Source organism: Lutra lutra, chromosome 6 (genome assembly GCF_902655055.1).
Source record: "Lutra lutra chromosome 6, mLutLut1.2, whole genome shotgun sequence".
Taxonomy (NCBI): Eukaryota; Metazoa; Chordata; class Mammalia; order Carnivora; family Mustelidae; genus Lutra; species Lutra lutra.
Genome location: NC_062283.1, coordinates 5,888,501 through 6,032,679, shown reverse-complemented (window position 1 = coordinate 6,032,679; position 144,179 = coordinate 5,888,501). Strand labels below are relative to the sequence as shown.

At 41.2% G+C, this 144,179-nt stretch overlaps 1 protein-coding gene and 2 long non-coding RNA genes across 6 annotated transcripts; 1 reads left to right on the top strand and 2 right to left on the bottom strand.

The window, feature by feature from the left end:
- Positions 1-14,121: 14,121 nt before the first annotated feature.
- On the top strand, positions 14,122-14,979 carry HDGFL1 (HDGF like 1). The gene has a single exon (XM_047733964.1). The coding sequence runs from the start codon at positions 14,212-14,214 to the stop codon at positions 14,881-14,883; it is 672 nt and encodes a 223-aa protein (XP_047589920.1). The 5' UTR covers positions 14,122-14,211; the 3' UTR covers positions 14,884-14,979.
- Positions 14,980-66,555: 51,576 nt separating this feature from the next.
- Positions 66,556-100,109, bottom strand: LOC125103048 (uncharacterized). 3 transcript variants are annotated; one of them, XR_007128268.1, is made up of 6 exons: positions 99,699-100,109; positions 95,137-95,355; positions 85,876-85,991; positions 79,319-79,465; positions 70,756-70,802; positions 66,556-67,751 (listed from the first exon to the last, which is right to left on the bottom strand). It is a non-coding gene; the product is annotated as an uncharacterized LOC125103048 (long non-coding RNA). The 3 variants fall into 3 exon arrangements; XR_007128269.1 differs by having other exon boundaries at positions 66,556-67,126; XR_007128270.1 differs by lacking the exons at positions 66,556-67,751; positions 70,756-70,802 and adding an exon at positions 72,490-72,637.
- A 1,783-nt stretch (positions 100,110-101,892) lies between these two features.
- On the bottom strand, positions 101,893-125,859 carry LOC125103049 (uncharacterized). 2 transcript variants are annotated; one of them, XR_007128272.1, is made up of 5 exons: positions 125,559-125,859; positions 124,826-124,908; positions 124,472-124,561; positions 121,209-121,386; positions 101,893-102,020 (listed from the first exon to the last, which is right to left on the bottom strand). It is a non-coding gene; the product is annotated as an uncharacterized LOC125103049 (long non-coding RNA). The 2 variants fall into 2 exon arrangements; XR_007128271.1 differs by lacking the exon at positions 124,826-124,908.
- Between the last annotated feature and the right edge of the window lie 18,320 nt (positions 125,860-144,179).

Below are 144,179 nucleotides of genomic sequence, written 5' to 3'. Positions count from 1 at the left end.
TGTGCCAGGGCTGGAAACCTGGAGCCTACGTTCAGAAAGTCCCTGCAGGCCAACACTCCACAAGAGGAGACCCCCGCCTGTGGTCTGAGAGGCAGACGCGAGGTCCTGGAGCGGCGAGCCAGCGCCTGGGTCTGGGACAGTGTTGACGGTGGCCTGCGGATGTCTGTGCTGGGGGTCACCCACCCCATGCTGGGCTTGCTACAGAGCCCCAGACTCCCCGAGCCCCCGAAACGCGGTGAGGGCTGTCACTTGCCCTCCTCACGCTAGCCCTTCCGGTGATTTTTAAAGACTGAATTCCTAGATTAAATCGTTCTCTGATGATGATGTCTCGAGTAGTCTCTGTAACCCAGAGAAATTCTCTCATAGTTGGGAAATAAGAAAGAGAACTTTCATTAGAGCTTGTGTATATGTGTGTGTGTGTGAGAGAGGCGGGGGGAGAGAGAGAGAGAGAGGAGGAAACGAGGTAATCCAAGGATTTGTCACTAAAAGAGTTAATAAGTCAAAGGTGGTTGGGGAGCCTGGGGGGCTCAGTCAGTTAAATGCCCAGTTCTTGATTTTGGCTCAGGTCATGATCTCAGCATCATGAGATCGAGCCCCACCTCTGGCTCTGTGCTGGGCACGGAGCCTGCTTAAGATTCTCTCTCTCCACAGCCCTCTGACCTTCCCGCACTCCCCCCTCCTTTTCTCGCTCTAAAAAAAAAAAAAAGGGGGTAAAATGTGGTTATAATTGTGCTCCATACAGTATGTCAGTTGGGAGCCCAAATAGTACGATACAGAACTCAGATCATGAAGACATAATATTTAGTGGAAACGAGATGAAATGAGCTTACTGCATTGCATTTATGTAAATGAGAGCACAAACACAGGCAAAACGATGCTGCACATTTCGCAAGGGTCATAACCCCTAGAGCATACCCTCTAGAATGTGTGTGACTGAGGGAAGAAGATGAGGGCTAGGGTCAAGGGCAGATGAAGAGGACAGGAGGATGCTGCCCTTGGACAGATGGATAACCATGACGGTAGGGATGGAGGAGTGAGACCATCTCCCCTCTCTCCACTCTCCAAGCTGCCATCCCTCACTGGCTCTGGCTCGCTCGCTCTCACACACACCACACAAAACTAAAATTAGGCAGCCAGTCTGGAACCACTGCCTACCAGTGCTTAAGTCCAGGAGTGATCTGTGAGCACAGCTGTAAGCACAGAGGAGACAAGAAGGGGGAAAGACGACAGAAAGACACTGAGCTATGAGCTCACTGAAGACAGGGCTATAGTTCACCCCAGCGTTCCCAGTGCCCGCAGACGCTCAATACATTTTTCTCACACTGAACTGAACCGAAATCAACCTATGTTCTCCCTCAGAGTTCAGGCTCCAGGGCAAAGTTCCCTAAAGCAAAATAAATCACGCGCACTTTCTCGAGTCTCTCACTGGTGTTGCTGCTTCAAGAGAGCGGAGGGAGCAGCAAATGGCCAGCTTGTAGTTTGCCTTAGTTCGACAGTAACAGTGTCAAGTACGGGGTCATAAAGTTAGCCTTCTCCCTCCTGACCTTCAGCTTTTACCCCAGCTCTCCGCAGAAAGGTTTAGTGAGGGGGACTGGGGTCGGTGCCAGAGCAATTTTTGGGCTCTTAAACTGCCACAGCCAGAAAGGGAGGCCTCTGTCCATGGCCATTTGAAAAACAGAAATATTTTCCATGCATTTTAAAGAATCGCAGCTTTAGGCTGGAAATGATCAGGGCTTTATATAATTAGGAATCCCTCTCATCACTTACTAAGATCAGATCACTGCACAAAAGACGGCTCTATAAAATCAGAGAAGCTGACAATTAAAATGAAGGTTAAAAAATGTGGAGTGTGTGTAGATGTATAGATATTTACATTCATGCTTACGTACACATGTGCATATCTGCATCTACACAAACATACATGCGGATACATATCATTTGTGGACTGGACCCTGAGAACATTTGGTTTCATAAACAGCTTTACTGCTTAATTGGTAATTAGGTCCTGCTTGGCCGTGTGTGGCATGAACATAAATAGGGGGAGAACGGCACCAGGTGCATTCAATTAAAAAAAAAAAGCTTTAAAGAGAGGTATCGTGTTTTACCACTTGGTTGCATGTTGGAAACATATTTCACAGGTTTATTCCAATGTCAGGATTGCAATAAATGGAAGTCAGGCTGACTCGAAACAGACATGTCCTGTGGGTTAACCTTTCTGTCTCCTGATTTCCATCACCTACTTTGAAACAATTTAGTCTTCCATTTGGAGAACTTGCCAAAGCCTGTGGCTGAAGCCTGCCCTCTTCTTTATAGAACAGCCATATATGTGTGTATGTATACACACACACACACACATTTTTTTTCCCCCACTTGGAATGGTATTCGTCTGAGTCAGGCTAACCATCAAGGCACAGAGCCAACTATGTCCATTATTTCTGTAAAATGGCTCAATGGACTTAGGCACAGCATGAATAAGATTTGAACAGAGGCATTAAATAAACTGTGAGCCTATGTGTACGTGTCTTGCCTCTTATTACCATTCACTGAAGGGCTCTTGGCACATGTGATGACCCCTGAATAGTGGACCTCGGCACATTAGAATATTACGCAATGCCATTATTTTTAGACTTTTCTGAGCATATGAGACGTTTATGGAGTAGCTTAAAGCTGAAAACTCAGGTACAGAGGGAAAGAAGACAGAGTGAGCTTCAGATGCCGATTTCTCTGGGAAATAAGTCAATACTGATCCATTAGTCACTGCTAATAATTTCCTGGAAGAAGATTCCTTTAAATGAAATAGCATAGTAGTTTCGGCCCTCATATCTCACAGATAGAAATATGCACACATTTTGTCCTCTTGCACCAGCTTCTCCAAAATTGATCTATAGCCGTGTCTCTAATACATGTTTTAAATCTCTATTCTGCTATATTCCGTAGAATTCCTCCAAACTATAGGCCCATGTATTTATTCTTTATGTCTGATGTAAAGGTTATCCTAATTCGTATCATTTTGGAAACAACAGTTTTCACTTTATGAATTTCTAATTTTTTATAACTTATCCTAGGACGAGTGTTTACATGAAACTGCTAGGACTCCCCCAACATTGTTTTCTCTCAATATTCCCATGATCATGCACCCAGAGCTATACAGTTTTAACACACTATCTTTGTATCCCTGAAAACCACTAATAGAAGATACATAAACTCTATCTTCGAGGCACATAATGAAGTGAATCTGCAGAGAAGTTAAAATTCATAGATTTCTTATTCACCCGAGTCTTGTTCATTCCTTAAGAAAATTCTCAACTCCTGCCACATCCAAAGAGTCTTCCCTGATTATTTTTTGCATAAATGGGTACAAGTTTGTTTTTATTAGGATCTGTTTTGTATTCTCTAAATATTTCATGCAGAGAATTTTTTCTCCTCAATTAACTTGCAAATTGCTAAGGGAAGGGTATACATGACATTTTATAACTTCCTGATACCTAATGAAGATGCTATAAATTCATGCTTTGAGACTTTCCCTTTTTGATCCAACATATGGCAAATAGCAGATAAGATATAAAAGATACAATTAAATAACTTCAAAGTACTAAATGTATCCATAGGCTAAAAGTGGAATGAGTCCCAGAATGTTAGAGGAGCTAACACTGTGGCTCAGTTGGGATTGGAGACTGGAAGCAAGCAGAGGTCAGTGACCATGGGTCTGGATTCTTCTGTGGGGTAGACGGAAATAAGTCTGTCAACTGCAGGGGGCGCCAGAACTGGTCTCACTGCTGGGCCAGTGTGGAGCTTCCTGCCACTGAAAGGGCAACTAAAAAAAGTTGAGGCAAGTTGGAAGGGGAGATGAACCATGAGAGACTATGGACTCTGAAAAACCATCTGAGGGTTTTGAAGGGGCGGGGGGGGGGGGGGGGGGGGAGGCTGGGGGAACCAGGTGGTGGGTATTGGAGAGGGCACGGATTGCATGGAGCACTGGGTGTGGTGCAAAAACAATGAATACTGTTACACTGAAAATAAATTTAAAAAATTTTAAAAAGCCAGGATTTACTAATTTGGGGGGGGGGGGGGGACAACATTTAAAACGCTGCCTCTTCTAGAGCCACAAAGAAGCAGACAACTCTGCCACCAGGCAACCTTGAGCCAGCACCCTCTGTCAGCAGGACATGAAATCATGACAGATTCCATGAAAATAAGAGAAAAAATATCAATAGTGGTTTTAAATAGGTATGTTTAGAATGAGTAACTCCATGAAAAGAATGAGAAGGTATGAAAACAAAATAGATATAAATAAAATAGCAAATGGTAGATATAAAAAATTAAAAATTTGTAAAGTAAAAACTATCATTACCAAAATGATACTAATTGGGATAACCTTTATATCAGACACAAGAAATAAATACATGGGACTATAGTTTTGAGGAATACTATAAATGTAGCACAACAGATGCAGATTTAAAACATGTAGGAGAGACCTGGCTACAGATCAAGATAATTTAATATACTTATTGAAGTGTTCCAGAAGAGTTTTGAGGAAATGTCTGAGAGACTAAATTTAAAAACATAGGAATTTTCTAGAATGGAGGACAGACACAAGTTCCGAGTAAAAACCTTAAAGTATCAATCATAACAAGTAAAAGTAAGTCCACACACGGTTTTATGAAATTGCAGTATATTAAGAATAAAGACTTAAATAGTTGGGAAAGAGGACACAATACCTTGAAAGAAATGCCTTTTGCGCTGGGGCCGACTTCTTCGCAGCAACAGCAGAAGCTCGAAGACCACAAAGTAATGCCTTCTTCACATTCTGGAAGGAACAAAACTTTCGTTATAAATCATATACCAGCTAATGTTCTATTTAATAGTGAGGCTATCATAAATGTATTTTGAGTTATATACATCTAGGATAATTTATATACTACTGTACACCCTCACTAAAACCATTACCAGGTGATGTATTTCATTTATAGAAAGTAAAGGAAGGGTGTAGAAGAAATGAATGATAAAATATGTGATTAAATGTAATAAACTAATAGTAAAAAATATATATGCATTATGGGGGTGCCTGGGTGGCTCAGTTGGTTAAGCAACTGCCTTCAGCTCGGGTCATGATCCCGGACTCCTGGGCTCTAGTCTGGCTTTGGGCTCCCAGCTACAAGGGGAGTCAGCTTCTCCTTCTGACCTTCTCCCTTCTCATGCTTTCGCTCACTCTCTTGCTCTCAAATGGATAAACAAAATCTTTAAAAATAAATAAATAAATAAAATGAAAACTTAAAGATGTAAAATTTCAGACAATTACAAAGGTGAGTGTTGAGTCTATTCAACATGTTAAAGTCTTCAGATTTGGTTGGAAAATTTGCAGAGTTACGTACGTTCAGTAGTAATTTCTGAAGGAAGAGAGTTACCAGGCCAAGGAAGGGAACTAGGGAAAGGGAGACTGGTAATAGTGACGGTGATAATACTGATGATTAGATAGTACACCTATTAGTCTACAGGAAAGTAGAAAAACAGGGAGATAAAGAAAAAAAAAACAACAATGGAGGCATGGTAAATCAAATACACAAACTGAGTTGGCAGATATAGAATTTATCACAAAATGTTAAAAAGATTAAATTCGCTTAATAAAATTTTAGGTTGAATGCAATCTACACAGAGATTGGTATCAAGGGTATCATTAAACGAAAGGGCATACAAAAGTTAAAATTAAAAAACTATACCACTCACCTGCAAATCAAAAAATGCTGCTTCAGAACACCCTTAGGTGGCTCAGTCGGTTAGGCGTCTGCCTTCAGCTCAGGTCATGATCTCAGGGTCCTGGGATCGAGTCCCACATCAGGCTCACTGCTCAGCGGGGAGTCTGCTTCTCCCTCTGCCCCTCCTGCTGCTCATGCTCTCTCTTAAATAAATAAATAAAATCTAAAAGAAAAAAAAAAAAAGCTGCAGCAGCATGCTAATACCAAAGTGGAATTTCAACCAAAAGTCTTCACTAGGGCAGTATCATCGTGATAAAATGAAGGTTCTAATAGAAGCCAAACAATATAAAAATAAGGAAGATGTATGTAGTTAGCAATAGTGTCTCAAAATGTACAAACAAACCTAGTTTAAAGGAAATTGATAAATCTCAAAATACCATGGAAAATCTTAATGTATTTTTATCACAAGTAGATGAAACAATATTAGCAAGAGTATGGAAACACTGAATAAACAGTTAATAAGCTGGCTTATGCATGTTGATATTGGATATATAAAAATATTATATCAATTACAAAACAGATCACACAGATCACAGATAATATCTCAAAATGTATCATAAAATGGATATAGCAGAGACCACCTAGTATGACCATTAGTTAAAACAGTCCATACTCATGTTATCTTTCCCACATCACTGGGTCTCTCCTGGGCCTCTCCTGGGCATACAGTAAGTGCTCAGACATTGCGGGCCCTGAGCTGGTTTCCTAAAAGACGCATTACATTCCAGATTTGACTTTTTGTTGTTTTCTACGTAAGCAGCTTAAAAACTCCCTGTCAAGTCATAGGGGTCCCGCAAAGCAAACAGAAGAAAAAAACAGAAACCTGAACGAACTCAAAGTAGTCTTTCATGATATATAAAACCTACGTGTTATCAGTCTTTCATTTTTTTCTCAGGTATATTTGAAATGTGCAAGGCAGCTAAAATTAGCAAAAGATAAAAATTAACTCTTCCAAGTTATAATTGGTGAAAGCATTATTAATTAATATTAAATGGTTCAATTTACTAATTTAAACATTTTGATTTAAACATTTCATTGATTGCTCAATGAAAATTTTATTGACTTTGCTATTACTACAAGAGAAAAAAGTTTGGTCAGCCATCATGAAAGAATATGGCAGCTGGTAAAAGTCTCAGAATATACATCCTTTGAAATTTTTAAGAAAAGGGGTGCCTGTGGCTCAGTTGGTTAAGCGTCTGCCTTCAGTGCAGGTCATGATCTCAGGATTCTGGGATTGAGCCCGTGTGGGTCTCCCTGCTTGCTGGGGAGTCTGCTTCTCCCGCTGCCTCTGCTGCTTACCTTACTTGTGTTCTGTCAAATAAGTAAATAAAATATTTAAGAAAATAATGAAAATGTCCAAAATGCTCTTATGTGGTTGCAATTTATAGTTATAAATATTCTGAGAGAAAAAAGAAAAGCTGGCAATTACTTAATTTTTGAGAGAGGGAGGTGGGGAGGGGCAGAGGAGGAGGGAGAGAGGATCTTAAGCAGGCTCCACGCCCTGCACAGGGCCAGATGGTAGGGCTTGATCTCACCACCTTGAGATCATGACCTGAGCTGAAGTCAAGAGTCACATAAATGAGCCATGTAGGTGCCCCATGGATGGGCATTTTACAAATTTTTTTTTTAAGATTTTATTTATTTGAGAGAGAGAGAGCACGAGAGGGGAGAAGGTCAGAGGGAGAAGTAGACTCCCCATGGAGCTGGGAGCCTGATGTGGGACTCGATCCTGGGACTCTGGGATCATGACTTGAGGCTAAGACAATAGCTTAACCAACTGAGCCACCCAGGCGCTGGATGGCCATTTTAAAGAGAAGTAAGCGTTCTATCTGTAATAATTTATGTTGGAGAGATACCATGTCTACACTAACATTACTTGATGTGTAGCTAACATTATTTTACCTTTATATATATCTGCCTATCCTAGCTTACCAGCATACTTATTTTTCTCTTTATTATTTTAAGAACTGATACTCACTCTTAAGATTAAATCTATACCTTCATTTCTCCCTCTCCAAACGCTGTCATCAAAGGCAGATAGATACACATTGACTTTTTTTTTTAAATTTCACTTATTTAAGTAATCTCTACACCCACATGGGTCTCCAACTCATGACCAGAGATCAGGAGTCACACACTCTTCCGAATGAGCCAGCCAGACCCCCTGACTCACTATTTTTAATGTAAGGATTCTTGTAAACAGAACTCAAATTGTTACCGAAAAACCCTCGGGGACCATAACTCCGCTAAGGACGGCTAGTTTCCCCACTGCGCTTTTGTGATCCTTCTAAGCACTTGTCCGTGACATTTCTGTTTTCTTAGTATTTGCTTCATCCTTTTCTTTTTCTGTCAACCAACTTTTCTGGAAGTCTGTCGGTTGTATTTTTTGAATGACTGTGCTCATGATAAATAAGTGGACAGGCAGAAAAAAGAAAACTCAAAAAAGAAAAAGGAGAAAGGCAAGGCAGTAAAGAGCTTTAACAATGAGTTGGGAAACAAAGTATCAATGTTTGGCAGCGAAGTGCTCAGGAAACACTCGCAGTTCTCTTGTAATTTTACTTATGAATCTATCCTCATTATGGCTATATTTTGACAATCAGGAATAGAGTATGGGCTTTTGTTATGTCTGATTTTGAAGAGCAAAGGTGGTAAGACTGTACCCTAAGTGTCTTACGTGTGTATTCCAATTTTGCACGTATCCAAAATACTCTATCTACTATGAAGAGTTGCCAAAGAGAAAAGGGGTAACATCGTTTGTTTCATTGGGAAACTTTTTCTGAGGCATCTGAAAGTGTGTTTTCCTCACTAACTCTATCTAAACAATGAACAAACTCTATTAAAGACAAGAAGCAATGTTTGTTGAAGATTCTGCTGATCTCAAACGCTGGTTCAGGAAAGTTATGTTGAATTTCTATGCCCCGATTTTCTTTTACTTGCTCTCTAGTCCATGCTTATGAGCTTGTGAATTTCTATGAAATCTCTAAACTCCCTAGAGGACTTACAGATTTCAACAAATAATACACATGTTTCCTCATTTAGAAAAACCTCAATCGTTTTGAAGGTAAAATATTTCTTTCACAGTGTTTAAAAAGACAAAGCCATTCGGCTCCAATAGTCCTTTGATGAGAAAGATAAATATCAACTCAGTAGAGGTATCTCTAATCTAAAACTAAATGAAAAATATCAGGCATTTTATAATAATGAAATATGAAAAACTCAGGGCATCTGGGTGGCTCAGTTGGTTGAGGGACTAACTCTTGATTTCAGCTCAGGTCTGGATTTCGGGGTCGTGAACTCAAGCCCCACCATCAGGCCCCGTGCAAGGCATGGAGCCTACTTAAAAAAATTATCAAAAACGCAATCAAAATTCTTTTCTATCTTCAGGTGCCATTTCCATTAATTCAAAATTAGACATCTGGGTTGAAATATTCCCTTTTTCTTGTCACGCACATTATTGATAATTTCCTTAAAAGAAAACAGTATAAATTACTTATTCCCCCAAATTTGTATTTTGGTAATTATTTTGAAAGCCGCGAGACTAAGGTAGAGTCGGAGGTCACTGAGGTGAAGACAGTTTGTAACATCAAAAACTTTAGCAAGGCTTTCCTGAAAGCTTTAGTTATTTTAACCATTTGCATGACACGTTCATGTAATGACAAGGGCAGGATTGAAATCGCAAAGCCCAAACCCATAGGTGCTCATAGACGTGACCTTGCTGACCTTGGATCTTTTAAAAATGTGTTTTTATGGCATGAAGAACATGTCCCCTCTAAAAAACAAGAAAAATACATGTAACTATATTAAAACTGAAAGAACACTGGCAAAGTGTCAAGCTAAATTCAGAGCCAGAAAAAAATTTGTGGGTGGGAGAAACAACAGTAATCCTTCCCAAAGGTATCATGTAATGCAAAAATAAAAAGATTCAGACTTTAACAAAAGAGTAGTACTCCCTATTTTTTTTTTTTTTAATTTGACAGAGAGAGACATAGCAAAAAGAGGAAACACAGCAGGGGGAGAGGGAGAAGCAGGCTTCCCACCAAGGAGAGAGCCCAATGCGGGGCTCTATCCCAGGACCCCCAGAATCATGACCTGAGCCGAAGGCAGACGCTTAACAGCTGAGCCACCCAGGTGCCTCTAGTACTCCCTATTTTAATAGTAATGACTAATAGTAATTGAACATTTAATAGATGCCAGGCAACCTATTTGACACACACTTTTTGTTCATTTGGAACAGCCTTTCTCTCAAATGGGCCCTAAATTTACACACATTTTAGATTTAAGGAACTAGGTTTCACATAGGCTGATAAATTACCTCCCTTATATATTTTCTTTCTTTTTGCTCAACTTCATATTTTAAGCATTTTCAAAGTCATTAAATTATACTTTAGAAACCTTAAAGACATAGAATATGGCCATCTAATTACATTATTATGTAAATAGACCATTTTATTCATCTAATCCTCAAGTATTGAATACTCACCAGCACTGATAAGTTATTTGCTTACACTTTGCTAATTACATAGATAAAAAAAAAACCTCACACATTGTCATGTGATAGTTTGAATAAATATCACGCAAGATTCAAATTAGAAAAATATCCATATTAGTGAAACATTTCCTTAATTTTTTTTCCCCAAAGAGTAATGTGTAAAACCTCTGAGCTCCCAACACATCAGGATAATAAAATGTAATTATCTGTAACCATCCACTTGTATTAATTTTCGAGTGGCATTCTTCTTTCCAGGGTCACAAAAACAGCAGTTTTGCAAACAATCGTGATCTATGTGCCCCGTAACATTTGTGACTGGTCAAGGAGGCCCAAGTTGCTCGCACACGTACACCACTGGGGCAGCCTGTACCTTCTGTCTCCCCTCCCCAAATGCCATCATCAAGCTTAGGTACAGAGTTGACTCATTATTCAAGTTGATAATGATACAGCTTCTTGGAAACTTTCCATACATTATCCTTTAGCTCCAGGACATCCCCATTGATACAGCTTCTCCTACCCTCAACGGATCCCTTGGATTTCAGAAGTCTCTGAGGCTTTAAGGGTTAGGCTATATGGACACTGATAAAATGCAAAGGTGACAAAATATAGAAAAATGGGCATCATCTCCTGTGGCTTTCAGAAAGGACAGCGGGGGGATTTTCTACCCACGGTCACAGAGCAGTATTTTTTTCTGTATAATTGTGCCTGCTAGAACATTTTCAAAAGAAAAGCCATGACCCCACATCCCAACCGTGTATAAACTCTTGTCGTACAGACCCAGAGGAGGCTAATATTTTTAACGAAGACAAGAGCACAGAGAGAGCAGTTGCATTTATTTTATATCATAGTTTACATCAGGCTAATTGAATTTTAAACTAATTAAACAAGAGAACATCAATTAGGTATCTATTGTCTCTCTTGTATAATTATATTGTTTTATCGCCTGCGTCTCATAATTGTTGCCAAGCAGCCTTTAAACACTATCATGAGTTTTCCAGAGAAGGAAACCGAGAAGGGTTACTCGTTTTGGACTCTAAGGGTCCTGAGAGGTATGCCTCTGCTGAAATTAGGGCCTTTTGACAGGCAGGTGTTCTTGGCATACTGGTTTTTAAAAGATCTTGTTCTATTAGAAACAGCTGAGCTCGTGGAGCTCCAGTTCCTAAAAACTGATCATTGTAGTTGCTCAGGAGTATTTTGTACAACAGCCCAATCCACTCCTAAGCGGGTTATCCTGAACGCCACTTCCCTCGTCTCCACTTGGAGCAAGAGAGACAGTAACTTTTAAGAACAAGTTGGTTTCAAGGGTAGGAGAAGCCAAGCTCGAGCCACTTAATTGCATCGCTGAGAACGGAAGTGTCAAAGGAACGAGGTACCTGTGAAAGTGGTCCCTAATAACTCTTTAAATGCATTTCCCTTTTCCTCAACCTTCCTTCCCATTCTCCCGATTCTGGGGTCAGCTACCACAAGGGAATCAGTTCCAGCGAGGAATACTGCTTTTAAAAATAGTATTCCCACCCAGCAAAATCTCTTATGTGGTCTCGTGCAGAGATTGTGCTGGGTATGAAATTGCTTGTGTCACATGAACTTGAGCTGGCAGAGACTCTCTCATTCTTTAGTGCTCTTATTCGTGAATCCACACCTTTCCGTAGCTCTTTATTCTCACTTAGTCTAATAATAATAATAGCATAATAATAGTAAGCATAGCCTAATTCTTATCGAAAATGAAACTCTCCTTCACACTTTGTTAGCAGTGACCCTCACACCCATGGTCTGGACTTTCATACCCATCATCACATTAATATTTTTAACAATCCTGAGAGAAATTCAAAGTATTTCTTTAAACACCTTAAGATCACATAGCAGAGGCTCAGAACCAAGATATCTACTGCCAGCCTTATGAGTCCAGTAAACAAGTAAGGGCCGCAAGAATTCTTTCTATTGTGTCTCCTACTGCCCTTCCCAATCCTAGTAACCGCCCTCCCACGGAGTTCTCCTGGAGTTCCTTTGCGCTTATGCAAATAACACAGGATTTAGCATTTGAAGACTAGCTTGGAATAGCTTGGGTTTCTCATAATGAAGTCTCCAGGTGACTTACCTCTGAAATTATATTTTAATGTCCTCAAACAGAAACATCTTTTGCGCCGGCCTTACAGGACCACACCACGAGAGGTGAAGATAGGACAATGCTGGTCTGTGCCTAATAGAATTTCTCTTACTCCTTGCAGATCTGGGTGCTTCTCTACTAGATTTTCTTTTTTTTGCCTGTTTCCTTTTTGTTTCAGTTTTTGGTAGGATTTTGGTTCTTTGCTCTACCCTTCAAATACCCAATCCAAATAATACCCACATGTCTACCTGCGTATCTGCCATGAGTCCACAACCAGGAGATGGTCTGGGCTTTAGCATAGCCAAGGGGGAAGAAAAAAGGGCGCAAGTGTGTGTGGCAAGACCTCCACTTACAGAAACTCACATTCCTGCCTACCATGGGCTCCACAGCCGTCTAGGATGTTCTCTTTCTCTTCTACAGCTATTTAACATTCCTAGCTCTCTGGCGCTTTCCATATGAAGTTGAAACAAGGAAACGTATCAGATTCATCTTCGTAGCTGAATGTGCTAAAAAACGTTCTGAGAAAATGGCTTGATGGAAAAGCTAAAAGAACTTGTTTAGAATGATCAGAGTGCATCCTGTTTTGCCTTGTTGGGAGAAGGTAACTCCAGAGGCAAATATGTCTGATCCAACCCAGCAAACCAGAAACAAATCTGAGCGTAATGAGACGGGTTAATGGTTCTCATTCTCCCCTGGTCACTGCTGGGTACACTAGGAAGGAACATCTGTGTAGTTAAACAGATGATTGATATTGAAAGGTCTTTGTCACAACAGCCAAGAGTACTATTTTGAGAAATCTGGCTGGATTTCAAAGTGCAAGCTCACCACTAGCTCGCAGAACTCAAAAAAAGATGTAGAAAGCCTTATAACAAAAGCAGTTACACGGAAACTCCCAGAAGTATCCGTTTAGAATAGTCTTCTATCTGGAGAAACGTCTCTTCCTAAAATAGTCTCTCAGCTGAGATCATGCTTTTTTTAGTCTAGCCCCCAGGAAGCCCTAGTTACCAATAGCTTGTTTGACCTGAGCAGACCTCTACCTAGTTATTAATCACAACCAGCCGACGTTTCTCCTATTGTAGGAATATTTTGAGAGCGTTTGATATACTCTTTGTGTTAGAACCATGAAGTCTGTTTACAATACCTAACAGTCACCGAAAGGATAAAGTCCACGTCCAGCACGCGGTGCAAACCTTCCCATGCAAAGCAGGAAATTTTGATATGCCTGGTTCGCCCTGGGTCATGCTGCGGCCGTCAACATTTTCCCAAAACTACTGCCCGTTCAGAAGACGTCGTGTACTCAGGACATCCCAACACTATCCCTGACCCCGTCCCTTAGTCAGATCCCCCGACTCTGCTAGAGACCCGGAGGAGCCTCCAGCGGCAGCCCTTGAAGAAATCTGGAAAATGGTGAAAGCCCTGACCCAGCCAGGCCATCATCGGCTCCCAAGGCGAGAGCAGAGTTTGCCACTGCGAGGAGGTCAGGGCCTGTACGGACACCTCGAGTTTGCTCTGGCCGGTTCCCAGTGTCCCCCACCTCTGTGCTCATGGGGTCACCGCGTTTCCCCACCGCCCGGCCCCATCTTACCCTCTCGGGGCCCCTCTCGACGGCCCAGAGGCCGAGGGTCCCCCGATAACCGAGCCGGGGGCTCTATCGTTCTAGAAACCGCGGCGTCCACCGTGGGGCCTCGGAGATAACGCCGTCTCCGCGCTAGAGCCGTCTCGGGGCGCCGAGCGTTGCGCCCGTCGCGGGGCGCGCGGGGCGCTCGGGGGGCGGAGGCCGCGCGCCCGGCCCAGCCCAGCGGCCGCCACCCGCCCGCGTTCCGGGCGTCGCCAGGGCCTCCGCCGAGGCCGGGTCCAGCCCCGCCATGTCGTGCTCCTGCCGGCGCAAGTACAAGAGCGGCGACCTGGTGTTCGCCAAGCTGAAGGGCTACGCCCACTGGCCGGCCCGCGTCGAGCACATGGCCGAGCCCAACCGCTACCAGGTGTTCTTCTTCGGGACCCACGAGACGGCCTTCCTGGGCCCCAAGCACCTGTTCCCGTACGAGGAGTCCAAGGAGAAGTTCGGCAAGCCCAACAAGCGCCGGGGCTTCAGCGAGGGGCTGTGGGAGATCGAGAACAACCCCACCGTGCGGGCCGCCGACTACCAGCTGGCGCCGGAGGAGCGCGGCGCGGACCGGCCCGGGCCGCAGCCGGAGGCCAGCGCGGGCGACAGGGCCGGCCGCAGCGACCAGCCGGGGAAGCCGGGCGGCGACGGGCAGGCCGAGGAGCAGGCCGAGCGGGCGCCGCCCAAGCGGGGCGCGGGCGAGCTGCCCGAGGGCTCCCCCAAACGCCCCCGGGAGGCCGAGCCCGAAGCGGGGGCGCAGCCGCCGCAGCAGGAGCCGGAGCAGGAGCAGCAGGAGGAGGAGGCCGCCGCCGGGGAAGGGGCCGCGCCGCCCGTCGTGGAGCCGGAAACCCGCGGCGCCGCGGCCCAGCCGCCCCCGGAGGTCCCCGAGCAGCGGGGAGAGGCCCCGGTTGGCGGAGAGCGCGACAGCCCGTAGTCACCAGTTTCAAGAAGAGCCCCCACCCCTTTCCTGCCGCGGCCAGGCTGTTACTGGGGAAACTGGTCACGGCCTGCAAACTGGGACGCCTCCCCCACCCCCACCCGCTGTCCTCCATCCGCCCGCCCGGCCCTGGGGGGTGACCCGGAGGAGCAGGCCACCCGCACCCCCGAGATCTGAGTCTGGCCTCTACTGCCCGGACGAGCTGAGCCCGCAGCGCTCCTCCCTGCCTGGAACTGCTTCCCCAAGGCTTCAGTTGAGGCCTGGACCGGCCGTTCCCACCTCCAGACACCCCTCTCCCTCCCCCGGGCACTCCGGACCTCTGCGTTGGAATCGGGGGTAGGAGGAGAAGGGGTGGAGGGCACCTACCGAGCAGGGGTTGGGGAGGCTTTCAGGGGCCCGGAAGGGGCCATCCTCCGACTGCGGCGGTGGTGGTGGGCGGCCGCCTTCCGGAACTCTCTCGGCCCCTCCCATGCCAATTAGCCCAGCTGCTCCGATTCACCGACAGTGGGACCACTCCTGGGCGAGGGCCTTCCTCGTTTCTAAGTCCTGTTTGGGCCTTCTGGGATTTGTCGTTTTTTTCATCAATTTGGGAACTTCCCAGTTGTCCCTGAGATGGGAAGGGTTCGCTTGGCCCCGCTCTTTGGATGGGAGTGGAGGAACATCTGTCTCCAATTTCCATCTCTGGGGTTTCATGGGATGTTCTGGGGAGACTCCTGGCCACCTTTTCTCTCTCTCCACAGCCTCCAGGCCACCCTACAGTCGTATATGTCACTCAGGCATAAAGGAAAAGGCATGTAGTTGGGAAAATATTTTTAATGAAAAGATATTTTTTTTTCCTCAAATGAAGAACTACCCTGGCCATGCCTTCTGTCAGCCGGCCACCTCTGCCACTGCAAACCCCATTTCAAAGATGGACTAGAAGGTTCCCTTTCTGTTTGGGGTTTGAGGACTTTCTTTTTATAGTTAAGACTTTGGTGTTCCTTGGCAGTGCCAATTCCCATCCATGACGTCCCGCACCCTGACCCCCTCAGCATTGTCACCAGACCTGAAATGTAACTTCCTGAGAAGAGAGAAGGAAGTGAGTGCCCCCTCCCTCCCCAGCCTCTTCCTGAACCTCTCCATGTGCCCTTCTTCTGTTCTCTCCTTCACCCCTACCCTTCTCCCTTGGGCTCTGATGAAAACTTGTTGACTGTAGCTTTGGGAGTTGAGAGCTGAACTATTTCAGTTCCAAGAAATAAAACCTGTTGATTACTTTAAACAGATCTCAGGTCTGTTCCTTTGGTTTCTGAAGAATGGGCCCTTAAGATGAATGCCCCCTCACATCCTGCGTTAAAAGCAATCATTGGTAACACACAAGGATGTTTTAGAATCCCCCCCCACCCCCTTGATAAACCTCCATTATCTCAAGGAGTCTGCCCTTCACGCCATCTGTAGGAGTCTCTCCACACTGTTCAGAACCAATGGAAAGAAGTCAACTTAAAATGTTTGAATGGTGCTACCCTGGGACAATAACTGAGTTTCTAATACTCTACATGCTGTACCAAACAACAGATTTAGAGAAGAAGGAGGGTAAGAGGCTTGGTCCTTTCTTTTATTGTTGTGATTGCTTTCCCGGATCTCATTACTACCCTCCTGATAAAAGGCACTTGCTTTATATTTCCAGTTCTTAAAATATGTCCTATCCGCACAATATTTTGGGTTATCTTCAGTGGCTTTTTGCATATGCTGGGGGATATTTAAATATCCTTAATGATAGTGGCATGCTGCTTTCCAGGTCTTGTGTTTATCACACTGCATACATGCAGAGGCTTAGTAAATACTGGAGTCCTTTTCATAGAGTACGCCAGGCCATCAGCAACCAGCATGGTTGGCAAATCAGACAGCCCTGTTTCCCAGCCCTGTGTAAGGTGATGTTATCTTGCTCTGAGGCGGATGTCAAGATGATTCCTTGTTTTTCAGTGGCTGCTATTGTAGTCCTAGGAATACTCGAAGTTACAATTTGATGAATGTCTACCATGTGCGGAAAAGAATGACCTCATTCAATCTCTGTAATAATCTCAGAAGGGAGACCTTGATATTCAAATTTTCCATTGGAAACAGCATGGTTCAGCGAGGTTAAAGTGGCTTTTCTTGTGCTTCATGGGACCCTGAGGATTCTAAGACAGGTTTTACTGGTCCCAGCCTAAACTCTGTCCCCTGAATTACACATTAAAAAAAAAAAAAAAAAAAAAGCACTAACCATGAAATCGGAAGTTGATAAAATTGCTTTTTTAGTATGGATAACAAGTAATTGGGAGAGCAGCTAATTCATATGTTCTGTACATAGTGTCTTTATTAATACAATTACCCGATTAAGTACCTACTATTTTCTGTTTAAAGGCTGGGGACCTGAGGTTCAGAGGTGCTAAGTAATTTTCCCAAATAAGTAAATTTCCCAAGTAAATGAGCTAAGATTCAAAGGCGGGTCTTTGTCATAGGTCACAGATGCTTTGTTTCATGAGAGTTCATGGGTTCCTATTGACTAAAACGTCCTGTTGAACGAAATGGGAGTACTTATTTTCCTCTACTATTTTGAAGTGAACATTTAGAAATGTATACGGCCAAGAATGTATTAAACGGTGCTAGTGGGTGTGTAAAAAAGACAAAACAAAACAAAGCATCTGGGGCCTCTGACAATTGTTTTGTCATTAAAGGACTTGGTGAAATGATGAGGACCATTGCACATTCCCGGTTTTTTATGTGACTATGGGAAGTTCAAATATGGATTGATATATTTGCCACAGGCTAGCACGTGATTTTGATAAGGTTTTTATGGACACACATCTTCCGAAATGATTCAATAACCTGGAAGATAGAAAGTGAAATTACTACCATTTGAGTCCCTCTCTTTGTATTATCTCTTTCTCCCTTTTTTGTGTCTAATGTTGGGGATGGAAGAAAGTTGGTGTCTATTAGGAAGCCTCGCATATATTTGCCTTCCCAGAGACATCAGTATGGCTGTGAAAATGCCCTTCCATCTAACAGAGCCTCTGAACAGTGATACACAGAAGTAGCACACACAATCGCAGTGCAATAAAAAAAAGGGAAACGCGGAAAATCTGTATTCTCAGCCCTCTTCTCTGAGGTGGCAGACCCCATTTGTATGGTCTGGTGGTCGAGAGATGGGTTCTTTGTGTGTGTTCTGAAAAAGATGCTAGTCTGTAAAACATGTTTGGCTGTCTGCAATTCCCAGTAATTCCAGTGGTGAGTTGTTTGTTTTTTTGGTTGTTTTTGTCTTTTTCTAGAAAATGCGTGGCTCAGTGACAGAATTACCGATCATTAACTAGTTACCTGGCTGAACAGAGCGCTCCGCTGGGCTTTTTCCTAACGCGGCATTGCAGGTACCCAACCGCGATCAAGAGGGTTCAGAAGGTCTTGGGTAGGCGTTCCACGCAAGTGCCCACTCATCTCTTGTCAGTGATCTGCAGACGCATTTAGCCTACTGGCTTCGGTAAGGGTCTCCAAGCATTTGATGTTTCAAACAAACGTCACCAATGATGTCACCATGGCAAGGGACTATTCCACTGGTGGTTGTAAATTTTGTGTCTTTTAGCTCCCGAGCTGTTCTGCAAATTCTCATCAAAGGTGCAGATTCGTCTTTGTGGCTTGTACCTCCGTTTTATGTTTCCTGGAGTCGATATGTAGGGCCCATAGGGCGTCTCCTATTCACTTCGTTTGTTGACAGGCTTGTCAAAGAGAAGCTTTGGCTGCACACACGACGCACACGTGCTGCTCCTTGCATTCGGGAAACACTGCCTCCCCGTTCTGGGCTTGGCCAGAGAGCCAGCCCCTGTGTTCCTCCAGCGTCCATGCTCACATTGACTATATTCTAATTTCCTGCACAGTCATTGCCTTTCCACTGAGCTGGAGGAGAAAGAAATATGTTTCGTTAATATTTTATCCCATTCCCAAAACAGGCCATCACAGAAGCACACAGTAGCGATTTTCTAAATGCTGGGACGTCTGCCGTCCGATGCTCCTTATAATCACGGTACTGGAGTAAACATCACGCATGAGGCTGGACACACTCTGACCCCATCAGGGAGGCAGGGTAACCTGACTTACACACTCACGACGTGTGCAGGCGGGGGTGATTTTACGTCCAACATTTTCATAATGCCTGGGTGCCCAGGTAGGCAAGAGAACATTCTGGTGGCTGCCTTTATCAGACAGGAGCCATGTTTTAGCCCTTTAGCCTAAAAGTTAGAGCACTAATGGGTGAGTATACCACAGAGAACTCGGATCTGCCATTCCTTCAGTCTTAATGATATAGATGCCTCACCGGGTGTAGACAATTCTCAGAAAGGAATGTATTTAAAGGCACAGGATCTGTTCACTGCACAATATGGTCCCAATCTCAGAAGCCAACTCTCGGGCTTGTATAGAAACACTTATGTTTCCCACTCCTGGTAGAAAAATTGACTGTATTAGACTTTGAGCTCTTTAAAATAGAGACCTCCTAAGTGGTTTTCTAGAGTCATTCTGACAGCAGACGATTTTCTCTTTGCAGTCTGATTTTATACATAAACTTCACCTTCACCGAAAGGATCCTGAGAATGTCAGAGAACACACAGGAAAAAAGATTGCGGCCAAGGGCTCCAGATGGCCGGGGGCAGCTTATGGCCTCTGTCGATCAAGGGCGCTCCCAGGCATGGAATGTTTGAGTCTCTGGCATTGGGACCAGTGAGAAACAAGCTTCACCTGCTTCCTGCCCTGGTGTGTGGTCAGTGCCTGAGGACTGTGGGCCATTCGGTGAGCGCCCTTGTCCCTCTCGTGCTTTACCACTTGGAGACAAGCTCTTTTTTCTGCCCAGAAAATGAACAGCTGCATTTCCTCCTTCTCTGATGAAGCTTTCCCTAAATTACTACATCAGAGTTCGGTTTTGCTCCAGTGTTGCATAAGACCCTGGTTTTCCCTTAACAATGTCTATCCCACTCCCCTGTGCTCAGTAAAACAGTAAAATTCCTTCATGGGTTTGCATCAGTCACTAGGTTATACGTTCTGTGGAGACAGGAAGTGTGACCATTTTGCTTATTCTAAGAGGCCACCAAAGTGCCTGGTTCATATTAAGCTCTCCATACCTGGTTGTTAATAGAGAAATGGACGAATGACTAAATCACCCCCACTCTCAGCCCAGCCCTCAGAGGGAAATTTGTGGAATTCTGTCTTGCCTAGTAATACATTGTAAGGATTTTTTAAGGGTGTGGGCCCCATTTATTAAATAAGATTATTTTGTTATTATATATAGACGGGTGTTGGTCTCATAAAATAACTAACTTCATTCAGCAGGACTGGAGCCCAAGGAAGGTCAAATCAGCCAAGGTCGCCATCTGAATCAGATAGTCAACACAGTATCTGCCTCCTTAAGTTACATTTTCCCTGGAGTCGTCTGATACTTCATTAGCAACTTCCTTTAAGGAAAGAGGCAGCTTGGTGGCAGCTGGCTTTGGAGATTCCCAAACTCCGATTTAATTCCTGGCTTCGCGACTGAAGAGCCGTGTGATTTCAGTTTTCCTCAGCTCAAAGTTGTGAGAATGACTTCCCCGTGACAGGTTTGTTGTGAGAAGCAAACGAGCTCATACATGTTAGAATGTCAGGCACAGGACCGAGCACAAGACAGCCCTGACATATGTGTGAATTCCCTTCCCTGCGATGCAGCCCGGAGGACTAACCATCCTGCTGGAGATCGTCGGAGCCTACCTTAACACTTTCATTTAGGAAAACACTGGAGGCCTCTGCCAGATGCCAAGCAGCTCCCTGGTGGAGACGGACGTGACAAGGTTATATTTAGCCCGCCCATACACGGGCAGCAACTGAAATCTCATCCTCCCCATTTCCTCATCTCCTCATCAAATTCCCCCACTGTTAGCCGAGTTATTTCATACCCACATATCCAATTTTAAATAGTCCTCTTCTCTGGCATGACTCATCGCTCCCGTGGCTGGTTTTAGGGCTCCTTTCTTTCCCCAGGAGCCACTCTGTCTTCCAATGGGGATTTTTTAAGTACACCTCCTCAAATACCTCCTAGTCCTGATTTTTTTTTTCTCATTTATTTATTTTTTTGACGATAGGAATAGGAATTCTATGGCTCTAGATATTTTCTCAGCTCCCTCGCCTTTTCTGCCAGGGAACCTGTCTGTTCACATGTAATTCTAATGAGCTGCCCACCTTGATTACTAGAAGGCACCGGAGTGTTCCAGGGAATGGACCATTCTTTCCAGAAACCCTGTCAGGTCTCACGTCCTCCTGTGATTTAAATGTCCCTTAATTTTTCTTTTTCTTTTCTTTCTTTTTTTTTTTTTTGTTCACACCTGGGCTGACTTCTCATCGCAGTCATTATCCACCAGTCTTGGTGATCTACTTCATTAAAAAATATGTTCAGGGGGCGCCTGGGTGGCTCAGTGGTTTAAAGCTTCTGCCTTCAGCTCAGGTCATGGTCCCAGGGTCTTGGGATCAAGCCCCGCATCGGGCTCTCTGCTCGGCGGGAGCCTGCTTCCTCCTCTCTCCCTCTCTGCCTGCCTCTCTGCCTACTTGTGATCTCTGTCTGTCAAATAAATAAATAAAATCTTAAAAAAAAAATTAAAAAAAAAAAATATGTTCAGCTCCGCTCCTTTCTCACTGCCTGCCCCTCTTCACTTGCGATTCTTCCGAGGCTCAGGATGCATCAGTCGCAGCTTCTCTCTTGCAGGTGGTGGTGCCCTGGAGGGCCACTCCTCAGCAGTGTCTTCTTCTCAGCCTGCACATCTTCGACGTCGTTTCTTATTGTCTTTGGGCTCACTCTTCACCATTAGGCATACACACCGATGATAGTCAGCGAATGCTTTGATAACAGGACCTTGAATATCTTTTTAAAACAAAAACAAAAGTCGGAAAGGACACGAGTCCCAATTACATGGTACGAGCCACTGTTTTTTTCCTTCGAAAATTAAAAATCTGCAAAATTATTAGAAACCTCACATCAACGTTGCTCTCCCAGGGTTTGTGCTATGTGGGAGCTGGAACGAAGAGTCTTCTGGCTACCAGTGAGTGGGGCCTGTTGTGGGCGCTGGTGGCAGACAAGCTCTTGACCCTCATGAAGCTTATATTCTAGAGGAGAAACAGACAAGTAGACGATGAGTAGATACAATGGAAATTTCAGAATGCTGTAATATCAGCATGTGATAGAGAAATGGCAGAAGAAAGAGCAAATATTCTCAACGATGTAAAAACTAAACTTTGCGTATCATAAGGCTCTGAGTAAGTCTGTGGCTCACTTCATATTAAGCTGTTTTAACAGAACAAAATGTTTCGGAGCTCCTGTGAATTCATAGCATTATTGCCTCTGCTAGTGGTTCTCAGGCTTTTGAATGCATAGAAAAAGATCCCAGAGACTTTCATGCCAATAAGCATCCCTATATGTGTAGAGTAGCAACAATAAGAAAATAGCACCCATTTAAAAAAAGTTTGTTTATTTATTTACTTAATTATGTTCAATTAGCCAACATATAGCACATCATTAGTTTTCGAGGTAGTGTTCAATGATGCATAAGTTGCATATAAAACCCAGGGCTCACCACATGTGCCCTGCTTAATACCCATTACCCGGCTACCCCATCCCCCCACCCCCTCCCTTCTGTAACCCTCCGTTTGGTTCCCGGAGTCCAGAGTCTCTCATGGTTTGTCTCCCTCTCTGAGTTCTTCCCATTCAGTTTCCCTCCCCTCCCCTGTGGTCTTCCATGTTATTCCTTATATTCCACATATGAGTGATACCCTATGATACTTGTCTTTCTCTGCTTGATGTATTTCACTCAGCATAATCCTGTCCAGTTCCATCCACGTTGATGCAAATGGTGGGTATTCATCCTTTCTCATGGTTGAGTAACATTCCATTGTATATATGGGCCACATCTTCTTTATCCGTTCATCGGTTGAAGGACATCTGGGCTCCTTCCACAGTTTGGCTATTGTGGGCATTGCTAATAGCACCCATTTTAAAAAATATATTTATTTATTTATTCACTTATTTATCGGAGAGTACAGGCAAGCATTGGGAGGGGGCGGGGGAGTGAGAGAGAATGACAAGCAGACTGCGAGCTCAGAGCCCAACATGGGGCCTGACTCAGGACTCTGGGAGAGGCTTCACATAGGCTTGGACAGGGGGCTCAATCTCACCACCCTGAGATCACTACCTGAGCTGAAACCAGGAGCCGGATGCTCAACCGTGGGAACCACCCAAGTGCTGCACTGGCGCCCATTTACTGAGTACTTCCGGTGCACCAGACGGTCTTTCAGGGGCTTTGAGATATGTCAGTAAACAACACAGACCAAGTTAAACCAAATACCTGGCTTCTTGGTGCTTCCATTCTCGCAGGCAAAGCGAGAGGCAAAGAAAACTAAATAAACAGGGAAGTTCTATTGTATGTTAGAAGATTATAAGGGACACAGGTGAAAACAGAGCAAGATGAGCAGGGCTGGAGAGTAGTGGGGGGGGGGGAGTTGTGCCACGCTAAACCACCCAGTGAGGGCGGTGGCCAGGCTTCCTGTGCACCCAGGCTCTCCCTTGTCCCCTGCATCTCTCCAGCCATCATATCGGAATATAAGTGAAAAGAGCAGCATCTTTACAAAGATGACCTTGAATCGATATATTTATGAAAATATAAATAACCCACAAACTCAAATACTTTGTTTATAATTACCTTTATAACATGTATAATGTTATTTATAATATATCACACCTCACAACAGAGAGAGACACACAAATCCTATAATACTTGAAGGGAGAACCGTCACTTGCTGTGGCTTGTTTGCCAAGCTGTCATACACATCCACGGGGCATCTTTCATGCCGTGGAATAGACCCAGATTTTATCGTTAGGCTATTTAACGTCTTTTACCTCTTTTTTTTTTCTTTCTTGCTCCCCAAATAGAAAGGACTCAACCACAAGGGCCATGAAATTTCCCAGATCTCCAGCAACACCTAGCAGAGTACTTCACAAAGAGTCACCCATCGTTACTAATTAGCTGAAATTCACAAAGTTGAAAAGTAGGCGGGAGTTGACAGCACATCTCCTATCCGGAGAGCTTGTGCGCAGGTGGGAGACATTTCAGATGGGATATGAGTTACGGTAGAGGTTGGATGCCATTACAGCCCTGATGGAGCCTTCAAGAGGCATGTTCTTGTTGTCTGCCTATAGTCTCACTTTGCAGGGATTTGCCCAAACACCTCCCTGCCCCAGTCTTCACCAGCTAATGTCCCTGAATACAAACTGAGCAGATCACACCCGAGTGTGTACATGCAGGGAAGCATGTGCAGGTGGGGAATATTCTAAAGGCACTTTCTGTTGTGACGATCGAAGTCAAGTTTTTATTTAGTCTTCGTAAGAATGCTTTGGTAGGTGGAGTTTCTAGTTAGCGTGAAGTCATTTTAAGCTTTAAAGCCTTCTCCACTTTTTTTTTTCTGGTCCAGGATCTGAATTGTTGGTTCATGACAAGAGCAGGGTCTGGTGTTATAATCGACATAAATCAAATCTGTTTCCAGGATTCCATGTTATCCAGGGACCCAAGGAAAGGTCTTGTGGTATCCTGGATTTTTGTGAGACCTAACTAGAAATTCCAGTCTTTTAGATGGAAAATCTAAGCCTGGGATGGATGATGGTGTAGAATGTGCAGAGAGATGCGCTTAGGATAAGTTAAAAGCCCCCTTTCACATTATAGAGGAAACCAATAATTTTGCTATTTCCACTTGATCAGGGTTCCTAACGGCTACTCATTCACTAGCAGCCCTTGCCACCCGGTCCGAGTGCCACAGCGGTGGAGAAAAAATGCACATTAAGGTCCCTTGTTGAGCAGAGAGAGGCTCTTTGGATCACATCAATTAATGAGAGAACGAGTACCCACAATCTCATATTTCTTAGGACTGTCATGAGAAATGGACACCCTGACTATATTTTAATCAAGTTAATATAAATGTTTGAATGCCATGCAGATGTAGCTCAGCGCAGGTATTCCATCATATTTCTGGTCCTGTGGGTTAAAAAGAGAGGGACAAAAAAAAAAAAAAAGAGAGGGACAATGATGAAAATGATATCTTACATTCCCAGCGCTCATCGTGGAACAAAGAAACCCAAACACGAGGCTGACCCTATTTTCTTATGTCTCCTCCCCCACCCCAAGCAGGAAGTACCGCTTATACCAGCTCCCAGAAACAAATATTACACCATGCAGGGGGCCCCCTGATTGCGCTCAGCCCGTGAGCTGGGTAAAGCGATTCCCTCGAAGCTGAATACAAACGATACTGAACAGGTTAAAAATGGCGGACAGAGTGGCCCCCCCGACCTTCCCTCCAGAGACATAGCTTGCCCCTGTGTCATCACGGAGAGTCAAAGATAAACTTCCTCTATAGAAGCTGCGTATTTAGCCTTTTTTTTTTCCTGATGGTGTGGGATCAGGATGGATACCGCATATTTATCAGTTTTAAAAAATAAATCAACCCCGCCTCACATCTGGTTAATGACAGGGTGCCTCAGACATTACTTGGAGGGCTGTTTTGTTGTTGAAATAAATAGATGCCCCCAAGAATTATATCGTAAAAATAATTCACATAGCATGTCTCTGCTGGGCTGTTCTCTCTGCGGCCGCCCCTGCTCCCCACACCCTTCTTAGCCATTATCCATAGCAGGGCACTCGAGGTCACTAGTGTGGTCTTTGTGCTCAGGCCCCTACTATCCATCCTATGTCGTCCTCCAGATTGGGAGCTACGGCCCACGGATTAGAAAACCAGTTTATTCTTTGTACACGGGATGAGGATTTGACCTTGCGTTGTCCTTTTGCATCTTGTATGATCTCGCAAACCCTCGACACAATACTTTCAAGCAGCCTGGTTAAAAAAAAAAAAAAATCTCCAACTGTGCTTTGGTTTTGAGTTTAAATCCTAATATTCCAATCATTTGTTGGTTTTGCTATGAAGATGCCTGGGGCATCCAACTGCAGCCATTGTTAGTAATTAGAAGGAGCCTGGTAGTGATTCAAAGTAGCTCAGAATTCATACATTGAACACACACACACACACACACACACACACACAAATGTGTTAGTGAGATGTAGTTTGCTGAATTCATTAGAGCTGTGTGGCTGTCTTTTTAACCTTGCTGCCCTCCTCATTATACATGCAGTCAGTCACCAAAGGCCCTGCTTTCCTGCGGTGCTCCTGAAGCCTCATAAAATGCATCAAATATGAGATGAATCTTCTGGTCTTCCTCTCTGTTGGCCACTGTCTCTAAGATTTCAGCTATGCTGTTGTAGCAATAAAATGAAATAAATTCCTAACACCTAAAATGTGTGCTAGGGCTTTGTAGGCACAGAATAAAAGCCTAATGAATTAATAAAGAAAGAAAGGATTACACGAAAGGATATTGTTTATGGTATTTCAAAGACAGCAGCTTTATTTTACCCCAGAAACGAATCAATAGAGCATCTTGCACACCCACGGAAAATTCTCGGGGGAGGCAAAATTCTATGACTTCTTCTTGGTGTTGTCTTAGTGACCAAGAGAGCAGCACCTGAATATGTAAAATAGTTTCCCCCAACCCAACGTCCCATTTCAGGGGTTATTTTCTTGTCTCTAAAGAAGGTATTAACACGCATTAACAATTGCACTCTGAAAATAGAAAGGGATGCTATTTCAGATGGCAGAAGTCATTTGAGCGGTGTAATGGGGAAACGTTGGTGGCATAGCCAATTAATGGGTATCACAAGATTAAAGCCAATATCACGCATTAAACAGTGTGATAAGGTCATCTGTGATCATCTCAGTCAGTAACTTCATTCCATAGATTTCAGAGTTTAAGATAAAGGTAGACAACGTAGAATCATTGAAACAGTCCCGAGTCGTTTACATTTTAATTTGCATCATGCCTATATGTTTTACGATCTCTTCCATTGCAAATAAACCTCAATCCAATTTTTTTGATCCACTCTTGGATTTGCCAGCATCATTCATCTGGAATTTAAATTTAGCTGGAATGAACCAAATTTCCTTTTAATGTAGATGTGCACAGAACAGATAATTAATAAATTTCCTAATTAGACTTTGCTACGATACCCACAAACAGGCTTCTGAGTTTTCACCGTGTCGGCCTTATGAAGTCTTATTTGGTGGACGGACCGTTGTAATCACAAACAGAATCTGAAGCTGAAGATAAGGGGAGTGAAAGTAGAAAGGTCATAAAGAAGAGCGAAAATGGGGATCTGGGGAAGATTTCTGAAGCCCAGCAAAAGGATCAGATGTCATGTAGTTTGCGGGGATGCCAAGATCCAGTTCTCCCCGATGTTTCCTGGCGAGCAAGTCTGGCTTCAGCTTTGCTCTGTCTCCAGACCTATTTAACGATTCTACCAGCATTTTCAGGAACATTCACAGGAAATGCTCATTGAGAAATTGTGGGGGATCAACCACAGAGGTATTTTTATGTAAAAATGGGCCCTGTTACTCAAGAACAAATTTCCCTACATATGTGTAACAGCAAGTGTTTAGACATATCTTCCAAAAAATATTATTTTTTAACAGCCCCAGCCTTCTTTATGATAACATACCTCCATCTTCCTTTCTAAGATGGTGAGAGTAAGACGTTTTTTTTCCCCCTTCGTGGTAGCAAGTTACAAACGTACATCGGAAATCTACAAGAAAGAATTTCTGAAAGCTGTCGATTCGCATTTATAACTTCACGGGAAAGTTTTTTAAAGCTCAACATTTGAATATTTTTGCATTAATTAGGAAGCAGGCTACGTAGTGAGCTCTGAGGATGGATTATGAGTTTTGACCTAATGTCTGAAAAATGAAGAGAGTGTAATGATTTAAACCAAATTCTAAACCTTTATCCACAGTCTGTGTCTTTACTTGCCTCCTGGTCAATCTTGTTTACAATGTATAATTAAAGAGGGTGTTCAGTCTCTTTCAAGGTGTATGAAAGGAGTGGAGACTTAGGAAGGCTGCTGTAAGTGACTTTTCTCAAACCCTTCCTCTCCAAGCAGGGAGGTGAGCTCTTGTTGTGATGGGATAAAACACCGGTCTTTAACCCAAGTCTACTAACGTCCCCTTGGCACTTAAAAGTAGTTCGCAGTTTTGTTTAGTGTCACTGTTTCTTTTCTGGCAAAAAGAGCCTTTTCATAAGTGACCAGGGTGACTCACTCCTCACATCCCAGAAATACAGTTTTCCGTGACAGTCAGCATCCTGGCTTCTGATTGTGAGCTCTGATGGTGATGACATTGCTCGAGCTTAACACCGGCCAGGGGAAAACCCTCCAACGTCAGGGCGGTGTGACTTAGATCTCCTCCCAGAGCTGGCCAAGCCACCCTCACAAGCAATAGAAAGTAGAACCCATTTTAAAATACGGATTTCATTTTGCTACAAGCGAGCTCAGAACTTAGCTCCCAAGTCCGAGGATGAGGACCGCTTGCTACCACATGCCATCCTGGATTTCCAGCTAGGACACGGGCAGTGTGAGCAGAGTGCAAATGTGTGTATTTGACAGCATTACAGTACAGGGTCGACTTGACTAATGTCTTCTGTGCCATGCGGACATGAAAGCATGCAGGAAACCACTGGAGAAACCCTGTAGGCTCAGCCCCAAGGGTGTCTCCCGTCCAGATTGATGAGGCCGGAACAGTGGGTTCTGGATGTTTGCCCATCGGCTTTGAGGCATATGTGATACTGACCCATAAACATGGGGGTTGGCTGTGGCTTAGATGGCCCCATTTCACATCTGAGTTTTTATTAAATAAATGATCATTCAAAGTAAAATCACAAACCCACAAATATGTTAAAGAAAATCCTTGAACAGCTGCAACAGATGTCCTTATGCTGGTGGTGTATTGTTGAGGGGGCAGAGCCAAGGGGGACAGTGGAAGAAGGTCCTCCTGATGCACCTGACATGTCAGGAATGGCACCTCCCCAGGGCCTCTCCAGACCCCAAAGTTCTCCCCCGAGACCGCAAATGTCTGCATACCTGCCTCACATGGCCTTGGCAACAGCCTCAAGATGACATACAGAAGGACTTTTTGTCCTTTTCGTCTCACTTCTTCTCCTGGTGGGACAGCACAGAGCTACCAGGCTCCAGGAGGGGGAGGAGAGCGAACTGTGAGCTGTGGTCACAGAGTGGAGTCCCACTGGGCCGGAAGACACCAAATACGTTACGCAGGCAGTGGACTGAAGTTTTGAATTGAGTGGAATTATTATTTTTTTAAGGAGGCTCCACCCCCAACATGGGGCTTGAAATCAGCCCTGAGATCAAGAGTTCCACGACCTACTGACTGAGCCAGCCAGGTGCCCCCGTACTGAATTAAATTAGTTTGGACTTTTAAGCAACTGATAATAGTTGACACATGACGAAATCTGATTGAGATGACATTAAAGTATAGGGAAAAGGGCTTTTACAGAGCAGGTCTGAAAACAGTGCTCAGAGAAGAAAAAATATCACATATCCATTCCGCTAAGTAAACTTTTCAATTTAATGTCATGTTCCACACCTTTTTCCGGGTTGTGTTGAATGGATGGATGGATGGTCGAATGAAGGAATTTGGGCCCTGTCACTAACTGCAGAGTTAAATGCATGTTTTTCTACTCTTAAAACAAAATCAAAACCTCCGTGAGCAGATGGTAGAGGCTTCTATTTTCCAGGAGACAGAGAACCTGGCCTGCACTCTTTAGCTCATGACAGTGGGAAGCTGTGGTCTCTCCCTTGGGCAACGTCAGCCCCGGCAAATCTCAAATTATCAGGAAAGCTAATCTATAGTGTTCACTCTTTTTTTTTTTTCCCTTTTTATTTCACTTAAATTGTCAAAAAAAATCTTCTTTTTCAGAAAGCTATTTGATTTTTGAGAAAGTTAACACTTTTTTATGGGTGTTTTCACTTTTGTTAAAACGTTTAAAAACCTACATTCTAAAAAGAACAATTTCCCCAAAAAGGACAGCAGGACTGCCAGGAATAAAATTTAAAAATTCCAATAACTTGGTATTAGGAATGACAGAGCCTACACTCCAAAAGGATTGAAACTTGACAATGTGAACTAAAATATGTCTGCTTCTTCTGGGTTGCAATTTCAAAAAGTGTGATTCCAAGAAAAGCAAACGAAAGCGGGCATATTGTTTGTTATTTCATGATGGGTATTTGCTGGTATCAGAGTTTCATTGTTTGAAAGAGACTCTTTTTTTTTTTTCTAATATGAATATGAAATATCTCCTCTGGGGTCAGAGGCATGCATAAAGATATATCATTTGCCTTTTAATGGGGCTTTCTGGTGACTCTACAGTTTTAAATTGTCCTATATGCATCGACTGTTCCTTACTGAATGTTCTTGCTGTGTGCTCTGCAAATATGGATGGAAATAATTACAGCGAGGATGGCTTCACGAGATGATGTCACTCCAGAGAAAACCTGCACCGCGGGGAGCATTTCCAGTAAAGTATGGCAGAAACCGCAGGGTAATCAAAGTGCAAATTCCAATTTATTTAAGCAATATTGTTCTTGCTCCTCCATTTCACAAAGCTGTCCTTTCTCATTAAATTTTCGAAAGAGAAGGAATGAATTTCACCAGCATAAATCTGAATGCTGGTTGACCTTTTTGAACACTCGGCTTGGAGCGCTGGCATCCTCTGCCTTTTCACACATCTGGTGGGAAGAGGAAGACATCGAGGATTGTAGGGAGTAAATCCATGCGAGGCTTGAGGCCATCTGGCTACGCTTTGATTGAAGAGAAGCGTGGGTATACTGAGGGCAGGGGATTGGTCGATGCCCCGCTAAGAGCTTGAGCAAGATACGGGCCTGAGGATTCCTGAGCCTTCTGCACGGGAACAGCCCAGGGGCCGGCTTTGGTCTGACCACGCCTTTTGCTTTCTGGCAACACGCACACACCCAAACTCACGAATATGAATAGAATTGATAACATCTGTGTATTGGCAATGACTTGACAGAGTTAAGCTCTATTTCATAGTTCATTGATTTTATGGTTTCATGAGATGTTTTTTAGGCAGCAGTGTTGTATCCGTTGACAGTGTACTAGGGGGAAGGACCATAGAATCACATGGAACACATTTCTTGCCCTTAACACGCTTATGGTTAGGAGGGGACTTCTGGTCTGTCGGCAGACGATTACAAGGCAGCGTGGCCCATTCTATGATGGAAGGAGGCCCAGGGGGCTTTTGGAGTGTCTGGAAGAGACCCTCACCCAGGTGCGTCTGACAAGGAAGCTTTCCAGAAATAGTGATGTCTGATGTCTGATTTGAGTCTTTAATGACCAAGAGATCAGGAAGGGGTGAAGTAAGAGGGTGTGAAAGCAAAGGAACTAGAGTTTTTCAAAAACACCCAACACAAGAAACAGCCAGGTAAGGGGCACTAAGTCACTTCCCTTTGCCTGGGAGAGGAGAGCTTGTGAGAATGGGGAAGACATCCAGTGGGGGAAAAACCATGAGTTTGCCCGTAGAGAGTCTTGTCTTCTACATTGTGTTACAGAGACATGGATTTCACTGGAAAAGTGACAACAGAGTTGCTGTTGTCCCAGGCTGGAGGGGCCCTTGCTCTAAGAGGCCTTCCTTTAACCATCACATAAAAAGTTCTTAAAGAAGGCAAGACTACCTCTGGATTTGGGTTGTACAAGCACGGGTGACCCAGTTCCACACGTAATCCTCAACGAACGCTCAGGATCCAGGACAACATCACAGGCCCCTCGTCCACAGGCAACTGAGGCCTTGTGCCATGAGGATCTGTGGCTGTGCCCCTGCCACATGGCAGAGACACCATTTCAGAAATGGGAAGAACTTGACAGGGGTGGGAAATGGAAGTAATTTTCTTTTATGAACTTGGGGTTATTGGTTGCAACTTCTCAAAATTATGTCTGTGCTAGATTCTTTTTTTTTTTTAAGATTTTATTTATTTATTTGACAGACAGAGATCACAAGTTGGCAGAGAGGCAGGCAGAGAGAGAGAGGGAGGGAAGCAGGCTCCCTGCTGAGCAGAGAGCCCGATGTGGGGCTCGATCCCAGGACCCTGGAATCATGACCTGAGCCGAAGGCAGAGGCTTTAACCCAGGCGCCCCTGCGCTAGATACTTGCCTAACAAAGGATGGTTTCCACAGGACCATCCTATGTTCTAGTTTGTGGACAAAGAGGTGCATCAGAATTGGGCGAGTCTCCCAAAAATGTGCACAGTGAGGCTAAGGAATATTTTACAGTGTTAAATATTTATATTGCTTTTAAAAAATTCTGTTTTCTTCTTTTTTTTCCCTCCATAGATAATATTATGTATGGAGAAACACACACACTCATGTACACACAGTAGATATATAAAAATATACACATACGAGGGCCTGGGTGGTTCGGTCAGTTAAGCATACAACTCTTACTTTTGGCTCAGATCATGGTCTCAGGGTCATGGGACTGAGCCCTGCATTGGACTTCACACTGGGCATGGAGCCTGCTTAAGATTCTCTCTCTCGGGGCGCCTGGGTGGCTCAGTGGGTTGAGCCGCTGCCTTCGGCTCAGGTCATGATCCCAGGTCCTGGGTTCGAGCCCCACATCGGGCTTTCTGCTCAGCAGGAAGCCTGCTTCCTCCTCCTCTCTCTCTGCCTGCCTCTCTGCCTACTTGTGATTTCTCTCTGTCAAATAAATAAATAAAATCTTAAAAAAAAAAAAAAAAGATTCTCTCTCTCCGTCTCCACAATAAAAATACATAAAGTATGAAAATCTTAACATTGCTAAAACTCAAATGGCCCTATTAACATGAAAATATTAAATTCCTTAAAATTTCATAAAAATTTCAGCTTTATTTTAAAATTTTTTCTTTTTTCTTTTTTAAAAAATATTTTAATTTAGTATCTTGATGCCCTTACAATTTGCCATTTGTCTTTTCATTTTATAGATGATTCTGAATATTTTATAAGACTGAAAATATGAAAAATAATCATTTTTCACTGGTACATTTAACATATCATAAATGAAAATATATTAAACTTTTGTCATCTTGGAATATATTTTCTCTTTTAGATCATTATAGTCACTAGACCATAAATTATGTAAAAATATTGATCAAAATAACATAATTAGTAATTTTGCTAAAATGAGTATCACAGAGTACATAATAATTACATTTTTGTGTGTTTTTATTACTCATTCTACCATCATCCAACTCTAAACAGAACACTCAAGCAGGTACAATAATAATGCAATTAGTAGTTTTACTATTTCCCCGACTTCCTTCATAAAAAACCCCGTAACTTGACATGTCGTGGTGCTATTTTGTCCACATAAAGGCATACAATTCACATAATATCTGCTGTTCATCAGTTCGTTAAATTGCTTTATACCCCTACACTGGATTTAGTTATATTCTTGTGAGAACTACCCCTCTCACCCGGGCTCTTGCCCCAAGCCCTGGTTCTTGAAATGTCTCAGGCAAGGGAGGAGCGTGGTCAGGGTCGCACTTGGGAAAGCTCACCATGCTGGGGACCATAAGACCAGCTTGGAGGCTGGTCTTCCTCTGGGTGGGTACTGTTTCCTCCGCTAGCCTGAGCTTCTGAGTCAGCCCCATTCACTTCCTCCACCCGCACATCCTTGGGAAGGTGTGTGGAGCTCCGCCATTGCCGGCTTCCTGCCAGCAAGTTCTGGGCTGCTTGCCTATCCATGTTCAGACCAGGCTTTTTCTTTTTTTTTTTTTTTTTTAATAAGTGAGAGAGAGCATGTGTACATGTGAGCTGGGGTAGTGGGGGAGAGGCAGAGGGTGAGGGGAAATCCCAAGCAGGCTGCATGCCCAGCTCGGAGGCAGTCGCCAGGCTCGATCTCAACCCCCCTGAGATCATGACTGAGTTGAAATCAAAAGTCAGAGGCTTAGCCCACTGAGCCACCCAGGCGCCCCGCAGACCAGGCATTTTTGACGCTCAGCCACAGGGGTGGACAGATGAGGCAGAAGCCATGAGGCACTTTGAGGTCTAAGCTCTCAAATGTACCCAGCATCATTTTTCTGCTAGGGAAAGCGACGCACAGGTTTGGCCCATGTTCCAAGGGTAGGTCGACAGACTCCTTTCTGAAAGGGTCAAGGAACAAAGTCAAATATATAAGAAGACATGCAAAGCGTGAGAGATTGTTAGCAAACTACCACCAAGATCTATTTCATAACATTATCTGATTTTCACGCAAGGTCATTTAGCTTCCCAGGGCCCTCGCCCCCTCACAGTTGTGTGCCTCTGCACAGGTCCTCTGAGAGGAACCCACAGCCAACATGAAAATAGACACGCTAGAGACAGACCCCGAATCTGAAATAATCACCAATTATTTGTGCGTCCCTTGGCCGAGTTTTCATTTAAAATGTCATGGATTACAAACAGCCACTACTTGACAAGGAGCCAAAAACAATGTTTTCTGAATTTCTCCCAAATTTCACTAGATATCCATCAACTGCTAGTTCTTCCTTTGTGTTGGGACACCATTCTGTAATTCACCATCATCAGAATAATATGCTGGGTGGGGGGGATTCTGCTGCTCATCAGGGCAAATTACCCAAGTTTGGCCATACAGGAATTGTTGGTAGGAAAAAAAGAAAAAACAAAACAATTTTAAAAAACACCAAAAATGTTAACAAGCAGCAAAACACTCTGTTTATACCTCTGTCCAACACAGGCATGTGTAGCTCATTTGATGTGCCTGTTACCAAGAGAATGAACCCCATTATGTCTCAGTGGACACAACTCTTTTTATGTGGTGGGGTTGAGGTGGGAAGGAGTTGTTATCTCTCCATTAGATGAGCTGCAAGTTTAAAATGAGAATGCACCCTCTATTGGGGCTACAGGGTTTGCCAGGGGTGTGTGGGGGGGAAGATTTAGACTAAATATACTTACACTACAAAATTATTTGTTTTATATCTGAAACTTAAATTTAACTAGGCATGGTGTCCCTATCTGGACCCCTACCCTCTTTGACCTTGAAGATAAAAGATATATATTTTTTTATTTTAATTTTTTAAAAAAGTGTTACTTCTCTACTGCCCAAGGCTCTCCCAGTTGTAGTATTAAAAGTCTGATATTCAGAGGAGAAAGGCAAACCCTCATACACCATTGGTGGGAATGCAAGCTGGTACAGGCACTTTGGAAAACAGTGTGGAGTTTCCTCAAGACGTTAAAAATAGAGCTACCCTATGACCAGTAATTGCACTACTAGGTATTTACTCCAAAGATACAGATGTAGTGAAAAGAAGGGGCACAAGCACCCCAGTTTTCATAGCAGCAATGTCCATGATAGCCAAATTGTGGAAAGAGCAAAGATGCCTTTCAAGGGATGAATGGATAAAGAAGATATGGTCCATATAGACAATGGAACATTACTCAGCTATCAGAAAGGATGAATACCCACTATTTGCATCAACATGGATAGAACTGGAGGGGATTATGTTAAGTGAAATAAGTCAAGCAGAAAAACAATTATCATAGGGTTTCACTCATATGTGGAACATAAGGAATAAAGTGGAGGACCACAGGGGAAGGGAGGGAAACTGAGTGGGAAGAAATCAGAGAGGGAGACAGACCATGAGAGACTCTGGACTCTGGGAAACAAACTGAGGGTTACAGAAGGGAGGGGGGTGGGAAAATGGGGTAACCGGGTGATGGGTATTAAGGAAGGTACATGTGGTGATGAGCTCTGGGTGTTATATGCAACTAATGAATCACTGACCACTATGTCAGAAACTATTGATGTCCTATATGCTAGCTAATTGAACATAATAATATAAAAAGGAATTAAAAAAAAAAAAACTCCCACATTCAGGGAACCCCACCCCCTAGTCCTAGGCAAATGGATGGTCAGTAGCCTATCATCTACCTGATCAACTCTGACGCTTCAAAGACAGTGCCTGAATTTCCATGATCATCATTTTTTGTGCCCCCCCCATATCAGCCCCATGTCAGACACTTGGTTCATACCTGGTCACGCTTCTTGAGTGAATGAATGAATGAAATGGCTGAGTGCCAACAGAAGAGAAAGGTCCTCGGAGGGCAGAGCAAAGGCTGGGAAGGAGGGAAGGACATCTCGGAGAGCTGAAATCCCCTGTAGATATTCCACGAGCAGAGAGATGGAATTGGTTAGCATCAGGCAGAAGCTTCAGCCTCGCTGCACCCCTGAATCCTCTAGAAAGCTTCGTAAAAATACTGACGCTTTGGCTCCACCAATGGAATGAAGTCTCCAGAGACAACAAAGCTAGCGTCATATTTTTTTCAAAAGCACCACCCCCCGCCCCGCGTGTTTCTCAAGTGCACCAGGGTTCAGATTCGCCCGCATCGGGCCTCTCCAGGCAGGCAAAACGACGACGACAACAACAGCAGCAGCAACAACACACCCTGCAGTGAGAAAATTCTGGAAAAAAATGAGCTGTAAAATGAAAAGACATTAAGGGGTGGTGTGATTCTAACGCACTTCTCTAATAACCTCACTTGGGTGAGTTGCTTATTTTTACGCTTGTCCCTACTGCTGCTCCGGACACGTAATGATCCTCCCAGTGATGCAAGCTTATGGCTAATTTCTGGAGAGGAGAAATGGGGAACCCCAGGGCTGTGGTAGCTGAACGCTCCTAGATCTAATGGCCATGGCAAATCTGTCTTCCAAGGGTTGTTTGGAGAAATAAATAGTGTCCAAGGCCAGGTAGAGAAAATAGCGAACGTTAGCGGTTTTGTTAACATATCCAGGAAATAGACTTGCTACCGGCAGGCCAAATAAATGTGTGCCACACATGACCTTCAAAACCATTGATCTGAAAGGTTATAAACAATACCCAACTGACCCATTGGTCTGTGTCCTCAGATTAAGAGATCCTGCTGTGGCTCTTCCCCTCTGTAGTGCACCGCTGCCAATAAGGGAGACTACTTTAAAAATATATATATTGAACCAGGTTATATGTGATCATTAATCACAGACTCTCCCCAGGATCGCCGTCATAAATACTGCATCTGCATAAAATTCGCCGCTGAAATTGCCTCGCCATCTCTCCAGCCTTCTGTGAGAAAGCAGACACACTTGGAGGGAGGAGGAATTAAAATGCACCGAGAAAGGAAACAAAGAGCAGGAAACGTGCTGCCTTCTACGTCTTATTTTAATTTATTTGATTAAAAAAATATATTATTTTTAAAAATTACTTTAGATGTTATTCAAAATTATTCAGAATTACTTTTAAACATGCTAGCCCTTTGCCTCAGAACAAAGCATGATGTTAATCAGGATACCTTAACTTAATCTTTTATATTTTTGGTATTTCTCTATTACCATGCGTGTCTTCTTCATAGGGCAATTCCTTAGTTCCTGTTGCCAGAAACCTATACAGAATGATGAATACAAAATTAAGTAGAGGATCCGGGAAGGGATCCCGAGGCTGAGACTTCATTAATATCACGGTAAATTTGCTCTGGAAACACCAGCTTCATATTTGGGGATATAAATGATACTTCTTTCCTCCTGGTTATTGTTTTTAAAAATGACATCAAATCATACAGGTGTATACATTTCAGTAACACTGAAGTGCACAAACGAAAAGGGAAAGGCTTTTTTCCTTGCCCCTCCTGTCACTCACTCTCCAGAGCTTTCAGCATTTAGTACAGATGTACCCATTTCTGAGAAGTCCTTCCAAAACAGCTAGCTCTGTAAGGTTTATTTTCTCCTTAGGCTCTCACACAAATCCATGTTTCTTCACATGTTCAGAGAAGTACATATATGCTGTCAGCTCTGCCTTTTTCCATTTGTGGATGTTCAAGGTCATTCCATTCTCTACCTTGTCCTTCAAGTGCGCGCTTGAGTTGGGGAAACAGGTCTGTTACTACCACTGATCAATGGGACCATGAACAGCTCAGGTGTCTTACCTTGGTTTGAATCTCTGCTCAGCAAGTTAATAATCATATGACTTAATGATGAACACTACGTAACTGTTTTGAATTCTCCTCAACCACGGAAGAGTTTTGAGGTTCAAAATCAGGATAATAATGATAACTGGCTAACGGTGTTGTTGTAAGAATTAAATGAAATATCCTTGCAAACAGCTCAGCACTGTTCTGGAATATCACACACACAAAATATGAAAAAACTGTGACATCAGCTTCAAGGTCATCATTTCCTTTATCGGCCTCATTTTCGTTATCAATGAGTGGCTACAGAAAGGGGGGTTATAATAAATTAAATATGACTTTCACTGCTGGTTTGTAACTTGGCAGATGCTTTTTGGTGGAAGAGTTTGAAATTAGGGACTACGATGAAACGTAGGGCGCCCTTTGGGGAATGGTACTCCATGTGACCTCCAAGTACACCTACTTGTACGCTGTCCCAGGCGTCACAGAGCAGAGAGGCTCAGAGACCAAAGTATCACACAGCTTGTTAAATCAACGTAAAACATACAGTGAGAGTGAAGGGAGGTATTGGGGTGTCCATCATCTTGGGGTGGTGTGCAAGTGGGACAGCGGGACCTCCCTACCTGAACCCTGGGCATGCATTGTCCATACATCCTGCCTCTCTATGGCGTCAGCCTGCCCTGTGGCTGCTATCTTTGCAAGGAGCAAAGCAGGTATCTGAGCCAGGGGCTCAGCAGATGGGAGATGCCCGGAGCCAAGACACACGTGCACTTTCCAAAAGACACAGGGCAAGTCCATCTGGCCAGTAGCTGTAACTTGCCAATTAGCCTGATGAGCAACTATGATTTATCTGCATTTCTCAGGCAGGGGACCCATGGAGCCAGGATGAACGTTCACCCATGGGTGGATGATTTAAGACCTCGTGAATATGGACAGCCTTCTTGATCCTTCCATCCCTACTTACCCATCATTAGCAACTCCAGCTCTGCTCATCTCCCCTATGCCCAAAGCATGTCCCAGAGTATCTCCTCCTCTACCTCATTTACCTATCTACTTTGTATTTTTAATTTTCTATAGAAGAATGGAATAGTGTGACATCACAGAGATAACACTCTTTGGATGGGGCTTGTACTCATTGTGATAGAGCAGGGTTGGAATAAGTCTGCTCTCAGGCCAGCGCACCTGGATGCAAATTCCAGCCCACCACATACCAGCTGGTAAACATGGGTAAGTTACTGAACCCTCCTCTGCCTCAGTTTCCTTCTGTGCAAACTGGGAGTAATAATGACACTAAGAATATCTACCTGATAAGCCTGTTGTGTTGACTAAGTGCATTCTAAGCTTGAGAGTTCCGAACAGTACCTAGCACAATCATCCAGCTCATATGACTTTTAGCCCTTCAGACAGTGTGCTATCGGCTGGAAGCCTGACCTAGGGGACTGAGAGCGAGGTCAACACGTTTATGTGTAGAGAAAGCAAGTCTTTCCCTCTGCAGAGTGCAAGCAGCTTACAAAGAACATCAAAGTAAATGATCATTTTAAGACTTGAAAAAAACTCTGTTAGGCAGGTAACATAAGCAGGTAACATGACCTGCATTTCAGCACTCGTAAATCTCAAATTCGGAGTATGAAATGGCTGACACAGAGGCACACATTGATTGGGTCATGACTTGAACCCAGGCCTTCCGACTGCACGGTGTGTATGCTTTCCTCCTTAAAAATGAAAGACCTTCCACCACCTCCTTCTACCACATGCTTAGACTAAAGTATGAAAACTCTCTCTACGGTCAAAGGGAAGATTTAAAAATGGCTTCTTCCCAACGGATAGTGATTGATTCACACTACTGCCTAAATGGCTTGTAACTGATCATCCCTGATTATGTCCTGGGGTGAAGTATTCACGGTTGAGACAGTTGAGGAGGTTAGAAGACATGTCGAGGACGGATCCCAGAAAGGGCGGGCTGGTTTCACCATCTGGCCTCGGGTTGCTAAAAATGAGTTTCTGTACAACACATATAAATCTGTTTCAGTATAATCTACGGTACCACGTGTTGTCACATTTAGTAGTCCATTGTAATTCAATCTCTATTCAAAAACTAGACTAACAATGTAAACAGAATACATGCGCGAAGGAGAAAATATTTACATATCTCATGAAAACATTTGCACAAATGTAAGTGTAGGCCTGGGGAAAACCTCCAGACTTCACTTGGTCTCTCCTCTTGCCCCCTACGGAGGCACTGTATTGAGCCAAGTGTCAACAACTACATCCAGTGGGCAAAATACATTAATATAAAGAAATGCCAGAGAGGTCAGAGAAAACCATGTAGAAGGAAATAAAATGTTGACAGAGGACAGCATCCTTTTGCCAAAAGCACGCACGCACACACTCACATGTAAACACCCGGGCATATCTGCAAACATGTGCACACACACACGCACCCCAACACACACATACACTCACAAGTGCACACATGCATACACTGCAGACATGCACACTACATGCACATACACCCCAACACACACACACACACACACAAACACATGCACAAACACACACAAGTACTCCAACACACACGTGCGCACATCTACATATCTGCAAACATGTACATAAATGCATGCACACACCCCAACACACACATGCACACGCATATAAAAACACACACCTGTAGTCCAACACACATGTGCACACATCTGCATATCTGCAAACACACACACAAATGCAAGCACACACCCCAACACACACATGCGTGCACACACACATATATACATAAACATGTGCACAAACACACACGTACTCCAACACACACATGCATACACCTGTGTATCTGCAAACACATGCACGCACATACCCCAACACACACATGCACACACACAAACACACACACACACACACACACACACTCATGCACATACAAACACCCCCCCCCACACACACAGAAAAGTGAAATTAAACTGTCTGTCAAACCATGCTTCTACTCTCTCACATTTGACTGACCTGGAAGGATCTCTTTTCTTACAGAGGGCATGCTTTCAAATGTCCTGGTGACTTCAAGGATGATTTATTTTCAAATTTCAAGTAGTCAGACGGACTCTGACAGACAAGGCCCCCCATCAGCCTGGCTCCTGGGTCATGCCGACCCCAGTCATAATCAGCTCTTTGTATGAAGAGGTGAGATGGGATTTCTTCTCAGAAATCTTAAGGTCTTAACAGTTCTATTAAATAGAGAAAAAATGGATAAATGGATACTTTGTAATTTTCAGAAAAATGTTATCACCCTTGTTCAAGGCACATAAATACTCCCGAGGGCACTGTGAGGAGTGGCCATCATGCCCACAGGGCCTCCGGTGTGAGAGGGGGGATCCAGGGAGGCCAGGACGGATTGAGGAGGGCGGGGGCCCATGCCTGGGTCTTGGGATGGCGTTAAGAATTTAGAAATCTCGTTTTCAGTATCCAGGAACTACCTGACCTCCAAATATTGTTCGATGTTCTTGCCTTTTCTTAGGTAAACTTCAGGTGACACGCTCTCTTCCGTCAACACAGGTAAACCTCCAACCTAAAATAATCGTGATTTATTTGTAGTACTATATTGTAGAGTGCGACGTACATGTGTCAGTAAGGGTTCTGTCAGAGAAGAAGAAACAGTGGATGTACAGGAGAGAATTACTTCAAGGAGGTGGTTTATGCCACTGTTGGGGGCTGGCTAGGCAGGTCTGACACCCCCAGGCCATGCCTTCAGGAGAGGCAGGCTAGGGAGCCTGGACGTGAGCAGAAGCAGACATTCCACAGAAGATTTGATTTCTTTTTCTTCAGGGAAGTTTAGTTCTGCTTCAAAAGCTTTCAACTGATGGACTCAGGCCACCATTTTATCTAGGATTATCTCCCTCCTTTAAAATCAACTAAGGGGGGCGCCTGGGTGGCTCAGTGGGTTAAGCCGCTGCCTTCGGCTCAGGTCATGATCTCAGGGTCCTGGGATCGAGTCCCACATCGGGCTCTCTGCTCAGCAAGAAGCCTGCTTCCCTCTCTCTCTCTGCCTGCCTCTCCATCTACTTGTGATCTCTCTCTGTCAAATAAATAAATAAAATCTTTAAAAAAAATAAAAAAAAATAAAATCAACTAAGGGGTGCCTGTGGAGCTCAGTCAGTTACGATCTGACTCTTGGTTTTGGCTCAGGTCATGATCTCAGGGTCCTGAGATCAAGCCCTGCATTAGGCTCCACATTCAGCATGGAGTCTGATTGTCCTTCCCCACTTCCTCCCCTTCAAGAATAAGTAAAACCTTTTAGACAAATCACTGATTATGGACTTCAATGGTGTCTCCCAAAGACCTTCACAGCTACACCTACATTTGTGTTTAATTGAAATCCTGGCAGGTGTAGCTTGGACAAATGGACACTTCGAAAAGACCATCAGAATCTATAGGTGTCAGGGACTACTGTGAGGGTCTCATCTACCAACTCCTTTATGTATTGCACAACAGCCCAAGGAGGAAACTGAGGTACAGAGTGAGGGAGTAGATTGTTTGAGATGGTGTAACAAACATTGCACCAACATTTGAGGCCAGGTGATCTGGTTCTAGAGATGATGTTTCAAACATTACTTTGCTGTCTTGAGATCCAAGCTTCCCAGATGCTTTAAAAAATATTTTCTAGAATGTTGTTTTGTCAAGGGACCATGACTTTTCCTACCAAAATTTCTGGTACCATACTCCAGAATACACTCCCTCCTGCTCTTTTGTTTACAATGTTACATTTCTTTAAGGTAATGATGTTTCTGACAATTAGGGTCCAGGTTACCCTCCCAAGTAGTAACAGTAGATACACGTATCAAGTTCTCTATCTGGGCACTAATTCTGTTTAACCCTTAGCAACATAATCCATTTTGTAATCCATTTTATAGATGAAACAAGAAAGGCTCAGATAATGCCATGGTCTTCCTAAGCTGACACATCTAGTGACAGCTACAAATGTCTCCTTCTGTGTTTAAGCCAGATCAAATTTCTACAAGCCACATGAAATTTCTGTTTGCTGCTTGGAGATGGGAGCAGACAATGAAAACAAGTCTGGAGGGTAAAAAAAAAAGAGGCAAATAGGATGCAAGTTCATAAATAGTCTGGAAATAAATATTTGGGAACTTAATCATTTTATATAGGATTTTTTTTTTCCCGCACGAGTAACTGCCGAGGAGAAGAAAAAAAATCTTTCATTTGTGTCAAACTCAGCGGTGGTTTGACGGCCACCCTTGGCATGTTTTTCCAAGCTGTCAAGGGTGTGAGGAGCTGGGCTGTGCTGGCCATCCTGCTGACCTTCACAAGCCCAGAAGGAAAAGACCTGAGCAGGCAGGTGTGAGCGCTCCTGAAGACGCTTACCAACCAGAGGGAACTGCTTCTACGATCCTGCCAAGCTGACTTCTGTTAAAAATCCCAACAACATCCCAGCTGTCCTGACCCTGGGGTGCACACACAACTAAGGAGGCTTGTTTGCGAGATTTCACCCCTCCCCAACCTGTCACTTAGAAGACTTGTCACCTTCTCCATCCCCCATTGAATCCTCAGTGAAGAACATTTCATTCTCCAGATTGCTGCTTCAGGAGCCTGAAAAACAAAATAATACAACTGCAGGAAGGTACAGATTTATTACTTAGAAAATTCCTACCCATCAGTTGCTTCTTGCTTGCTTGCTTTTTGTTTTGTTCTTTCAAAAGTATTTCAAATTATTGAATATTTTAAATACACAAAGTAATCGATATCTATGTACCTACCCCTGAGACTAACCAGATGTTAACAAGTTTTATCTTATTTACTTTAGATCATTTAAAAGATGGAAAACATTACCATATTGGCTCACACCTTACTCCCTACCTTTTCCTATCCCTTGTTTCCTTGACATTGTTGTGTATCACTCCCATCACATTTCTGTGCTCCTATTATGTGTCATTCAGTCTGTCAATCTATCTCTCCATCTATCATCTACCTAGCCACGATTCTGAGTCTTTAACATTACACACATTTGACATCGTCTACATATCTTTTTGCAATTAACTTCTCTTCTCTTCTTTAGTGCTATGTTTTTAAGATTTGTATTTGATGATAGTTATAAATCTAGTTCAATTATTCCCTTCTTGTTTGTTTAGATTTTTTGTTTGCTCTTAGGAACAGCCATGTCATAACCATCGCGTTATGACATCCTGTGAGCATGTGCTGGAGTTTCAAGAATATCCAGTAGTAGAATGATTGAGTCATTTGCTATGTGTATCTTGCATTTTTTTTTTTAAGATAGCCACATTGCTTTCCAAAATGGTGGTACTGAGTTCATGTATCTATAGCAATGTGTGGGCAGTATTGCCATGAACAGCACAATCATAGTTGTGGCACTCCTATAAAGGAATCGACGATTGGCACCCTCAGAAGTGAAGCAAATTTGCAGCCCTTTGTATAGGAATCCTTTACTCCCTCTGTCCTCACCAAGACATGTTACCACAGGCAATATCTGCTTTGCCAATTTATAATAATAAGCCATTTTATTTGTTTGTTTGCCTTTCCCTGGTCAGTAGAAAAGTTGAGTATCTTTTTATATGTTCATTTGGTAATTTTTAATTTCTCTATAATGAATTGCTATTTCTTTCTATCAGGTTCTTGTTCTTTCTATTTATAGGATGTTTTACCAATTCAGGGTACAAATCCCCTGTTGTTATTTGTTTCCATGCATGCCAATATCTACTCCCTTTTGTGCTTTGCTTCATGTAATTTTTGCTTAATAGAAATTTTTAATTCTAATGTAATCAGACATGTCAATCTTTACTTTTAGGTGCTGTGCTGTTCATGTTTCCATAGGAAATCTCTCCCAACTCAGATCTAATAAAGGATTTAGCGCTTTTTTTTTTCTTTTCTTTCTTTCTTTTTTTTTTTTTTTTACTGTTTTACATCACTGTTTATAGTTTTGTTCTTCATACATGGTCATTGAGCTTCATAAATGAATAGTTATGAAAGAGAGTTCATTTCCTCTTTTTCTATATGAATAAACTGTTGGTCTAAAACCATTTATTGAATAGTCTCTTTTCTCCAATACTGGATAATTCTACTTGAGTTTCTATGTTCTTTTTCTACCTTCTCTATTCTGTTAATTTTTTTTCTATTCTTGAACTATTGCTGTAATGATTATAACTTGCTAAGAACTCCTTTTTTTAAAGATCTATTTATTCATTTTAGAGATGGGGATGGACAGAGGGATAGGGAGAGAATCCCAAGCAGATTGCGCTGAGCATGTTGTCCAAAAAAGAGGTCAATCCCCCGACCCTGGGGTCACCACCCAAGCTGAAACAGAGTCGGATGCTCAACCAACTGAGCCACTGAGGTGCCTCAACTCTTTAATTGAGGTACAATTGACATATAATGATATTAGTTTCAGGTGCACCACATAATAATCTGAGGTATGTATTATGAAATGTTTATCACAAAAGTCTAGTTATTAAGGGCTCTATAGTACATATGATAGTATTTTCCATTTGAATTTTTCAATAAATTGAGTTCCACAAAGAAGTTCATTAGTAATCTAATAGAAATGACATTAAATTTATGAATTAATTGTAGGCAAATTCCCTTCTTTATGATGATGTTGGAACTTCCCCTTATCAAACACAGTATATCCTCTATTTTTCAGGCTTTCCCTTGTGAGCATCATTAAAGTTTGTAATTTTCGTCATGAACTTTGTATCTATTGTTGGATCTTTATGCTGGTAATTTTTTTCTACTTAAAAGTTTACATTTCAACTGTTTAGTTTGAAATACTCATAGATTCACAGGAAATTGCAAAAATAGTACAGAGGGGTCCCATCCACCCAACCCCTATTGCCTCAACAGTACTTTATTCCATAACTATAGTATGATCTCAAAGCCAGGAGATGGACATTCATTCGGTCTGCAGACCTTCTTCAGATTTCACCACTGTACGTGAACCTCCGAGCAATTTTACCACCAGTGTACATTCACATAACGGTCACCACAGTCAAGATATGGGCTGCTCGATTACTGCAAAGATCCCTTCTGCTATCCCTTTATAATGATACACTATCTTCCTACCCTAACACCTGACCACCATTACTCTATTCTCTGTCTGGATCATTTTGTCATTTTCAGAGTCATATAAAAATGAAATAATTTTTAAGTATGTGTTATCATTTTGCAATTGGCCCTTTTGCGCCCAGAATAAGTCCCTTGAAAATGTATGTAAACTTTCACATGTATTGATATTTTATTCTTTTTTTTTAATGCTAAGTAGTATTCCACAGCAAGAGTGAACCTCAGTTTATTTAACCATTCACCCACTGCAGGACCTTCATGCTGCTCCCAGTTTGGGGTTATCATGAGTAAAGCCACTGTGAACATCTGTGTACAGGTTTTTATGTGAACATAAGATTAATTCATGCTCAGGAGCACAATTGCTGGGTCGGATGCTACTCACACCTATAGTTTTGTAAGAAACCTTCATAGGCTTTTCAGTGATGATACCACATCACAGTCCCACAAGCAATTCATGAGTGATCCAATTTCTCCGCAACCTCACCAGTTTTGCTGTTTTCATTTTTTTTAAATTTTAGCGATTCTGATGAGTGTGTCTTGATCTTTCCTTGTGGTTTTGATTTGCGTTTCTCTAATAACTAATGCGGTTGAGCATCTTTTCTTGTGCTTGGTTGCCAACTGTACATGTTCTTTTTTTTTTTAAGATTTTATTTATTTATTTGACAGAGAGAGATCACAAGTAGACAGAGAGGCAGGCAGAAAGAGAGAGAGGAGAAAGCAGTCTCCCCGCTGAGCAGAGAGCCTGATGCGGGGCTCGATCCCAGGACCCTGGGATCATGACCCGAGCGGAAGGCAGTGGCTTAACCCACTGAGCCACCCAGGCGCCCCAGCTGTACATGTTCTTAAGTGAAATAGTCTGCCCGTATAGTTTATGTGTTTTCTAATTAGATCAATTGTTTTACTGTTTAGTCTTGAGAGTTTTTAATATATTCTATATTTTAATATAGAATTATTTTAATTTAATTTTATTTTTATTTTTATTTTTTTAAATATTTTTTATTTATTTATTTGACAGAGAGAGATCACAAGTAGGCAGAGAGGCAGACAGAGAGAGAGAGAGGAGAAAGCAGGCCCCCTGCCAAGCAGAGAGCCCGATGCAGGACTCGATCCCAGGACCCTGAGATCATGACCTGAGCCGAAGGCAGAGGCTTATTAACCCACTGAGCCACCCAGACGCCCCAAATTATTTTAATTTTAATTGCAAACATCTTCTTCCACTCTGTGGCTTGTCTTTCTATCCTCTTTATGGGGTCATTCACAATGTGGAAGTTTCTGTTTTGTTTTCCAATTTTTTGAAGACCTTATGTTTAAGTAATTTCTACACCCAATGTGGGGCTCAAACTCAAGACCCCAAGATCAAGAGTCATATGCCCTACCAACTGAACCAGCTGGGCATCCCATGTTATTCCATTTCAAAGGAATTCAATTTATTGGTTTTTCCTTTCATGGAGTCTCACAACTCTCCATCTGGCTCTAGTTCTCAAAGATTTTCTCCTACATTTTTTTCCCAAATGTTTTATAGTTTCACATGTTAAATTAAGTGTGTGGTCCATTTAGACTTAATTTTGTACAAGGTATGATGTGAGGTTTAAGCTAAATCTTATTTTTTAATTATTATTATTATTGTTGTTGTTATTATTATTTTTGCTTCTGGATGTCTAGTTGTTTTAGCACCGTTTGTTGAAAAGCTATCTTTCCTCCATTGACTATCTTTCGTAATTTTGTCAAAAATCAGCTTAGTACATTTTTTGTATCTGTTTTTGGGTTCCGTTTTGGGGACTGTTTTGGGGTTCTGTAGTTTGTTCCATTGATACCTGGGTCTATCCCTCTATTGATATTATACTGTCTTGCTGTTGTAGCTAAAGAGTAAGACTTAACATTGAATAGAGTGGTCCTTCCCACTTTATTCTTCCTTTCCAAAATAATTTTAGCTTTTCAGTCCTGTCTTTCCATACAAAGTTTAAGAATAAGCTTGTCCATGTCCACAACAACCTTGCAGGGATATTGATAGGAATTATTTTCAATCTATAAATCATGCTGGGGAGAACTGACATCTTTACTATGTCAAGTCCTCCAGTCTGTGAACACAGTATGTCTTCCCATTTATTTAGGTTTTCTTTGATTTCTTTCATATCCTTTTTCTTTCCTGACAGACTGAATGTACTAAAATTGGCTATTTTTATCTGATTCTTCTTGACTGACAGATACTGGGCACCCAAATTCTTCAGTCTGAATTGCAGGCAAGCAGCATACTTAAGGTGAAACGAGAGGGACAGGACAGAGTAACAAAAACAGTATCCATTTCCAAGAAAGTAGCAGGAACTCATACTTATTTAGAATACCATCTTGGGCAAGTTACATAATCTTTATTTCTTTGATGTTGTCCTTTGTGATGGGGAGGCAATACTAGAGCTCCCTATCAAGGATACATTTAATACTTAAAGCAGAGCTTGGTGCACCCAAGCACCCTACCTCATTATTTTATTTATTTACTTATGGTTTTAGCTACCATTGTTATTAATTGCCAATCACTTTACATAGCTTACACCACAACAACACTGTGTGGTAAACCATATTATCACCCTGTGAAAAATGAGATCTGGACATGGAAACACAAAATGGCAGAATCAGTCTGACCCGTTTGGCTTTAAAGCCCGTTATGTCCCCCCACCAATATTCTCAGCCCCTGTTTTTTAACCTATCCTCTGAAGAGTCACAGCTTGCTCTTGGTGGCCTCTAAAGTCTTTCAGATATCCAAACCAGGATAGGAGAATGGGAAAGTCTTCAAAGAAAAAACACCTTTCCTTCTCTGTGACATGCAAAACAATGAAGAATAGGAAATCCTTCTCTTAACACTTACACTCATTCATGTGCCTGCAACTGAATTTTAAGTCTCTTTTCCCTTGTTTGGTTCTTTAAAAATAGTTTAGTACCACTCTCAACATAATTTCCCCACCATTCACCACAGAAGTTTTAATGACTTTTACTGTAAGCATTAAATCACTTGTCACTGGAAGACAGATGGAAGGACACTAAGAAATGAAGAAGAAATGAAGAAGAGAGCCTTGTCTGAAAGGGAGAGTGCATATGTAAGAAGGGGGAAGGAAGAATGACTTTTTAAAAATTAAAGATAATTCGTATTTTACATTAGGAAGATTTCAATTCAAGCCACATGTACCTTGTGTTCTCCTTCATCCTGAAGGTGTTGAATCAGGCACACCATAAGCCCCGAAACTAGGAAAAAGCCTGGCACCTGAGTTTCTGGAAGCCTTCCTAGAAACTGGTCCAAAGCATACATTAAGCCATGCCAGGAACAAAGTATCACAGCTTGTAGATTTCTGTCCCCACTCTCTTCTTGTACCCTGAGATGGTGGGACACTCACTGACAGCCTCCCGTTATGTGGACCCATCTCTGAAATCTGCTAGTTGGTTAATTCTGAATTGGGGAGATGCAGACATTTGGGCTGCAGAAACTAATTTGGGAGCTGTAGGGGAGGCTGTTCAGTCAGAACAGGGGAGAGAACACAGAGGGTACATGTGCAGGAGGAGATGTAGTAGGCATATTAGTTTAACTATTACCACACCAGCTGCTTTAAGACATGCAGGGACTTAACACAAGAGTAGTAGATTACTTACTCATATTTAATTCCAAATAAGTCCTCCTGAATAGCAGATTGCTTTGCACATATCTATGTAGTGATCGAGGCACTGTCTACTGTGTGGACCCACCCTCTTCAGGTCTTAGAGTTCTCTGAATGCCACCAAACACGTGACAAAAAAGGAGAGGGATTGCTTGGACACTCATCAGTTCCCTTCACACCCTCTTAGTACAGGTTAATCACATGGCAACACCTAACTGCTGAGGAAACTGATAAATCACAACTGTCATGTATCCTGGAAAAAGAGGAAGGAGCTTGGGTATTTACCCCCAACATCCCTGCACAGTGATCTCACAGAGAATCTAGTCTCAGAGGGTCTTGTCCAGAAGGTAGACCAAAGGCTTGACAGTTACACGGACCTGTTCTCCAGGCCTCCATGAGGACAGAATTCCATCAAGTCTGTGCAGGGAAGGAACCACTGCAATTCACAGAAGAACTCAGCTGAGAGCAAGGTGTTTTATTAAAGTGCTCCCACTTTTTATATCCGTCAAGTACTTTCCAGGCTCAGAGTGTACAGTGTTCATTCCTAGCATCTTGGCATGTTGGCTTTTCCTTATCATTCTCATCTCTGTTTAAGCTCAAGGAGCTCAGAGCCCTCTCTCTCATTCTCCTTTCTACAAGTGTCCCTTTACCACCAGTCAAACTCTAATGCATTACCCTGTTTGACTTCCTTCACTGAAGTTCTCTGGATTTGAAATTATTATACCCATGATATTTATTTTCTCTCTTTCCCACTGGTATAAATCTCCAAGATAGCATGGGCTCTCCCTGTTTCAGGCACTGGCAATGGCATTTCCTCAATAAATGATGGCTAGATGAATTAATAAAATATATCCTCCTACTTATAAAACTAGGGAAATCACATTTCTTTCTCCTTGAATATATAAGAAAACAAAGAACTACAAATACAGGCATTCCTATGCCTAAGAAATGCCAGTGGTGTATTAATTCATCACCACTTTAAAAAATGTTTCCTATTTAACTGCATCACTATTAATTCATTTTATTATAAAGCAATTTAGAGAGATTCCTTTAGAGTTTTCTGTGTCTGATAGGTCTGCTTGAGGTCTAAAAAGTCCTAAGTAGACACACAAATAATTAAACATACCCCCAAATTTATACTATGGCTCATATAGGGTAACTATAGTAAAGTTAAAAAGAACATAGAATGAAATAAACAGTATTTGTCCTTTTAGAATCAGTTCAGTAACAAATAACCAAGCATGTCACTATCCATTCTATTAATCCAAAATCTAAAATATTACAATCTTTTCTGCAAGGCCAATGTAGCATTTTTACCAGAAAAATTAAATGAAGATATAAAGGTGACAGTCAAGAAATATAATTAACAATAAAAATTTTAGATCTGAATATTTGGGAGATCATTATGTGTCTAACTTAAGAGAAAAAATAGATTCTATTGATGGATTTATAGACAGGATTTTTACATCTGGGGGGGGGGGCAAATCTGTAGCCTATTCAGTCTAGAAGTTGGCTAGCGCACTGTCTTTCTGTGAAACACAATCTAAAGCCATAGCATCTCCTCTTCTTTAAGATCCAAGCACCTAAAAATGTGTATTTCATTCAATGAACAGAGAAACTGTGTAAATAGATAATTTCTTCTATTTGCATCCAACACAACATCTCTCTCGCTCAGAATACATGTGAATTCAGGAAATGCCTACCACAGGTTTTATACTGTCACTTTATTTATCTCATGTCACTGCAGTTCCAGGCTTGCTAATCATCCCAAATAGTATTGGCAGGTGCTTCCATAATATGCAGTACCTGCGGCAAATCTCAGATTGTAGCTCCTTTATGATCCATCTTATCAGCTCAAATAACTGAGTTCCGGATGAGTAATGAATGGGCTGTTGCTCTGGCTTCACATCCCCAAATTTGAGTCCTACCAGTTCTGCAGACACCAAAGGCAGCACATTCTCCTGGCTCACCATTGGCTTCCCCTCCCAGTGGGATGTCCCAGCAGCACTGCTTCTGCCCTACTTTTCAAAGCCAAGCACTGAATTTGGGTCCCAATCTCCTGCCAACTCAATGCCTCATTGATTTTCCTTTATTGTTTCCACATATATTGTGTAGATAAATGAGTGGTGGACAGGATTGTTTAAGTTTGTATAAGGATTTAGTAAAGATTAAAAAAACAACAACAACAAATGTTTGGGTATTCATACATTGCTTATCTACTCCCTTTGGAAGCCAATGGGAAACCATCCAAGAAGGATTTTATATCCTTGCCAACATTTCCTGCTTTAAGTTGGGTGAAAACAGCATGTGGTCTTACTTCAATACTTACATGTTTTCAATTTTGGCCAGAGTCAGAAATTGTTTTAATAAGCAAGTTTGGGAAACAAATTGGCAAGTCAACTCAACTTGAAATTCTGAAAATCTTAGGTTCTGGATATCAATGTAGGTATGCTCCCTTTTGTCCAAAATGGACTGGATGACCAAAGTGAACAGAGGAAGAATGAAAGCAATGGTTTAGAAGTTAGAAGAAGTTAGTCTTGGTTTTACGATGATTCCTTTAATAAATCTGGGTGGGTCTTTTAGATCCTTGGTTCTTTCATTGGCAAAATTTACATATTCTAGGTAACAAGTTTCCTCCCCAAAAATGTGAGTGCCTTACAAATATGAAACTTGTTCTAATGGATGTAACCTTTTTCCTCTTTTAGGCTCAACTTTGAAATCAGGCAACTATCTTGAATTTCACCCAGCAAAAACTCATTGCTAATATTTTAGTTTTTACAATATAGATATGCTTTCCGCTTACAATATCACTTAGTTACCAGTGGGAAGGACTCTACATTATTTTGTAGGAATACGCTCAGTTTTCATGCTCTTTCTAATTTTAACTGGGACATGCAAAATCATTTAGCATAAACTAAGCTGGATTTAGTGAAAATGCTAAAAATTATCTGGGCACAAAACGAGAGATTTTTGTTTGGTCATTATTGGCCGTGAATCTCATATCCTCTGCAGCCTTTTATGGAATGGGTGATAAAATCTTTCTTCATGCGCCCTGTACCCAGAAATATACATTATACATGTGGGACGGTGCAGAACAAGAAAATGATGACACTCGATTGTGTCCTGCAAGGGCCTTTTCTTGGTTTTATGGATTTATATTCCATGATTACCACAGAGCATGCAGGTGGCAGTTTCCTTCCGTGAATGCAAACAGCACTTGCAGAGGGCATAAAATCAGGGGACACGTCCCTCCACGGCCTCTCCTTCCCTGTTTCTACTTCAATGTCCTATGGCCAGTGGTGGTCTGAATGGTGGTCTTTATCCTGCCTGAATCCAGTCAGAGGACTCAATGGCAGCTTTCATGGTGAGTCACAGATTGTGTAATAATAGGCAAAATTGGCCCGTTTTGAATTTCTTCTTAAATGTGCCAATAATATCAAAGAATAACTTGAGGAGAAATGATTGCGTGCTTGCTCCCGTTCTTTTGGTTTTTGCTCACGTGCACTCTTCCTCATTTGGATTTTAAAGGAAAAGGCTAATTGTGCATTATCTGCTTGTTATTTTAAGATGCCACGTGTGACTTTGAAAGAAAAACAATTTAAACAGATACTATTCTCACATAATATGTCAGGAAGGCTCAAAAGAGAGTTCTAGTTAAATTTTTTAAGGAAACACTTCAACTTACTGAAAAATGTACGTGCACACACATACTGAAAGGGGAACAGGGGAATACAGAGCAACAATTCACTCTTATTTTACTCTAGCAAATGTCATGGGAAAACATCAGCTCATTCTCTGATAACTACGTCTGGTGTATTGGTGCAACTACGAAGAAGTCATAAATGTGTAAAACAGAAACTGCTCCGAGAACTAAATTATGTAGGAAACAATGTCAAAGACCAGTTTATTATGTGCATCTATGAGCAATTTGAAATGATTAGCTCCAAAATACATTTCTGAGAGAAAGCCATCCAGCTTCAAAAGAAGACCGTGAGAACACATGAAGGCCCTATGAGGCCCTATTTACAGCTGTGGAATATTCTGCAAAATACCAACCCAACTCCAGAAGCAAATTCTACACTTTACAAAACGAAGCACCAATGGACTTTTCACCAGATCTTAGTCTTTCCTAAGTGATCGTTTTGGATTATTTTGCTAGGTTTTGAAATCCTATTCTTTTTCTCAAAAAAGTGGCTCCAAGCCTCAACAATGAGATGCATAAATGATTAGCATGGTGTTTTTTGTATACCGCGAGATACACCCCATACCTGATGCACCAACCACAGTGGAACACACGCCAGCGGTGACGTCAAGGTGACAACAAGGACGAGGAGTGGCACCAAGAAGGAACTCATCATTTTGTAGGCTCGACTGCAGAGTCTCTGCCAAAGAGTCAAAAGTTCCAAGATGGTATCATAGGCAGAAGTAGGGTGCATCCTAAAAGCTTGGAGAAAAGCACAAAGACAAGGGGAAGAAATGCTTTCCACTGGGTCACTCTTTCTATCTCTATAGGAATGAATGAATGAGCCTGGCATTCTTCTATACACACGGACTAAGCTTTAGTTTCTTGGATTCCAGAAACACCTGCCAACCGCAGAGAGCCAGAAAACATAGAACCAAATAGCTCCAGTTGGTACAAACAAGAAAGAGAATAAGAAAGCCATGGTAGCTTAAGCACTCCAGGTCCAGACTGCGATGTTTTTCCTTCTCTGTAGGAATACATAGAGGTATATATTCTTTTTTATATAGAAGTCCCAGCATACTTTGCTGTTCCTTTCCTTTTAATGCATGCCAGATACCTGTAATTTATGGCACACAGCAATGGGCTTCATCAATTATATTTCCTTTCAAAATGAAGCTAAATTTGTAAAGGGAAAAAGCTTGACAAGTTCATGGTGGGGTCCTATCTCCACTTGAAAACTGAAAGAGTAATTAATAGCTAAACAACTCTTGCAAGAACTATAAGGCCACTATGTGTATAGAAGTGTAGGAGTGTGTACGGATTAGTCATTTGGGATTGCCGGCCACATTAAAGATCCGTGTTCTTATAACAGGAATTCTACCACAAAGCATCCTGTTTCAAGGGCATTACAAAAAAACCTCTTCAACATTAATAATAATAATAATAATAATAATAATGATAATAATAGAATAACCGACCTGGTAAGTCATATAGAAATACTTCGGGACAATTCCATGGAAATTTCCAAGGAAAGAGAATCTACAAGGAAATTTTATCTTCTCTGGTGGAACCAAGGGAATGGGAAAATTGATTATAAATGCAAAAATTTATGCCAAGAGAACCTTGTTATAGCAAGAGGCCACAATCGGAACTCTGCTCTTTTCTAGTAGCAGTGGGGTGTCCCTAAGACCAGAGTCAGCAGCCAGAAATGTCCAAGGAGATGGTGCAAGAGAAAGTGGAGCACATTCTAGGAAAGGGGTCAGCAGGAACCAAGCTCATGGTCCAAATGCAGGACCAGAAAGCCAGTCACAAGCCAGGAGAATGCAAACCAAAGATACCAGAGTAAATCTACCAGGAGCAGAAGAATGCTTGCTGATCTGGAAGTCTTTATAGGATGTTTTTGATCTCATGTCTGGTGGGAGCCAATGAACTGGCTCATCCAACAGGAGGACCACATCGTCTGAACTTCCTTCCTTCCTTCTTTCTGCTTTCTCTCTATCTTTCTTTTCCTTCCTTCCTTCCTTCTTCTCTTTCTTCTTTCTTTTTCTTCTTTGCCTTCCTTCCTTCCTCTTTTTCTCTTCCTTCTTCTTTCTTTCTCTTCCTTCCTTCCCTTCTTTTCTTTTTTTATGTATGGGGAGAAAAGGAATAAAATAGATCAAAGCTTCAAGTGCCTGTGTGTGTGCATGTCTCTGTATGACTGTGTGTGTGTCTGTGACACACATATGCACATTGGCGACTGTGGCTCAAACGATAGCCAAAGGATCACACTTAAACCCCTGCAAGGCAGGGTCTGTGGTGTGTTTTTTTGTTTTCTGTTTGGGGTTTTTGCTTGTCTGTTTGTTTGTTTTAATCTATTTATTGCAACTAATGCATTTTATGCATAACAACAAATGTTTAATGAATGAAGGAGGGAAAACTTCCGCCCCTTGTAGTACATGGTGCTTTGCAGTTGCATTTATCAGGGATGAACTGTGCTTAAATACTTGATGCCAAAATAATAAAATTAATCACAGTATCTTATCAGGAAGTGATCACTATGTTTTTTTCTTTTTTAAAAGATTTTATTTATTTATTTGACAGAGAGAGATCACAAGTAGGTAGAGAGGCAGGCGGGGGGTGGGGGGAAGCAGGTTCCCCGCCAAGCAGCGAGCCCGATACAGAGCTCAATCCCAGGACCCTGAGATCATGACCTGAGCTGATGGCAGAGGCTCTAACCCACTGAGCCACCCAGGTACTCCAATCACTATCTTTTTAGCCTTAAATCTGCTTTTATGAAAATATAAATCAGTACTTCTGTGCAAGTTACCTGGTGGGAAGGCGGAGTCCGGGGAGGGAGACAGACAGAGCTTGTGGGGTTCACCCTCATGTTCTTCTGTGACCGGTGAGGCGGTCGCCTGAGGACACAGGTAAGTGGGGGTCATCATGCCACACACCTAAGACCTGTGCACTTGACCCTATGTAAGCTGGACCTCCGACAGCAACACTCTGCACACTGAACCAAATGTGTCTCTCGGTTAGATATGGAAAATAAATCCACTTTTATAAAGAGCATTTAATGCAGAAATGATTTGTCTCAGCTAAAAGAACATTGCAGACACAGATTCCTGAATAGGCGTGTGGGGCTGGGAGGCAGCAAAAGACGTTTGGTCCCAAAGAGGACTTTGCATTCTGCAGAAGCATTAAATGAGCTCATCATATCCTAGTCAGTTTGCAAGAGAGAAATCAGTACATCGTTCGCCTCTTCAGTGACGTCGCTGAGTCCACTACGTTCTTAGAAACTCACGTCGTTGCGTGGCTCCAACCTCCCCCTCACTGCCTGGAAAGGGGAATTCCCGAGAGACCCGCGCTGTGGCTGAGCACGGGAGGACTATCCTGGGGCTTAGGAAGAGCGGCCGGCCCTCTGCATCCATTTATCAGCTAAGAGACAGGTTGCCTGTTTACTTTGTGTTAGTGTGCTTCCCAGAGCACTGGAGAGTCTCCCAGAGCCTCAGAGCCAGCGTCCGGGGGACTAACATCTCCCCCCTGCCCCCCTACCCCCCCGCCCCACCCAGTTGGCGTGAGAGACCTCAGCACAGCTCCCGAGGCCAGCGGGCTTGGAGCCACAACCCCGTTGGGACACCTCTCCCTGCCACACACAGGAATAGAGAATGATTTGCTTGGCATCCAAATGAGTCACATAATACCAGCAGCAAAGAAAGTTTATCACGATTTAGTTTACTTGAAAGGCATTAAGAAAAAAAAAATTAAATAAACAAATAGGGATTATTTTTACAATGAGTGCAATCTCCTTAGACTAATAGTCGGAGAAGGGCTATGATGGTTACATGTCTAAAAATCCCAAATGGCAAAATATAATTAAAGTTAATACCGTTGAACAAATAAACTGTTTAAATACATAATATTACCAGGCAAAATAGCTCTGTGTTTATCACTTTGCCACTGTAATTGTGTTCACTGCAACTCTTCATGCATATATTAATATCTTGCTAACATTATGGAGGCTAAAACATAAATTGCAGAGCACTGAGTATAGCTTCAATGAGAAAGAGCGTGGCAAAAGCTGTTGTTATTAAAAAACAAAAATAAAAAGGACCTTTGGATTTAATACTACTCCTAATTGCTTTATTGAGAAGTAAAAGATTCTTCTGAGCACGTGTGTCCTGGTGTCAAGTGAATAATTGTCACGTACCTCCACCTGAGTGTCTGCTTAGAAAAGTCACGAAATTATCTACTGCAGGTCTCCTTGAGCATGAAGCCCAGAAGTTGTTTGGCTGAACCTGAAAAAGGAAACACCAGGAAGTGAACTGAGGTTATTTCCATGTAAATAGAAGACAAATATTTTTAAGTAATTTTAACTAATTTTCAAAGATTATGGATAAACCGTAATTGCCTAGATGTGGGTTCGAGTGGGTGTGTTAGTTATTAGGAACCAGGAGAGGTCAGGAAATTAATTCCCCTGGGGTGAAACTCTGTCTCCAAAAATAAGCAAGAAGAGGCTTTGAAATAATTTCTGAAGGCTGGACAAAATCAGTGCCAAAGGTTGCATGGGCAAAGAAAAAGACGAAAAGATTACTTGCAAGGAGTAGTGAAAGAAGGAGGGGGAGGGACAGGGGGTGGGAAAGGAGAGAGAAGACCAAGTGCTGTACATACAGAGCACATCGTGAGACTCTACTGCCTGGGTTCACGAAACACTGCTCACACCACCGACAAGCTATAGAAACAGGGACTGGAAATTTTTAATAAAAAATCACAAGCTTTTAGGAACAGCAGCAGCAACAAAAGAAACATGTCTCCCTGGAAAACTCCCTCATGTTAACCGATTTACTTTAATGTACATGGAATTTCATTTTCACAAATTAATTTTTACCATTAGAAGAGCTAAGAAATACAAGGGGTCTAGAAACAGCAGAGCCAACGAATGAAATACGGTCATATGATAGCTCACCGTCACCACGATTCCCATCAAACCATAATCATAACCATCTTTGGGGGGCACAGATTTCACCACAATGGCTACATTTTATTCAGAGAATCAGGAGAATTAAATATTTTATAAGGGAAAAATCAACCCATCTTTACTTATGAGCCAGCAAGTCATTGTAATTTCTTTTCTGAATTTCCTTCAGTTCTCTTAAAATAAATACCAGGAAGTGACGATTTCAATCAGTCACCATACCTTTTTTTTTGTCCATGACGTAATGACTGCAGTTGCCCAAACACATCCCACTGATTGGCCACACTGTGATTGTGGTTTTAGAGTGTGAAGTTCTGTTTCCTCACATTTGGATTTTAATCCTATCACTCATTCAAGTCAGACCGCTGAACACCTACCAATTCTTAGCGACTCAAATGACTCCCATTTTGAGATGGATTAAAACTTAAACCGTGTTGAAGGACATCACTCCGCCAGTTAATGTATATATACGGGGGTAGGAGGTTGCAAATCTGGATGATCTCAAAATGGAAACTATTCCATGACAACCGGTCCCCACATGAAACACATCTGCACACACCCACGGCACAGATTTGATCTCTCCTGAGACAGCAACCGCTCACTGTTTGTTCCAACGTTGGATAAAGACCAGGATTTTTACTGTGGCTGGAAAGGGTCCTTGCCGTCATCCTAGCCTTGTGCCCTGCCCTCTCTCTCCACCACTCTTGTTGAGCTGCAGTAAAATGGAGCCCGTTTGGAATTCCCAAATCCTCAAAGCTCCTCTACCCCTGAGCTTTGGTGCACACCATTCTCTTTCGACGGTGGTTTGCTTCCTCGCTTCCTCAGCCTGCCATCTTCTGCCTGTCTTCCCCCACCCCTTGTCTGAAGTATCACCTCATCCAGAAAGTCTTTGATGAGGACGGAAGCCCATACAGATGACTTGTGGGGGGTTTTCAAAGGCTAATCTCTAGTTTGGTGTGTCTCCCCTGTGGGATAATAAGTGAGTTAAAGAAAGAGACCTCTGTTATTAAACTTCAAAACCCCAGGACCTGCCACAGCACCTGATATGTAGTTGGAATTCACTCATTCAAGCAAGTTGAACGAATAGATGAGTCCACAAAAGCCAGCCTAGAGGAGAGGAGAAAGGAAAGGCCGAGGGAACATCCATGACATTTTTAACTTTAAGAACGTTCTAGGCTTGTGCTGGTCTGCTCCTCTAGCCCTGTGAAATATTTTCCAAACTCTCTCACTTATGTTACCCACACGGGACACAGACATTCTTCAGCTTCTTATGAGGACAGACACTCAAAACGATTTTAGCGATTGGCCTACATGTAAGCAGGTCGTTGCTAACAGGTGGGAGCGAGGCCTTCTGACCCTCAGTCCCCTTCCGTCCACTCGGTTGCCATGTGTTATGAGCTCCACAAGAAATGCATCAGGAGGAAGGAAGGGGTTATGGGGAAAGTGTCCCCAGATCAATTCTTTGGACCCAAAACCTTTCCTTCCATAAACATAGACAGAAAGCATCTCTTTGCGATTACCTGTTTGTTCTCTAATGAACACAAGAACTTTTGCTGTAAGAACCTCCATGCAAATGAGACCTTAGGATTCTACCTCCAACCTGTAGCTGACTGATCTGACACTGGCCATCCTGTTTTATCTCCTTGGACCCCCAAAATCTCACCCTTCAACTCACATATGGCCTTCTATAGCACTACGGTGCTATAGAATGAGGCATTTATAAAAGCCTGAGACATTTTCTTAAAAAAAAAAAAAAATCACCCAGAGAGGCACTGGGGGGGGGGGAGCAGATGAATAGAGGTAACTGTGAGAAACAGAGCTCTTCTGGGGCTGAGAACAAATCCTCGGAGACCCCTTATCGAAAAGAGAGAGACAGATAGGAAGGAAGGAAGGAAGGAAGGAAGGAAGGAAGGAAGGAAGGGAGAGGAGTGGAGGGAAGGGAAGGGAAAGGGAGGGAAGAGGAGGGGAGGGAGAGGAGGAGAAGGAAGGAAGAAATCTGAATTTCTCTGTTGTTGCTGTGCTTAGGCCTATGAACATTTTATCACCTGACTATAAACCTCCCTTGGAAGGTGGTCAGCATCAATGCCAGCCAAGAACAGTGTCTTATTAGGCTGTTACATGCACTATGACCAGGATTTTGGTATCGTTGGGGACATAGAATTATCATTCTTTGGCATATGAATTACAAGTGTTTATACATTTTTAAAGAAATGTTTACATTGTGTTATTCTTTACTCTTTTTTTTTTCTAATTGAAATTCATTAAATTAACCCTATGTTGTTTTGCCCCTCTACATAGCCACGGTACCCACAAAAAATGGAAGTAATTTCCTACTTCTTTGCTTATTTCTTAATGCTAAACATTAATGCTAAACATTACAAGTGTAGAAGAGCCTGGCAAAATGCTGTTAGCTATTTGGAGACCTATATACTAGACAAATCTCGCAAATAAATGAATAAATAATATATGAACACCCTGGGTCCTTCATTCACCAGGTTTCTACGGCAAAAAATCGATAGAGGACTGACAGTAACGTTACATTATGTAAATACCTACATTGGACAATCCAGGCCCAAAAATATATATTGTAACTTGCTGCTTATCTAAGTTTACATTTCATGCACTTCCATGGTATGAGTTAACACCTTCCTTGCTTTCTACATTCTCGTTTCTCCTATGATGCCTCGTCTTTGGAGTATAGCACAAAATATCAAGAAAGCATTCCTCTCCAAAGTTTAAATCCTGTGTTCGTTTTTATCAGCCACCCAAAGCAGAGTTTTCTCTCCATAATGAGGTCTTTCCCAATGGCCTGACAGAGTATTTTTAAATTGGCGTTGACAAGCTTATTCGGAGACTATTCCCGAGCGCCTGCTTGTCTTTCTCTGTACCCACTGTTGACACCGCTGTGAGCTCTGGGTGGAATTCTTCCCATCTCCTCCCCTGCACTACCAAGGGCCTGAGCTGCTGGAAATGTTTCTTAAGCTCACGACCGAGAGTTAAGTGTTGATATCTTGGCATGGCACGCTCTGTTTTCTCACCTAAGGTGGAGGACTAGAGATGAGGCATCTTTGTTTGGCTCCACAGCGGATGGTTTTCCAGCTGCATTGTTGCAATGTTGCATTTGGAAAGAAGAGTTCTGGAAATCATTCCTCGCTCTATTTGCAACTCGCCTTGCATTTTCAGGGTTTTATTATGATGGTCGAAGGCAGCTTTCCAATTAAAATGTGGACACTCACTCCTGGTGTTCCTAAGGTGAATGTAAAAATTTCCACCTCAGTCACTGAACCACTTTGTCCTTTATGCGCCCATCCACCCAAGGTCAGGTTTACAATCCTGCAGTAAGCACTTGACTGATGAAAACTGGGGATGCTTTCTAGTGGTCTAGGTTTGAGGAATTCATGCAACTATTCCAATGGGCTCTGATTTACCTGACTTTCTCCTGCTGCCTCCTTTCTGATAGCAAGAGATGATTTGTTTGAGTTCGTGCAGCTTTTCTGGAAATCACAGAGGTGACAGCATGGGCTTTTCTCCGCCCTTAAGAAAGCTCCCGGTTGAGAGTATGTCACTGCCCATATTTGGGCTAGAAAGCATGAGGCAGTGGTATTTTCTAGTGAGAGTTAGGTTTTAAAGAATGACCTGGCTTATATTTGAAAGATCTTTCTTTGGATTGTTTATTTACCCATTTGCTTCTGACTCTATCTCTGACGATCATTCGGGTCCCTCTTCTTCTCCTTGATCTTCACTTTCCCTCCTCCGCATGTGGGATTACATCCCTGCCCCACATCTTTTTAGGGGCAGCAGGGATTTAGGGAGTCAGTGAAAACTATAGGAGAGCTCTCTTCTCGAAAATGTGATTTCCATGCATTGTCATTGAGCCCCTCCTGCCCCTTCCTCTGGAGCAGACGGCTCACAGGTCAGCTCAAGAAGAATCAAAACCAAAGCTCCTGCATAACATGATGTACATGGAAGAAAGTTTGAAACCAAGAAAATGGAGGGAATCCAATGGTCCATGCGCCCACCAGGAAATGCATGAGCAATTCCACAGGTGAGGAGAAGTGGAGCAGACGTGGTTTTGTTTCTGTAACTGTGTTTCATATTTAATTAACTCAAACTAATGAACAGGATGGATTCCTTGCCTGGGGCTCCCAGTTTCCATTCATCAGAGAGACAGGAGAGACATGAGAACAAGATGGCGGGGGCAGAGCATGGGAGAGAGGGAGGGGTCAACCAAGGCCCAGGGGTAGGTGGGTCAGGGGGCCCGCTGTTCACAGGAACTCCTCTGGAATATTCCCTCATGTGCATGCTGCTCAGGTAGGCTTTGGGGATTCCTACCATCCAACTCGATCTGTCGTTTCCCCCCTGGTCCTCAGCCTCTGTGCTCTGATTTACTTGTAGCTTATAGAGTAGTGTCTTCTGGGTTGATTAATTATGTTTACATCCAAGGCCATGAAGGCCCATCAGAATTCCATTTAGGTTACTTGTCGTGGGCTCATCAACACCTGGCAGGCTCGTTCTGTGTGATCTGGAGTGATCCAGGCAGATCTCTGACGCAGAGAGGCAGACTTCGTGTCAACAGTCAGGGCCAAATGTAAACCCATGGGTGTCACTGGGGTGTGACTTGCAGGTAGCAGGGTCCGGGGGAAAGGAGAATGTCAATTAAGTGCGACGCAAGTGTGATAAGGGTACATATTCCTGGTGCGGTTCATAGTTCCCAGGGCTTTCAGGTGGTAATTGACACCCCAGGAAGGTGGATCGCTATAACTGTCCCCATTTCACTGAGGAGGAAATTGTCTTGCACTCTGGAAAGGCTCATTTATGCTCTGTGTATCTTTGCTGCGTGCCCAGGTACTTCCCAGGGGTGTTGTGAGGACCATTTACTAATTTTCGGGAAGAGCTCTTATGCTCTGATGAGATCCTTTGGAAGGTAGGAATCTGCAGAACACTGGGGGAGCCTTGCTCATGTTTTCTGTGACAGATGGCATCAGTCTAGGCACCTTTGGTCATTGGATCAGCACGGTCTGAACTCAATGGATAAAGGAAAGAGAGGGTCATAAAGAGAAAGATGAAGGAGATGGGGGTGCCCTCAGCCACACTTCACATGCCAAGACTCTATCCATAGAGAAGCTAACCAGAGGTGACCCTCTCATTACAATGATTTAAAAAAAAAAAATGGAAAGTGAGAAAATTTTAGAATTGGAAGGGTCCACATAGAAATGAACAAGAAGCACCACATCGCAGTATGTAATGAAAACAATGCAAATGACCCAAAAGAAGAGTAACAAGGTAAATTCAAGTGCCCTGGAGTGCTTGGAGTTAACGAGGGAAGAATTTCAAGAGAAGACTTTTGACCGCAGTTCCCATAAGAAGCGATAATGGACCAAATCCTCCAGATTGTCTTGGGTCTGCCGGTCCCATGGAGGTTACGAGCTGGTGTTTTCTTCATTGGCAAAATGGGATAAGTAGGGTATGTGCTCCATGATAAGGTGGGGAAGAATGAGTGAGGGGATTCCTGGGAAAATGTGAGACGAGTCATTGACACATAACAAATTATCAATAAATCCGCTGTTTCCTGGTTGCACCTGTGGCTTCGCTCTCGGCTTGAAGTAAGTGCTCAACAGTATTTATTGAATGAATACAGAAGTCATCTTTTCTGCAGGTCCTTCATCTGCTTTGATGTAGTAGTGTTGGAGAGTGAAGGCGGAAAACAGAAATTCTAAAGATGGGCAGGTATCCTATGAGTAGAGACCAAAAAACCAAAGAGGACTGCAAACAACTTTTCTTCGTGTAGCGGCATTAAATTCCTTACTCAGGTCCCCAAAGCATCTTCTCTTCTTTCCCGTTCCATTTGTCCTTCCATTCCTGCTGCTTGGTTTCTCCCCTTTCTCATGGCTTTGCTCACCCAAGTTCTCGAGGCTGCCTCGGTGACTAGGTCAACAGCCATCCCACAGCCCTCCTTCTCCTCGACTCCTCTGCCGCACCTGACACCTGGCTGGGCCACTTTCATAGTCTCTCTCTCTCTCAGTGCCTTTTATGTTTCCCTGTCCCTGAGTTTTGTCCTATATTTCTTTTTTTTTTTTTTAAGGTTTTATTTATTTATTTGACAGAGATAGTGCAGAAGCAGGGGAAGAGGCTGAGGGAGAGGGAGAAGCAGACTCCCCACAAATCAGAGAGGTCGATGCCAGGGCTTGATCCCAGGACTCTGAGATCATGACCTGAGCTGAAGGCAGATGCTTAACCAATGGAGCCGCCCAGGTGCCCCTCATCCTCTATTCCTGACTGCTCCTCCTGCTTGACTTCTTTGTAGATGACCACCGATGTTATTGGTTCCAGGGCTCTGCTTGCTGTTTGGGTCCCTAACCCATTCTACAGAGGGGGCCCCTGGACTCTTCAGTCTCATGCCTGCCACCCATCCCCTCCCACCTATGACCTGAACTTCTCCTAGTTCCATGAGCTGCCCTGAGAATTACTATCTCATCTTTCCATTAGCCTCTTGTCTGGTCACCCTTCCTTAGAGAGTGGACTTCTCTGAGCTCTGTACATCTGAGTCCCCCTTGCAGGAAATTCCTGCATTAAAATACTAGCCTGTTATCTTGTAATGACCTGTGTCTGTATTCCCTGAAGAGTGGCCTGGGTGTCCTGGGGCATCTGTTCTAGGCAAAGGTTTGGAGCAGAAGAGGTGAACAGGCAGAGAACTCTCTCCTGCACTCCGTGATCCCAGGAGTGGGGCAGCTCTGCTCAGAAGCTCTGTCTTTATCTAATTTGCAAAGAGAACCTTTAGGCCAACAGTATCCCTTTTCTCTAACACGTTGAAAGTTTAAAGAAGGAGAAACTGTGTCTGTGGTCTTCACCACTAAATTCTCAGCTCCTATCACAGTGCCTGGATTCCCTCTAATAACCACTGACCCACGTGTCTACTGAGCTCTCAAAACGTGGCTTGAGATGTGCTTGGTATACAGTATACACTGCATTTGAGACCTACCCCTCCTCCCCAAAATGCAGTGCAGTGTGTCTTGTTAATAATTTTGTATTGATTACAGAATGAAATAACATTTTAGATTTACTGTTTTAAATAAAATGTGTAATTAAGAATACTGTAACCAGGGCACTGGGGGGCAAAGTTGGCTAAGCATCTGCCTTCGGCTCAGGTCACGATCTCAGGGTCCTGGGATCAAGCCCCGCTTGGGGCTCCCTGCTCAGCAGACAGCCTGCTTCTCCCTCTCTCGCTCTGCTCCTCCCCCTGCTCATGCTCTATCCCTCTCTCTGTGTGTCAAATAAATAAGTAAAATCTTTTTTTTTTAAAAAGTGTACCATCACCTGTTTCTTTACCCTTTTGTGAGTGGCTGCTAGAGAACTTGCCTCCGAGGCTCCCTCTAGGCGTCTGTGGGACAGCAGCGTCCTAGACTTCTTCCTTCTGAGATGCTGTTCTCTGTTCAGGTCTTCTCTAACCATCTGAACATCTCCAGCTGATGGCCCACGGCCACCGTCCAACTCAACCAAACTGAATTTATCACGTTTCTCAACAACTTGTACCACTTCCTCGGGCATCCCTGGTCACACCCAGTCACCTAAACCACAACGTGGTGTATTCCACAACCCATTTTTGTTCCCCATAAAATGACTCTCTTCCTCCCACTTGCCCTTTTTCTAATCTACCCTTTGCCATGCTATGGAAATGGCTGCCAGACTCTCTGGTACAAATCACGTCAGGACTCCCCATCGGCACCATATCCAAGGCCCGTTCTGGCAACGCACGTGTGAAACAGCCCTTCATGATGAGCAGGTTGCTGTCTTGGCTCCACTCTGTCCACTCTCAGCTGTCTCTCCAGCCCTTTCTGCTTCATGCTAATCAAAAGAGCCACTTCCAGTACATTCCAAAAACACAGCCCCCCAGTACTCACTTTACAGGTGAGGAACCTGATGCCGGAAGGCTAAGTAATTTCCTGAGCAAGTCCTGACAGAGCCAGGACTTGAACCCAGACCACCTGACAGGGTGTCTGTCCTCAGCCAACGGCTTCCATGTCCCTCCCACAGTAGTGAAGTCATTGCTGTTCTCTGAGAGCATCAACACAATACTTTTGTGTCTTGGCAAGGGTGGCTCCCTAGGCTTGGGAATGTCTACCACCCCTTCATCACCTCATTGCCAAAGACATGGATGTAGAAAGCTTCAGCAGACCTCCTCAGGAACATGTAGTAGTTTTCCTTTGTGCTTGCCTGCCTAGCATTTAACAATATGTAAATACCAAGTGTCTGTCTCATTGGGATGATACAGCTTTTGTCTCTTAGTTTTCTAGTAGCAAGCACGATGCCTGACACATAGTTGGTTCCCAATGCCCATCTACTGGGTTTGGGGCTGCCGGGCTGGCTGCAGGGACACTACTTTGTGCAGAACATTGTTGGCTAGGTGGTGGGGAGGTTGCTGACCGAGTTGACCTTGTCTAGACTTTTGAGATTTCCAGTTCTCATTTGAGAAACGTGAAGTTGAGAGACACTGGACCAGACAAGAAGGAAGTTCATCCTAGTTCACCTCTTAGTGCGGATGTTTTTATTCATGGGACCATTTCTGACAGAGAGTCATAGAATTTCAGGATTGCATTACAGCTGAGACGATTTAATAACCAAAGTCCTTAGGTGTACATAGAAGTAAGTGGAGACAAAGTTTAAATAACTCATCTACAATAAAACTGTAAGTTACTATTGGAGTCTATACTTGAACCTGACCTCCTGCCTTCCAACCCAGAGCCCAGGGTTCTTTCACACATAAACACCAGGACAATTTTATACACACACACACACACACACACACACACCCCTTCATTGTTAATGGACTGACTGAAAAAATGCACGTGTTTCCTCACCTAAAACCCAAAGCCATTTGTGAGAATACTCAGGGCTAAAAGAAATTCGGTGATTTATACAAAATATCTTCTCATTTACTTCTCTACTTTACCAAGAAATGTACTTCACTTTCCCCAGGACAGGGAAAATCTGTCCAGCCAATGCTTTCCAAACCTGTCAGTGCAAAGAAATCAAGTTTACTCCGTGTTTGCTGGTTAACGTCTGCAAGTTTCCCATTACTTTCATAATTATCACCGTAAGAGCAGCTAACATTTTTTTGTATTAATTATTCTTTACCATGACTTCTGCAAAATGCTTTACCAGCCTGCCCACCTTCGATCCATACAGCGATCTATGAGGTAGACCACTAATACAATTTCCCATTTTTACGGTGAAAGATTCTGAAGTCTAAAGAGATTTACTAAATTCCACAGGGTCACAGGACTTGTCTGTGGCAGAAACTGCAGTTGTATTTAAAGGAAACCTGACACCAAACCTTAGGCTCTGAACCACTAATCGAGTCCATGTGTCTTCAACACTGTCTTCATTTTCTGTTTAGAAAGATGGAATCACGAAACTAAAGACCTAGAAGTTATTTAGATTCTGTCTGGTTCCTACGAATTATCTGGTAGAAACACAAAGGAAGGTCTTGGAAAATAAACACGTCAACCTCTCCTGGACTTACTCTTAAAATGCTTTCCACATTTTTCTGAATCACACAAGGAAGTGCTTCGCAGAGTGTACATCATGAGTTAGGGGTGACTGACTTCCACGAATTCTTGCACAAATACAGGCAACCCTACAAACATATGCATATGCATGTATGTATATCAGAACCTAGTCTATGTATCTCTAATAACATAGACCCTTGGAATAACAACCAGCCTGTCAAAACAGAGTAAAAGGACCACATTTTGGAGAGAATTACAGTATCATTACCGCTGACACGGGGAGAATAGATTAGTGTCCCTTAACTACTGCCTGTCAGGACCCACTCCTATCTTAGCACCCAGTTTAAATAGTACTCTGCCGGCTGCCTGTGGATTTAGCCAACATTGCATGTTAACACAAGAGTCTGATTGCCCAGATGGTTATTTCTAGGCTCTTAATCAAGAATAGTAACGGAGGACGGGACTAAATCATATCTGATCTACACGCAGGCTGGCGGCTTCTCACTTTCTTCCTAGGTCCTTCTTCCGTGCGCCCTGGGCCTGTCGCTGCTAGCTATTTTGACAGTTCCCACCAGGGACAAGAAGAGGGGAACAGAAAGGACTGCTGAAATCTGCGCAGATCTGCACAACCCTCCATCCTTCTCCTTGCTGCTCTGACTGCCTATGGAGACTCGCCTCTACCTGTGAGCGTCCCTAGAGTGAGTGATCTCCCTCCTTCCTAGATGCCATGTACTGCCAGTGCAGTGGCTTTGCATTTGAGAAGAGAAGTGAAGACTTAGTGACTTGGAGCAGCTGCACAACAGACAGACAGACCGAACCAACCAGCTCTGCGGGCTCCCTGAGGGCTCAGTGGGAGGAGTTCTGGTTTGGATGCCGGGGGGGGGGGGGGGGGGGGGGGGGGGGGGGGGGGGGGGGGGGGGGGGAGCCTGCTGTATGCCCCCAGGGAAGAAACTGCTGCTATGCTGTGAAATCAACTGACCTCTAGGACAATATTTCTGAGCAATTCCACTTTTCATCAAAGCTACTTTCATGAATAATTCTAGTATCTTATTTTTAATAAATCTAATATTTTATTTTATTAGGAGGAAAACCACAGAGGTTGTGAAGATGCCATATACCGTTTCTGCCTGGCATGCCCCGGATTTCTGGGGCATCCCTCCCGATTACACCCTTGGAAAGAGAACTCCACTGCCTCGTAGCAGGGCCTTCCTTCCTATAAATTACGTTGGTTCAGCCTTCATTGGCCCTTCCTGGTTCTGTTTCAAGAAACAAACATGAAGGAATAAATCATCTTGAGCCTGCTTGCTTGCTTTGTTGATCCGACTTCTTTCTTCCACCAGCAACCTTTTCTAATCGTTCTACCTCCCAAAAGCAGAGAATTTTTACAGGGCAAAATTGTTCATTTCCACTTCAGCATTTTTTTCTTACATTTGGAATAACTTGGCTCAGCTACTCTGACCTTGAAACACAGCCCCGCTACCCTACCAAGAAATCAGCAGGAGCCGTAAAGTGAAGAACACGGAGTTTCCATTTCTCTGCAAATCCATATTTACATGGTGAAGGCTACGCTGGATCCAAAGGCAAAGGGACAGCCTACCCTCCAAAAAGAATGATAGATAAGGATTAGGTTTAATACTGGAAAACATTTAGAGACAGAATGAAAGACTGCATTCATGACAGAAATAAAAGGGGCCATTCTTTGGCAAAACATAAAACAGCATCTGTTGAAACAACTCAAGTTCTGAGCTGCTTTGCATGGCATCCTTTGTTGCCCAAGGATGGCAGGCAGCATCTCTCAGGCCTTTGAGGACATGAAATGATGACAGATAAAGGAACTGTGCCAAGAAGCAAGGAAAAAGAAACCCCAAAACTTCACATTTTGGTGTGCAACTACTTGATTCTCAGCCATCTAGAAATGAGGAGGGAAGGCTGTCAGATCGACTTAATGAGCTGCTTTGGTAGCACCAGGTGATTAATTTCCAGTTTTGCCCTGTTGTGTCACGGAATGGAGGGCACATTACTAGAGCTTTCTGGCTCTGAGGAGGAGATAAGCCCCATGTGTGTAATCTATGCCAGGTGTACCGAAGTGGGCTTTCTGCCCTCTTTCTTTGGCTGTGTACCCCCCTGACATTCTGATGATATATTCACTTTTTCAATGTGAAATATTCGTAACACAGCCCAGAAAACTCCCAAGTACTATATATGGCAACAACTCTCATTTCTGCTCAGTGTTTTTCACATATAATTTTTTGGCATAAGATAGAGAAAACAAAAACACTATCTTGATCATGCCTTAAACCAAAGAACTAAGTAACCGAGTTCTCCCACCACTTACAGATTATTAACAAAGCTTTTAATACAGGCGACTAATCGTGAAAACAGACCAGATGGACTTATTTTTTATTTTTTTCAGAAGAGTTCTTTTTTAAAATTTTAATTCAATTAATGAACATACAGTGTCTTATTAGTTTCGCAGGTAGAGTTCGTGGTTCATCAGTCTAATGTAACACTTGCTATATTGGAGGCTGCTGATTCACGAATCATTGATTAAAGCCACTAAGATCTTTAAAATATACTTGGTTGAATTTTGCTATTTAACATGTATAGCCTAAAAGAAGGGGTATGAGTGCTAACTCCTGAGATCTTCGTAGTAATGATCTTAATTTTAATTTCATTTGGTTTCCCCAAATCTCCTATATTGTATTGGAGGTATTAAGGCAGTAGAAAAATCTTTGTGAACACTTGTCGTGATAGAAAGAGGTTATTTTTGTTAATCAGATCCAAGGAGAACAGTTGAGATACCAGGGCCCATGTGATAGGTATCTTAAGATTTCCAGTTCCACGATACAACTGAGCGGTTACCCAGTTGGAGGACAAGTTAATCTTAAGAACTGTTGAACGTTGTTACGGAGGTAGAAATTACTGGTAGGTACTGCAGGGGACAATGTTCAGACAATGTGAATCTGGGGCAGAATTTGGAAAAGAAGGCTACAGAACCTATCCAAACTCAAATGTAGCCTCCTAACTATGTGAGCAGAGTTGGGAACTCAATTCCCACAGGCTCTGCCTGTCCTGGACACACACAGAGAATCTTACAGCTGAATCTGGGGTCAGGGAAACATCATTGCTTACCTCAGTGAAACAAATGTCTTCTCTTCTTTGGTGAGTGTTCTTCATTTCTAAAAGGAAAAAAGAGATCAGAGTGGGAGATGGACCATGAGAGACTATGGACTCCGGGAAACAGAGGGATGGGGGTGAGGGGATGGGTGAGCCTGGTGATGGGTATTAAGGAGGGCACAGATTGCATGGAGCACTGGGTGTTATATGCAAACAGTGAATCATGGAACATGACATCAAAAACTAATGATGGACTGTATGGTGACTAATATAACACAATAATTTTTTTTTATAAATTTAGCTTTTATTAAAACAAAAACAAAAACAAACATATCACCTACCTTCTTCCCTTCACTGCTAAGAAAGAACATTGTCTCAACTTAGCCAGAATGGTTTCCCTACTTAAGGAAGAAAGAGTGAATTTTCTCTGTTGTTCTGCCCACTAAAGCTTAACTTGACTTCTTAGCGGGGAACATTTTCGCTCATTATTCATCTGAAATGTAGATCATTTGAAGCAAGAGATCCACGGTGTGGGTAAAGGTCTTCTTTCCTGCCTCATTCCCAGAGCTTTATGTAAACATTCAGAACAATTTTTAACTATTAAACTTTTGAAGGATTCCAATAGACTGTCTCTTTAGGCGAGGTTTTCTAGAAATTTCCTTCTCTGTATGAATGGTCTATAGAATATGTTCAGTATTTAAAAATCCATTGTGTTGAAAATGTTGGTATCCAGTGCTTAGATTTACTTACATCAAAACTAAAAGATCAGTGGATTTGGAAGGTCAAGGAGACCATCTGGATCTGAATGAGGCCATGTCAGGTCTCAAACAAGCCCCATTAGCCCTCCACCAGTAGCATAAAACCATGGATGACATCCATCTTCTCTTGTTTGGTCTCCTGAGTATTTCTCCCCTAGCATGTTCCATACTTTATAAGAACTTGTTCTCCTTTTATGAAAATTTACTAAAACATTAACAAAAATACTAGAGAAAAGGAAAGGCGTATGGATAACAATGTAAATAATAGAGCCAGTCAGAGGGGGAAGCTATAGCAGCTCCAAAAACCTAGCAAGGCTCTTAGCCTGAATTAAATTATATTAAGCCAAGAACTTTATGTATGTTATGCCCATGAGTATCACTAATAATCCTGTGAGGTGGGTATAATTACTTTAGATCTTAGAGATAAGGGTCTGGGACTCAGATAATGTAAGAAACCAACCTTGGTGGCTACAGGCGGAGCAAGAATCTGAATGCAAGACTTTAATTCCAGGGCCTATATTAGCCCTCCTCTGCCATAGCTTCCACCCAGCTAAAGTGAGTGAGCAAATGCCCCACGAAGCTAATTTAACACAGCAGTGCTTCTCTGAGTTGAGGTTATTTCTTAAGAGTCCGCTCCCATCAGATATCTCTGTTCAGAAAGCCCTAGGCAAAGCTGCTCTTATATTTAATACTTACAAATATTCAAGTTCAATTTCTTGGCTGGATTATTTGTTTTTTTGGGTGTTGAATTTGAGAAGTTCTTTATAGGTCTCCGATACCAGCCCTTTATCTATAATGTCATTTGCAAATATCTTCTCCCATTCCGTGGTTTGCCTCTTAGTTTTGTTGACTGTTTCTGTTGCTGTGCGGAAGTTTTTGATCTTGATGAAGTCCCAAAAGTTCATTTTTGCTTTTGTTTCCCTTGCCTTTAGAGACTGTCTTGCAAGAAGTTGCTTTGTCCAAGGTCAAAGAGGTTGCTGCCTGTGTTCTCCTCTAGGATTTTAGTGGATTCCTCTCTCACATTTAGATCTTTCATTCATTTTGAGTCTATCTTTATGTATGGTGTAAGAGAATGGTCCAGCTTCATTCTTCTGCGTGTGACTATCCAATTTTTCCAGCCAACATGTCCTTCAATGAAACTGAATAGAAAAAGAAGATGTGGTTCATATATACAATGGAATATTACTCAGCCATCAGAAAGGATAAATAACTACAATTTACATCGACATGGCTGGAACTGGAAGGTATTATGCTAAGTGAAATAAGTCAATCAGAGAAACACAATTATCATATGGTTTCACTCATATGTGGAACATAAGGAATAATGCAGAGGACAAGAGGGAAAAGGAGGGAAAACTGGAAAAGGAGGGAAGAAATCAAAGAGGGAGACAAATCATATGAGACTCTTGACTCCAGGAAACAAGTGGAGAGTTGTGGGAAGGGAAAGGGTTGGGGGGATGAGGTAACTGGGTGATGGGTATTGGGGAGCGCATGTGATGTGATGAGCTTTGGGTGTTATACTCAACTAATGACTCATTGGACATTATGTCAAAAATAATAATCAAAAATATTCAAGTTCAAGAGGCAAGTTTCTGATATCCAGGTGTGCCTTTATCTACAACCCACTTCTTGCTCAGGATCAAGCCTTGGGGCAGTTTCAGGTACACAGACTACCTGTCCGACCTGGGAAAATTGTCATTACAGGGAATGTGTTCAGTGAGGAGCCAAGTTCCCTCAGTCCTGGACTTCGGGCCAATGAGGGTCAGTGCAATGTCGCAGTGGATTGTTTTATCACGTTATTCTGTTAAAGTTACATGAAACCTCAAGAACCGTCAAAACGCCGAGAAACACAGAAAGCTGTTTCTTCATCCTCTCAAACAATGGTATTAACTAAGCAAAGAAGTGTCTTGTAGAAGAAAGAATCAATTGTGTCACCTTGTCATGTCCTAACAGTCAGTAACACAAAGGGTATATTCACAGTGGAAAGGTACTTTCCGTTCTTTCAAAATAGGGAACAGCATATTGTACGATGTTTTACAGAGAAGCCCTTCCTCCAAGGACTCTGCAAACTATGGGTTTAAGAACAAAATCAAAGTTTCCATTCATGAGAGTGATTTGTCTCGCATCTTGGAAATTCTAATTGACCATTCCCACTGTGCATTGTAACCTACAGATGGAATATACCTCTTCACTCTTCCCGTGTGCTCAACTTTCAGTCTGTGAAAAGATGATTCCTTTTCAAATCGAAATCAGAATATTATTCACTGCAATTGCTGCATTTGACCCAGAATTTTTCTCCAGTCATTACGTTCCAAAGAACTTTTCCCCAATCTACTACCTTCCAAGTTCTCCATCACATCCAAAAGCTGGTACGATTTCAGCTTCTGCCTCCTGCTCTTTACAGACTCAGCTGTTTTGTCATGTCCTCTACCTCTCCATCAGTGAAATCTAAAGTGAGTGCAGAATCAAAAGTATGTAAAAGACAAGTTAATGCTCTGTATCATGGCATCATTTTATTTGCAGAAACTAAAATATTTGAAAGTGGGTTCTTCAAATCAGAGCTGACAGCAATTGACTCTAAGTGATGGAGAATAATTTTAAATGTTAGAACAAATGATACAGAAGGAGGAAACCTCTTGGATGGAAAGTTTCTGTACTGGAAAACTGGCCATCCTTCTGGAGAGGAAATGATGTATTTTCAACAACAGAGCCTCAAGAACTGCTTGGTTGTGGGCCTGTCTGGAGACCACTGGGATTTGGGGACAATGTTGATTTGAGTAGAGAGCAATTGTATTTAGATTTCTTCTTTGATTAGTAAACGTCTTTTAAAAAATATCCTATGGGAGTGCCTGGGTGGCTCAGTTGGTTAAGCAACTGCCTTCGGCTCAGGTCATGATCCTGGAGTCCCAGGATGGAGTCCCACATCAGGCTCCCTGCTCAGCAGGGAGTCTGCTTCTCCCGCCAACCTCTCTCCTCTCATGCTCTCTCTCTCATTCTCTCTCTCTCTCAAATAAATAAATAAAATCTTAAAAAAAAATCCTATGTATGCACTTAACTGGGATGCTACAAAATGATTGTTTTGTGGTGAAATTCTAAGACAAGCAAATGTGGGTAGTTATCTTATTTTGGTCTCAGTAGTTCTGGGACCCTAGAGAGAAGCTACTTTGTACATTAGCTTCACAGATAATGCCCCGTCAGAAGATGTGGGCACAAGTCTAACTCCAAATACTCTGGATAAGCAAATCTTATTCCCAAACCATGCTGCAAACAGAGACTTCTGCACTGTGTTCCAATATGTGGCAGAGTTCTTTGTCACGTTTTAGCCGCATCTGTGTATTACATGTTGCCTCTTCATACTGGCCATCCCAACCATTGATGTGGTTTGCTCTGGGATTGACTTGGCTTCAGCAATTGCTACTTCTTGACCCAAATGAGTGGATCCAGCTCCCATCCTGTTCTCAACTCATCAGCAGTTGAGAACACCTAATTTGGAGCTCATGTGCCTTAATTATGTAATATGCTATTTTGTTGATTGACTAGAAAAGGGGCTATTTCTATAAACTTGAACCTACAACTAATTAAAAAAAAAACACAACAAACTTGAGACTACAGAAGCTTCAGATTAGCGTCTAAAAACATAGACAAAATGCCCCTTATCAAAGAGAGGAAGAAGTAAGCAACTCCTTGATTCCAAACGCATCTATTTACCCTATTCTGTGATGGTTTGCTCTGAGTAAATGTACACATTTTTAAGTCATTCTTAAGCACCTGCCATCTTCCAGAACATCTTTTGAGACTGGATAACAAACCTTCCCAAAGCTGCCAGAGAAGATGCCAAAGAAGAGGATTCCTCGCCTCCAAATGTGGGAGGAGACCTTAGAGTCCCCTTAGTAATCGAGAAACAGAACACTCCTATTGTATGTCGATAGTTGGCCGCCATGGCCAAGTTTCCACCCAAGGGTAATAATGACATATTTCAGTGAGAACCTCTTCACTCGAGCAGAGAGGATCAGTTTGAACATGCTTACAGTGTCAACTTTTCTTAGAAAGGGCAGGGCACACACACACATGCATTCTTATTTGCTGTTTTTTTTTTTCTTTCTTTCTTTCCAAAGTGTTTACCATCCCGTGAGCAAAACTGTCCTCTTCCTTGTTCTCAAATAAAATTGTTGTTGGTTTGTGCTTTTCTTCAAAATGCCAAGTTGGAAATTTTCAACGACTCTTCTGAAACAGTAAAAACTAATGATTTTCTTTAACACTACATCATAATATTTACAGAAAAGACTCTGTGTTTGACAGACTTTGACACTAAAGAGGAAAAGAATTATTTCAAGGGCTATGTACAAACAGAAGGCAATTGGTAGGCATCCTGTGTACAAGTAAAAGACTCTGTGTCTATCTGTCCGTGGGAAAACTGAAGGACCTAAACACTCCATAATAGTAATTTCACCCAGTTTAGAAACACTCTTCTTGCCTGTTGGCCTGCATGTCAGCCACAACAAAGTAAGCCTGCCCAAGGAATACGAACAGCCAACACATTTAAAATTGTTACAAGAATTAAAAATATCTATAATTTTATTAGCTATTCCAACCTAGTTAGTGATTTCAACTGGGTAAGAGTGGTGCAGTCATCATGGAATTAATCAGCACCTCCGTGTATTCAGATTATTTTAAAAAGGAGTCCAGGGACGCCTGGCAGCCTCAGTAAGTAGAGCATGTGACTCTTGATGTCGGTGTTGTGAGTTCGAGCCTCATGTTGGGTGTAGAGATTATTTAAGGATAAAATCTTTGGGGCGGGGGCGCCTGGGTGGCTCAGTGGGTTAAGCTGCTGCCTTCGGCTCAGGTCATGATCTCAGGGTCCTGGGATCAAGTCCCGCATCGGGCTCTCTGCTCGACAGGGAGCCTGCTTCCCTCCCTCTCTCTGCCTGCCTCTCTGTCTACTTATGATCTCTCTCTGTCAAATAAATAAATAAAATCTTTAAAAAAAAAATCTTTGGGGCGCCTGGGTGGCTCAGTCATTTAAGCATCTGCCTTCAGCTCAGGTCATGATGCCAGGGTCCTGGGATCAAGCCCCATATGGGCTCCCTGCTCAGTGGGGAGCTTGCTTCTCCCTCTCCAGCCCCCCTGTGCTTGTGTTTCCTCTCCCGCTGTCTCTCTGTCATAAATAAATAAAATCTAAAAAAAATAAAATAAAATCTTTAAAAAATAAATTTAAAAAATAGAGTCTAGGTAGAAAAGGTAAATACAACAAATTAATAGATGATTAATTTGCATTATGACACAATAGATAGGAAGCATTGCATGTTTTTATAAGCTAAATGGAAATGCCCAGAGATAGTTACATATATATATCTAATTCTTTCTTTCTGTTTGTCTGTCTGTTGTCTCTCTGTCTGTCTGTCTATTTATCTTCTGTTGGTCTATCTCAATCTGTTCAATTCACTTTGTGTGCTTCCCTTTATGAAGCTTCTTGGGTGTTGGAGTACTTGAAACTAAAATTCATCCTCATTTTCTTTAATTTATGTTTTACTGAGACATATTTAAGATAAACTATACCAACGCTAGAAAGGAGTCATGTATTTTAAACCACAGATAAGCAATACACTGAATTACCAATGTTCAAATTCAGATAATATTGGATGAAAAGAGGCTAAGACATAGAGCAGAACAAATGATCATGTTGACAGACTAATTCTATAGCAGTGGTTCTCGAAGTGTGGCCAGGGAATCCCTGGGGTTCCTAACACACTTGGAGGGGTCCATGAGGTCAGAGCAAATTTCATAATCAACTCAACTATTATTTTTGCTGTTTCCTTATCTTTCTTTCACAAGGGTCCGATGGAGTTTTCCAGAGAGTACATGATGTGCAAGATCATAACAGACCGACCAGAGAAGCACATCTGAGAACACAGTGGTCTTCTATTAAACAAGGCAATAAATATTTTATTTTTTTAATCTAAAACTGTGCCATTCTGATTTTTTTGTTGTTGGAAATGATAGTTATTTTTATAAGAATATTCAGTTATGTCAAAATGTAATGGATTACTGTTACTTTTTAAATGAATGGATGATTCAATACTGACATTTTTCTCTATTTTAATTTCTAATATAAATTATTGACAGATATAACCCACATTGATAGACGCTCTGGGACGGGGGTGGGTTCTCAATAATTCCCAAGTAGGTGAATGGGTCCTGACTCCCAGACGGGTGACAGTGCTAGTTTACAGTTGGGATCTCAGTTTGTTTTTAAAGCCTCAGTTAGGAATTTTACAAGAATCAAAATTAGGGTGGCACTTGCTCTGAAGGGCTGTAAAACTATTCTTTAGCAAGACTAGATCCTTATTATTATTTTTTTTTTTTGTATCAGTTGCTGATTGACAAAGTCCAGCCAACAGAGTAAATGCAAGTGTAGTTTCTGAGATGATTTGTTTCATCCCTTCCATTCCTGGCTGGCTGCTTTTCCTGGACCTAACTTTGTACCAATGCCAGTGTATTAAGAGGCATTTTTTTTTTTTTCTGTGGATTATGCATCTGCTATACATTTGTTGACTTGATTGAAATTAAGGCCATTTCCTCACTTAAGTTTATTTGGCTCAACTGTTACCTTTATTCCTTGTTTTGTCTTGTCATCACCATTTTGGCCAGCAAAACTAGACTGGCAGGCCCTGGTGAGGTGGGGATCAGAGAAGTCTCTGGAACCACGCAGACTGGGCTGACATCCTGGGTCTCACACTTGCTCCCATATGAGCACGGACAATGTCTTTACCTGATCTGTAAGTAAATTTCCTCAACTGAAAATGGGGGATAAAAATAATGTTTCCTAAGTAATAACTTCATTGTTATACAGATCAACCAAGTTAACACTTCATACAAAATTTAGAGCTAAACTTACCATGTAATAAATGTTAGGTGAAGGGGCGCCTGGGTGGCTCAGTGGGTTAAAGCCTTGCCTTTGGCTCAGGTCATGATCCCAGGGTCCTGGGATCGAGCCCCGCATTGGGCTCTCTGCTCGGCAGGGAGCCTGCTTCCTCCTCTCTCCCTGCCTGCCTCTCTGCCTTCTTGTGATCTCTGCCTGTCAAATAAAATCTTCAAAAAAAATAAATGTTAGGTGAAGAGGTCTCAAAATACCATTAATATAATTTCAATTGCCATTTAAAGCAAGGGCGTGGATACTGAGGATTTAGTTTTCAGAGAAAATATGGCTATTTAAAGTGAATTCAGACACCTATTTAAATAAATCCAACCCCTTTAATTCCAAGTTCATCCCCACTACTAATAGTTAAGGACAGCAAGGGAAACATGAGTAACAACACAAACACACTGATAATACAGAGAGGAAAATGGCAGGAAAATGAAGATCAGAACATAGACACAAAAGCTGAGAAGCATGGTAGAGAAATTCAAAAGCATACAGCTAGCAAAGCATCGAAAAGGCAATAATTGAAATTATCTATTTGGGCAATAGGTAGAAAATTCAGCCAAGCCTTCTAACTACTTTATTTTTTTAATAATGCAAATGTGGACATAGTTGTTAAAGTATCATTAATATTATCACCTTAATAGTGTCTTTGCAATTCTAGCTACTCTTCAAAAAATGTCTTACGATGATAAGTGCATACAGTCACGTAATGCAATCCAACTGAAAGCAAAGGAAGGATTAGAACATTTCTAGAACACTTTCACCCTTTGGCTTCCACCGTTTCATTTGGGTTGATTTTCCGACTCGTATCTCCCAACGAGATAAACTCCCCTTCTGCTTGCCAGACTCTAAGTCCCAAAGACGTGGACATAATGCAGATGGGATGGACTGTGCTTACCAGCATTGGCCTGAGCTCAGCCTCCTCCAGCTTCATGGTCATGCCAAATATCCTAGACTCTGAGCCTGTTTACAATAGGCAGCAACGCATGCCTTCCAACTTGACCGTTGTTGACCATGGTTGTGCTTTGTTCTTTTTCTTTTAAGCCTGTTCGAATTCAAACAATTAGATGAAATAAAATAATTACCAAAAAGGATATATTTCTTAGCTGTGGTGAACTTGTTTTCTTTATTCGTCTTTTATCCAAATGAAAGGAGATCAGAGAAATATATATCGGATATATATTTTTTTAACAGAAAAGGTGAATTGCCCTGGAAATTTGGGTATAGCCCCAAATTTGCTAGCACCTTGTCAGAGGTCTCAGGATGGAAAGTCCTCCAGTCTGATCCTATTAAGCGACTGCCCGGGGAGGTAAAGCCCCACCCACCCATCTCATTGACCATCTCACCCCATGGAGCTGAGTGCTGGAGAAGCACACTGAACTGTTTAAGGATAATTCATTTTAGGTTATCAACAGTGCAAATATTTTGCTCTTGAGCTCTGCCTTGAAACGATTTTAAGGAAATCGATTTAATGATTTAATGATTTGAGGAAAGTTTAAAATTAGAAAGAGACACAGATAGAAATGTTGAAGCATGAGTACTTTGGGGGGAAAAAAGTCAAGTTTTGAGATTAGAAAAACAAAGTGCGAAATGAATTACTACAGCCTAACATGCGTTGTTTTCTCTCTGTGGATGTTTAGGCAGGTGAACTCCAAGTAGGGAAAGCCCATTTCTGAGAAAACCATCCAGTGCCTGGCAGTTTGTTTTACTTATCACCAGAGGCCTGCCGCTGAGCACAGAGGGCTGCTCTGTTGGGGCTCCCACAGCCGTGAGCCGCGATGCCTGGGGCGCAGTCCAGCGTGGCCTGCTGAGCCACGAGGGGACATGGCGTGAAGGACCTTCTCAGTCCTTGGCTCCTGAACTGTGGCCAGCACAGCCTGCATCTCCTCCATCTCGTTACCGCACTGAGGGAGCTTCCTGCGAGAGCTTTCTTTCCATGAAGAGCTGGCCGTTCGCTTGCGGTCCTCCAGGGGACAGGACGCAGGCCCGTCATCCCGTTCTCACCTTGTGTGATGGGGAGATGGTCCATTTTACAAGCGATGCTGTAAAATCAAGAGCTTTGCATCATCCTGGCCCCCCACCCCCCGCCTCCTTCATCTCACTCATAAAGCCAAACTGGATGAAACCTGCGAAATCTCTGCCATTAACTCTCTTTTGTTGGTATTATGGGAAACAGGCTAGACCACCAAAAATGAGTGGAGGTGGAAGAGAGCTATGGCTGTTTCTTTGAGGAAAAAACAAAATACAAAAACCAAACCGAAACAAAACAAAACTATTTACTAGTGATGGGCAAATCAAAGAAGAAACAGAGAAAAAATAATAAGTTTGATGAAGTAACTGAAACAAAACACTAATGGTTTAGACGTGAGCTCATCAAGAGTAGGAATCCTCTCTTCTTTTGGATTAGCACAAGGGGGAGTTTCCCTTGTTAAGGAAATATCTGCACCCTGGGCTTGTTCATCAACTGTGGGGAAACAACTATCTTCAGCCAAGAATTTCTGGACTGGGTGAGCTCTGGGAAAAGATTTCCCCCAAGTTCAATGATTTCTGTCCTCTGGATTGGGGCAAGTGTTTCTGAGCGCATCCAAAATGACCCTTTGCCTTCCATCCTGATGAAATCACATTGTGAGAGGGCCAGAGAAAAATGTAGGGCATGTTTACAGATGGAGGAGCCCAAACTCATCTGTGGACTTGAAGAAAACGTGACTGAGTACCTCATTCTTTGGACACTCATAACAGAAAGGGCAGAAATTTCAGGATTATTTGAAGGAAAGAATGTTTCCCAGACCACGTCTATCACCACCTCCCTTCTTTCAGAAGAGAAAAATTGGGAAATTATTACCACAACAGTTTTCTCAGAGCTTTCCCAGGTTTCTGAAGGAATGGAAATTTTCCAAAATACTGTAGGTATTTAAACTATATTAAATGCCTGATAAAATCATGAATGATATATATTTTGGTTGCAGATTATTTATATCTTTCATCAAGAAAAAGGATCTGTGACTATTGTCAAGGTAGTCATGGTGATGACTTAAATTTTGAAAACTGTATCTGTGGGAATAACAACCAGATGGACATGGGATGCACAAAGACCACTTACTTAATTAGATGATAAAATCAGTAAAAAAAAAAAAAATACTGGCAGGTAAAACTGAGACTTGTTTTTATTGAACTTATTCAATTTAATATGTAAACCTAGTATCAATTCTATAATTACAATGTTATATTTACATTTTATGTGTTTATTAAGTTATAACAACGGGCACTTGAGCACAATAAAAAGTTGTTTTCATCTTGCCAGTAGAGAAACCGAAGACCAGAGAGAACAAGTACCTCTTTCAGAGGAGCAGAAGTTGTAAATGGCACAGTTAAAAATAGCCTCCAGGAGTTGAGGTTCTTTTTAGAAGCTCTGCTACGTTACACATTTTTATGTTGCTTCTCTAAGTTAAATTTAAAAGATATTTTGATCAACTAAAGAATTTGTATGAAAACCTAAAATAGCATGGAATATTTAATTCATTCTCCTCCATAGATCGATAGGTAGATAGAGAGGTGGGTAGAAAGATGGAGATGACAGATAAATAATGGTAGGTAGGTAGGTAGAGAGACAGATACAGAAGGGCTCAGTCAGTAGAAGCTTCTCTACTAAAAAGCATGCAGCACATTACGGAGATGCCATGTCCACAATTTTTATGACCCCAATCCAATTTCATGCACTGCAAACCTACATGAACTCTGAATGTAATCACAGGGTCAGATTTTGTTGATACATCAACACCACGTGTCGAATTGAGAACCTTTTGGATGGGTTATCTTGGGTAGAAGGCTATGCAAAGAGCCACAGAGAATGGCTTAGGACACATGCCATATAAGAACAATTATATTTTGTTTTTCTTTAGAATTGGACATCTTACCTTCTGTTATTTTCTCCAAAACCACTTCTATCTTGGATAAACATAAAGACAGAGAAAGTATATTTCTAAGTTAACTTTTCATTATAGCTCTCCACATCAATGTCATCATCCCAACTACCTTGTGTATAACGATCATAATAGCACACTATACTATGTGCAAATTTTAAAAATGGCATAAAATAGTAACAGGCAATAGATGCACCAACCTAGAAAGGTCTCCATACAACAAAACAAAACAAAACAAAACAAAACACATGGATGTACTTTGTAAACTAAAGGGTCAACAGTCTTCATGGAATGGCATTTGAAGAGGGGAATATCACTTGCATATTTGCTAGGTTTTTGTCAGGAAAAAAAATCATCACTTTTCTTCAAGGAGTCAGAAATGCTTTAGAAAAGAGACTTTTGCATGGTGAACTTGAAATGTCTTGAGCTTGTGGCAGAGGCATAAATTGGAATGTGTGCGATGTAGATCAAGTTTTGAGCAGGGTATTCTCAGTTCTCATACATTCCTTGTAGGGCTGGTCAGTCTAGCTGTACCTTTCTATTAAGAAGAGGTCTACTTCTCTATCTTCATACCACCTTTGCCTTCAGTTTTGCCTTCGGGCTGATTTCCCACTATGGGCACCTAGGAGTTTGCCAACGAGTGCCCCTGTATCATCCCTCCTGCTTTCCAGGACAAGTAAAACCAACCAGTGTAGGGCCTGGAAATAATAGAGATTCAGCAACGACTCTCCCAAAGTAAGAGAAGTGAAGTGAGAAAGATGGAGGTACGGTGCTCTGATCCCTTATTTTTATATGCTACACTGTTTGCTCGACCTAATTTCAAGGTAATGTTACCCATGGTGCACAGCATTCAGCAAACTAAAATAATGGAAACCTTTTCCCAACCCCCAGGGGAAAAAAAATGACATCACTGACCACACTCTCATTGTTGATTATCTTCCACATATGTTTATGCTTCATTTCTTGGTGTCTACTACTGTTTGTCTTCTAGGAAATGCTGGTGCTTAAAAAATTTGCAGAGATCATATAAAAATAGCAACAGCAAACCCTCATAACAATAGCCAACACCTATTGAGGGCTCCTTCCATACTCCATGGTCTACGTGCATGAACTTACACAGACAGAACCCTGATAGTCATTGTAGGTAAGAAGTTGAACTGACTTTACTCTCATCTTACCTATGAGAAAAACTGAAGGTTAGTGGCTTCAGTGGTTAAGATTGCACTAGCTGCTAACAAAGATAAACCCTGAACTCTTAGTAGCTAAAACAGAAGAAATGGATTTCTCTTCTATACAATAGTCCAAAAAGAGTGTTAGGTGGATAATCTTTCTTGCCATAATTCAAGACTCAAGATTCATACTGTTAGGATTCTGCCATCTTTAAGACATAGCTTGCAAAGTGGCTGTGGAAGAGGAAAAATCATAGCACCCTAGAAATGATACTCTTCATTCCTGCACAACTTCCATTTGTGAGAATTCGTCATATGGCTTCATTTAGAAGCAAAGATGATTGGAAAATTGAGACCATAACTTGGAAGCCTCTGTCCAGCAGTATGTTCACACAATGGGTGGGGAGCATAAATTTTTGGTGGACAGCTGGCCATTTCTGCTAGAGGAGGGGTAACCTACTTTCTTAAGAGTACTCTTGAATAACTAGGGATCCAGGAATTTGAGCTCATCTTTGTGTCCAGATGTAAGCTCCTGCTCACAATTTCATACTTTTGGAAGTATGGCTTATGGTTTTTTGGCTCCTTCACCGCCCTGTACATAAATGTCTATGGTTGTGACTATATATAGCATAGTGTAATTATAATAATATTTTACGGCATTCTGAAAAAAAAAAAAAAGCCCCATTACTGCCTGAAATTCTGCCGGCAAAATAATCTTGAGAAATTCCATGATGGGGTAGGACAGTCATGTTCTAAGACCGGAATGGGTGTCATGAAAAGATAATAATTTTTAGTACTAAGAGGACACAATTTTTAGCACTTTCCCTATAATATTCCCTATAGAAAAAAAAATCTTAATGTACAGTTTGCCAAATCAAATATTATTCAATGGTGCTTTATCTCTTTTCTATATCAATCTTACTTAATGAAGTCATATGTGGCCTAGAACAGAACTGCTTTTCTTATTAACAGCTTTTCTAATATAAAATTTCACAAAGGCAAGTTTTTTATAAAATATTAATGTTGGAAGTAACTGCCCTCTACCAATAAGATTTTATCGGTCGTGTCTAAGCACACCAGAATAAAGAAAAACACTTGCCTCCCACTGTTCAACAGCAATGGAGAACTATAGAAACCCCAAAGATAAAAAATATACGGAAATGGAAAAGACAATATTACCCTCCTCCATTATGTTCTTTAAACAAAACACCCTGACAGGATTTGCTATATACATTGCTGAGCAAGTTGAATCTCTCTTGAAATTATACACAAAATAAAATTGCTACATAACTCTTTAATTCAACAAATTCAATTTTATATGTGTTTATGTAACAATGCAGCCGAACTGGGAATGCTGACAGATAGGACTAGCTGACTGACAGTCTGCACTGAAAATAAACTGTAAGATCGGTGTTTTGCTATTTCCAGCCTTTTTTCCCATTAACGACAACATAATTATAATTTCTGAATCAAATGCATCCAATGATCTACACTTATTTTTAATTCAGATGAAAAGGTCAAAAGTAAGACCTGTAAATAACTACTAACATTGTTTTCTTAAAATGTCAAAAATGGAGAAAAATATAACAAAACTGGAGGCTGAAAATTAGCCTTTTCAACTACTGACATCAACATCAGTTCTCTTCAACAAACATTTAGTGAGCACTAACTGTGTGCTATGCTTTGTGATAGTGTCCCACGAGAATGAATCATATGTCCTTTTTCTCTTCAAGGTGTCTACAATGTAGTTGGGGGAAATGTGTGTTCACATTTTTAAAAAAATGATAACATCCACTAATGTAGTTCTTCTTAGAGTTCACCTGTGGGCAAATCTGGGAAGGGGCTGTATGTTTGTAGCATTTTTACAGAGGTCTAAAAGTGAATCACTAAACTTCATCTACTGAAAATCACCCAATAACCAAAAATACCAGGAATCAAAGTGAAGTTCCTTATTATACTGATTTATATCCATGAGATGGAGGAAACCCCCCATCTGGTATGGGCTCCTCTTTCCAGTCTTATGAGATTTCACAAACAGCTATACACACAAGGGACAGGGACATACGAGGAGTTCAATCACCACATAGTGTAATAATCCAACCGTCTGTAACTCCCAGTTAAACCCTACAGTACAGCTGAGGTGGAAGGCTTGACTTTGACGGAAAGAGACACCCTTCCTTGGGTTGGAGTTCCATCAAAACCAGTTGCTGAGCCTGTTAGTGAAAAATCCAATGCACGAATGCAGTTGTACCAGATGAAGGTGGCTTGTCTTCCCCAAAGATTCACACCAAACTCTGTTTGTAGCTTTTATGATGGAGACAAGAGATGGAGAAAGAAGGACATTAGAACCAAGAATGGTTGCTTACTTCATGGAAGCAAGATGACAGAGCTACATCAGTGGGGACCACTTTTTCACAGAGCTATCCTCCCACTACAAGATGGGTCCAATTTGTGTTTTGGAAACTGGCCGAACTGGCAATGCCTGTGTGTGGTTGGGTAAACAGAAGCAATGTGAGAAGGACTAAGGGACAGGTCAATAGGGAAGAGACAGCTTTCCTAAAATTCAAATTCTGCTATCCTCTCTGCTCTGGAAAACTTTTCTGAGAAAAATTTCAATAACCAGCTGGTTTGAAAAAATAATTTGTATCCTGATAGGATGTCATTATGAAATTAGTCTAAAAAGAAAACAGACTGAAATAGGTCAAACTCCATATACATAGGTTCTCTTCTTTTGGGAGGATGGAGGGGACACAGCAAGGTAAGGAGTGAGTGAAGTGGGTGATTTCCCCTCTACCTCATGCAATATCATATTATCACATGACACATGTTATTACATGACATAAGCTTCACCTTAGTCCTTTATCCTCAACAAATTCAGAATAGTACCTATTAGTACGATAAATAGTTAATACACACTTCTAATCTGGGAGAAATCTATAAGGCCATCCAAAATCCAATAGTTTGTTGATACACTCTGAAAGATGGCTAGCAATAAGGCAAATATTAATGTAACATATAAACCTTGCCCAAGTGCTACCTAAAGCTGTTGCTTGCAACGCCAGCCCATCAAATTATGACATGTCATGTAACTTATGAACAACTTCTCAGAGGTTTCTTTTGCTGTGTTTCTTTCCAGAAATATTACTAAGGTTTCCTTTTGAATAGCCTAACATAGTACTTCCATTCCTGTTCCTAACATAGCACTTCCATTCCTGCCTTGGGATATAATACAGCTAATAATCAGAAGTATTTTCAAGAGAGTGATACCACCAAGGTGGTGGGATAGGAGACCCCATCCTTCATCCCCCATAAAGAACAATAACTACGTAGCTATTCATCAACAAAAACAACCCTGGAAGCCCTCAGGAATCCACTTACAAAGCTTCAGTAACACAATGGAGAAAGCACTTGAGAATAACAGCACAGAAAGAATAGGAAAGTGGTTTCATTGTGCCTATATCATCCTCTGCCCCAGGCCAGCACTCCTCATGGCCAGGAGAGAACTCTCCAGCCTGAGGCAGTTCTCCTCACCAGGGAAGGGACAGCGGCGGAGCAACAAGCTACCTCAGCCTTCCCAGGACTGCATGAAGGACGCTGTTTGGATTCACCCCACCCAGAGCCTAGCGTAAGGGAGACATATAGTTGTGGCTAGAATAAGGGAGGAGGACGGGTTCTACCAATAGCAGCCACGTGGCGGGAGTGACCATGGTTGCCAAGGGCCTTCACCACTGAGGACCTCCACAGCCCTTGTGAACACTGTGGATCCCAACAGCTTCTATCACAGGTGACCTTCTCGCAGACCACAGCAGGCTACTCCACAGAGGACTCAAGCAGCTTTCACCACTGAGGAAACTAATCCAATGGTCGACACAACCACCATGAAACCATGCAACTTTTGCCACTAAGAGCTCCAGGGGAAGACCTCTGGAAAATTCACAAATACGGTGAGATTGAACAATATGCTCCTAAACAACTAATCAGACAACGAAGAAATCAAAAAGGAAATCAAAAATTTAAAAATGCCTTGAGACAAAAGAAAATGTTAATACAATATACTAAAACAAATGGTATGTAGCAAGAACAGTTCTAAGAGGGAAATTAATAATGATAAATACCTATAATAAGAAAAAAAGAAAAAAATAAGAGAACTATCTTTATATTACTAAGAACTAGAAAAAAAAATCTAAGCTCAAAGTTAGTATAAGGAAAGAAATAAAAATTAGAGCAGAAATAAATGAAATAGAAACTGGAAAGAAAAAATAAAAGATCAGTGAACCTAAGAGGGTTTTTTTAAAAGATAAAATTAATTAATCTTAATTAATTAATTAATTAATTATATATTAAATTAATATATAATATATAAATATTAATTATATTATGAAATGTATATTTTATATTATGTTAAAACATATTATATAAAATATATAATATATAATTAGTTATATAAAGTAAGTTGCTTAAATTAAAAAGATTTAGCTAGACTAAGGGAAAAAAGAAGATTCAAATAAAATCAGAAATGAAAGAGATGTTACAACTAATAGCACAGATATACAAAGAATCATGAGACTACTATGAAAGATTATAGGCCAACAAATATGATTAAAGTCTTAGAAACACAAAATTCACCAACACTGAATCAAAAGAAATAGAAAATTTGAATAAAGTAATAACGAGCAAGAAGATAAAATCAGTAATTAAAAAAAACATAAAAACAAAACAAAACAAAACCCTCCCAACAAAGAAAAGTCCAGGACGAGATGGTTTCACTAGTGAATTCTATCAACCATTTGAAGAAGAATTAATACCAATCCTTCTCTAACTCTTCCAAAAAACTGAAGAGGAGGGAACACTCCCAGACTCATTCTACAAGGCCAGCATTACCTTGATTACCACAACCTAACAATGACACTATAAGAAAAGAAAACTACAGGCCAATACCCCTGATGAATATGGATTCAAAAATAGTCAACAAAATACTAGCAAACTGAATTCAATGGCACATTAAAAGAATCATACATCATGATCAAGTTAAATTTATCCCTGGAAAGCAAGGATAATTCAGTATGTGCTAAATAAATATGATATAGCACATTAACAAAAGGAAAAATAAAAACCATTTAAACATCTTGATACTAAAAAAGGCATTTCACAAAATTCAACAACCTTTTATGATTTAAAAAGAAAAAAAAAATCTCCTAATAAAGTACATATGGAAGGGATTTTCCTTAACATAACAAAAGTCATATAGAACAAGCCCACCTCATACTCAGTGGTGAAAAGCTACAAGCTTTTCCTCTCAGATGAGAAACAAGACAAGGATGCCTGGTCTTGCCACTTGTATCCAGCAGAGTACTGAAAGTCCCAGCCAGAGTAATTAGACAAGAAAAAAAAAAAACAACTTCCAAATTGGAAAGGAAAAAGTAAAAATGTCTCTATTTGCAGGTGATATAATCTTATATATAGAAAACCCTAAAGTCTCTACCAAAAAACCTAAAATTTAGAAAAAGTTGCAGGATATAAAGTCAACATAAAACAATCAGTTGCATTCTATACACTAACACCAAATTACCAAAAAAAGACATTTAGAAAACAATCCCACCTACAATTACATCGAGAAGAATACAATACTTAGAAATAAATTTAACCAAGGAAATGAAAAGATCCGTGTGCTGAAAACTATAAAATACTGATGGAAGAAATAAAAAAGGACACAAATAAATGGAAAGATATTTTATGTTCATACATTAGAAGAATTGATACTGTTAAAATATCCATTCTGCCCAAAGTGATTTACACATTCAATGCAATGCCTATCAAAATTCCAATGGCATTTTTCACAGAAGAGATGTTGAATAGCTAAAGCAACCTTGAGCAAGAATAATAAAGCTGGAGGCATCTGAAGTCACAATTTCTAACTTCAAACTATATTGCATAACTGTAGTAACCAAAATCATATGGTATCATCATAAAAACAGACACACAGAACAATAGAACAGAATGGAGAGCCCAGAAAGAAATCCATCGGTATACAATCAAGTAATTTTTTACAAAGTTGCCAAGAATATACAATGGGAAAAGAATAGTCTCTTTGATAAACGGCGTTGTGGCAACTGGATATCTACATGTAAAAGAATTAAATTATATTATACCAGATGCAAAAATCAACCCAAAATCAATTAAGACCTGAAACCATAAAACTCCTAGAAGAAAACACAGGGGAAAAACTCTTTAATATTGGTCTTAGCAATGACTTGCTTTTTGAATAGATACTAAAAGCAGAAAGTAAACAAGGTGGACTACTTTAAATAAAAATTTTCTGCATCACAGAGCAAATAATCAACAATTAAAAGGCTATCTATGGAATGGGAAAAACATTTGCAAACCACACATTTGATAATGGGTTAGTATCAAATCCTGCCATTTTCAACAACATGAAGGAAGCTAGAAGATGTTATACTAGGGTAAATAAGCCAGACAGGGAAAGACAAATATCATATTATCTCACTCATATGTGGAATCTTAAGGGGAAAAAAAAAAAAGAGTGGAATTTATAGTAACAAGAGAGTAGAGTGACAGTTACCAGAGGTGAGGGAATGGAAGGAAAGGGGAAATACCAATCAAAAGGTACAAATTTTCACTTAGATGAATAAATTTTGGAAAGCTGATGTACAGACTGGTGACTGCAGTTAATAATAATGTACTATATACTTGAAATTTGTTAAAAAAAGTTGATCTCAAATCTACCACAAGAAAAAAACAATGGTAACTATGGAAGGTGATGGATGTATTAATTAGTTCGACTGTGTAATCATTTCACAAGGTATAGATATATCAAAAGATCATCTTGGACACCTTCCATATGTACAATTCTTATTTGTCGCTGATAAATAAATTATTTTTAAAAAATAATTTCAGGGTGCATGGGTAGAGGAGTCAATTAAGCATCTGACCCTTGGTTCCAACTCAGGTCATGATCTCAGGTTCATGAGATTGAGCCCAGCATCAGGCTCCACACTCAGTGTGGAGTCTGCTTGAGATTCTTTCTCCCTCTGCCTTTCCCCCCACCTGCACTCCCTCTAATAATAATTTAAGTAAGTAAGTAAATAAATAAATAATTTCAAAGACCAGAAGAACATCATGCAGAAATTCAAACAATTTGCCCATCCCTTTCCTTTCTGAATTCTTAAGCAGCATACTCCATTTTGCTTTGAAGAACTTGGAAAAAGATATTTGCTATCCTCGTACCAGCACTTCATCCATTTCACCCACCATCTTGTGAATTTGCTGAAGTAATTGCCAGAATTTTCCATCACCAAGTAGTTCATCGATTAAGATAGGATTTTAGATCAGGCCTGACTACCTTTCAATAGAATCAGACTCTGTACGTTGACAGAGCGAAGAATATTAGAGGAGGGGTCATCCCTGCTAAGTTTGTAAAGTAAAATATGAAAAAAATGGTCTTTGAGCCAAAGAGAGGGGAAAAATGAGAAAAGGAAGCAACCTTTTGACCACCCAACTCATAGAGAATGGCATCTGTCTAGCCTTAGGAATGTATCCCACAAATGATACCATGAGAAGGCTCTTTAGATATTTCCAAAGCATCAGACATGTTTCCCCTGCACTCAAAACCTGCAAGGCCTGTCATGGCCAGACACGCCCAGGAAGCACATGGGGTGACATCACATGTTTCTGCAATTGCAGGGGGAGGGGGAGTTTACAGTGCGATGTCCGGCTTCAATGCAGAGTCTGTCTCCATGCCCCAGGCTGTTGCTTCTTTGTCCATACCCTCAACGGCATATCCCAGAATGTTGCTTATTCCTTATTGCAACTTATTGTTACTTATTGCTTAATGAAAAAACAGATTGCTCTGCCTAGCATCTAACAGTTGTTAATATCCTAATAACATTAATGTATGCAATATCGAGCTGAATTGTAAGACTGACAAGAGCCTGCATGTGTGGAAATGTAATTACAGTGCAAGTTTAATGATAAGTCACTGTAGTTTCTCTCTTCCCTAATAAACTGTCAGGTAGTACCAAATACAGCAGAAGCAATTAGGGGAAGCAACAGGATCTGGGACTGAGGGACAGGAGGAATGGAAGAAAGAGAACGTCTGCATCCCCAAAATAGCTTGCATCAACTGCGGGGACTTCGCAGGTGCCGATCTCTGGCGAGCAGGAACGTCAGGCCCCTCGTGCAACCACCGAAAATTGAGCATTTTGATGGCTCATCGGAGGTCCCTTATTTTCAACTGTGATAAAGGACCTTAGATAGCCAAACAGCCTCATTAAATTCCACCTATTATTTTTGTATTCCCCTCACACTTGTTTAAAGTGGTAATTTATAAAACACTAACATTTTATTTAGTTTTTGCAAAGGCAAGAAATCCCTTATTCCCCCGGTCTTTTAGCTGCAATTGTTAGATGGACAGAAAAGGGTCCAGACAGGGCAATGGATCTAGTACAGCCCATGGCACAGGCTAGGGACTGCGCTGCCAAGTGGGGAACAGCAAAGGATTTAGAGAGTGACAGACCTGAGTCCACTGCCCAGCTCCATAACTTTATAGCTGGGTGACTTTGGGCAAGTTACTTCAATCATTTTGATATCCTATTTCCAGATATAGAGCATGAGGATATCAGTTAATAATATCTACTTTATAAGGTTATTATGAGGAACAAATTAAATAATGTATTAAACTTCTGACATGTCCGCCTATGATGCGCTCAGTCCGGATTATTAATAGTTTATTATTACATCATCTGTTGCCATGTGTATACGTGTTCGCCCCCACCCCACAGCCTCCCCATGTCTGCTAGACCCTGCTCCTGCAGCGAAACTAAATCACAGAATCATTACGGCATCCGGACAGACAGGATTATCGTCATTACACTGGCAACCCTATTATTGGACGCCTGAGAGAACTCGGTTGATCTGAACTCATCCAACTCATCTTCAGTTTGGCAGATATGAGCTAGGGACCAGGCTCTGAGGGGGCAGCCGAAATGCAGACAGGAGTAGAGCAGAGCCCCTCTTCACCCAAGAGTCACCATGTTGGTACTGAAGCAGTTCAGAGGCAACGTGAGAAATGCCGCCATTGCTGCTCAAACACCAAAGAGAAGGGACGTGCCTCTCTGGCTGGCTCTCCGACAAGGCGTTCTAGAGAAGATGGTATCTGCTCTGTTGTCTCTTGATTATTTCAGTACTGAGCTGCTCTCCTGGGAAAGGGTGGGTGTTCCAACAACTTGTAGCTCTACTTCCTTCCAGAAGGGCAACAACTTAGAGGGGTTTTGGTTGGGTCTTGGCTTGGTTTTGTCTTATAAAAATTCTTCTTGGTCAAGGGGCCGGATGGGATGAGGATGAGGGAAGGGAGCCCGAAACAGGAAATGAGGTGTCTGGGGAACAAAGGACAAGAAGAGAGAAAAGTTTAGAGAAGTGACTCTGTGCTTCCACCGGGAATCGACACGTTGGGGTTTTATCATGACTGAGTCTTCTGAGGTTCCTCCGTCACTAGACACAGTACCAAGCACGGAAATCTTTGTTCTAATTCCCCCCTGGCAGGAAAAAGCTTCTGGGTTCACTCAACCCTATCTTTATCCTTTACAAAGGAAAACTATAGAGGGAATGGCTTTACTCCCAGGGGCTTCAGCAGCAACTTCTTATTGAACTAGCTCTGTCTAACCAGACAAGTGTTCCGACTCCCTCCATGCACCTGCTGCAGCCCTCACACAACAAAAAAGCCTGCTTAGATGCTTTTATTTGCTTTCCTTTGGGGTTCCTCAAAATCTAGGTGCGCCAGAGAGGAAGCCTTTGAAACCGGGTGACCTAAGTGATTGATAAAGGGGCTGGAACATTCCTAAAGTTCCAGTGGTTATTGCTTGTTTTCCTCAACCCCTCAAGAGTGGAGAATACATGACCCAGATTCAAATCATCAGAAGGAGAGGCTTCCAATCGTACATTAAAACACAAAGGAATGGCAATATGTCTCCTATCAAATTTAATGGCTGAGAGCCTCTACCATTCATTATATATGAAGAACGCTGACAAACCCTCGCTCCAAAGCAGGACTGCATCCACTGCATTTTAGAAAAATTAGCATTTACTTAATTTTAGGGAGTTCCAGTAAAGAATGTTCAATCTCAAGATAATACCTATCAACTTTTTACAGCATTTTATAGTTGAATTTTCTTTTTTTTAAGAGTTCAATTAATTAATTAATTTTTAATTTATTTATACAAGAGAAAGAGTGCATGTGCACATGAGTTGCGGGGGGGCAGAGGGAGACTCCCCGCTGAGCCCAACACAGGGCTTAATCCCAGGACCCCAACATCATGACCTGAGCCAGAGGCAGAAGCTTAATTGACTGAGCCACCCAGGAACCCCTATAGTTGAATTTTCTAATATTTATCTCCAATCTCCTATGTATGCACTGGATCATAATTTCATGTGTATTGCCAAACTGCAGACATCTTCCCAAGGAGTACTGCTAGGCCTGGAATTAAAATGATCACTTCCTGTTCTAATGATGCTCCGTGTTCACCTCACGTGTATTGGGTAAGATCCGTAACTGCAAGCAACAGAATCTGGTCCTGGGTAGTTTATTTATTTATTTACTTTAAAGATTTATTTGTTTATTAGAGAGAGGGAGAGCATGAGTGGGGGCAGGAGAAGGGAGTGAATCACAAGCTGATTCCTTGCTGAGCATAGATCTCATAACCCTGACATCACCACCTGAGCCGAAATCAAGAGTGGGAGGCTTAAATGGCTGTGCCCCTGGTCCTGGGTAATTTAAATAGAAATGTATTTATTGGGGCACCTGGGTAGCTCAGTCATTAAGCATCTGTCTTGGCTCAGGTCATGATCCCGGGGTCCTGAGATTGAGCCCCGCATCCGGCTCCCTGCTGGGTGGGAAGCCTGCTTCTTCCTCACCTTCTGCCCCTGCTTGTGTTCCCTCTCTTGCTGTGTTTCTGTCAACTAAATAAATTAAATCTTTAAAAAATAATAAAAAAAGTGTATTTATTGAAAATTTAATGGGTTCCCAGAATCTGCAGGAGGATGGGAAATCAGCCTTAGGAAATAAATAGAAGTAAATAAATAAATCAGCCTTAGGAAATAAATAAAGTAAGGGAATTTGGTAAAGACAAGAAGCAAGAAGCAAAGAAACCACTGCCTTGGGGCAGAAATGTCCAATGGAGAGGTTGCCTCGGTCACTACAGAGCAGTAATGGGAACAGATCCCGTACCCTCATTGGTCACAGTGAGAACTATGAATGCCCCTTCAATCCCTCTCTCTTTGAATATTCTGTTCCAGATGAAAATTTAGAAGCTGAAACACCTAATTGGCCAAGGCGAAGTCATGTCCTAGTATGTACTGACTGCTGATTACTCACATGGACACTCTCTACACATCAATGTTACCACCAAAGCACCTTCCTCTAAAAGGTCTTCTTGACAATAAAAATCTGAAACTCCAGAGAGGGGGGAAAATATCTTCATTATATCACTACCTACCACAAGGTAGTAGCTCAAATATCAACAGAGAACCACATGATAATAACAGAAAAATGAAAGGGGGCCATGAAGACACCTCCACTCTGCTCTTGGCATTAATTTTGGCTGAAGTGTGCTCACATTTGGTTAGGCCACAAACTCGCAGGGCATTCACTAGCACCAACAAAGAGATTTTTGTCCCGTGTGGTTATTTCTTGATTACAGGGAAAGTCAGAGGCCTCAGAACAGGTGGCTTCCTTCAGTCAGCTGCGTTCCTGAGAGATGAGAGGCGAGGCAGGTCTTGCGAGCTCTGTCACCGTCTGGCAGTGGCTCAGACATCCCAAGACTTTCTGTCACGTTCTGGAAAGAAGGGGACATTTCAGAAACTACAAAGCTTTTCTCAGCTTTGATTTGGTGCACGGCTCCCAAGAGCTGTAAAAGTCGAAAAGTTGACTCTTCGGGGGTGGCGAACAAGGTCAAGTCTGATTATAATGTGGTTTTGCTAGAGTGTATTGTTTTCAGAAGAGGGGAAAAATTACTATGTATAAATATGCAGAGAGTGAAAAGTGAAAAGAAAAAAAAAAGGTGTTAGTTTTTTTTTCTTTTTTTAAGATTTTATTTATTTATTTGACAGATTACAAGTAGGCAGAGAGGCAGGCAGAGAGAGAGAGAGAGAGGGAAGCAGGCTCCCTACTGAGCAGAGAGCCTGATGTGGGGCTCTATTCCAGGACTCTGAGATCACGACCTGAGCCAAAGGCAGAGGCTTAACCCCCTGAGCCACTCAGGTGCCCCAAAAGGTGTTAGTTTTAGTTCAAGCCGAAGAGATTGAGCCCACAATCCCAATTACATGTAATACATTTCTAGGGGCAGAAGGAATAACTACCTGTCTTTGAAACGCTCCAACATCATCTCCAAGAACATTCCCTGTTTTTAGTTTGTTTTAAGCTGTCATGATCTGAACAGTGAGGGGTGATGGTGTCTAAATGCTAAACAGGTTAGTAAAACAAAATTATTGATTTAAAAACGAGGGACCGATTTTCGCTATGTCCTATGGATTCAGGAGCAAAGTGAAGAATTTTTCCCTTTGGACTTATTTCCTTTTATTTATTTCCTACTATAAGGAGATTTTTTTTCCCCCCCAAAGAATTCAAACGTGTCTCTCTCTTCTCTAGAGATTCAAACTGGAACTTTTTTTTTTTCCCCTCAAAAGCAGTAGAGTTGTCTCTTCAAACAATTACCATGTTTTTCAGGGTTCTGTTATCAGTTAGCTGATAGTGGAAGTGTTCCCATCACTTTTGACAATAAATGACAGCGGGAAGGTAGTTCAATTTTAATTATTTAGGATAGGAGCTCTTGACCCTCAAAGCATGTTAGAATCTCCTGGAGCACTTCAACAAAATGGATGTCTGGGCCTTATTCCAGACCAGCTAAATCATCATCTCTAGACACGGAGCCCATCCTGGTATTTTCTTTTTTTTAACCTCTCAATTGAATCAAATGGGAACCTGGGCTAAAAACTCCTTCTGCCACTTCTTTGTGGCCAAGGATCGAATTTTGTACAAAAGGATTTCTATAAGGCTACAAAGAAAGAATTAAAGCTGAGATATTCCTGCCTCTCTTCCATAGAGGAACCCATGAGCTCGTGAGCCCAGGTATAATATAACAACAATGACAGAAGACACCTCACCAAGCCCCACAGCTCTAGCTGTCTTTTTCCCTAATTAGTATTTTTGATCCAGAAATGGTGCCTGAAACTTGTAGCTTCAGTATCTCTGACTTTAAGAGATCCTGGCTCTCACGACGTTGCTTACTAGAAATGGTATCGTCCATCAGAGAATACAGGAATCTCAAGGCGTATGCCTTTGACAATTTCTGGAAACATTTTTAAAGTACTTTTCAGATTCTAAGGGCGAGTTCCCCACTGGTATCCACTTGATGGGCAGAGGAAACTCAGTTAAAAGGAGCGCAGAGCAGGTTAACACTGAGCCCAGCTGGGGCCCAACTCCCACAGCACAGAGCGATGGCTCTCCGATCTGACATTCCGACTCAGTACATCTGAGGTAAAACCCTAAGATGGGCAATTTTTTTAATATGAACCTTCAGAAGATTCTGCAACAGATGGTCTGCAGACCACCCAGGGAAATATGGCTATAGACTATTATAGGAAAAGCTTTCAAAGAAACCAGGAATATTTAGCTGGGGAAAGCTAAGCTGTCTTCAAATATTTAAAAGGTCTTCCTGTTTGGAAAAAAAAAAAAAAGTAAAATAAATTTTTTTAAGCCTTCTTCTTTAAGACCTCAAGAGACAGAAAAATGAAATATGGGTGAAACTATAGAAAAACTGATTTGGCCTCAATTTAGAGAAGAATTTCATAGCAATCAAATTGGACTGCTTTGGAAAGCAGTATTTCTAGATTCGCCCTAGAATGACTGCCACTTAGAAAAGATATGATCAAGGGGATCCAAGTTTATGGAGGGTAGACGGTTCAGTTTGCCATGTCCCTTAAAATATGAATTTACTTTGAATAATAACATTTATCTCTAAGCGGGATAAGAAAAATGCAGCTGGGCATTTGTGCATCATATTAACTAACTCAATTTCCTAAACCACATCATTGCATCTTGAATATTTTATACAAAGGAATCTTGAAACTAGCTTTTGAGTTAAGAAATTCTAACCTAAACAATTAATAGGGCTGCCAAAATAAAATGTTGATCAACCATTTATAGCTTTATAGTCTAGCATCTAAGCTAATCTAATATAGGGATGGATACGTAGATGGATAGATAGATAGATAGGACGGTAGAGTCAGAGAGAGACAGAGACAGAGATTCATTCACTGCTAGCTAAGACAGACTAAGCACTCCCCACTCCATCTCAGTTTGAATGTGCTTTAAAACTTAGAAAGAAGGAGATTGGAGTGGTTACTTGAAGATTCTGAAAAGAATATAGCAGCAAGTGGACTAGATAAGACCAGAATTCAAAGTACCATCAAACAGTTCACCAGTCGTATTCCCCTCTGGAGTTTCATGACCTGAATTCAAGATAACCCAAGAATTAAAAAGGGTCCTTGGCACAGACAGAAATCCAGGACAAGCATTCTAGTTCTGACTCAAGGAGTACTAAGAGGGTCTCCAAATGCTCATGACAAGTGTGGAAGTCCCATTTTCTTTCTTTTTTTTTTTTTTCATCTTTTTCTTTTCCTTTGCTGCTTTCTCTAGTGCCTCAGCTAAGCCATCCTAGAACAGTGGTGGCAATGGCACCAGGATCCAGCAGGATCCAGTGGATCCAGCAGGAGCCCATGACTTTGAGAAAAGAACCTCCCTTCCAAATACAGGCATTCTGGTTTAAAAAAAGTGGGGGGAAGCCCCAGTTACTTCCTCTTCTCCTCATTTCCCACTCTAACCTCCCTTGACCTCAATGTGGGTACAGCCAAGAAAAGTGTACAACCCCGCAGGATAGATGAAAGCCCTGGCTTTATGGCCAGAGGACTGAAAAGGAGGAGTTGAAGGACAGTACTGGGAAGCTAGCAGAAAGGGAAGAGTTTGAGACGGTAACTCCTGCAGTTGTGTATGAACTCTTGTGCTTAGCTAAGCTACATGTGCAAGGATCTGAATCTGAAAAACACATATCAGCTGTGAGAACCAAATGACAATTTAGTCCACTCTCCCTCCACCAAACCCCGAGTCCCAGACTGGCTATACGTGGGACATGCAGGACAGATTGGAATAGCACAGTGAACGGATTTGAAAATCAAATCAACAGCGGGACCACAACCTGAAGAAGTCTAGTCAAGACCTGTGATTTGAACCCTAACAAGTTGACTGCTTCCAGAACAAAAAATAACAACATCTCTGTAGGCTTTCAACCAGAGCCAGCACTGCAAGGTGGTACTCAAAATGTCCACAATATAACTTGAAATTTCTCAGCAGATGCAGAACCTGGAAAACCCCAACTTGTGTAGGAAAAGACAATCTGAGATGACAGAGGTTCTGGAATTATCTGAGGGAAACTTTAAAGCAGTTCTATAAAATTCTCCAACAAGAAAGGGCAACGGAAACACCCTTCACAGAATGGGAAGATAGAAAATCTCAGCAAAGAAACAGAAGACATAAAGAAGAAATTAAGTGAAAATTTTAGAACTGAAAAATATAATAACTGAAATGAAAATATTGTAGCTTGGTCTCAATGACAGAATGCAAGCAGCACAAAAAAGAGTCCGTAAACTTGAAGACTGAAGAACAGACAGAAGGAAGGGAGGAAGAAAGGAGGGAGGTTGGGAAGAAGAAAGAGAGAAGGGGAGACAGATAGAAGAAAGAAAGAAAGCGAGGGGAGAAGTGGGAGGGGAGGAAGAGAGGGAGGGAGGAAGGAAAAAAGGGAAGGAGAGAGGGAGGGAGGGAGGAAGGAAAGAAGAAAAGGAAAGAAAGAAAGCCAACAGAGCATCAGGGAACTGTGGGATAATGCCAAATGCTCCAACACTTGTATCCTCATAGTGCCAGGAGAAAGAAAAAATACGTGGCTGGAAAAAATTTTGAAGGAATAATGGCTGAAAACTTTGCAAATTTGGTGAAAGACTACCTATAGAAGATCCTGCCTGCAACCTTGGGCAGAACAGCCAGCGTACAGAGAGACAACAAGAAAAGCGGATTAGCCCAGCCCTCTGGAAACCCTAGCTGCAGGAGACAGCGATACCCCGCCCCCACCTCATTTAGAGTTAGTTTGTCTCCTCTGCGTTTCCGTAGCGCTCGCTCCACTGCTGCCCTGGGATTGGCTGGCGCTGGTGCAGGTGGAGGGTGGGGCGTCTCCCTATTTCTCAGGGTTTGAAGTTCCAGTTTCAGCTCTTCCAGCCAGGCTTGGGGGGCGCTTTCTCTGATTGGGTTGTGCCACTCACTTCCGGGGTTCGGGCTGTCTTAGGTGCAGGCCCGAGGATGCTACAGGGGAAAAAAGGAAAACTCACTCAGTATGAAAAGTCCGCTCTTCTCCAGCCCTCGTGCTACCGTATTTACCTGCGCCCACAAGGCGCTATCCCTGGGTGCTCCCCAGGTCTCGTAGGGGCTTTCCATCAGAAAGACGAGGACTGCCTGCTCCAGTCCTGCAACCCCATCCTTCCAGAATACATATATATGTATTATATATGTGTGTGTGTGTGTGTGTGTGTGTGTGTGTATGTGTGTGTGTGTATGTGTATATATATGTTTGGGGGGAAATTGCGAAATACTACAAAATGTTACTTCTTGAATCTTCGGGTAACATTTTCACGGATGAGTGCTAAATAAGTCGCTTCTGGTTTTCTGTTTATAGATTACTCAAAGGATTCTAATTCCTTTAATTATATTCCTAGTCACTTCCCCATCACACTGCCAATGCGTCTTGAAGAACTGGAAGGATATTTTAAATGTGTCCAAGAAAATCATCTTTTAGAAACTTAAAACGTTTGTCTCTATATAGACTTTACAGATATAAATAGTCGTGATTTTGGACTATTCTGCCACTGACTACTGTTATTAGTGCAAATAGTGGGAAGGTGGCTGTATATTGAAGCATATAGTCTTACATGTTAATCATACATTCTGTATTATTTATTCAGCAGATACTGAGTGTTCATCTAGTTCTGGCTTTGACAGTGGAGCAGCGACCAAATTGGGTAAGGTCCTGTCTTCACCCTATCAATGTGGATATTTTAATAAAATACCGTAGGCAAGGGCGCCTGGGTGGCTCAGTGGGTTAAGCCACTGCCTTCGGCTCAGGTCATGATCTCAGGGTCCTGGGATCGAGTCCCACATCGGGCTCTCTGCTCAGCAAGAAGCCTGCTTCCCTCTCTCTCTCTCTCTCTGCCTGCCTCTCTGTCTACTTGTGATCTCTCTCTGTCAAATAAATAAATAAAATCTTAAAAAAAAAAAAATACCGTAGGCAAGCTGACAAGCACAACTGTTCAGTAGTCTGAATATGTATTTTCTTTCTTAATTATTCTGCAAATACAGTTTGCCTACTTTTCTTTTCCAATGCACTGTGTGGTTTTAGCTATGAGTAACCCTGCTCACTGTGAAATTCTTGTCTTGAAATATTTTGCAATTTTTTTTAAAATTTGGGCAACTACCTCAGCTTTACAAAAGGAAAAACCAAAGAAAAAAACATGTTAAGTCCAGTCTTGTTTTTACTGATTTGTGCTCTCCCAGCTGAAGTTAATAATTATACCTTTTATTTTCTTAAGCAACTTTTTAACTTAAAAAGATAACATGACTTGGGCACCTGAGTGGCTCAGATGGCCAAGCATCTGCCTTCGGCTCAGGTCATGATCCCAGGATCCTGGGATGGAGACCCTCATTGGGCTCCTTGCTCATGAAGAGCCTACTTCCTCTGCCTCTCTCTCTCTCATGAATAAATAAATAAAATCTTTAAAAAAAATGAAAAAAAAATGATAATATGACTTGACTTAGCACGGTTTTCTCTTTTCCCATGTGGTTTATTAAATGTGACAGTTAACCTCAGGCCTAAAAATAAGGATAAATTCTTTTTTTTTTCCCTAAGATTTTATTTATTTATTTATTTGTCAGAGAGAGAGAGCACACAAGAGGCAAAGTGGCAGGCAGAGGCGGAGAGAGAAGTAGGCTCCCTGCCGAGCAAGGAGCCCGATGCAGGCCTCGATCCCAAGACACCGGGATCATGACCTGAGCTGAAGGCAGGGGTTTAACTGATTGAGCCACCCAGCCATCCCAATAAGGATAAATTCTTAACGAAAATGAGTTTTTGTTTCTTCATTTTATATCATTTTGGGTTAATTGCAACATAATTTGGGTTAATTGCTACAAATTCATTAGCTCATGAACTTGGGGGATATTGTTAACTTGGTATTTTGTACTTGAGCTCTTTGTTAGAAGTCAGCATATTTACATGTTGGACACCAGGCTTCAATGATCTCCTCTTCTCTTTTTGCCTTCATCTTTCATGTCTTCCTTGGTCTCCATCATACCCTCTCTGACTCATCTTTGGTCAATTATCATCTTCCAGAATATTTTCACCTGGTACTGAGAGTAGGAGCATGCCATCACTTCTCAAATATATCCAGGTGTGTTCACAGCCAAGTCTGACAGAGACTAAGGCAAGTCTATCATCACGATCACATGCGGTGTGCACGTGTCTGTTTGTATGAGTCCAAGAATGCAAATAACCCTCACTTGGCAGAAACACGTTCAACTCATTAAAGCTGGTGGAAACTACAAAAATTTCACTGAGTTCCAAAAATCATATAACCTCTGAGTTTGTTTTGAGGCATTTTTTCCCTAACATTGGTTAAATAGCTATCATTTTTAACATTTGCATTCCTCCCACCCCCCAAGGGAGGATAGTACTATTGTAATTATACTACATTCTTCTGAGGTTCCATAACGAGCTATTATTTTGCTAATGGAATATTCAAGTAGTCTATAGTAATTTATCAAATAGTCCTAAATCCCATTTTCTCAGTGTGAATCTTTTTGTTCACAGGTAAATTGATGTGTGGGGGGTTATCCAGGCTTTTTTGTAATTCAAATTATCCATTTCACCTCCCTTCACACACACAAAAAAATACATTCAATCTTAGAAGAATTTTTAGAAATATTTAGAATTAAAACTGTACGGACTTCATGTAAGTGGTATTTTTTGCATTTTAATTTGTTTTCTATTTTTTGCATTTTGATACCTAATTTTGAAAAAGCCTCCAAACTGTGCTGGGGGAGGGGGGGCAGGCAAAAATGTAATTCAAGTTCTTTCACACTACAATCTGTTCTTTGTCTGTTTAACTGCTCACAGGAGAGCAGTATTTTAAATGAGATCCAGTGACAGGAAACGATCTTAGCTCAAGCTCTCCCACTTCCCTTCAGTCTGAACGACAAGAATTTAAACTGGTGCTGTTCTCATGGATATGGCCACCACTCTTCAGCCCAGAACTCTTCAACGTATAATGACTCGTGCACATATTGATGAATATATAAGAGCCCTTGAGCGAGAAAACTATGCCAACAGACCCAAGCTGGAAGAAGGGTTTTTAACTATTTAGACAACAGTAACAACACAAGCAAACAAATGCAAACGACTTGTAAAATTAACGAAGCCGCTGACCTGGAGGGTGCCAGTTCTTGTCATGATGGTGAAATGGCTCCTACTGCTGGTTCTGTCTCCTCAAACCAACCTTACAAGTTTATTTTGTCATATTGTCACTATGGGAAAATGTCTCTGAGAAGCTAACCGAAATAACTAACAGACGGCCCTGAAAAGGCTGAGGGATGTCTGAAATCACTGCATGTGGAAAGGGTCAGGGCTCGCATCCTTCCGCAAGATTTGTATCCTATGGACGTGCTCCAAACATGACGTTGGGAAGAGAGAGTGGAGAAAAGCCTTTCAAATTTGGCACTTGCCTTTCCCCTATGTTGGTCTGTGGACAAGCTCATCGGCCCATTCACTGGAAGTCTGCTACAGCAGCTCAGATCACTAAGGCGGTGTCCCTGAGATACTGAGGCAGCACAGAGGCCCTGCCTGAGTGATGAATTGTCAAAGACAGGTGAAGGCTGACCAGCTGCCCTTGAGCATTCACTGTCCCCACCCCCCCCACCCCTGCCTCCATATTCATTTGCTGATGAATGTCAACCTAGACAGACAGCCTCCTCCCATTGCTGTGTTACCATTAAAAATGAGCCATGAGTCACCAGCAGGATGCAACTCCTGTGAGTGACAGTTAACAGCCTGGAATGCATGAGCTTCTGTGGTTCCTGGACACTCTGTCCCAGGGCTTACCCCCTCCTCTATTTTTAAATTCCCCACAATTCATGTAGACTGGAGTCTGGCCTTTGGCCCTTGCTCCAAACACATTTCCAGAAATTCAAGATCATCTTTTCTTTTTAGAGCTCCTGCTGAAACAGAGTATCTGATGCACCAGGAAAACAGGAACCAGAATAACTAGATGTCAAAACCTACAATTACCTAAATGAGAAAGCACAGACTGGGCAACATACACCATCTTAAGCAAAAATATTGGAACTGACACATTAAGAATTTAAAACAGTATGATTGATATAGAGATATTAGACAGTATTAGCCATATAAAAGAAGAAAAATGAACCACAACAAAGTTCTAAGTGCGAATACGATGTATACAAATGTGGGCATTTTTCTCAGAATTAAAGAAACATGAAAAATCTTGCATTTAGAGAGACAACTGAGTACCAAATAGGGATGTTATAGAAAAACCCACACCTAGACAGAGTATAATTAAATTAAAGAATATAAAAGAGAAAGAGAAAATCTGAATACTACTAAATAGAAAGCAAAGGAAAGAGCTAACACCCCAATTCAAACAACTTTAGAGGATATAATCAAATGAGAAAAGAACGCATCCAGAATATGATGGAAGTTAAGTAGGTTGAATGGATATTGTGGCTAACAGTTATTGTTGGCAAAACTTGAGAGAGAATCTAGAGCAAATGAAGAGGTATTATACAATAACCCAGAACTAAAAGTTAACATGATTCAATTTGATGAGATAGCAAATTTGAGTAGTAAGACTGAATTAAGATGTTTGTCTTGTGAAGGAAAACGTCCCTTCAGAAAGTTACATTCATCACTGGTTTTGTTAGAAGAAGAATATATACAATTCTTAAAACATATATACCTCATATACATATAGATGTGTGTGTGTATACATAATACAAATTTAAAAATTTGCTACAAGAATATAATCATGATTATTGGGTCTTTGGAGAGGACATTATCATAGTAACAAAAAAAATGCCATGTATACATTTTAAATAGCAAAACAAATTACAATCTATGAGATAAAAAAGATGAGTAGAGAAAAGAAAAAGGTGAAGTTTACATGAAAAATAAGTACCAGTATAATAGCAGTTGTATTTATCTAGTAGTTATAGTTATCTATAAAAGCACCTAAACATGAATCAAAAGGTATGGACTCTAATAATTCATGCAAAAAACACAAAGATTTAATAATACATTCTATAAAAAAAGATGTATCAAGCAAATATGAGTCAAAAGAGAACTGACATAGTAATCTTATTACCTGACAAATATAATTTGATGTCAAGAAGGATGTTATCAACCCATAAAAGAAACACTAGAATAAGAGGATATATTTATCATAAGCCACAACCATTCATTTGCGTATTGTCTGTGGTGGCTTCTCACAACACTGGCACAAATGTATAGTTGTGACATATCAAATGACTTGCAAACCCTAATGTATTTTCTCTCTGGTCTTTCACAGAAAAAGTGTATCAACTCTTGATATATACAGCTGAGTACTCCACAGAGAGAAAGAGTGGAGCAAAAATAAGATCTTAAGAGAACCAGAAATACACAAATGACAGAATTGGTAAAGAAGAGCATTAAAAAAGCTATTATGTCTGTATGCCATATGTTCAAGAAGTTAGAGGAAGGAGTGAATATTTAAAATGGAGACATAGAAGATAAACTTTTTTTTTGAAAGACTTTATTTATTCATTTGAGAGAGAGAGAGAGAGAACATGAGACAGAGCATATGTGTGAGAGAGAGAAAACACAAGCAGGGAGAGGGGCAGAGAGAGAAGCAGACTCCCCATTGAGCAGGGAGTCCAATGCAGGACTTGATTCCAGAGCCCTGGGATCATGACCTGAACTGAAGGTAGATGCTTAACCCACTGAGCTACACAGACACCCCAGAAGATAGACTTTTCAAAAACTAAATTGAACTACCATATTTGAGGTGAAAAAAATCACTGAGTAGGATTCATGGCTGATTAGACATTGCAGAAGAAGAGATTAGTGAAAATGAAGACATATCAATAAAAAGTTAATTTTTTTTAATGTAGAAGATTAAAGGCTAAAGAAATATGGGTATAACAACAGTGAGCACTGGGAAAAATAAACATGATTGGAGCTGCTGAAAGACCAAGTACAGAGAATATTTGAAAAAATAACAGACATAATCACATTTGCTGAAAAGCCTATATCCCAAGATCCAAAAACCTCAAAGACTATTCAAATATACAAAACCTGTGGGCAATACAGAGCTTTGGGAATAGTAAAGCTTTGTAAGAAAATTATTTAAATAGTTTTAAAAAGGATTTGCTATTTAAAGCAAAATTAATAACTGTGCAATATGATTTATAACATATATCAAAGCAAAATATTTAGTTACAATAGCTCAAAAGCTCAGAGGGAACAATGGAAATAGATCATTTTAAGTTTCTTAGGGTATACATGAATTTGTATCATATCACTTAAAGGTGGACTCTTATGGTTAAGGATATATACCTACAGACCCTAAAGTAAACACTAAAATAAATGCTCCATCCAACAAAAGAGGTAATATGAAGTCATAAGTAATACTCAAAAAGAAGGCAGAAAAGAAAAAGAAAGGAAAATGGAACAAATAGAAATCAATGGTAGGACAATAGAATGTCAATAATCACATCAAATCTAAATGGTCTAGACCCTAGTTAACAGAGAGGGATTGTATTATATCAATTTATACAATTTATATAATTTATACAATTTATCAATATATCAATTTATACAATTGATATAATACACATGCAGCGAGAGAGAGAGGACACAAAATACATTTATAGGTTGCCTAAAAGAAATCCATTCTATAAGGAAAAAAGTTAAAAGCAAAAGATAGGAAAAGCTGTGATACACATGAAGTGTATGAAAATAAATGATCGATATATGAAAATATGTTTTTCTCTTATACAGGAGCAAAAACTTGGCTAGAAATGGAACGTGTTTGCTTATGTTATAGCTCTGTTCTGTATGAACTGCCTACCTGGAATTAGTTTAGAGGCCATATATTTGCCTGCTAATGTGTTTTTCTTGGCTTGTAACAGAAAAATGTGAATTTGTTGATGACCTTAAAAATCTGGAGACTTCACATAAAAATTCATAGTCCTAGCTTTTCACAAAAGACTAGAATGATTGGCAGCCCTGGATAGCATTCTCACCTAGTGACACAGAACTAGAGTCCAGTGGCTACCACCACCCTTCATCAGAACCTGCTGTCCTCAGTTAGCCCTACTTACACACACTACTTCACTTGCTTGCATGACCTGTCTGACTTCTATCAGTAATTGAACAATTGAAAATGTGAGCCCTGACATTGCTTGACTGGTTTCTAGAATTTTGTGTTATTGGAAAAAACAAAACAAAACAAAAACCAAAAAACCTGTGATACAATTCTGGTTTTTGTGGTTTGGTTTGTTGTAACTTCTTTAATGCTTTTCCTGGATTCAGATTTCTCTAAAAGTTGAAACCACACGTATACAAGAAAGAAAGCAAAACTGTATAGATCTATGTCTAATGGTTTTTCTTCATTTACTTGACTGGAACCTAATTTATTTTACATACTGAAGTATTGAGCTTAGTAAGTTTGGCTTCCATTATAATTTATTACTTTTATTTCTTTATGATGATAAGCATATGTTGATGATGTTTCTCTGACTTTAATATCTATCATTTTTTCTATCACTGTTTCTGATGTAGGAAAGACATTGCCTACAATGCAGTGGCCAAGAAAGAATTCTTGAGAAGTCTTTGGTGCAAAAAGGTGATTTTATTAAAGCACAGGGACGGGACCCATGGGCAGAGAGACCAGCACTAGGGTCATGAGGAGTGACCCATTATACACTTTCAAGTTGAGAGGGGGTAAGGGAGAGCATAGGTGTCCAAGGAATTTTGGAAGCAAGGTTTCCAGGACCTTGAGGGGGCTGGCTATCATTGGGAAAAGATCATTTATTACTGTCTAATAAAAGCTTAGTCAATGAGACCCTTCAGATGTATATCGGTGGGTCATATACTTGGGGGATGATTGCCAACACGTATCTTGGGGGGTCGAGATAAGGGAAGTTTCCAAAGTAATTTTTATATGTTAAAGTAGATTTACAGGACCCTAGGGGTTGGGCTGAGATTGGCTCTTGCCTTTAGCAAAGTATTAACATCATTGCAGCTGGGTTCCTAGAGCAATGTCACTCTGCCTGTTTCAAGGACTCGTCAATTTGCTGTAGGTAGTAAGTAAGTAAGTAAGTAAGTAAGAATTTTTCTTCTGCCTTTGTTTCCCACATCAGTTTCCATTTCCTTGTTTTGTTTTTTTTTTTTTCCTTCTGGGTTCTAAGACACTTAAGATTTTATTCCTTATTAAAAGCTCAATTTTCCATAATGTTGATATGGTTTATTACTTCTAATAATTTTAATTCTGTAATTACATTTTAGTTTTTGAACATATTAAAAATATTTATTGAGCACTTAACTATATGCCAAACACCATTTAAACATTTTGGATATATTATTTCAATGATTTTTTTCCCAAAAATCTTATGAAAAAAATGTACTATTATTATCCCTTATAAAGGCAAAAATAATGAGGCTTTCAGAGATTAAGTAACTTTTCTGAAATAAAAGAGGTAGAAAAGAGTGGAACCAGGATGTGTAATTAGGCTTTTTCTTTTTTTAAATCCAAAGCCCATGCTATTATTTAATGAGCTGCATGGCAAGATTTCTTTATCTCTAAATGGTGAAATAAATATTCCAACATCTGGGTCTAAAAGGTTAGCCACACCCATGTTGGCCTCAGTAATGTTTCACTCCCTAGGACTATTGGGCAAAGGTGCATTAAAGACTAAAGTGGAGCCAAAGGGGAGAAGAGTGTGTTTGGATCCCACATGGAGGAGCTTTCACAAACCAGAAAGGTACACCTGTGCCTCCATGAGGTGGTGTAGATAGAAAATCCCTCACCTGGGTAGGAACCCACCTGGCTTTGTCATTCTGCCTCCAGGCTAAAGCTTTCCCTCCTTGACTCCCCACCTTGTTGGCCTGACGTTTTTTGACAAACCCTTCAAGTTTTCACTGTTGTTGAAACTGTATCTCTTTTCCTGTTTTCATGAGCATTGTAATGGAAAGACAGCAGAGGGAGAGTTGGGAACTGCAGACTGCCAGCACAGTAGCCAGAATGCCCTCTTTTCATATTTAAAGAAGATGAAGGTAGGGCGCCTGTGTGGCTCAGTCCTTAAGCATTGCCTTCAGCTGGGGTCATGATCCCAGGGTCCTGGGATGGGCTCCCTGCTCCACAGGAAGCCTGCTTCCCCCTCTCCCACTCCCCTTGCTTGTGTTCCCTCTCCTGCTGTCTCTCTCAATGTGTCAAATAAATAAATAAAATCTTAAAAAAAAAAGATGAAGCTAGTAGTTGTGTTTGCCCTCTTGTGCCTAAAATCCAGTGTGTGCCAACAGTCATACACGAGGATGAAGTAACCTTCGACTGTAACTTCAGCTGGTCTTTGAAGAGCCAATTTCTGTTTACTACTACAATCTTTCTCATTTTCTTATCAGTAGTATTGTACAGGAAAAGGTATATATAAATTGTACAAATTACCTATATTATATCAAGATACTATTTGTATTTTTTCCTTAAAAATATTCATTTTTTTAAAAGATTTTGTTTGAGAGAGAGACAGAGAGGGGGTGCATGCGTGAGCACAAGCGGGGGGGGGGGGGGGGGAAGGGCAGGGAGGGAAGCAGACTCCCGGCTGAGCAGGGAGCCAGAGGCAGAACTCAGTCCCAGGACCCTGGGATCAAAACCTGAGCTGAAGGCAGACATTTACCTAACTGACCGGGGCACCCAGATGCCCCAATATTCATGTCTTTTTCAACATCTTTAAGACCAAGTATAATTCTGATGTGAGAATTTTAACTGCTATCACGGTCAAGATTTGAATACGTCCCACCTTCCAAATTCTGTTTCGTGTCCCTAATGCCTGTGAGTTTAATGACCAGCCTTTGTGGAAGTGACAATAGCTCCATTATACAATCTGTTAAAAACCCATTCTCCTGTGGTCTAGTTCTTTCATTACATGACTTAGGGAGGGTGGAACAAGTAGGAACAGAAGAGGACAGAGTGTGAAATTTCGGCTACAACTGTGGGCCAAAGCTTGAAATTAAAATTCCAACTAAAGCTTGTTTTAAGAAAACAAAAACAAACTGAACCAAGAATGGGATTTTGTGCGTGTGTGTGTGTGTGTGTGTGTGTGCTGGTGTGTGTGTGTATGTGTGCGTTCACTGTGGCCCATGAACGTTCTGTGAGTTAGCTCATCGGCCATGACCGCAGTATTTCTTATGGGAAGAATGGGGATATTGTTAGCATGACCTCATCTATCCTTAAGGAGCAAGAGGTGGTTTACATGCAAAGGCTTTGAACAATAATAATTATAAAGAGAGGAAGTGTTGCCCAGTGCTTACAGTCAGCTGCTTGGATTCTATTTCTGGGTCCATCAGCGTTTTAAAGGAGATTTTAGACAGGTCACATTTTCTTAGGACTACTGTTTCTATATCTGTCTTTGACTGGCATACCAACAGTTTCCATTTTATTACTTCAAGGCTATTTTGTGAGTTTAAAAAACCTTAGGTAGAGTAATCTGCAAAAATGTTTTAGAGTCACTGGAGAGCCTCCAAACAAAGGAGGAAGTGTTACTTCTCTGGAGAAAATGTAATATCTTTTCATAGCAAGTGTTGTGTGGTCTTTCGTTCCTTTTTTTTTTTTTTTAAATGGAAAGGCTCAGCAGTGCCAAGTAAATTCCATAAACTTTCTTTCCAAAATTGCCACTTAGCAGCACCTTACCAGAAGCTGTAGGCATTTTATATGACCTCATTATTATAGATGCTTTGTGGAAAATACATTTTCTTATTTTCTTACTATGTTTCAAAGGGGAAAAATAACCGGGGGTGAGGTGGGGAAGAAATTTGGGAAATATTCCTGGAGCAATATTTGTCACATATTTTGGAAATGTACTTGTGAGAACAAGCCCACTCTTTCTTATAAGATGCCCTGGGCAGGTAAGTGAGGAGAAGCTGGTGATTACATTGTTTATATGACTGGGACCAAAGAGGAAGTTTAAGTGCTTGAGACTTAGCTATAGGGAAATCAACGGAGCTGATGGGTTCACCAGTATCTAGAAGCCGGGTATGCACGTTCATCTGTCAATTCATATGAAAAACCTAAATCCAAAACGCAGTCAACATTTTAAGGAGCACATTCACCTAAGTAGTTCCATGAAAACTGTGAGGCAGATGAAAGCATCCATCCTTTCAAGATGACAAAAACTCATGTGTAGGCTTCCTAACGGATCTGTCCACGGTTTCCCAGGCAGAGCACTAGTACCCTAGCCCAATGTTCTGATTCTTCAAAATAGCAACTAATGCTCTACCCTTGATTCACAACGAGGGAACAGAGGGGGGCACTTTTCACACATTTTGTGTTCCCTACCCAGCTCCTCTGCAAATATGGATAAGCAATGTCCCACCAGTTGAGAATCCCTGACCCAGTCAGCCATCGTGATGCCCAGCTTCCCTCCAACGTATTAGAATAGAACCTAACTCGTCAACCACAGAATATGGCTTTTATGTGGATGTTTTCCTTTTCTTTCTATGTCAATGATGCAACTATATCATGAACATGAAATACTTATCTTCATTTTCTAAAGCATGCATTTTTTTTTAATGTTCCCAGATACTTATGACAACGTTTGGCCCCACTCGAGAGTTGAAATCTGGCTGCTGTTTTTATGCCCTGATAATATCCCCAGCTGTCTTCCACTGCCTGTACCTAAAACTGACATTCCCCAGGCCTACGTCCCTTCATGGCTGGGGCCTGAGTTTTTTACTAATGCACATTTTAACTGAAAACACATGACGTTGGAGAGATTAAAACCTTTCTAAAACATAACCAAGACCCATTTCATACTTGATTTTCCTCTGGACCTTATTCCAATGAGATTTTCATGAGGTTGCAAATGTTGAACTTCATGCTGGCATCTATGTTTTGGCATGAACTTGGAGAGAGAAATAAAAGGGGCTCCTTTTCTCATGAAAACCTCCTCTCAGCCTTCAGAGAAAGAAATGGGGAATGTTTCAAGAGGGACATACCTTAATTTTGTTGCAAATCCTTTTCTGCCTTCCAGACTTCAATATCAATATGTCACACTAAATTATTTCATTAAGTACTTCGTCTCCTCTGTAACCTGCTTGTCTTTGAGGACAAACTTGAGATCTGTCATGGACACGTCTGCAATATTTCGACTCAAAGGACACTGGCTGACTCTTACCCAGAAAGCTGGTGTGCATTCTTTTCCTCTCCCCTTCATAAATATATATTGCAATTGCCACTGTTATTAAAAAAAATTATCCTTGGGTCCTTAGTGGTCTACCGTGCTCTACTCTCCCTTCATTCTTAAGCTGACCTTGCTCCCTCAGAAAGACAAGAAGACAACCTTAAGTGACAACGAGACAAATTTCATTTTGTTGGGAACTGCCTTTTCAATTATTTCTCTCTTCTCGATTTCTCCTTGCTGGCCTGGTCCAAGATGTTACTTTGACAGGGGTCTCTAACCTCTAAATTAAAATATGCAAATTGTTATGCTTCCTGCACCAGGACCAGTAAAGCCTATGCATTGTAATTGCAAAGGATCGCTCAGTTCCGTTTGATACCAGAAGAATATAGTTACCTACTTCTGCCATTTCCTGTTATGAGAAAAATAATACCCTGCAGACGGATACATTAGAAGCAATACATTTATGCATCAGTATATTTCTATTTTAAAAATGAAAGATTATTCTCCGTGACCCACATTCTGCCACAAGGAAAATATGTCCAAATATATCCAAAGAATTTCAAAGACTTAGGGGATATATTTTAAATGTTTCAGTACTGACACCTCGTCTACCTTAATCGGAAACCTAACTATGCTTTTAAGTACTTAATTTTTACTTAATAGACTTGAAATGCAGAACACTTAACGCAGGTGGAGTTTTCTTTACATTCCTTCCCTGGAACATTCTTGGAACTGGGAATACTTCTCTAGTCACTCGATCAATCAAGTCCTGTTCCAGGCCAATGAGCAAATCATTTTCAAGGCTATCCTACACACTGTTTGCCTGTATGGACAGATACAACATTTTCCTAATATATTTCAAAAGTTCTGTTTCTCAATCCCATAATAAAATCAGCTTTATAAATACCACTGTGATGACAAATAGTATTTACAAAAATTGCTTAAGGCCTATCTCTATGAGGCTGTTATATTTGCTATAGTTCTCAAAAATTTCTAAGTGATCCTGAAACGTTTCCTGAGCCTCGTGATTCTTTCAAAGTTGTCTTGGGATTTGAGGGGTGAAAGCCTATTTGGAAGCCACTGAATGGGAACCAGCTATGTACAGAAGAAATAGCAATAATAAATAAAACTATTGGAAAATCAAAAAGTTATTTATTGCTTTGGGATAGGTTTGATATTTTCTATTTACTTTTTCCATCAAAATTTGATTGTGTCAGATTGGCTTAAAGTGAAAATTTTAATACTTAAACATTTGTTGAAAGGAAGAAAACCTATCAAGTAATCAGAAGAAACCCATCTTGAGTTTAAAATTTTACACATTTTGAATTTAAAATTTTAATGTAAACATCTTCAATGTGAAGACATCAAATGTCAAGTTTTGTCTCTGTTGGTGAAGAGTAGTAATATAGGCACGGGGTAAATAACGATCTAGACCTTATTTTCCAAATCAGTTAAATTCTACATTCCATGTCAGTGAACTTTAGGGTTTGAGAGGACTCTGATCACCTCATCTACCCCCTTGGTTTAAAGAGGGTAACAGGATAAATTATGTGACATTAGCACACCATGAGTTTCTAGAAAGGCAGGTTGAGAATCCAAGTCGTTTGTTCTTTCATTGACTGAACACCACACTGAGGAGTGACAGGGCTGGAGAAACCATTTGAGGCCATGTGAAAATGGTAGTTGTGGAGGGGATAAGACAATTATTGACTCTTAACCCAGTCCAAGGTCATTTGAAAATGGGCAGGGGTCTCACCAATCTTCTCTCAGTTCCTGAACGCTGTGGAGTTAGGACCTAGCTCTAGTACCAATTCTTTGCTCTCATTGAGTTGGTCTTCCTCTCCAAGAGACTGTAAAAAGCCATCCCATAGTTACTGTGCTTGTTTCACAAGATGGCAAGTGGTTGTTAGATTTTAACAAGAAGGGAAGAAGCCAAAAGGCCCAATTTTGTTTTGTTTTCTTCCCCCAGCAATATGCTTAGATATTTGGGTCTACCATGATGTGGCAGTTTTCCTTGTGTTTCCCTCTTCTGCTGAGAACATGTGGTCATTTGACCATAGTATACTAAGGCAACTGGAGAAGTATTCAGCAGAGACAGGGTTCCTGAATCCCAGATGACTTGGAGACCCAAGTTTTTACATGTAAACGCAACACACACTTGCCTCTGTGTATGTGTTTGTGTGTGTACATGCCTGTACCCATGTGTTTAATGTTTGTAAAGCAAGGAATTTGGCAAGACCCTTTGTTTAAAAGTAGTAGTAACAACAACAACAAAAAAGATCAATGGCAGCACGTATAACATAGCAAAGTTTACAAATTCAGAATAGAAACAAACTCAGAGGAAAATAGGTATTTCTTTACCACTGAAATAGTTTCAGAGGCATGAAGGATGGTTAAACATGCTAGAAAACAATGTCTCATGTCAGGCAGACAGAAGGTAATGTCCTACCAGGATACACTTGATTTTAGGAAAACTAGTCTGTGTATATATGTCTATGAGTGCTAATATCTAAAATTGGTTTCTAGAGATCAAAGTACTGAATAAGAAAAGGGGAATGTATGCCGGAGTTTTGTTTTTTTTTGTTTTGTTTTTCCCTGTGTGTGAGGGGTCTAAGAGAAAATGATTAAGTTTTTACAAACTAAAATAAAAATGTGGAAGAGAATTTTCCCTGATCTCTTAGATATTACTGAAGAATATCAGTTCTGTGATTATAACACACTGGTTCTGGGCCCCCTTATTTAACTTTCCTTGCTTATTGGGGGCATATAGAAAAAAGTGTATCATTACAAATCATCCTTTATAACTCTGAATGTCTGAGATTATTAAATAGATTCTAAAATAAATGATTTTTTTATCTTGGTTTTATAATTTCTCACTGTTTTTTAATTTTCCCCAACCCCCACTCTAATCTTACATTCCATCTTTACAAACTAATAGAGTTCTGGTGGCATCAAGATAGCAACAAAGGCCATTCCTGACTTCAGTACCCCTCATAAGAAGATGAACTAACAACTATTCATAGACCAGATACCATCGGGAAGATCTTAGAACAGAGGGGATGAGGCTGAGCCCTTCCTTGGGTCACAGAGACAAGGAAGGATTGCATCAGAGGGGCAAGAGAAACAGACATATTCTGACCGAGTGGCCCCTTCCCAAGGTTGGCATTGTCTCACACCAAGAGCCATCCCCCTGGCCCCAGTCTATGCTTCCCACAGTAGGAAAAAGAGAGTCCAAGGTGGACATCCAGCTCCCCCAGCATTGTCATTCCTGGGAAGCCCATTCGGGTCTCACTTCACAGGGACTGCAGGGGAATGCGAGGCTTGACTACAGAAGGTCAGACTATGATGGAGAAGAAGGATAGGGCTTAAAGCCGCCAGCACTTGGATTTTGGCAGACTAAATTTCTATTCACAGAAGCACCCAACGAAAAATCCTAACTAGCAGACTGGAATACCTCAACATTGGACAAATCAACCAAAAAGAGAATCAATAAGGAAACAGTACATTTAAATAACACTAGAGACCAGATGGCCCTAACGGATATATAACGAACATTCTATCCAACAATAGCAGAGTATGCATACTTCTCTAGTGCACGTGGAACATTCTCCAGGTCAGATCATAAGTTAGGCCACAAAACAAGTCTCCTCAAATTAAGAATATTGAACTCATGGCAAGAAAACCTTTTCTAAGGGCACCTGGGTGGCTCAGTCATTTAGCATCTGCCTTCAGCCAAGGTCATGATCCCAGGTCCTGGGATTGAGCCCTGCATCGAGCTCCCTGCTCAGCAGGAAGCTTGCTTCTCCCTCTCCCACATCCTGTGCTTGTGTTCCCTCTGTTGCAGTCTCTCTCTCTGTCAAATAAATAAAAAAAAATTAAAAAAAAGAAAAGAATAAAGAAGACCTTTTCTATATAATAGTATGATACTAGAAATCAATAATAGGAAGAAAACTAGAAAACTCACAGATACATGGAAATTAAACACGATTCTCCTGAACGGCCAATGGATCAAGCAAGAGATTACAAGGAAAATAAAAAAGTATCTTGAGACAAACAAAAATGGAAATACAATATGCCAAAACTTATGGGATGCAACAAAAGCAGTAGAAAGAGGGTGGTACATAGCTATATGTACATACATCCAGAACATAGAAAGACCTCAAGTAATAAAACCTAACATTGCATGTAAAGGGCCTAGAAAAAGAAGAACACACTAAGCCCAAAGTTAGAAGAAGGAAAAGAATACAATAACACAGGAATAAATGAATTTGAGAACAGGAAAACAATAGAAAACTTGGAATTGGAAAGAACCCAAATACATGGAGACTAAACAGCATCCTTCTAAAGAATGAATGGGCCAACCAGGAAATTAAAGAAGAATTGAAAAAATTCATGGAAACAAATGATAATGAAAACACAATGGTTCAAAATCTGTGGGACACAACAAAGGCAGTCCTGAGAGGAAAATATGTAGCGGTACAAGCTTTTCTCAAGAAACAAGAAAGGTCTCAGGTACACAACCTAACACTACACCTAAAGGAGCTGGAGAAAGAACAAGAAAGAAACCCTAAACCCAGCAGGAGAAGAGAAATCATAAAGATCAGAGCAGAAATCAATGAAATAGAAACCAAAAAAACCAATAGAACAAATCAATGAAACTAGAAGCTGGTTCTTTGAAAGAATTAATAAGATTGATAGACCCCTGGCCAGACTTATCAAAAAGAAAAGAGAAAGGACCCAAATAAATAAAATCATGAATGAAAGAGGAGATATCACAACTAACACCAAAGAAATACAGACAATTATAAGAACATACTATGAGCAACTCTACGCCAACAAATTTGACAATCTGGAAGAAATGGATGCATTCCTAGAGACATATAAACTACCACAACTGAACCAGGAAGAAATAGAAAGCCTGAGCAGACCCATAACCAGTAAGGAGATTGAAACAGTCATCAAAAATCTCCAAACATGGGGCGCCTGGGTGGCTCAGTGGGTTAAGCCGCTGCCTTCGGCTCAGGTCATGATCCCAGGTCCCGGGTTCGAGCCCCGCATCGGGCTTTCTGCTCAGCAGGGAGCCTGCTTCCTCCTCTCTCTCTGCCTGCCTCTCTGCTTACTTGTGATTTCTCTCTGTCAAATAAATAAATAAAATCTTTAAAAAAAAAAAATCTCCAAACAAACAAAAGCCCAGGGCCAGACGGCTTCCCGGGGGAATTCTACCAAACATTTAAAGAAGAACGAATTTCTATTCTCCTGAAACTGTTCCAAAAAATAGAAATGGAAGGAAAACTTCCAAACTCATTTTATGAGGCCAGCATCACCTTGATCCCAAAACCAGACAAGGATCCCATCAAAAAAGAGAACTACAGACCAATATCCTTGATGAACACAGATGTGAAAATTCTCACCAAAATACTAGCCAATAGGATTCAACAGTACATTAAAAGGATTATTGACCACGACCAAGTGGGATTTATTCCAGGGCTGCGAGGTTGGTTCAACATCCGCAAATCAATCAATGTGATACAATACATTAATAAAAGAAAGAACAAGAACCATATGATACTCTCCATAGATGCTGAAAAAGCATTTGACAAAGTACAGCATCCCTTCCTGATCAAAACTCTTCAAAGTGTAGGGATAGACGGCACATACCTCAATATTATCAAAGCCATCTATGAAAAACCCACCGCAAATATCATTCCCAATGGAGAAAAACTGAAAGATTTTCCGCCAAGGTCAGGAACACGGCAGGGATGTCCGTTATCTCCACTGCTATTCAACATAGTACTAGAAGTCCTAGCCTCAGCAATCAGACAACAAAAGGAAATTAAAGTCATCCAAATCGGCAAAGAAGAAGTCAAACTATCACTCTTCGCAGATGATATGATACTATATGTGGAAAACCCAAAAGACTCCACTCCAAAACTGCTAGAACTTGTACGGGAATTCAGTAAAGTGTCAGGATATAAAATCAATGCACAGAAATCAGTTGCATTTCTCTACACCAACAACAAGACAGAAGAAGGAGAAATTAAGGAGTCAATCCCATTTCCAATTGCACCCAAAACTATAAGATACCTAGGAATAAACCTAACCAAAGAGGTTAAGAATCTATACTCAGAAAATGACAAAGTACTCATGAAAGAAATTGAGGAAGACACAAAGAAATGGAAAAATGTTCCATGCTCCTGGATTGGAAGAATAAATATTGTGAAAATGTCTGTTACCTAAAGCAATCTACACATTTAATGCAATTCCTATCAAAATACCATCCATTTTTTTCAAAGAAATGGAACAAATAATCCTAAAATTTATATGGAACCAGAAAAGACCTCGAATAGCCAAAGGAATATTGAAAAAGAAAGCCAAAGTTGGTGGCATCACAATTCCAGACTTCAAGCTCTATTACAAAGCTGTCATCATCAAGACAGCATGGTACTGACACAAAAGCAGACACATAGATCAATGGAACAGAATAGAGAGCCCAGAAATAGACCCTCAACTCTATGGTCAACTCATCTTCGACAAAGCAGGAAAGAATGTCCAATGGAAAAAAGACAGCCTCTTCAATAAATGGTGTTGGGAAAACTGGACAGCCACATGCAGAAAAATGAAATTGGACCATTTCCTTACACCACACACGACAATAGACTCAAAATGGATGAAGGACCTCAGTGTGAGAAAGGAATCCATCAAAATCCTTGAGGAGAACACAGGCAGCAACCTCTTCGACCTCAGCCGCAGCAACATCTTCCTAGGAACATCGCCAAAGGCAAGGGAAGCAAGGGCAAAAATGAAGTATTGGGATTTTATCAAGATCAAAAGCTTTTGCACAGCAAAGGAAACAGTTAACAAAACCAAAAGACAACTGACAGAATGGGAGAAGATATTTGCAAACGACATATCAGATAAAGAGCTAATGTCCAAAATCTATAAAGAACTTAGCAAACTCAACACCCAAAGAACAAATAATCCAATCATGAAATGGGCAGAGGACATGAACAGACATTTCTGCAAAGAAGACATCCAGATGGCCAACAGACACATGAAAAAGTGCTCCATATCACTCGGCATCAGGGAAATACAAATCAAAACCACAATGAGATATCACCTCACACCAGTCAGAATGGATAAAATGAACAAGTCAGGAAATGACAGATGCTGGCGAGGATGCGGAGAAAGGGGAACCCTCCTACACTGTTGTTGGGATTGCAAGCTGGGGCAACCACTCTGGAAAACAGTATGGAGGTTCCTCAAAATGTTGAAAATAGAACTACCCTATGACCCAGCAATTGCACTACTGGGTATTTACCCTAAAGATACAAACGTAGTGATCTGAAGGGGCACGTGCACCCGAATGTTTATAGCAGCAATGTCTACAATAGCCAAACTATGGAAAGAACCTAGATGTCCATCAACAGACGAATGGATAAAGAAGATGTGGTATATATACACAATGGAATACTATGCAGCCATCAAAAGAAATGAAATCTTGCCATTTGTGACGACGTGGATGGAACTAGAGGGTATCATGCTTAGTGAAATAAGTCAATTGGAGAAAGACAACTATCATATGATCTCCCTGATATGAGGAAGTGGAGATGCAACATGGGGGGTTAGGAGGGTAAGAGAAGAATAAATGAAACAAGATGGGATTGGGAGGGAGACAAACCATAAATGACTCTTAATCTCATGAAACAAACTGAGGGTTGCCGGGGGGAAGGGGGTTGGGAGAAGGGGGGTGGGGTTATGGACATTGGGGAGGGTATGTGCTATGGTGAGTGCTGTGAAGTGTGTAAACCTGGCGATTCACAGACCTGTACTCCTGGGGATAAAAATATATTATATGCTTATAAAATATGAAAAAATTTAAAAAAAATGAAAACTTGGAATTGGTTCTTTGGAAGGAAAAAAAAAACAAAATTGAAAAACCTATAGCTAGACTGACCATAAATAAATAAATAATAAATAAATAATGAGAGAGATGACCCAAATTAATAAAATTATAAGTTAAAAAGGAGACTTTACAACTGATACCACAGGAATACAAAGGGTCATAAAAGACAATCCACTCCACACCAACAAACTAGGCAACCTAGAGGAAATGGAGAATTTCCTGGAAATACACATCCTATTAAGTCTGAAACAGGAAGGAATCAGAAATCTAAACAGACCAGTAGTAACCAATGAGACTGAAAACCTCCCCCTAAAGCAAAGCACTGCACCAGAGGGCTTCACGGGTGAATTTTACCAAACATTTCAAAAACATAATGAATGCCAGTTCTTCTCAAACTCTTCAAACAATTAAAGAGGAGGGCCCATTCCCGAAGTCATTTTCTCAAAGCCAGATAATGAAAGTACGAGAAAGGACAACTACCAGCCAATATCTCTGATGAAGATGGCCGTAAACATTCTGTACAAAATACTAGCAAGCCAAGTTTCAGCAGCACAAGGATATGAGAATTAGGGGAAAAGAGCGATCGAGATTTGTGGACTCCTGCTAAGATGATCATGCTTAGAAAAATCTCTTCGAAGAAAAATATCACTATCGTTGTACATAAGTGCTATCAATATTTTGGTAAATGTAAGCCTTATAGTACTTTATTGGCCTTATTCAGTCCCATAGAGATGTCTTCAAACATTACTATTATCAAATATTAGCTTGATAATGCCTGAGATTTCACAGGAACTTTCTGGTGAGAGTTTCCCCATGAGCAAAGTGCTGTGATAGTAAGCTCAGGTGTGGGCGGGGGGTGGGGGTGGAGGGCAGAAAGGGTTCCACCAAAAGCAGGGAGGAAAGGCACATAGTCTGACCATTTAGTTTGGGGTATACTGATCTTGCAAAAATATTAGGATGGGTTCGTTTTGAGGGGTATCATTTTAAAAATAATTTACCAGTAGGGTATATGTGTACACAGTAGGAAATTATGTGGCTAATATTTTACCCTAAGAAAAATGAAGCCAATAAAATCCTCTCCAAAATTCAGTTAATATTAGACCCGTCAAAAGAGGCTGTATGATTCAACCAATGGGCAAAGCAGGCATAATTAAGAGACCTCAAGATGCAAGATCTTTTATATTTACCTTTTATTGAGTTTATTTCTCTCTGACATAGGAGTGGTAGGTACGTTGAGTGGTTTCTTATTGGAGGATCTCCCACACAGTGGAAAGGAGAAATGGGAAGGATCCATCTCTCCAGAAGGCATCCTCTCTCTTCAGCTGGATCATGACCAGGATTTAGTCACTCCAAACTTACGAGAAGCTAGAAAATAACAGTTCTTATCTGGGTGTGCATTTAGGGGAAACTGAGAAGTTCACGTATTAGGTAAAGAAGAAGGGAAACCGGTAGACAACCAGCAGTTTCTGCCATTTCACATTCAATTGATTTTAATGGAACAAATGAACGCCATTTGCATGACATTTGTTTAAAATCCAGAACAGGAATCCTGGGTGAATTCCCCACTGAATCAGAATAGTGTTTTTAAGCTAGTATTATACAGTTATAATGCATATTCGCATTAAGTATCATTCATAGGAGACTGTAACTCACAAATATTCCTTTTCTGATTACTGATATTTATTTTCTCCTTTCTGCAGGATGACTTAATGTGGCTCTATAAAACATGTCTGTGGTTAAGAACGAAGCAAAACATGCACACCAAGGCTGGTCTGAAAATATTAAGGGATCGCCCCATGCATATCTATTCTGAGATATATAGTAAGGAAAAGAAACCAATATTTTATTACCTGCTCCTATCCATGAAGTGTCTCCCCAATTCTCTTTTTACCTTTCCAGGCCAACTGACATGTTCTCACTAAGATGGCTTGGTACGTCCTTATTTTGCCACCAACTGAAGGAGAATGTCAACTCTAGCCAGTATCCCCCATCTCTGTCTACTTTCTGCAACATCTAGCAGGGCTGTGGTTACCTAACTAATTCAGAGCAACGGTACTAATAATTAAATAACATGTGCAAGCCTCTTCAAGAAGAGTAGCAGGAAGTGATTTTGTTTTTCCTCCACCAAACCTTGTTTAAATTAGCTATGTTCGTTTTCTAGTGCGTTAGCTGGCTTTAATTGAAATTCGGTTTACTATATCTTAGTGATTACCTCCACATTATGCACCACTCTGCCAAGGACTCTCAAATACACTTATTTATATGCAGCCTTTGGGCTTCCCAAAACTATTATAAAAGCAAGCTAACCAAGAGACGTGTTTTCTCAAAGGGACTAAAATGTCTGCTTCGTATAGGTAATATTAAGGGCAATGATTTCTTTAAGTTTTGCAGTGGAGCAAGTGAAATTGGCATAGAAGATATTGACATCAACATTCAAAGGATCAAAAAAATTCAAAGGATCATAGAAACTAATAAAGGTAAAGACAGAGGACGTAAAAGTTGATCAAATTTTAATCTAAAAGTATCCTATGCAATTTTAATTAACCTATTGTTTCTCATGCTACATAAAGTTAAATCATTTATAGATGCTGTTGGTGTGTTTTAGCAATATTATTAGTTTCTCATGTTTCCTGTTCTCTATTCCCAAACCCAACCCACCCCACTGAAGTAATTAGCATAATCACCAACATTATAAGATCATTTTCCTCACTCCAAATAAATGACCATCAAACTCATGCTTTACTCTCTATATTCAGAAATGCTTAAATAGTTCATTATTACCCAAATGACTATGGGGAAATGCTGTGCATAAGATGAAAGGAATAATGACTCATACCCCCCACAAAGAAGATGAAACTCTCCCACATAAGAATTAATTCACTGTAAGATATATGAGTATCAGGATGATAATTAAAAGGACTAAAATAAAAATGAATGCAATAGGTGATCTAAAGGTCATGAGACTTGTCACTAAACAATTAAATTTTTTAAAAAATTTTGATAGCTTTTATAAATATTACCATGGCTTGTATTCTAAATGTAGATTATTTTTAAATGGAGTTTTCTTGTATCTAAATGCCTATCTAATGAAAATACTTCATATGCTGCAAGCTTTCCCCTCTATCATTTCAAATTATATTGCTAAAAAGCTAAAGGTCATGAGACTTATCACAAATAGATTTTTTATTTTTTTTTAATTTTCTTAAGGTTAAGTCTTATAAATGTGGCTATTGCTTCTTTGGAATTCAGAACAACTTTTAAATGGTGTTTTTCTATCTAAATGTACATCAAATGGAAGTATTTTTTATATTGTGTGTTTTACATTTCTTACAGCAAACCTAGAGAGAATCTGAAACAATAGTAGCCATTTAATTATCCAACAACAATATCTTCTGTTGATGACAGGCTTGATGGATTTTCAATTCTGAACCTATAGTACCTGAAACAAATGAGGAGAAATGAGGACAAATAATACTGTCCTCATTTTAAAAAAGATTTTATTTATTTATTTGAAAGACAGTAAGTGAGTGAGAGAGAGAGTGTGTGCTCAAGGTAGGGGTAGGGGCAGAGGGAGAGGGAGAAGCAGACTCCCAAATGAGCAGGGAGTCCAATGTGGGGCTCGATCCCAGGACCGTGGGACCATGGCCTGAGCCGAAACCAGACCTTTAACCGACTGAGCTACCCAGTTGTCCCTACTGTCCTCATTTATAAACAAATTTGCTTATAGGGATACATATCAATTTGCATGGCAGCACACGATTGTTTAACAATACTGATTAATAACAGAATTTAGATTTCTTAACCTTGAACCTAGAGCCCAGGTCTAAGCCAAAGTGTGAAGAGAGGGGTTTACTCGTAGTATATTTTTTTCCCCCCAAATACCTTTGGTGTCCATGTTTGTCTCTAGCATAGAGACAAACAGTCTCTGGAAGTCTACATCCAGACAGTTCCTCCAGGACTAACATGCATCTGTTAAGGTATAAGTCTTTTACAGTTGGCATCCATATGATACCTACAGTGACAGGTGATAAAATATTTTGAAACTCACCCATGGTGCACACTCTTTATGCCAAGCCACTCCTTCCCTAGGAGACTTTCTTTTTTTTTTTTTAAGATTTTATTTATTTGACAGAGATCACAAGTAGGCAGAGAGGCAGGCGGAGAGAGAGGGGGAGGAAGCAGGCTCCCTGCTGAGCAGAGAGCCTGATGTGGGGCTCGATCCCAGGACCCTGAAATCATGACCCGAGCCGAAGGCAGAGGCTCAACCCACTGAGGCATCCAGGTGCCCCCTAGGAGACTTTCTTAACGGAACTCAATGGCAGAGCTATCTCTTCCTCTCCTGAGTGTCTGTTCCACTTCAAATTCTTACAGTCCTGGAGAATCATATACAAGATCAGGGTCCCTCTTCACTTTGGCCAATGTAAATTTCTGGGGTGAGTTCTTAGCTTACCTTTAATGTCTGCAGGGGTGCCTGTCAGGAATTAATATTCACTGTTGATATCAAGTTGGGCACCGAACATCTTTAGACATTGTCACAAAACTTCAAGTCATTGCAGATATGCAAGGTTTTTGTGACAGTTTTCCCAGCTGATGGCTTTGAAACATCTTGAAAAATGAAGGCTTTTTCCCAATTTGCAGAAATTCTCAATAAACATAATTTATTTCTAATTTCCAAATGGTCAATAAATACATCAAAGGGTACTCAACATTATTTGTCATGAAAGAAAAGCAAGTGCAAAATATGATATTAAACAGCAACAAAATGGCTAAAATTAAAATAATTTAGAGCAAATGAGACTCACACCTGATACACCTTCATGCAATGACTTCAATAAATTCTTGGCATCTGGACACACATATACCCACTAATGCCGGTTGTGGATATACCTAAAAGAAAGGCATATATATGGACTCTAACAGAATAGTAAAAACAAACAAGCAAACAAACAAACAAAACCTTCATTAAAACACTTCATTAAAAACAAACTGGGAATAAAAACAGTATCTACAGTAAATGGATAAAAAAATTGTGATAATGGGCAATGGAATGCCATCCACCAAGAGAAAAGAGCAGAGAGGAAGCAAGATGGTGGAGGAATAGGAAATTGAAATGGCAGTAGATCCCAGGAGTTGAGCTAGATAGTTATCAAACCATTCTGAACACCTACAGACTCAACAGGAGATCGAGGAGAAGAAGAGCAGCAATTCTAGGAACAGAGAACTGACCACTTTCGGGAAGGTAGGACGTGCAGAGAAGTGAATCCGAAGCCACGGGAAGAGAGACTGTTGGGGGAGGGGCGGCTCCCAGCAAGCAGCAGAGCACAAAATGAGAACTTTCAGAAGTTTGCTCCATGGAGGGACATTGCTCCAGAGGCTAAGGGGGAGGTGGGGAAGCCCTTGAGGGGACAGTGGGGTCTCAGGACCCACCAGGTCACAGACAGACCAGGGGCATCTGAGTGTGACAGAGCTCCCAGGAATCGGTGTGGGGAAGCCGCTGCAGAGACCTACCTGAGGAGGGGTTTTCAGATCCACATTACCTTGATATGAGGCAGTTGGGCCACTGCTCCTGGATCAGGGACCCATGAGGGGCAGATCCAGGGAGATTCACCTTCCTTCCCAGGAGGAAAAGTGCAGCAGGAATCTGCTGGGTCTGGAGACTCCAAACAGGGCCATGTGCCAGAGATAGAAATGCTCAGTCACAGGCTGGGTGAGCTCAGAGCGGGGCCGGAGACCAGGGAGATGGGAGGAACTGACTGCTTATCTCTGACAGCACCCTGAGGAGTGGGGCTGTCAGCTCTCTGTTCCTCCAGGCCTCAAACTAGGCAGCTGCCATCTTCATTCCCGCCCTCCAGAGCTCTACGGAAAGCGATCAGGGAACAAAAGCTCCCGAGATCGCGAACGTGAGCAGATTCCTTAGCCCAGCCCCTGGCAAGGGCAGTGCAATTCCGCCTCCAGCAAAGACATTTGAGAATCAGGGCAACAGGCCCCTCCCACAGAAGATCAGTGAGAACAGCCAGCCAAGCCCAAGTTCACTGATCAATGAGAACTGCAAAACTTCACAACTATGGCAATACAGCACATAAAATTCATGGCTTTTTCCCCATGATCCTTTAGTCTTGCATAGTTAGATTTTTTTAACTTTATTTTGTTCTTATTCTATTTTTTTTAAACTTTTCTGCTTTCCTCTTTTAACCTTATTTAGCTATTTTACCTTATCAATAGCTTTTAAAAATCTTTTAAAATTTTCATTGTTATGGTCATATTTTATCCCTTCATTGTATTTAACTTTATTTTTTGTATACATATAGGTTTTTTTCTTTAAAATTTTAGGATATAATTTCTTCTAATAGATCAAAATATACACTAAATCTAGCTCCAGACTGATCACATTCTCACCTCTTTTTATTTTCTTTTTCCAACCAACTTATCTTACAATTCCTTTTTCAGAATCCTTTTTGATTTTCATCTTTACAGTTATATTCCATCCCTTCATTGTGTTTACCCTTATTTTTGTATATATATATAAGTTTTTCTTTCCTTAAAATTTTGGGAGGTATTTTCTTCTAAGAGACCAGAATACACCCAAAATCAAGTGGGTGGCTCTGTTCTATTCACCAGTCTAATATATATATATATATATATATATATATATATATATATATATATATTTCTATATATTTCTATATGTATTCTATATATATTTCTATTTTTTATTTTCCCCCCTTTTCTTCTTCCCCCAGTTTCAGGTCTCTTCTGATTTGGGTGGTGTATATGTTTCTGGGGTCTTTGCCACACTTTTAGTATTTTACTCTCTCATTTATATATTCTTATCTGGATAAAATAACAAGGTGGAAAACTCACCACAAAAAAAAAAAAAAAAAAAAAAAAGAACAAGAGGCAGTGCTGATGCCTAGGGACCTAATCAATACAAACACTGGTAATATGTCAGAACTAGAGTTCAGAATGATAATTATCAAGGTGCTATGGGGGCTCAAAAAGGCATGGAAGATATTAGAGAATCCCTTTCTGGAGAAACAAGATCCCTTTCTGGAGAAATAAAAGAACAAAATCTAACCAAGTTGAAATAAAAAAAGCTATTAATGAGGTACAATAAAAAATGGAGGCTCTTACTGCTAGGATAAATGAGGCAGAAGAGAGAATTAGGGATATAGAAGACCAAATGATGGAGAATAAAGAAGCTGAGCAAAAGAGAGACAAACAGCTACTGGACCCTAAGGGGAGAATTCGAGAGATAAGTGATACCATAAGACAAAACAATATTAGAATAATTGGGATCCCAGAAGAAGAAGAAAGAGACAGAGGGGCAGAAGGTACATTGGAGTAAATCATAATAGAGATTTGCCTAATACGGCAAAGGGAAAAAGCATCAAGATCCAGGAGGCACAGAGAACCACTGTCAAAATCAATAAAAATAGGTCCACACCCCATCATCTAATAGTAAAACTTCAAGTCTTAGTAACAAAAAGAAAATCCTGAAAGCAGCTCAGGACAAGAGGTTTGTGACATACAGTGGTAGAAATATTAGACTGACGGCAGACTAATCAACAAAGACCTGGCAGGCCAGAAAGAGCTGGCATGATATATTCAGAGCACTAACCGAGAAAAACATGCAGCCAAGAATACTATATCCAGCTAGGCTGTCACTGAAAATAGAAGAGATTAAAAGCTGCCAAGAAAAAGAAAAATTAAAATAATTTGCAAACACAAAACGAGCCATACAGGAAATATTGAAAGGGGTCCTCTAAGCAAAGAGAGCCTAAAAGTAATAGACCAGAAAGGAACAGAGGCAATATACAGTAACAGTCACCTTCCAGGCAATACAACTGCAATAATTGCATATCTTTCAGTAGTTAGGCTGAATGTAAATGGGCTCAATGCTCCAATCAAAAGACACAGGTATCAGAATGTATTAAAAAACAAAAACAAAAAGACCCATCGATATGCTGTTGCAAGAAACTCATTTTAGACCCAAAGACACCTCCAGATTTAAAGTGAAGGGGTGGAAAACAATTTACCATGCTAATGGACATCAAAAGAAAGCTGTGGTGGCAATCCTTATATCAGATAAATCAAATTTTAAGCCAAAGACTATAATAAGAGATGAGGAAGGACACTATATCATACTGAAAGGGTTTGTCCAACAAGAAGATCTAACAATTGTAAATATCAAAGACCCTAACATGGGAGCAGCCAATGATATAAACCAATTAATAACAAAATCAAGGAACACATCAATAATAATATAATAATAGTAGAGGACTTTAACACCTCCCTCACTGAAATGGACAGTTCATCTAAGCAAAAGATTAACAGGGAAATAAAGGCTTTAAATGACACCCTGGACCAGATGGACATCACAGATATATTCAGAACATTCCATCCCAAATCAACAGAATACACATTCTTCTCAGGTGCACATGGAACATTCTCCAGAATCAATCACATCCTGGGTCAAAAATCAGGTCTCAACCAGTACCAAAAGATTGGGATCATTCCCTGCATATTTTCAGACCATAATGCTCTGAAACTAGAATTCAATCACAAGAGAAAAATTGGAAAGAACTCAAATACGTGGAGGCTAAAGAGCTTCCTACTAAATGGGTCAACCAGAGAATTAAAGAAGAATTGAAAAAATTCATGGAAACAAATGAAAATGAAAACACAACTGCTCAAAATCTTTGGGACAAAGCAAAGGCAGTCCCAAGAGGAAAGTATATAGTGATACAAGCCTTTCTCAAGAAACAAGAAAGGTCTCAAGTACACAACCTAATCCTACACCCAAAGGAGCTAGAGAAAGAACAGCAAAGAAAGCCTAGACCCAGCAGGAGAAGAGAAATCATAAAGATCAGAAGAGAAATCAATGAAATAGAAACCAAAAGAATAGTAGAACAAATCAATGAAACTAGGAGCTGGTTCTTTGAAAGATAATAAGATTGATAAACCCCTGGCCAGACTTAACAAAAAGAAAAGAGAAAGGACCCAAATTAATGAAATCATGAATGACAGGGGAGAGATCACAACCAACACAAGAAATACAAACAATTACAAGAACATATTATGAGCAACTATACACCAGAAAATCTGACAATCTGGAAAAAATGTATGCATTTCTAGAGACATATGAACTACCAAAACTGAACCAGGAAGAAATAGAAAACCTGAACAGGTAGACCCATAACCACTAAGGAGATTGAAGCAGTCATTAAAAATCTCTCAAAAAATTAGAGCCCAGAACCAGACAACCTCCCGGGGGAATTCTACCAAACATTTAAGGAAGAATTAATACCTATTCTCCTGAAACTGTTCCAAAACACAGAAGGAAGGAAAACTTCCAAACTCATTTTATGAGGCCAGCATTACCTTGATCCTAAAACCAGACAAAGACCCCATCAAAAAGGAGAGTTATAGACCAATATCCTTGATGAACATGGATGCAAAAATTCTCACCAAAATACTAGCCAATAGGACCCAACAGTACATTAAAAGGATTGTTTATGGGAGGGGGGTGGGATTATGGACACTGGGGAGGGTATGTGCTATGGTGAGTGCTGTGAAGTGTGTAAACCTGGTGATTCACAGACCTGTACCCCTGGGGATAAAAATATATTATATGTTTATAAAAAAATAAAATTAACAAGTTCCTAAGAATAAAAAAAAAAAAAAAAAAGGATTGTTTACCACGACCAAGTGGGATTTATTCCTGGGCTGCAAGGTTGGTTCAACTTCTGCAAATCAATCAAGGTGATACAATACATTAATAAAAGAAAGAACAAGAACCATAAGATATTCTCAATAGATGCTGAAAAAGCATTTGGCAAAGTACAGCATCCTTTCTTGATCAAAACTCTTCACAGAGTAGGGATAGAGGGTACATGCCTCAATATCATCAAAGCCATCTATGAAAAACCCACAGCAAATATCATTCTCAATGGGGAAAAACTGAGAGCTTTTCCCCTAAGGCTAGGAACACCGCAGGGAGGTCCACTATCACCACTGCTATTCAACATAGTGCTAGAAGTCCTAGCCTCAGCAATCAGACAACAAAAAGAAATTAAAGGCATCCAAATCGGCAAAGAAGCCAAACTCTCACTCTCTTCAGATGATATGATACTTAATGTGGAAAACCCAAAAGACTCCATTCCAAAACTGCAAGAACTCATACAAGAATTCAGTAAAGTGTAAGGATATAAAATCAATGCACAGAAATCAGTTGCATTTCTATACATCAACAGCAAGACAGAAGAAATAGAAATTAAGGAGTCAATCTCATTTACCATTACACCCCAAACCATAAGATACCTAGGAATAAACCTAACCAAAGAGGCAAAGAACCTGTACTCAGAAAACTATAAATTACTCATGAAAGAAATTGAGGAAGACACAAAGAAATGGAAAAATTGTTCCATGCTCATGGATTGGAAGAACAAATACTGTGAAAATGTCCATGCTGCCTAAAGCAATCTACACATTGAATGCGATCCCTACCAAAATACCATCAGTTTTTTTCAAAGAAATGGAACAAATAATCCTAAAATTTATATGGAACCAGAAAAGACCTCGAATAGCCAGAGGAATGTTGAAAAAGAAAGTCAAAGTTGGCAGCATCACATTCCAGACTTCAAGCTCTATTACAAAGGTGTAATAATCAATACAGCATGGTACTGGCACAAAAACAGACACATAGATCAATGGAACAGAATAAGGAGCCCAGAAATGGACCCTCAGCTCTATGGTCAACTAATCTTCAACAAAGCAGGAAAGGATGTCCAATGGAAAAAATACAGTCTCCTCAACAAATTGTGTTGTGGAAATTGGACACCACATGCAGAAGAATGAAACTGGACCATTTCCTTACACCACACACAAAAATAGACTCAAATGGATGAAAGACCTCAATGTGAGACAGGAATCCATCAAAATCCTTGAGGAGAACACAGACAGCAGCCTCTTTAACCTCAGCCTCAGCAACTTCTTCTTAGAAACTTCACCATAGGCAAGGGAAGCAAGGGCAAAAATGAACTATTGGGACTTCATCAAGATCAAAAGCTTTTGCACAGCAAAGGAAACAGTCAACAAAACCAAAGACAGCCAACAGAATGGGAGAAGGTATTTGCAAATGACATATCAGATAAAGGACTAGTATCCAAAATCTAGAAAGAATTTACCAAACTCAACACGCAAAGAACAAATAATGCAATCAAGAAATGGGCAGAAGACATGAACAGACATTTCTGCAAAGAAGACCTCCAAATGGACAACAGACACATGAAAAAGTGCTCAACATCACTCGGCTTCAGGGAAACACAAATTAAAACCACAGTGAGATACCACCCACACCATTCAGAATGGCTAAAAGTAACAAATCAGGAAATGACATATGTTGGCGAGAATGTGGAGAAAGAGGAACCCTCCTGCATTGTTGGTGAGAATGCTGGTGTGGCCACTCTGGAAAACAGTATGCAGTTTGCTCAAAAAGTTGAAAATAGACCTACCCTATGACCCAGAAATTGTATATTGGGTATTTACCCTAAAGATACAAATGTAGTGATCTGAAGGGGCATGTGCACCGGAATATTTATAGCAGCAATGTCCACAATAGCCAAACTATGGAAAGAACCTAGATATCCATCAACAGATGAATGGATAAAGAAGAAGTGGTGTGTATATATATAGACAATGGAATACTATGCAGCCATCAAAAGAAATGAAATCTTGTTGCCATTTGCAACAATGTGGATGGAACTAGAGGGTATTATGCTGAGGGAAAAAAGTCAATCGGAGAAAGACAATTATATGATCTCTCTGCTATGAGGAATTTGAGAGACAGGACAGTGGGTTGTGGTGGGTAGGGAAGGAAAAAAATGAAACAAGATATGATTGGTGGGGAGACAAACCATAAGAGACTCTTAATCTCACAAAACAAACTGAGCTTTGCTGGGGGTGGAGAGGTAGAGAGAGGGTGGTTGGGTGATGGACACTGGGGAGGGTATGTGCTATGGTGAGTGCTGTGAAATGTGTAAGCCTGATGATGATTCACAGACCTGTGCTCCTGGGGCAAATAATACATTATATGTTAATAAAAATAATTAAAAAATTTTTTAAAAAGAGAGAAAAGAGCAAATATTGCTACATGCAGAAAATATGGATAAATATTGAGAAGACCAGTTGTAAAAGAGTAAATACTACATTTTTCACTTACATGAAATGAAAAAGCAAGCAGAATGAAACTCTTGTCTTTGGAATTGAATCACTGAGGAGGCTGTTCCCTGAGAATTAGGGATGTTTCTTTATAAAAGCTAACTGGCTGGGTACTCATAATGTAGCCTTGGAGTGCCACGTTTTAATTTTTGTTTTTGTTTTTTAACGAAACTCCATATCCAAAACAGATTCAACTCTCACAGATAGATTCTCTTTACCCAGGTAATGAGAGTCAGGTGGGCAAACAGAAGGCCAGTTCATTCATTTAAATTAGTAAATGTAGCGGTTTCATAGACAATAATTGTGTCAATATAATCAACACATTTATGCCCTGAAAACACCCCCCCACGGAAGGCAATATTATGCAAATACAAGAAGAATGACTGTTGACAACAAATGTCCTTTCATTTCACAATGAACAGAACCATGCAAAGTATGGAGAGCAAATCTGTTCACTCAAGAGGGGCTTGGTTCTATCCGATGACACAGATTCTATTTTGCTGCTCAAACGCCCAAACATTCTATCAAGTTCATCTACCACCTCTCCTATGGCTACAGAAACAATTTTGACACATAAAGCAGTTTGTATGAAGAACCCCAAGCCACTTAGGGATAGTGTGACTCTCAGAGAAAGTCAGGAATTGGCATTATCTGATTTTATAAGAGGTAAACTCAAGTTTAAAGACATTAGCGCTTAATCCAAATCATGTTTATTTTGAGGCCACAGATAAAACTAGAAGATTCAGTATACAGGGCTTTGACTCAGAGGTGCTGCTCTCATTCATTCAAAAGCTATTTGTCAAGAGAAGGCTGTTGCCTTCTGTGCTTAGAGACCCAGCTGTCCTTGGAAAAGTCTTTGCCCTCAAGGTGATTACATTCTGCAGGGCAGACAGACAGACCATACGTCTGCAGACAAATAAGAAAATTTCACTTAATGGTGTGTGCGCCAAAGAAAATACCAATCAAGATCAGGGCAAAAGGCCGGTGGGGACTGCACACACATCTGGCTATTCTCAGGGAGAGGGCCCAAAAAAGACCTCGAGGCAGGAACAAGGTTGGCACATTTGAGGGACAGCAAGTGGCTCAGCATGGCTAGAGTTCGCTGCAAGGAAGGGTGGGAGCAGATCAGGTGGGGGAGGCAGGCAGGGGCCAGGTTGTGTTAGGCCTCCAAACCCATAATGAGGGGCTTGGGTATTCAGCAAAACAAGAACACATTTGTAGGGCTTTAAGCAAAGCAAACAATGCCAATGCCTTGAAATGAGCACCCTGGCAGGTGATGTAGAAATATACTTGATACTGAGGAAATTTGGAAGTGAAACACCTTTGAAGCACCAGCACACTTCCTTCCCAATGGATAAAACGTTCTCTCAAATGCCTTGTAGTAACACCTAGCTCAGGGACTTCTCCTTCACCTTTTGCATGCAGAATTTTATGGTTGCTAACATCATCCCTGCTTCCATGGAAATCTAAAGAATATCTGAAATAAAGGACAGTCTTATCTAAGGGGTGTCTAAAGAGAAATTTATGATGAAGAGCTAGCATCTAAATCAAATTATCAATACATGATATGTAAAGAATACATTCCCTTGGTAGCCAAAATTCATAGCATTTACGGCTCGTCTCCTCCCCCACTGCTCAGCCTACTTCTGGCTAAAGGAACATGGGAGCTTCTTGGGTATGTTTTCTAGGTTGGGTGGAGATTATCATCTCTAGTCCTCCCCAAACTCAAGAGCTTGTTTTCTGTATTAACCCAGATCTCTGCAAGTAAAACGTCCTGACGAGGGTGTCAGCTCGATAATTATAGATTGCCTATCTGCTCGAGACGCGTTTGTAGCTATGAACAGCTCCTTACCATTTTGTTATCCTGAAATCCCCAGTGGCTTAGCTCGCCCTGGAAAACCAGTGTGAGAGGCATGTTCCGGACATTATCTCCCACTTGGCTATCCCTTGAGTTCACCCTCAGGTGAACCACCAAGCGCAAGGAAATGGGTCAGGGATGAATCCAATTTCGTGAACATCTGAAAGCTTTCATCTGGTAAAACATGCCATCCTCCTCTCAGAGCTGAACAGATCCCTCCCCAAAAAAGTTATTAGTTAAAAGGCCAATGTGGGGTCCCCGTGGTGATACTTTCAGTGCCACGAGCACTGGAAGAAGGGAGGTAAATAATAGATGGCCTGCTCACTAGGGAGTTTATGTCAGCCCTTCGCAAGAAGCAGATGGAAATTTTAACCCACTCCCATCTGGGCTCAGTTGAGAGCCATCTTTCTTGCCCTCCAAAGAACAGAGACGGAATTTCAGGCTAGTTAAATCACTTCCCCTCAAACGACAAGTTGAAAATGATGGGATGAATCCCGGCTCTGACCTTCCTGCTGGGATAGAGTTAACTGCTTAAGTTCTTTGTCTTCCAAGCCTAAATAATTAGGGTCAAGTGCTTAACCTTGGGCTGGGAAGGTTTGTGGGATTCAAAGTAGATACCTTGGAATGGGCCTCCATGCATGCACACACACACACACACTGGGGGATAACCTTTGCTCCCTTTCTCAAATTCACTCTGGCTTGTCACTGAATTCAGCCAATGGGAGGCTCTGGTGGAAAGGGCAGGTGCAGATTGCGGTCAGGGTATGTGTGTCCCATGTTTGTCCCCACTGGCCCACTGACTGGCAGTGGGTGTCTTGCTCCACGAAACACCAGAGCTCCATCTGGCTGCCCTCTCCCGCAGTTTGGGGTCTCTCCAGCTCTCTCAACTTGGCCATACCTCTGGTCAAGTAAGCACATTCATTTCTTCTTGTCCGAGCGTGCCGTCTCCTTCCTGCCTCACATTGCCAGCCCTCACTTACAGAAATTGATTCTAAAAATAGCACACGGTGGTTACAGTTCCTATGGTATATGTTTGTTACCGTTATGATTATTTTACTATAGAAGATCAAGGGTACAAGATAGTCATCTAAGGTATTTCATTCAAATAATTTTTTTTAAAAGAGCAGTTTTATATAAATCTACACACAGTCAACTGGTGAAGATTTGCCTTAGCAGGTATCAGCCAATAAATTAAGGTTAAACTTTTCAAGTAAATAGGAGATGAGAGCTAACATTTATTGTAAGCCCTCTGAGTGCTAGAGAATTTACACTGTACTCTAATCACTATAACAACTATATATGAATTAGAGTTAGTAAAAATCAGAGCAAATATTGAACAGCTAACCTCACCCTGAGATATCTCCACCTTATTCACACTGCTGTCATTTAAAGGTGTTCATGCATATTTTCTATTTTTTTTAAAGATTTTATTTATTTGACAGACAGAGATCACAAGTAGGCAGAGAGACAGGCAGAGAGAGAGGAGGAAGCAGGCTCCCTGCTGAGCAGAGAGCCCGATGCGGGCCTCGATCCCAGGACCCTGAGATCATGACCTGAGCTGAAGGCAGAGGCTTTAACCCACTGAGCCACCCAGGTGCCCCATATTTTCTATTTTTATTCTTCGCCGTCAAAGAGTGGAGAAGGCAGAATAAAGAGGAATTAGTGAAAATTCAGCACTGTAATCATGGATGCCTCAAAGCATCCCTTCTGGAGGCTGCTGTGATCTGAATGTTGTGTTCCCCTAAAATGGGCATGCTGATATCAGAACCCCCGAACGGTGATGCTATTTGTAGGTGAGAAGTGCTTCAGTTAGGAAGGCACCACCCTCAGGAACCACTATCTCTGTAAGCTGAAGCCACTGGTTCTCCTCTCTGGGTGAAAATTAATACACTTCCTTATACATGCAGAATGCCGAGTCCATGTAACATCACAATAAAGCCACAGGTTTTGAACCCAGTTTCCCCTTGGCCTCTCCGTGGGAGTGCAAAACTGCAGCACAAATGCCTTTCCACATTTTTTTTCTCCTCTTTCCATTAACAAACGGTTATTTTGGCTGCAGGATTCTCAGCTCTCCCCAACTCATTCGTGAAGCAAGCCACTGACCCGCATCTCTCTTCCTTTACTCTATGACTGGGGGGGGGGTAGGGGGACACGGAGAATGTCCTGCAGTTTGGGTTCTCACAGCTCTTCTCTTCCTGACACTTCCTCCCTCCATTGTCTGACATTCCTCTGGGGTCTGTTCAGGTAAATGCAGCTCACCAGGTCCCCACCCCCAAACCGCAGAAGGAGGCTGCCCCATCTCCAGGACACCCATTAATCATCTGCAGATGTCTTCCTGGGTTCCTCCCGTAGCTCACAGCACAGGGGTGGATGGGGCTTGGGGGTGAGAGCCCTATTACCCTTAACTATCCCCTGAGCTTAACTGCAGAAGCCACTGTAGCTGGGCAGGGTCCCATCAGCTTCCCCAGAGGAGGGGAAGATTTCCCAGTGGCGGGAGGATCTGGGCTTTTCCACTGCCATTATAAGGATTCATTTTCCTTTCCTCTCGGGATTTGCTGGTACAACTAATCTCCAAATCTGTGTGTTCTCCTCTCCCTTTTCAGGTCCCTATTTTCTTTTTCTCTTTCTTCTTTACTGTGTCTCCTTCCTTCTTCCCTTCCTTCTTTCCTTCCTTCCTTCCTTCCTCCTCCTTTTCTCCCCCTCCTCCATTCCACCCTCCCTTCTTGCTCTTTTCTGGCCAAAAGGTAAACAAAGAATGGTAAACAAATTTTAAAAGGTGGTCATTAAGAGGTGAGCCCCGTCTGCTTAGTAGCCTGTAATTGGGAATACTTATTTTTAATGAGAGAATGCACTCAATAAAAAGGGCCATGCCCATGGCAGAAGGCATACTGAATTAAGGCATGACATTTAACCCCACAAATTAGATGAAATATACTTAATTCTGCACATATAAAATAAGGAATGGCACAGATTGCATACAACTTTTGTCCACCTTTACTCTCTAATTTCTTCAAGAATTTAGCCTTATCCATGCTGGGGAAAAAAATAAATAATTCTACACATCATTGTCCACGTGGGTATTTCCTTCAAAGTCAAGGATCACCAAGGCGTAGCATGCCTTCCACACTTTCCCTCCGGTGCCCGTGTTAGTCTCTGCTAATCAATCACTATTATTTTTACATTTGAGCACAGAGGCAGCCTCTGTTTTTCTCTAAACAATAATCCACGTTGATTCCACCTGTTAGCAGAGCACATCCCTGGAGGAGAAGTCTATTTCCATTCCTGTAAACAGACCCCAGATTCTCGCCGTGATTATCCGCACCTATGGCATCAAGGGTTGTTTCTTCTACTTCTTAAAGATTATCAAAGTGTGCTACAATGATTGCACATTACATCTGTAATCAGACACAGAGTACTCTGAACGAAGATATCGACTACCCTATGTGATTTGAAGACAGAGGGGCCAACACACAGATTTCCTGCTGACAAAACCAAAGCAGAAAAGTCACGTGAATTATCTGGGCAAGTTTTTGTCTCCCACCGGTTTTCAAAACATTACGAACACCCCAAGAGAGTCATATTTAATGACGTCATTTTAAAAACATCAAGACCAGTATTGATTTTCCAAACATATCTTAAGACCCTTCTTTTTTTTTTTTTAAAGATTTTATTTATTTATTTGACAGAGAGATCACAAGCAGGCAGAGAGGCAGGCAGAGAGAGAGGAGGAAGCAGGCTCCCCGCCGAGCAGAGAGCCCGATGCGGGGCTCGATCCCAGGACTCCGAGATCATGACCTGAGCCGAAGGCAGCGGCTTAACCCACTGAGCCACCCAGGCACCCTTCTTAAGACCCTTCTTATGATTTTTAGAGGAGCAAAGAGGGAAGGGGGAGAGCAAAACATGCAGCACCGTGATGACTAGTGGAAACTTACAAGGAGAACACAAGGGGTTACAAAAAAAAAAATTGTCCTTAAGGGATAAAACATTTCATTTCTATTCCAATTGGTAAACCTTCAAATTAGTTTTGGCATAACACTTGGAAAAATGTTAGTTAACATTCACAGGCAATAATAGTACTCTAGCTTAAAGAGTGTGTGTGCGTGTGTGTGTGTGTGTGTGTGTGTGTGTACATATGTGTGTAAACTTCTATCTAATTCACTGTGATTTAGCTTTATCTTGACATTTACCTGGACTCTGGTAATGGCATTTATACTTAACAATTTATTCTTAACACATATCTTACAACGTTATTCTCAAAAGAAGCTCTTGGTAAATATTGGTCAAGGATCCAGAATCTGTCAAGGAGCCTAATATTGGCTTTCGCTTTTAGCCATCTTTTTTTTCATCTCTATATAAAGAAAATCAGAAACCATTAGCACTCAGGATTTAAGCTCTCATAAATGTCTCATATATAATCCGGGCATGATACCAATGCTATGGGGGAAAATTTGAATAATATGGTGATAGGCCAGTGTGCAGTATGATTACTAAAATGACTTAGCTACATTTCACTTACCAGATGCTCCTATACACAGACCCTACACTAACAGAGCCCTGGATACTCAAAGAAAAGTCACAAGGTGTATGCATTTATTCATTTGAAAAGAAAGTGATTGAGAGCTTCTTACTACAACACTGTGTGTATCTTAGAAAGTGATCACGGTATGTTCCCTGCCTCACTGTGCACACGGTTTGGTGAAGAGTACGGATGAATCAATGCCCACCCTACAATACAGGCTGCTAGGATGATTCTCGATCATGATGCATCAACACCACCCTGTTTTGCCCAATGGTTTCTGATATGGCATTTTGAAAAGGAGATGTCCTTTCTGAGTGCATCAATAAATGAGAGAACACGCCTGTTCTTGGAGAACAAGGCTGCTTCCCGCATGCCCTGTTTTCCCCTGCTTAAGCTCACCTTTTCCCCCTAAGACATGAATCTCTTCTATGGAATACTGGGTCTTTACTTAGTGAAATATCAGTGACAGCAGCTCTTCTCTACACTTGGAAATAAAATAGACAAAATATAAAGAACGTTTCTTAACACGGGCTTTTCAGAGAGCACATTTATCCTAGTAGAGCCTATGGAACTTCAAAGAGCTATTTGACCCCAGGAGGGATGGACAGGGAAGATGTCAGTATGTACCTCCATGAGCTCCATGTCCGGTGGATAGGTAATTAAACCTCCCAGCAACTCAAAGGGAGGGGATGTTATTATTATTATTATTATTACTATTTTATTTTTATCTTATTATTACCATTTCACAGATGTGGAAACTGAGCCTCTCCAACAGGAAATTACTTATATGAGGCCAGTTGACAGTAAGGGACATAGTTGGGAATCAAATGAGGCCAGTCAATACTCAGTTTTTTCTTTCTCATACCTGAGGTTTCCAGGGCCAGGTACCAGTAAGATGCACCTCTGACTGGTCAATTGAGAACGAAAAGAGGCCAATCTGTGACTTTACTGGAAGTCACCAGTTATTTTTCTCTATGTTTCATGAATGAAAAGAGCAAGTATTCTCCATGAAGGGCTGCCAAACAGAGACAGATCTATTTCAGGGCAGTCAAAGATCTGGAACCCCTTGATGATTGGGCAACTCACGGTTGTTGGTAAGATAGATGAATGCAATGAATATGGTACCAGAGACTTCTTTCCCCACTAAAATTAGACCTGGATCATTGAGACAGCCAGCCCAAAGCCTTCAAGTCCGTGGCGCAGCATCACAGCTCTGAAGGCTCCGGCTTCTGCCTACCTCCCTGATCCCAAGCACCTATTTTATTTTATTATTTTATTTTATTTCTTTAATATAAAGCATTTTTAAAAGGTTTTATTTATTTATTTGAGAGACAGAAAGAGAGACAGAGATAGTGACAGAGAGCAGAAGTGGGGAGGAGAGGGAGAGGCAGGTTCCCCACTGAGCAGGGAACCTGATGATATGGGACTCAATCCCAGGACCCTGAGTTCATGACCTGAGCTAAAGGCAGATGCTTAACTGACTGAGCCACCCAAACACTCCATTGAGCACCCACCTATTTTAGTTCATGAGACTCTTTGCCTGCAGGAAGAGATGTCAAGGCAGGAGATGGTTAGGCTAAGAGTCCTAGTATATGGTTCCCCATAAAGTTCTCTTCCTCCGTCATACAAACTGGAAAAGAGATTTTCAGAAAAGTATGCCAACAATTCCATTCTTTTTCTATTCCCTTCTTCTCCTGTTCCTGCTGCCCTTAGGTGCCCTTATTCTTTCAATTCTCCTTGATATCGCTATCCAATCCTTTCTACACTCATGCGCATGCGCGCGCGCGTGCGCGCGCGTATACACACACACGCACACACACACGCACACGCACACACCATTCACTTCCTTCTACGGTGTCACAGAAAGAAGAGATAGTTCAGGCAGTTAGGTTTAATTTTGGCAATAGGCCTGGCATTGAGGGAAACTTCTAGGACAGGGTTTTTTAATGCTTTTTGTGCCATGAAGCCCTTTCACAGTCTGGAAATTCCTGTGAACACCTTCCCCAAAAGGCAATGTCTTTCCTCAAAAGAATGTTTTTTGAGGAGGATAAAATACATAAGATTAAAACGAAAGCCAATTATTTGGAAATAAGTTTTCAAAATATTAAGAAAATATATATGTGATATACTAATTCCTACAATTTTTTTTTTTTTTTTACAGATCCATTAAATAAAAGGTGTAGCAGCTGGTCCAATAACTACCATAATTTTTAAGTGCTGATGATCTTCAATGATATTTAATGCTCTCTACAACCGCCATAAAATGATACAAAAACCATCTGTGACTCCGATTGGTGAAAAGTTACATTTGCCACTAAAATATCTTTTATCTACCTTCAAAAATGAAAAAAATACCAAATTCTGTTAGCAGTGAGTGAAATTAAAAATGTTATTTTCCCCACGTTATGGACCCCTTCAATTTAGGCGAAGAATTCCTGCTTTAGGGTCAGTATTGAGCTCCTCCTACAGCACGAGGAAGATCATCAATGAAGCCTAACTTCACTATGAAGGTAGAAACACCACTTCATTCCAAAAGAGCAATAATCCCATGCCCTGGTGCAAGGTGGGCTAAGCCCATCTGGACAGGAACAGCTCTTACATTATTTTGGGGGCAGAAAGGTAATAATCACCGAAGAGTCTGAGGTGTGTGGACGTTAGTTATGCAATCTTATTACCAGATTATAATGAAAGTAAGGCTACGTTCTGGTGCGGTAAATATAGAATATATTATACAAACACTTCTGCAGTCAAACCCCAAATAGTTAGTATTACCTATTCTGTAACTTTGAGAAGAATCTCACCTTTCTGCCTTTGTAGAGGCTCTGGCCACCCTCCTGCATGAAACTCCCACTCCGGGTAGATGTTACCACATTCAGGAGGTGTGACACTGTGACTTTCATGGTCAGATCAGGTAATCGAGACCAGCCAAAGAGAGCGACATAGGATTAAGGAGCCGCTTTTAAGAACACTGGCTTTGGGTCCTTCCTGAATTCCCGTATTCTATCCACGCAACTATGCTCAACATCACTAAAATATTTTAGCCACATCACATCCCTAGAACAATTTTCATCTTACCTAATCAGAGTATGGTTCTACGTGCGATCGTGCTAAATAACAAGCCACTAATTTCACTGAGCAAACCCATGTCTGACCTTCATTATGCTGATTAGAAAACCCTCAGGTGTTGATTGAGCTATAGATAGTAAAGGACTTTTAGTAGCCATCTTTGGGATGAGCCCTTCTCATATAATGTTGGGCACCATCCCTGGAGTCTGGATTCCTGATTATAGAATTGGAATGGCCCCAGAGCTGAAGCTTGAATTGAGTAACACATGTATAATATTGTACAGTGTGTGCCAAATTGTTTTAAAGTGCATTATTCCAGGCACTGTAATAGACAGTCCCCCATTCAGCATGAATACAGCAAGTGTCTTACCCTAATCAGTTCCCTCACCAAGTTCTTCCGGGTGCCTGGGAGAATGGTCACATGTTCCGAGACCCGCCATGTTGGCACTTGTCTCAATTCACTGTTGCTTTTTCTCTCTTCACCCCTCACCATTCCCTCTTCTATCTGATGCTTTGAGAACACTGGACTGAACCTCAGGATTGAAATGAGATCCTTCCTTAACAAACTCTTCAGTTTCCATTAATTATCTCAAATTGACTTGTCTGGTAAGGTCGCTGATACATTCAAGTGTGAGTTGTTTATTTATTTAGTTGAGTTGTTTCCTTTCAAGGAAGGAAGTTGAAAGGTAACATGAATTTCAGTTATTATTGCAAAAGTCTAAACATTTTTTTTTTTCTATACAAGGTAGCAGCAAGATGGATTCATTCTAAAGGGACCAGAAAATATATGCTAGTGGCACTTGCAAGTTATTACAGTCTAATTGTAGTTAATTTTATTCTCTGGGACAACTAATCTCTCGATAACATTTGCAGTGATTGATTAAAATCCACTCCTTGCTAAAATCAAGGTCTTTGGGTAATTGATGTGCTAATAGACCTGCAATTATTTGAGGCTGTGCTTCCTCACAGAGAGCAAGTCAAGGAAAGGATAAAGTCCAAATAAAGTACCTATTTTGCAACAGGCCTTATGATAATTGCCAGGTGACAGCCTGCTTATCAGCTGTGAGAGGTTTCCATCCTTCATTAATATGTAGTTCAGTTGGACATCAGAGAAACTGGCCCCCATGGGAATACTCTTTGAATATCCCATTATCTCGTTCTCCATACACTTGGCTTGATCCACTTTTTATCTACGTTCACAGAAAGATCTGGCTTTTCACGAACGAGCTTTCTAAACAATCAGCTAGCCATGAACCTGAGCCCCAAAGCTCCATGCGGTGTCAGCTGCTGTAAATTTGGACAAGTGTGTACACCATGAAAGGATCCGCTTAAGTGTTCCAGGCTAAATAGTTTAGAAGAAGACAAAATAAATATTCCAAAGTGGTAACCTGTGAGTTTTCCATTCTGTGTCTTGTGCCTACATGGGCTCCCTGCAGTACTCTTAATAGGAGCTACAGGTCTTTACCGACTTCAGGCATCTTTCTGAGTGGTCCTGTTCTCCTGTCCATTGACTCCTGGTTTCTTGTGCATCAGACTGACCTCTCTACTGAGTCTAAACTTGCCTAAAGAGAGACTGGGATGAATGCATTAAACACTCATTTAGTGGGGCACCTGGCTGGCTCCGTCAGAAGAGCACGGGACTCTTGATCTCAAGGTCATGAGTTTGAGCCCCAGTTTCCTCATAGAGAATACTTAAAAAAAAAAAAAAAAGGGACCTCAGTTAGTAAAATAACAATCATTTTCTTCTATCTCAGCCAGACATGATCCAGGTGGCCAAAATGATAGAATTGTTACCTGACACTAATCAATTTTATTTTCTCCTGGGCCTTATGGGAGAATTTTTAATCGGGATGCAATTCTTTGTGGCTTTGGCTCCCTTTATCTTTGGCCTCATAAAGAATATTCTTGCCTTAGGGTTTATAAGTGAAGTTCATTAAAGATGATTCTTTACAATTATGAGGAATGACTGGGTTATCTTTATATTTCATCGTCATGACAGCTCAAAACAAATAACCAATGTGGTTAATTACTATGGACAAATGAAGAGAAAACACAGCTGTTCAAGTATTAGTAAAATACCGTTTTCAGGTCCTATAATAACGGCTAATGTATATTGTGTATATTACACAATATATACATTGTGTGAATATAACAATGTATATATTGTGAACTGACTATGTACCAGCTCTGTGCTGAACTTCCCTCCTACCGTGTTATTTCATCCATACAACATGTATTATTTCCCTTATATTACATCCCAACTGGTACTGTTAATCTTCCCATTTTACAGATGAGTACACTGAGGGATGGAAAGGTTAGCTTGACTAAGGTCTCCTGGGGTGTAAGTAGCAGATCCCAGATCAAACCAGAACACTGATCAACTGTTTGATGACAACACCCTCAAATATGACTTGTGCTATTTTGAATAAAATGTAGCAAAAGGCAAAGTGGCAAGTGGCCATCGATCATTTTAACCAAGTTCACCTCTTGTTGTTG

Coding starts and splice junctions, on each gene's coding strand:
- HDGFL1 (XM_047733964.1), top strand. CDS start 14,212: ATGTCGTGCTCCTGCCGGCGCAAGTACAAGAGCGGCGACCTGGTGTTC.